The sequence below is a fragment of the Conger conger genome, chromosome 6 (genome assembly GCF_963514075.1).
Source record: "Conger conger chromosome 6, fConCon1.1, whole genome shotgun sequence".
NCBI classification, from domain to species: Eukaryota; Metazoa; Chordata; class Actinopteri; order Anguilliformes; family Congridae; genus Conger; species Conger conger.
Window position 1 is genome coordinate 23,512,810 of NC_083765.1, and position 121,896 is coordinate 23,634,705.

The window sequence follows — 121,896 nt, forward strand, 5'->3', positions numbered from 1 at the left end:
ACCAGTGGAGATAAAGGGCAAAGGTTTCGAGTTTCGACCTTCGAGTTTTGCGAGGTGAGTATTTGGAGGGAGGAGCAGCCAGGTGTCTTGGGGACATTCCAACGTACCTGCTCTTCATGGGTTAATGGGAGAATTTTCTTCTCTTTTTTTTTGATGCAGCTGGTGCACAAAATATAATCGCACACAAACTATGTTTTGTCCTAAAGCAACATTTGTGAAGAAAGAGGCCCCTGGCACACTGCTCCCACCTCCTTCCTCAGAACCGTCAGAATTCGAAATGGTTAAGCAGATAGTAAAAAAAAGTGACACATAAAATGAAATAAAAATCATCAATTCAATTAAAGATATAAAATATAACCGCTGACTGCAGCCAGCACGCGAATAACACAATGCACAAATTATTTTCAGCATTTCTAAGAATCCTTTTGCAAATTAAACGTAGGGAATCTTTATTACGGATACAAAAGTGGGTAAAATGTTCAGTCAGCTGGGGAAATGTCTTGCCAGCTGCTGTTGTGTGGAGATGGTTCCAGAAACCGTGAGACAGGACAGTTCTGGGTAAAGTCCCAGATACCTGGGCACAGGCGCTGCCAAGCACTGTAAATATTTAAGCGTAGCTGTCAGTGAGTGGAAAGTTGATGCCGTGCGATGAATACACTCTCACAGAGATCTGCGGGGCTGTGACAGCACACCAAAGACAGTCCTTTCTGTTCCAAGGACAGATTCGGCACATTAATCAAGATGTAAGAAAGAACAAATACAGTTAACCTAAACAACAGGGTGAGTGCGATTTAAAACCAACCTTGCGGCACAAAGGTTGGCTTCACCTCTAGGTAGGCTATAAACCTTTTTTTGGTCACACTTTACAATAAGGTTAATTAATTGAACTTCATGTATTTGTTAATCAAGAATGAATGATGTACAAATACCTTAATTAAGCATGAAATTGATTAGTTCATGTATTTGTTAACTACTAACAAATGTATCAATACATGGATATTTATCCATTAGTAAACCTTTTTAGTTAACCATTAACAAAAACATTAACAGTTTGTATTAACAGATGTATTCTTCCCTGCAGTCCCTCTGAGGAAAAGGATCCTCTGTGTTCAGAAGCTCGGCTCCTCCAGGTTAATCTGGGGGCTTTTCAAGGCGACAGGAGCACAGGCAACACGGAGCAGAAATGTGACTCTTGTGTTGGGGATCCTGCCTGGTGTTTATTTGTGGTGTTTTAGCCAGCGTTTGGAGGAGACGTAGGAATGCGACTGGCGCCTCCGGCTCCACCAACACGCTGCGTGTCCTCGCTGTTTTGCTCCATCTCCGCGAAATCTTCACTGCACTTCACTGTCTTAAGAAGTGTTTTAAGTCTTGTAATTCTCTCAGAAAATATTTGCTTTTTTAAGTTACTGTATGCTTGACAAGTGACATATTCTCACCCCATTGGCGAATCTTGAAATTAGTCAAGCGGTCTTACCTCATTGGCAGTTTGTTTTGTCTCATTCAGCAAAAAAGTTATAGAAATAAGATTTGACATCTAAATATAACACTAAGTTACTTCTGAAGACTGACTTCTTTTAGTTTTTTTTGCAGTGTGGGTGCTTGATCCCACAGAGCCTTCCTGAGATGAAGGCCATGTATAATGCAGAGTTTTCAAGGCAAATGGGGCCTTCAGTTTATTATTTTTCTAGTTCCAGTGCTTAGACAGCACGAGCCTCTGTTCTTTCAGCAGTTACACACCCCGAATATGAATAGAGCTTAATCAGAAAGATAAGCACCGCAGGCTATACGAGTCACGAAACACAAAGCTTTCCTTTTCTTCAGCAGGTCTTATCAGGAAACCTATCAGTAAAAAGGAAGTGGGTGTTGTTTTCACCCTCTCCACAATTAAACCCCCTGACAGAGAATCTCTGCCCAGTTTGCTTTTCGGTTAATAATGGCTTATCAGTTTGGAAATGAATATAGCCTAAGTAATGTGGTGTATCAGAACCATGATTCATTTGGGGCTGAGATGATAATACCTAATCTCGACAGGGGTTTCTATAAATTAAGGCAAGAGCCAACTACAAATTACTCTAACCTCTTCCAAACCTCTGAAAAGTAATGTTTCCAGTTTATCTGCATTATACTAATTAAGTACAACACAGTGTTCAGTGTTAAACTCCTACTTAGTACATACAGCGGAGTGCAAAAATGTGGGCACCCCTGGTTTAAATGTCTGTCGTACAATGAATCTGTACATGAGCAAACCTGAACTGTAAATGTTAAACATAGGACCTTTCTGCACAAAGCAAGATTGCCTTTTATTTTCAACCATCTTTTTAATGTTTATAAATGATTGGGAAAGTTGGGGAACTCTTTATTCCTTGTTAAAAAGATGATTACTAAGGCCCAGACCCATTTGATTTACTCGTTGGGCTTCAATAAATCAGGTTAATATAATTCCAGGGAAGTTTTTATTCTGAAGTAACTCCATGACTTCTATCCAACTGAAGTGGATATAGTGACTGTTCCTCTAAACAGTTGTCCAATGATGCATGAAGATGGTTAATTTCCACCAAGAAGGAGAAGGCAACAAAAAACTCTCTCAATGTTTCAATCGAATCGATAATATACTTTAAACAACAAAGACCTAGATGGCAGAGTTACCAGAAAGAAGCCTTTACTACGACCTCAACACAACCGAGTGCCTGAAGTATGCAAAAGGAAACATTGAGAAGCCTGAAGCCTTTTGGAACAATGTGCTAAGGACTGACAAAACTAAAATTGAACTGTTTGCCCACCACTAAAAAAGGTATCTTTTGGAGAAAAAAGGGCGAAGCCTTTGAAGAGAAGAACACCTTGCCAACTGTTAAGCATGGAGGTGGATCCATTATGCTTTGGGGTTGTGTGGCAGCTGGGGGCACAGGAAATATTGTGCAAGTGGAAGGAAGAATGTATTCCACCAAATATCAAGAAACTAGAGGCTAATGTTCGAAGGTCATTCCAGACATTGAAGTTGATGAGAGGTTGGGGTATACCAGCAAGATGATGATCCAAAGCATACCTCAAAATGAACCATGAAGTACTTCCAGGAAAGACAGATGAAGGTTTTCGAATGGCCACCACAATCCCCAGACTTGAATATTATTGAAAATCTGTGACGAGATGCCATACATGCAAGAAGGCCAAAGAATATTTATGAGCTAGAGGTGGGAAAATTCCATAAGAGAGAATAGAAAGACTCTTATATGGCTACAGGAAGCGTTTGCAAGCTGTTATAGTTGCCCAAGGAGGAGTAACAACGTACTAACTGACAGGATTTCCAAACTTTTGCACAGGGCCTTTTTCCTTTTTTTATTATTTTGAAACTGTAAAAAATTCAAATAAAAAGCAATCTTGCTTTAAAATTTGAAGAGCTGCAGTAGTGCAACAGGCTAAGATGCACAGTTCAGTTGAACACCGAGGCTTTGGCCAGCTCATAATTGGCTCGCCGCTCTGAGGGAGGGGGGAGGACTCCGCAAGATTGCCTCATTGAACAGCAGTGCCCAATTGCCTTGGAGTCGATGCGGTTGGAGACGGAGCGGCTTGGAGAAGATCCTAGATAACGTGGGTAATTGGTGCAGATAGGGTACAATTGGCAACCAAATTCTTTTCTTAAAGAAATGTGTCATGTTTAACTTTGTACCATTTAGAGTGTCAGGTTTGCTTCTGTTCACCAATATATTAATTGTAAAAGGCTTTTTGACCAGGGGTGCCACATTTTTGCATACGACTGTATGATCCCTATTGCACTCAGAGTTAAAGTTGAATCAACACTGGATATTTTACTGTGATTTCTAACAGACCTGGGTACATATTTGTTTTGGATTCAAATATATTTCTATGCTTTGCTGAGCTTGTCTGGTGTATTGGAGCCTATAAAGTACTCTTCTGGTCCTCTTGGTTGGCTCAGTTTCACCAGGCAAGATCAATCAACCACAGAAAAGTATTAGAACAACTATGCATTTGACTCAGTTCTGATTTCATAACCGTAGCCAATGGACACAGGGATCCTGTTTGCCAGTAAAACTGTAAGTAAACAGTCCTACATCTGTATATCTGAAGTGATCCCAGAAGCAGACATTTAGATGACACAGGGCAGTTTAGGGGCTCTGGAGAGGCAGGCTGGTCAGACGCAGCAGAACAGAACTTCCAGCTAACCTGTTAAGAACAGAAATGCTCTCTGTGGAACTCACACACCTGGTCAGACACACCCTGTCATTGTTTGCTCATTTTGCTGTCTGACCTGCTTGCCCCATTTACCTGTGACACAGAGCACACACCTGAAGCCTTTGAGGATTGTTGCTCCTATGAAAAACAACACTACAGATGGTTTTCTGTAAGGGGCGGCTATAGGTTACCCCAGACAGTGGTCTGTAGGCCATAGGCAGTGGCAGCACCAGGAACTTTTCCCTGGAGGTGCTAAGGTAGCGCAGTCAATACCTGGAGGTGCTGATAATGTCTTTATGGTAAAATTTAAAGGTGTAAGGAAATGGTTGCAGGGGCTGTGCTGGTGTGACAGTCTGTAGATTTGTGATGGAGCTATAGCCCCATCCCTTAGTGCCTAAAAGATGAACAGGTATGCGCTCTCTGTAAGGGGAAAACATTCCCTAATAGGAAGAAATCCTCCCAGGATTTCATTCCATTGGGGAGTTTTTTTCCCCACCTCTGCCTAAGTATTCTTTCTTCCCACTGGGGAGTTTTTTAAGCTCACTTTCTTTTTGGGGGTTCAAGCCCGGATTTTTCCCAGTTTTCTTCCTGTTACTCTGTAAACCATCTTTGTGACAGTTCTGTGTAAAAAGCGCTACACAAATAAAACTGATTTGATTTGATTTGATGTAAATGGTGGTTACAGACGTGCCAGGATGTGGCAGGGCTCTCTGGCGTCAGTATTTCTGTAGACGGGGCTCCCTGTCGGACTGCCAGCCCCCTCCCCGGCCGTCTGTCTCCTGTCAGAGAATGAAGGAGCCCAGCCTTCATACGAGCCCAGCGTCAGCGATAAACACCAGGAAGCCCGCACGTTGTATTTGAGGGCTCTCATGCAAATATGTTGTGTGTGTTTATACAGCAAGCGTCGCTCTTAAGCCAGCCCTCTGTTCTGTTTACATTTTTTGCATCTGAGGAGAACGTACCTGGGAACAGGCGGTTAAATAATTCTTCTCGACCGTCTCCAGGGTTCGAACACTCTCACCCCAGGACAACTCGGGTACTCCCATATTTTGTCTCCCAGTGAAATCGCCAACTTTGAATTTCAGGGAGTAGAGTAATTTGTCACTTACCCTGCTGAAAAAACACCTCAAGCCAGGTTTTGAAACAACTGGTAGCTGGTTGACCAGTTCAGAGCAGCTCTCAGCTTGATATTGTTTGACCAGCTCAAGTTATGTTTTGAAACAGCTGGCAGCTGGTTGACCATCTACCAGCTCAGGCAAGCTACCATCACTAGGAGGTTGACCAGCTCATACCCAGTTGGACCAGCTTACGACCACAATTTTCAAGCAGGTTAAATTGGCATAGCAGGATTTTACAGCAGGGTACCCCTTACTACAACACAGCATTTTCAACAGGGTATTTACAGAAAGCAGTGCATCGGCTGGCACAGACTTAAAACAAATATTTTCCCCGTGGTACGTTTTATGCAATGGAAAAGGCTTCACTTAACCACTGTCTAAAAATAACCCGCTACCCAAAAATAAAGTGTCAAAATTAAAGAAAGTCAGTAAAACACTCCCTTGAAAAATATAAAAAGGTTTATGCTCTGATGTTTAAGCACGCAAATGTTCTTTAGTTATTTTTCTGATAACAATGATACATGTCTAGATGCAACTTGTTTGAGAAACCTGCAACTCATTCTCCAACTTGGATAAAGCACAAAACCAGTGATATTACTGGTTGAAAAGTCAGTGAACGAGACTACTGGTGACAAAACCATGCCTCAAACAGTCACAACCAGATTTATTCTGTCTGACCTCCCTGTGGCCTTAGCTAGAATTAATGTGTGTGCGTGCATGTGTGTAATGTGTGTGTGAGTGTGTGTTTATATGTCAGCTTTTTTTTCCTTTTGGAATGTTCCATACATACACTGTAAGACATTCAAAGTTGAACGCTATGAATGTAACAGTGTTTTTCTGCAACATGCGCTGTTGTTTTCCCTTCCAGTGGAAATGTACTATATAATTTTCAGAAAGCCACTCGGTCTCTATTTTTTCCGACCACTAATTAATCATAATTCGGAGCAGTTACGCGCAGTCAGGCAGAAGGAACGCTCTGTGTGGAGGAGAGCAACCGTAAACTGTACAGGGAACCTGTGGTTTCACTATAGAATGAGCCCCCTCTTCTCACAAACTTTAATGGAGACCACTTTCTCTGGCCACACCGGAGTCGAGAAGCAAAGCTCACCATTCACATCCCAGAACACAACATTAAAGGACACACACAGTCTCCATCCTCACCGTCCACATCCCAGAACACAACATTAAAGGACACACACAGTCTCCATCCTCACCGTCCACATCCCAGAACACAACATTAAAGGACACACACAGTCTTCATCCTCACCGTCCACATCCCAGAACACAACATTAAAGGACACACACATTCTCACAGTCTTCATCCACACAAAAAAAGATTTTGTTGTTAAAAAACACAATTGCGGCTGATTGTGATGAAAGTCTGTAAGAGAAAGTCTTTTTGAGAAGCTGCATCCATTTCAAGGTAACATCATACATTTTATCTATTCTGTGATGAATAAGATAGAAGAATTTCCAAAATGGCACCTCTCACTATTTATTCACACATATCATTCTCTTCAAAGTGGTCCGACAACTCCGAGAACTGACAGTCTTCAAAATAATTATCTGTATTGTTTTTATGTGCTATATTATATTTTATCATTTATTATTAAACTGTGATAGTTAAATAATGCAATACAGACAATATACGGTAGGCTGAGACAACACAGGCTGAAAACAACCTAGTACATGGACAACACAACAGAGCTTCAGCTATCTGACCAGTACATTAGAGTGCTATGATGAAAATATGAAGAATTTATCAAATCTTCTTGTTCTTCATGTTCTTACACATGTCTTTTGAGGAAGTTCAGTGATGAACTCTGTCTGTCTGTAGACATGGTGCAACATAGTTGTTATTTTGTAGTAGACACACAACAGAACAAGAGTGTGCCTTCTTAACAAAAGGGCAAAATTCCCCTCTTCAACCATGAACAGAATTTTAAAATGACTCTCAGAACAGGTCATCTTGTGTGTGTCTATGCTGGCCAAACACACTCTTATCTTTGTCTTGCTGATGACCCTTTGACCCCCGTGGGGGGATGGACAGTGAGCCAGAACACCAGTCACGGTCCCAGGGGAGCTAGGTAACCCCTTCATTACCCAGAATTCCTCAAACGTTTGCCAACCTATAGCACGGTGGCGCTCTCAGTGATCTGCACTCCACCCCCCTCCCCTCAGTAATCAGACTGATAGCGCTTGGTGATCTTGCCCACGCCTGGCCTTCAGGTCCCTGGGTGGTCCTGGATGGCCCATAATTCTCAGCTAAAGGTCAAAGGTCAGGGATGCTGCTTATGCTCGGCGAAGGACCCAGACAGGGAGCAGGTTTTTTTAATGAAGAGCCGGAGATGTGTTCCAGTGACGCAAGTCTACAAAAGCCCCCCCAAAAAAAAAAGTGAGTGGCAGGGTAATCTTGTAATATCAGGCAGTCACATTGCTGGGGCTTAGAACCAACCTGGTCATATCGTTGTTACATTATCTTTCTCTGAGGGGAAAAAATCTAGGGGAAAAAGTTCAAATGTGCCGTCGTTTGAGAGACTGCAGCCCACACATTATCAGCAGAGGATTATCAGCAGCATTACAGAGACCTGCAGTGAACCCCAGAGAGCCGTTTCTTGACTGTACAGTGGGATGGGTGGACATCCCGTTACAGAAAGAGAGAGAGTACTGTGAAACTACATGAAGGGGAGGCTGTGGAACACTGTGTGTGTGTGTGTGCTCCTGTATGTGTGTATGTGTGTGTGTTGGTGTATCTACGTGCATACATTTGTGCCTATGTGTTTTTGTGTGATGTGTGTGTGTACATCTGTACGTGTGTGTGTACGTGGTTGCGTGTACGTGCCTGAGTGCATGAGGTTACGCGTGGGTACTGTAAACTCCAGTCCATTTTTCAGATGGCAGCATCGTCATTGCCACCCTGGCCACAGAGACGCCGTTTGTGCTGACACAGATACACACACACACACTCACACACACACACACACACACATTACCACCCTGGCCACAGAGACACAGTTTGTGCTGACAAATTTAGTTCTGCCTCCCCCACCACAACCCCCCCGGGCACACCCACCCTCATTGGGGGACCACAGGCCCCATCCCCAGGCCTCAGTCTCAGGCCAAAATCACACACACACACACACTCACATATGCACACACACACACACACACACACACACACTCACATATGCACACACACACACACACACTCACATATGCACACACACACACGCACACACACACACACTCACATACGCACATACACACACAAACACACGCACACACACACCCACACACCCACACATACACACACTCTCACACACACACACACTCACACACACACATACGCACATACACACACTCACACACACACACACACACACACACACAAACATACACACACAGGAATGCGCGCACACATACACGTACTGCACATATACGCAGATGCACATCATGCACGCACACACAAATGCACACATAACCACACAGGCTAGAGAGTCATGCCTTCATGCTAAATCTCTGCCAACAACAAAGTCTCTCCATTTTTTTTAAAGGGTTCTGTTCCTGTACCATAGAAAATAGCACACAGGCCACCACCCAAATGCTTGACTGTTCATTCAGTTCAGTTTGTTTGATAAAATATTTAGGAATTTTCAGTCCAGTAATCTGAAGTCATCCACCAGAAAAGCATTATTAACTCAAAATATTCTTTCCCCAAAGAAATATTAAACAAAATATATTTCTCAGACATCAAGGACTATTATTTTCTTTATTTTGTTTTTACGGTCTCTCACCCAGAGAGGCGTATTCAGTGTTTAGTTACCAGACACCCTGATTGTAGTGGGTACACCCATTTCTTTTGATTTGATAACGTTCTGCACAGCACACGTCGATGTGTGTGTGCCATAGGGGCAGGGAAATCTCAGCCCTCCCTGTTTATACACCCACCCACTTTGCATTTAACTTCACTTTTATACTCAATTTTTCCCACTGAGACCACATGGCTATTCCAGAAGAATATTATTAAAGGATTATTCTGTGGTCACACTATATTTAGTACCACTAACACATATATCTCTGTATCGGGCTCTCTCTCTCACACACACACACACAAACAGACATACCTACCATAGCTTTTAGTTTATTTACACACACAGAGACATACACACAAAAACACATACCTGTATACCTACCTTAACTTTTAGCACGCATACACACATGCAGACATACACACACACACACACACACACACACAGCTTGCTTATGTTTCCTTAAAGGATTCCCTGTCACCGGTTGTTCACACAGGTACTATAAACAAAGACAAACTCCTCTGCTCTCCAGCATCAAACAGCACAGTGTTGTCACAATGTTTGCTTTTGTGTCTCCCCAAGTTGAAAAGTTACGGGGATCAGGGAGGGGGGTATATACCTGCCTGAGGGGGAGAAAGCACTGCAGAAGAAAATCTGGATTATTTTTGCACTTTCCCCAAATTATGTCCATAGATAACAATCATAATTATATCCACAGCTAATTGTGTTAATAAAGATTTCCACCACTAATAGTAATGTACTCAGCTAATAGTGGTCTAATAATATGGCAGCTAATAAATATTAGAAAGTAAATCCAAAGCTCTCCAATAATGATGATAATTATACCTAAATAGTATATCATATTTATGCCTCTAACAGTGATATAAGAATGGAAAGAGTTTCATGTCAGCGTCACTGTAAATCTATTTGCAGCTACATGTATGAACATCCAATCAACCCTGAATCATTGCTTATTTGTTTAGTGCTTAAAGACAAGCTAGAATCAAAATGAGCTTTTTCCTCAATTTAGTTCATTTTTCATAACCATACAAACATATATTAAAGTATATATCTCATAAAATTAATAAAATTGTAATGCTTGAGTATTTTCACACCAAAGCTTTTTTCCATCCACTTCCTGGATACGATTTTATTTTCGATTTTACATCATCATGTACCAATCGCGCAGCAGCGCACATTCACCACCCCCCCTCAATTAATGTCACCCCACCCTTAAAAAATTCCCCCCCAAATTTTCATATCATGTGATATTGCGGAAGCTAGTGCTGCTTTAACTTTCACTTTCTGCTTGTCTTTAAAAGCTCTTACTGGATGTAGGCCTTGTATACACTACTGACTACTGCCACTGATAACATCGGCGCTCTATTGGTCTAAAATCGCAATTTCAAGGCCGAAACCCGATAAAGCAGTAACTCAGCTTCTCCGGCTCCCCTCAGCCTGTATGAACCGATCCTCCGTCGGCCTAAAAATAGACAGCGGGTATTAAAAGAGCCGCTGTGTGCGAGAACGGCCCCCCGGGGCGGGTTTAAAATAGCAGCTGGCGGAGCGGAGCTGGAGATATCAAACACGCACCATCTCGTCCGCGGGCCATCAAGGTGCGCGATGAGCGCTGGCAGGCTCCGCCGAGCCGAACAAAGGGCCGTCTGTTGGGCCTTTCTGGGCCAAAACCACGCGTTTGTTTCAGCGTGTTCGCTGCAATCACCGCAAGTGGTTGGGCAGGAGAGTCTCAGGTTTACTTTCAGCCCTTCAGCAATTCTCCCTGCCGTTTAACAACCTCTCTAAATCATAACAGTGACACCATTCTGCCACATTCACTGAAAAATGCACTTGGCCCCCGTTAAAAAAGGTAAGGCCGCACGTTTATTACAATTTGCTACGAGTAATTAGCGCTGAATAATGTGCACCACTTTTGTGAGAAAGTGCGGAGAACTCCTTTTGCCCTTTGAAGTGTTCTTAGGAATGCTTTTTCAACATTCTGAGTTGCTGCTCCAGAATTCCGTTACTTTCCATACCCGTAGTTGTATTGCTACGTACATCAGCATTAGAATGTGCAGTTAGAAACACTCTAATCGCAGATTTGTTTGATGTCATACCTTAAAGGGTTAAGACAACTTGTCATCCACGAAGTAAGTCCATGCAGTGTTAACTGAGCTGCATGCACTGCTATTTGCAAATGCCTCATAATTTAATGCCTTGAAATGCGATATGTTTACTCCCTGCTGAAAAAGCAGCACAAGCTAGGTTTTGAAACAGCTGGTAGCTGGTTGACCAGTTCAGGCCAGCTCCCAGCTTGACATGGTTTGATCTGCTCAAGCTATGTTTTGAAACAACAAGCTACCAGCACTAGCTGGTTCACCAGCTCAAACCCAGCTAGACTAGTTTCTGGCCATCTTGACCAGCTCAATTTTCAAGATGGTCAAACTGGCATAACTGGATTTTACAGCAGGGATGTAGGTAAACGGTTCAGATAATGCTGGCCTTGAGTCTCTTTGGGCTCTGAGCTTCAGAAGAGCGCCCTCATCTCCAACTCCTCAACAGGCTCTTTTTCATTTTCATCCATTACTCCCCCGCCACACACACATACACACACCAGGAAAGAGGGAGTGCCCCTAAGAGCTGTGCTGCTTAGACGCAATATTGTGCTCACAGAAGAGCCAGGCGAACTGAAGAAATGCTATCTTGAGGTTTTGAAGTCAATTATCAATGTCAACATAATACATTTTTTTTTTTATGTTTTCAAAAACTCAAGCTCAACCTTGTCTGGAGCTTTCCACACAAAGCTCCCTTGCAACAGATCGTGCTTTTGATGACACTTCCAAATATTCAGGTTCAAACCTTTACTCACAAAACGGGATATCATCCCTGCTGTAACATCCAGTTATGCCAGCTTGAAAATTGAGTTGGTCAAGCTGGTCATAAGCTCATCTAGCTCGGTATGAGCTGATCAACCAGCATGGCAAAGCTGGTCATAATGCTGATCTAGCTGGGTATGAGCTGGTCACCCAGCTAGCAGCTCTACCAGCTCTTTCAAAACATAGCTTGAGCTGGTCAAACCATGTCTAGCTGGGATTTGGTCTGAACTGATCAACCAGCTAAACCATGTTGAGCTGGGAGCTGGCTTGAACCAGCTACCAGCTCTTCAAAACCTAGCCTGAGTTGTTTGTTAAGCAGGGTTTTCTAACTTCAGGAATTCTTAAGAGCTCTGCATCACTAAAATGGCCTCCTGTATCCCTGGCCAAGAGGCAAAGGCGTTCCACTTGAGTGTGAAGGATTTCATCATTGTAACGATCTTGCGCTGAAGTCAAACTCTGTATTAAGTGACTCGCCTCGCTATTTCCTCTGGAGACACGGAGGCCGATATTCTGGGTGCCAACCAGACATAATAAAAATATGGTCACAGTATGGACGGGAAAATCTATTAAAGAACAGATTCACATCTCACATCGCAAACTGCTTCTGTTATCCATGAATCAAACTGCCACTGAGAGTAAAACAAATGCCTTTTCAAATGCGAAATAAAATGTAAAAACATAAACACATTACATTCCCTAATAATATACTATTATTTGCAGGAAAGTGTGTTTAAATGTAAAGGGCACAAAAGTTCAGCCACAACATTAAGCGTACCTCTAAAATATTCCCACAATGACTTCTTTAAAACACAACTGCGATAAGGCAGTTTGAATGAATGCAGAGTGAATAAGTAAACACAGAAGTTCAGCCGGTAGTTTTTGGGCCGTGACGGAAAAAGTACTTTCTGGAAGATTTTATTTGCCTCCCTCTGACGGCTGTCTCTGAGCAGCTTAATCACTCAGACGCCATGCTAACGACTTAACAATAATAACGGCTCTATTTAATTGAAATAAATTGCCGTCATTAGCCACTGAGAGCTGCCAATCGTAACTGCTCTGGCAGGGAACACCAGGGTCAACTGGAGAAGGTTTTGTACACTCAAATATATGTGTTGTAACTGAAAGGCTAGCCTGAGGGGACAGCTGGTCTTCTGTAAAGGGCGATGAAGGCCTGAACTTCACCTTGAGTGAAGTAAAGAGCTGTTTGTGACAGCTGCTCTTATTCTTCACACTGCAGCAGTAGTTTCTTTTGCCACTTTTCACATCTATGTTTGCCCAAACGCACAGGCCGTGTCCCACACCCCAGACATGGGACCCCACTAGATTAATCTTACACACTCAGTCCTTGGAAGGCAGTATCACTGTACCAGGCAGTGACAGTTACAGTGTGCAATGGGGACTGGACCAGATGGCCACTGCAGGCGGGGTGCATCTCGGAACCACCCTCAGCTCCCTTGTAGGTGGGAGATAAGGGAAGGGAGGAAGGGTCTGGTCTGTGTAGGAGGGGAGGGGGGCGAGGTGTTTCAGGGACTGGAGAGGAAAAAGCACTGATAGCAGTCCACCACCCCCCCCCCCCCCCAAACACTGTCGCCTTAAAGCTTCTGGAATGGGCAGCTGCTAACTATGACATTTGAATTTCCTGCTATCTGATTAGCCTGACCAAGTTACAGCCAGTATTGCTATTGGTTAGTAGCTGAGTTTGTGCCCCACCTGTGTGTGATCACGATCCATCAGAACAGGCTGCTAATAAGCGGAGCACGTCCCTGGAATTTGGGCACTTCTCAGATCAGAGACTCGACTGGGTCAGGCTGGGAGTCCCGGCCACCTGCCTTCGGTAATCTTCCATTGTCCCGAGGGGCACGCCAAAGCCGATGTCCTCTTTGAAAGGGGGGAGCCTGTGCCAGGAGTTTTACCCCTGGCTCCTCCTCAGAAATGGCTGTACCATGCAGGGAAGGAACTCACGGGACCCTGAAACATACAATATCTGGGGCCCGTATTCCACTGTCAATTATGTGTAGCATGATGCTACCTGGAATAACCTTGCCTGATCATTAATTGTGTGTTCAAAACCATGTGTGATGCTGTTATGCATCACTGCACCACACATTGCACAAAAAGTTCATTTTCTGATAAAATAATATTTGCTCCTGAAAATTGATGTGTGCTACCGGGAAAAAAATAATTTAGGAGAACATCTACTCACTGGGATGCATTAGTGTGCACCTATATATGAGCTTGGAAAAAATGTTAGTATAGAGCCCTGATATAATTCTTAGTTTCAGTCTAATTTAAGTCCATATTTAAGAGGGTACAGAGATTAGTTTGTCATTTATAGGACAGCCAATCTCAATGAATGATGCCGATTTCTAACTGGTTCATGAGAAATCCCGCCTGTTCTGTGTTAATGCACATGTCTGGCTGTCAGTTTTCCCATCACTGGGAACTCCCATGGTGCAACCCTGCTGTGATAAATGAAACCAATTGAATCTCCGCACACGCTCAGTTACAGCAAATAAATATCCCCTCTGAGTCCATCACTGTGACAGAGAGAAGCGAGCTTCCTTTTCCCAACCGTCTTTACCGGGAAACGTTCCGTTCGGTCAGTCCCTACAGCGATCACGTCACACGATGTCGGGAAATGGTTTTGAAGACAATGAAGTAGCACTCTCTGTGCTGTGATTGCTGAGATGAGCTGTGGGACACATCCAGTGGTCTCACCTGCCAAGCGTATGATCACATTTATGTCACACAATTATTTAAATAACATGCTAGAAAAATTAATTAAGGCTATTTGATTAAAGAGAGGCTAATTAGCCACCCCACAGGATGAATAATGCAAGCTTTCGGGCTATGATATATAGAGGTAATATAGTCCCACTGCTTTATTTTTCAGGGACCATAGTCGTTTTGGATTCAAATACTTTTCTGTTGATCTTGCCTGGTGCAGTTGAGCCAACCAAGAGGACAAGAAGGCAGGGTCGGAAACGTTTGAGAGTATTTCATAGGTTTCAATACACCAGATAAGCTCAGTAAGCTCAGAAATATTTGAATGCAACACAATTACATATTTGACCCAGGTCTGTAAGGGACTCATGATAAAGGAAGAACTAAAGTGGGTGTCTCGGTGGCGCAGCCTGTAGAGCACTGACCGCATGCTCATTGCGAGCCGCGACGTTGGCGGTTCGAATCCGACCGTCTGACATTTGTCGCATGTCTTCCCCTCTCTCTCGCTCCCATTCTTCCTGTCTCTCTATACTATATACTGTCCAATAAAGCTGAAAAAGGCCAAAAAGGAAGAACTAAAGTATACTACATGCTTAGGTGTATTTAATTGAGAAAATAATGCACCTTGGCTGGAATCAATAAAATGACTTAATTAACCTGACAACACCTGTACAACCTGTGCTAAAATGGGATGGAAGGGGCGATGGAAAATATGTTGTGAATAGATACTATCAAGATGTTCCTCCACACACACACACACACACACGTGGGCAGGAGTCTCTCTCCATCGATGAAACCAGAAACCATCTGTCACAGGTCTTTCTGGAAAGGAGCTTCCACAACACACACAAGTACGTGCTTGAAGACCAGCCAAAGACAAACCAACGAAAGACGACCGATCTTTAAAAAGCCATTGCTGGAAGCAATTTAGAAAAACTGGGACTTGAAAAAGCTTCCCCGCTGATGTCATCTGCGAGTGTGTACCAGCGCGTGGAGGTCGTAAATCCCAGAGCCCGTAGCCCTCTCAGAAGGGCCATGCAAGAACATTAGAAACCGCTAATATACCGCGGTGGGAAGCCACCGTCGGGAGAGACAGAGGTGTTTCCAAATGCGGATTCTGTTTTCCTCCCCTGCAAATAATTAGCCTTTAAAGCAGTGATCCTCACTCCTGGTCCTGGAGAGCCGCAGGGTGTGCTGGCTTTTGTAGTTACTCGGCACTTAATTGATCAATTAAATCAATTAATTACACAGTTAACTCGCCTCTGAATTGTTTGCTGATATAAAGGCAAAAACAAAAGACTGCTTTAAAGACGAAGAGTGGCAAAGCAGCCATATGTTTTCAGAGTAGATCGATGAAGCCATTACCTAGACGAGGCAAAAACCTGATCAATACTACAGATAAATTCTATGATAGCTGCAGGCATGCAGTACATCTAAAAGTCAAATTAATTGATAAACATAAAAGACATCACAGCCACCAATTTATTTTATATATGTTTAATTGTCTTGTCATTTTACTTTGACACTGCAGAACAGTTACAACTACACTATTTCCAAGGGGCTGCCTTTCTCAAATTAATTTGATTAAATAATACATTTTATTAACATTTTATATAATGTGTCCATTAAATCATAATTGGCACATGTGTATTCTTTGACCCTAGGGGGTAGCTTGTAATTTAAAAGCTAAGCTGCACAATAAATACAAATGAGTATTCTGTGGATTGATTCTTTTTTCGGTTTTTTTCTTTGAATAAAAACACAGCAGTAATATGCAGAACATTAGCAATTCAGTCAAGGTTCCTTAATTTCCCTGCCCATTCTATACATCACCCAATCAGGAGAACCCACTGACTCCAGATCCCACCCACTCTTGAAACACTGAGGGCCTATATTCCCAGTCAAGCACAACTGCCAATCAAACTCATTCGAGGTGGTGGCAAATTAAGCCAGTTCAACAAAATTTCAGGAATAGCAGTTTCATGACGACCAGCCAAAAAAGAGAAGAATCTAAGAACTTTTAAGAGAATAATTTTATTAACAACTGCCTACCTCCTCCAAACAGCATTGCCCAATCCATGTGGATACAAATGTGCTCATAGCAGCCCATGAACTTGCCAAACCTGCACCTATGAATTCTATTTACACAGGCCAACATTAGCCATTTCACTAACACTCAGGTTTACTTGCAGTATAGCTGTCACCACAATATGACCCCAAGAGAACTCAATAACTGAATAGAATAGTCACACACACTGTTAAAACACACTTTGTTCTCGCTCACTTGCTCTGAACCTCAGATAAACTTGCTATCAATCACCGCAAACCTGCTGAACCGGATTCCTCAAACCACATGAAACGCAAAGCGAAGCACGGGTTTGTCTATCTCTGCCAGCTGTTTACTTTTAGTCCTGATTCAGTCTGATATTCCTGCTTCAAACGTGACCCACTGAATTAGTGTGTGTGTGTGAGTGTATGGACGGGGTGTATGTGCAACGATGAAAACTATTTTCTCACCAGTAAGTAATAATAATTTATGGTTGTGCTTTCAGTAAAATATTCATTTCAATCTGTAGGCTAAAGTTTTGTACATCCCAACATCTAATAAGAAAGAAAATACAAAAAAAGTCAATTTGATCAAGTACAGCAGCGTTTAATATATCGCTCATGGGGAAGACATCAATTTCCACCAGATCTGTGAAACAGCAGCTCCAGTTATGGGTATATAGTGAGCATAAGGGTTGTTGTCATTGGGGAGATGCGTTCACATTATTTTAGCTAGTCCCCCCCTCGGTCTCTTCATTTCCCTACACCAGCATCTGTCAGACAAGCGCTGTCTCCTCAAGATTAATGAGCTGTCAGCCACCGCCCGGTGCCGTAAATGATGCTCTGCCTTCGGTTAAAAAAAGATAATTGCTTCTTGTTGGAGGACATCACTGCAACTCCAAACTACACCGCGAGTACTTTCCCCCCAGAAACATCCTTCATTCCCCTCAGTGCAAAATGAACATAGCCGTTTTATGACTGGGAAACACTTGGAATTGGGAACTATAGCGTCAAGAAATATGTTGAGACGTTGCCTGTTATGCACGCGTTACACCCACCCCCTCTTGATTATCAATTAACTTGGCAAACTGTGAATAAAAAATGAACACTCCGCATTTGATATTAAGCCGGAGATAAATATTGATTGAGTACAGGGAGCACGCACTACTATGCTACTACCCACAGGGGATTTAGCTTTCAGTTAATTTATTTAGAATTTACTTACCAGGTTTTTTAAAGTGTGGTCGCTAGTTGCAGTCGCGTCTGTTTTTGTAGCTGCCATGGTAACTTTCGAACAATAGCTGTCATACTGCTTCAGGGCCATATTTCCAATCAACGTCTCCAAAATCAGTCCATGGGTCATGAAGATACCGGACAAAAGTGTCAACTGGGGAAGGCTTATCTGAATGAACATTTTACATTTTTACAGGAAGGTACACAAGCTCATTTCTTGCACCATATGCCTACATCGTGTCGCACCCCTACCTGTGGCTTTGATTGTTTTCACCTGTGACTTCATTTTCAAAATAGCGGGAAACCGCAGACAGACACGTGTGGTCAGGGGACAATGTAGGCTATGGTCGCTTATGGTGATTTCGATACAACCAGGGAGATCGGTCTTATTCTAATCTTGTTACTGTATGATTTTTTTTTTAATATATATATATATATATATATATTTTGGTGGTATTAAATAGTAAACATTCATAAACATAGTGGTTTGTTTTCAGAAGTCCTGTACTAACTTTGCATGTGAATTTTTACCTTCTGTAACGATATAAAATGCCAGAATTTATACAACCATTTTTATCTCAGATTTCTTTGTGGATCATTCTGGTGGCACTTTCACTTCCTGCACCTGGATAAAAGAGTATTCATTTGGGAGAATGGGGAACGCATTCATTTTGCGTTTATTTAAACTGTTTGGGTAAATTCGACAAACATAAAAGCGGTCATACACTCTTAACATAATGGGAGGGTTAATAGTGGGGAAAGGGAAGGGTGCAGGACTTTGGGGCCGATGGGGCTGTCAGAGGGTCACCCTCAATGCAGTATCTGCCGCCACACACATGCAGACACACACACAATCTACATTAGTGTTTTTACAGCATACGTGTAACAGCAACACACTCCTGCAACAGGAACTGTATGCATCACAAGCAAACCATAACACTCAATAACGCTGTGATATGCTGTCATTACTATGGAAGAGAAACATGTACACTTTGTGCACAGGGTCATTTCGGGGTAGACTGTCGCAACGTCGATTAAGGGTGTGTCTACAAACACTCAAAGACAGTTCACAAGACCAAAGCAGATTGATTGAGTGCATTTGTGCTGGGCTTCGGTTTACAGAGTAAGGTCAGTGGCAGAAGATTTAAAAGCAAAAGCACGCTAAATATTTCTGACCAAATAAATGGAATTCACTTTTTGTTTGTCATATGAGAAACATCCCAGGGGAGCTGAGAGATGCACACAGTGTTGCACAAAAGTGCAAATTCAGGCTCTGTAGTAGTCCTACTATTCCCTCCAATACAAAACTAGCAAAGCCGATCACACCTTCCTGAGAAATAATATCAGGCCAATGAGGCTGATAGGATAATTATGCTAACAGGCTAGTGAGGCTAATAGGCTAATAAGGCTAACAAGCTAGCGAGGCTAATAGGCTAATGACACCAACAGGATAATGAGGCTAATAGGCCAATGAGGCTAACAGACTAATAAGGCTAACATGCTGGTGATAGCTGATGGCTAACAAGGTAACTATCATAGGATAGGCTGAACTACTGGCCCAAACTGGAGCCACACCACAACAGTTCAGCACGGGGGGGACCATGTGGGTCTCCAGGGAGGGGGGAAGTGGGGAAGAATCAATCAACTCTTTCTCATACAGGTTAAAGTTAAAGCCTACAGAGTCAAACGGGGGAATGAGAAGGGTGGGAGTAAGGAACTGAGCCCCCTCCCCAAATCTCCCCAGTTAAGAAGCAAAGTGCAGCACTGGGGTGTTTGGGGATAAGGGAGGTGTCCCTGGGGCTGCAAGATTATCCCCTTACCGGAGCAGTTTAGCCCTCAGACAGTCCTACATCATATCAGGCCTGAAGATGCAGGAATAGCCTATCCTTCCTACACCAGGCCAGAGGTCAGTCTCCTGTTGCAGGTGTACTCCTCACAGTAACACTATTCCACAGGTCTGTGTCCTGTCTGAGGTGGACTTCTCAAGATTACTGGTAACATGTTAGAATAATGTTACATAAATTTGAATTTAGTATCATGTAATTTGTAACTAACTACTGAGAAGTTAATATGTACAGCATTGTTTATGTATTTGTACATCATAAATTAATGTTAACAACAACATTAGTTGTTGGTAGTAGTTACCTTATTGTAACATATTACCAGATTACACTATTCCATGGTTCTGTTGCCTGAGTTGTACAACCTCTACTACCCCATGAACTCCACTGTGTTTTTCCCAATTGTGAGTTGTGTTTCCCTAAAGTACAATCTCTGTAAATCACAGATGTCACAAGATTGACTAAACAAGGCTGTGTTTTGCCTTTGAAGACTTGCTGGTCGATTTAACTTGAACAGAACTCAATTTGCACTGTAATTAAAACACCACATAACCATGCACTCATTTTTCCATTCCTGTTTGCATAAAAGCCCTGAAAAATTATACTTGTTATAACTGATGTTCACAATAATTGATGGAGGCTTAAATTCAGTATTGAGAATGCTGAGAGAGCTAGTTCATGTGGCTGTCATAAGGTTTTATGTCAGGTGAAAGCTGGAGTGGTCCACAACTTTGAGATTAGTTCAGTGGGTGTGTGTTGAAAGATCCAATATGTAGAGCAAGGATGGACAAGGAGGGTCATGTATTTTTCTGGATTTCTTCTGCTCTTAATTATGGTGATCCTTTGTGGCCAATCATTTACATGATCTGTCATCTTTAGCTATGTTCCGTGATAATAGAATGTCTTGTAGCATTCTATCATGGTCTACCCGTGAACAGTGTTGGCATATATGATTAATTAGTGGATTGAGCCAGGGTAACTGGGGGTAGCACAAACCTGCATACACTCCCTCCAGGACTGAAGTTGCCCAACCCTGATAGAGTCATGGGAATCATCTGGAACCAACCTCCGGCCTCAGCACTGGACCAGCAGGGTCCATTCATCATCTCAGGTATGTTCCATGACTCATCTCAGGTAGGTCCCATGGGTAACCTCAGGTATGTTCTATGAGTAATTTCAGGTAGGTCTCCTGTGTAATCTCTGGTACATTATATTACATTACATTACATTACATTAATGGCATTTGGCAGATGCTCTCATCCAGAGCGACGTACAACAAAGTGCATACCCATAACCAGGGATAAGTGCGCTGAAAGACGGAAGTACAATTTCAATTGCTACCTGTACAACAAAGATAAGGACCAGGGCCTTTTTTTCTTTTTCTTTTTTTTCTTTTCTTTTTAAACAAACAAATAAACAAACAACAAAGCAAAAGTGATCAAACTTAACTATCCAAATACTGCTTACCTAGCCAACTAAAAGGGAGGTAGGGAGGGACGGGGAGAGGTGCTGCTTGAAGAGGTGCGTCTTCAGTTTGCGCTTGAAGGTGGGGAGAGATTCTACAGTTCTGACCTCAATGGGGAGTTCGTTCCACCACCGTGGAGCCAGAACAGACAGTAGTTGTGGGCAACATGGCTCAGGCAGTAAGAGCAGTCGTCTGGCAGTTGGAGGGTTGCCGGTTCGATCCCCCGCCTGGGCTGTGTCGAAGTGTCCCTGAGCAAGACACCTAACCCCCAAATGCTCCTGACGAGCTGGTCGGGGCCTTGCATGGCAGCCAATAGCCGTCGGCGTGTGAGTGTGTGTATGAATGGGTGAATGGAGAAGCATCAATTGTACAGCGCTTTGGATAAAGGCGCTATATAAATGCCTGCCATTAGTTGTGACCGTGAGGTGGAGGTTCGGAGAGGGGGAGGTGCCAAGCGGCATGTGGAGGCTGAACGAAGAGGTCTGGCAGGGGTGTACGATCTGATGATTTTTTGTAGGTAAGTTGGGGAAGACCCCTTAACTGCTTGGAAGGCTAGCACCAATGTTTTGAATTTGATGCGAGCCATGACAGGCAGCCAGTGGCGGGAAATAAGCAGGGAGGTGACGTGTGAGTATTTGGGAAGGTTGAAGACCAGACAAGCTGCTGCATTCTGGATAAGTTGGAGGGGTCTGATGGCGGACGTATGTTGTATAGGAAGAACCTGCATGACCGGGTCACCGCCGCAATGTTCTCGGAAAGGGACAGTCTGCTGTCCATCACCACGCTGAGGTTCCTTGTACTGGGTGATGGCGTGAGTGTGGTATCCCCGAGGGAAATGGAGAGATCCAGATGGGGAGAGGTATTAGCAGGGATGAATATCATTTCAGTCTTACCTGGGTTGAGCTTTAGATGGTGGTTGTCCATCCAGCTCTGGGTGTCACTCAGGCAAGCAGAGATACGGGCTGAAACTTGTGCACCATGGTAGGTTCCATGGGTAATCTCAGGTAAATTCCATGGGTAATCTCAGGTAGATTCTATGGGTAATCTCAGGTAGGTTCCATGGATAATCTCAGGTAGGCTCCATGGATAATCTCAGGTAGGCTCCATGGATAATCTCAGGCAGGTCCCTGGCCTTCTGACAGGTTACCCATACCCAACCCAGTCTGCACTAGCCTTCATGAGAACTGGTTCCTCTGAGAACAAATCTCACACCATGACACCAAGAATATGATTTAGCTCAATTAAAGCCAGTCCCCTGGAGTCTGTTATGCTCTGCTATGCTGCAGCATCAGTGATGAAATGAACCAGTAGAAACAGTCTGCAGAGACAGTACAGGGACAAAGGAAGATCCTGTCCTGGCTTGCTGCTTCTCCTGCCAGAGCAAATTAATAATAAATTTAAAAAAAACAGACCACTGCAAAAGGAACTGCCATGATAGTGTAATTCATTATTTTGGCCCCCTCGTCAATTATCTCACAAGAGCAGGAGAGTTAACGGTAAGCAGGCAGCTCTGGATCGAGGGTTCCGGAAGCTGCATAGCTTAGCTCTCTGGGTAAATGAGCACAGGCCAACGTTTGCTATTTCCAAACGATCCCGGGCGAAAAGACAAATTGTTCCGTAAGAAAATATGTTGTGTCATTAATTCTCCACATGGGTCGGTGCTCTGAGACAGAAATCACAGCTAATGTAGTAATGTAGCAGTATTACTAGTATTACTATGCTGCTTGGACTGCTTCTGCCCGTCAATATCAGTGGGCAAAAGCAACTTTCCCTGCAGTCTTGTAAAAAAAAAAAAAACCTGAGATTTGAGTAGATCTGAGATTTAAATGTACAACAGACTGTCAGAACACTCTGAACGGTGTGCTGTGCATTTTATTTGCATATCTGGGCCGATCGGAGAGGATGCAAATTACACCAGTGACTCGGAGTTGTGAGGTTGTCAGCGTTTCATTACACTGACAGGAAGAGGGAAACCCCGGTCCCCGCCACACAATTTGGAAATAAGAGAGTGTTTTTGGTCTCCGTTGCCAGATGTTATCAAGTGGCATCTCGGATCTCTTCTGGTTAAGGTGTGCCAGGCCAAAGCCGTACCCAGAGCACCACTCTGTTGCCATGGGCTCAGGACGAGGCTGGCATGTGTCACACAAAGGCAAACTATATGGATTACTTATGTCCTCCTCAGACCTGGCAGAAAATGTTTAAGCATTTACATTTTTGACATGATAATACAAGCGTCTTGGATGACAAGAATGTTGCAGCGAAAATTGTTTCTAAAATATTATTTCCTCAGAACAGCACACAGAACAACAGGTTTCAGCAGAGAAGAATACAATATATTGTTAAGGCCTGTTATTTACAGCTAGTATTCTCCAGGTGTCCCTGTAGCCAATCAGTGTGTCTGTGATTCAATCAACATTTGACCTTGAATTTCACCAAAAGCAAAAATTTGAATTATTTTTTCCCTCACAAACACAGGTTTGCAAGTTCAACAATCACTAAAACTAAGTCACCAAACTGAATTTGCGAAGAAAGGGTGTGATGCATTTACTTGTAAGCCAAAGATAAAGACTAATGTTTATTCAATATTGTCCTCTGCTTTTGTCAGATACTTGGCAATCAGCACAGACATGTGAGTAGTTACACAATTAGAAAATAATTAGAAAATCTTGGGTTGTTATCTTGCATGTATTTCAGTACTTTACAACCAAGGGATTGGGGGAGTAGCTATTTTAAGCCACACATCAAACAACACATTTACATTTACATTTTAGTCATTTGGCAGACGCTTTTAATCCAAAGCGACTTACAAGTGCATAGGTTCTACCATAAGTCAAATATTTTGGTCAATTACAATTATCTGAGTTACTCATTTAATTAACTCTTAATCAGGTGAAGGATGACAGTGTTACGCTTGTGTCATTGACTCTCATCTTTTCAGACTCAGTATCGTGTCTTAGGCACTATGGCAATGGAATGGATGCACTTCCACCTCACCCATAACAACATTGTTTTATTGATATGTTCTGTTATTAATTGACCCCATTCCTGGCTAACATTCTGTTCTGAACCTGTCCAAATGCCTTTGGATCAATTCTGGAGTTATAAGTGAAGAAATACTTCTCACTTTAACATGGAAGACCAAACGCTAGTTGTTATGACGTGTACTTTTCGACTGGCATGATTTCATATATCTCCATCAGTCCGTTAAAAAAGACAGTGTTCCCAAAAGAAAATGATGCAATATAGCAACCTGAAAAAAACTAACTCTTCACGAAGCCCAATTTGTTAATATTAACCTGCAGGCAGGCCTGAATTCAATCAACACATACTCAACTCTCGCTCACAATTAAATTCTGGCATTAGCCTTTTTCTTCATGGAAACAGCCTTTTCTGTGATTTACATTGAGTAAGAGGGAAGTCATTGTTAAGGACTAGCGTTCTAGCGTAATCAGCCTAAACTTTCATTTCAAAAAATGTATTTGTACCTCTTGTAAAAGGTAATAGTACCCAATAATAGTACCCAAAATATAATATTATTGTACTTTCAGGCTAAATTTGGGAAATATCTTCCTCAAAGAACAAAAATGTAGCTCCACTGTACCACTATTTCTGAGAGTGTGTAACAAATATATACAGTACAATTCTACAAATAAATGTGAATTTCAGGGATACGCTGATGCCATTTCATACTGGCAGTGAAATAATTTTCATAAACACACTGAAGCCTGGATATCATCAGCATTTGTTCTTAACAGACAACTAAGTAAATGCATCTGTTCTGCTTTTTCCTTCTCAGACAGACAGATGGGCCGGGTCACCAAAACCAACCCGCCAAACTGTTTAATATAATACTTCCATTTATTCACTGTAAGCCACTCAAGGAAAAACCATTACATACAGGCCTGAATCTCAAAAGAAATAAAAGTACAGTCTGCCATATAATTAACACTTTTTAACACAAGTTCTTTTTTTTGTTTCTCAGCATGTTGTTCCCGTGTGAGTGCACGTGTCTTCCATTAGCAATGCCACAATTCATTTTTTAAAAACAGGTGTGGAAGCTGAGAGAGTTAGATATTTTATTACATTCATATCTGCAATATGATGATGACAATAACTACCATCAGGAAGAGACTTGAAAAACCCTTTGAGGAACACCATGGGAATGCAGATGCATTTTTCCTGTTTCAAAATGATGAAAATCAACCCTAAATATGCACACAAAAATACTGCATGAGCTTCATTTTCCAAAAGTAAAGTAGTGTTCCTTATTAATGATTCAATGGAATCAACCAAACCAACCAAAGTTTATTTTTCAAATAAAAAATGAATTCCCCAAAAAAACACTATTGGCACCCCTGGTTTAATATTGTGTGCAAACACCCCTGACCACGACGACAGCCATATTTGCAGGGTACAACTCTGGTTTGCAGGGCCATATTTGCAGGGTGCAGCTCAGGATCACATGTAAGAATAAGGAACTTGTGAAGCCTAGAGGAATAGTGCTGAAGACGGCGCTGCAGAAGACTGACGTACTCACGCGCAGCCCAGCCTCGCTCGCGGTTCCCCCAGCAGCGCGTCAGATTCCACGAACCGGCGGGATCAAAGCGGCTGGAATCCGCTTGCGAGCGCATGACAACATGACGCCTTTACCGCTGGATCCACGGGCAGAGACGGAGAGGATTACGCCGCTGTAATTGGGAAGCTCGTCTCGCTGCGCCCCACTTCTCCTCCATTTCTACATGAGCGGGTCACCAGTTCAACACGTGCGCCTAAAAATAGCTCCGGCTTTCTGCGGGATGGTTCTCCGCTTAAATTCACTTAAATTACCGTTCTGAAGCTGATGGCAATATGTCTTTTACCGCAGGATATATACACAAACATTAGCAATTCTAATTAGGGAAGGCATGGAAAGTGCAAAATAATTTTAGACTCCACATGAGCTTTGGCAAAATACACACAACTAATAACACGAGGCTTGACAGATCTAAAGTCAAACTCAAACAGAATATTAAAGAAACCAGGGAAATCGACTGGATTAAAATGTCTCATGTTTCCTAATTTCAACATAAAGAGGTGGTATGATTTCATAATTAACCAGCGTTTTCCCCTGTACTTTGCTTGAACTCCTAAATACTTCGGCACAAAGGGTGATTGTTGTTAAACCTTTGAGAAGTAGTTTTTTTTTATTTTTTTTATTTTTTAATAGTTTGGCCTCAGTGCTGAACTCAATTGCTTACACTTAACAGCAATGATTTTCACATCAGCATTGAACATTCTAATCACAATTAGTCACATCACAGATCTGTGATCTGACACCTTAAAGGGTTAATACAGTGTGATTGTAAAACTTTTAATTGTGGCGCACAGGTGGATAGGTAAAAGGAGCACTGTCACATTTGTTTCAGTTGAGATTATTTGTATTAAATGTTTAAATTCTGTGTGTAGACAGTCAGTGTAGCCGTTTCCTAAATATGGGGCAAAATTCTCAGGTCAAACACGTCCAGTGATGTCATTGGGTTTGGTTTGAATCTCCAGCTTGTGTTGCCTGGAAGGTAATGCTGTTCAATCTCCATCCCTTGCAGACTGGTTTATGGGTGGCCACCCATCCAGGCGATCACATGGCACTTGAAGGAAAAATATGGTAATGTTAGCATACAAATATCACAGAACCTACCTTGGCTAGTGGGTGCGATATGATGGACAGCTCTGACTTTTCAAAGAAATAATTTTGACGGAATGCAACCTTACAGTTTTGAACCGGAATTTACAGAGGAAGAATTGCGTGAGCAAGAGAGACTGACAGTGGAGGAACATGGACAACCAAACCCGGAGTTCGAATAACTTCAAACCCTTGCTACATCCTGCGGTACTTACCAACTTCTTCTGCAGCAATGGAAGGATTAATTGGAAGAAGTGTCCACAACCAAGGGGTCCAGGAGAGCAACTAAGTGACGCGTAACTATTAAAGCTGCGTTAAAATCTTGGTTGTGGATACTTCTTCCAATTAATCTTCCTATTGCTGCAGAAGAAGTTAGTAAGTACTGTAATTGGTAAGTAATGTTAGGCATGGGTTCACAGTTCCCACACTGACACCAATTTCTGTTCCCACGTCTCTGCTCTTTGTTAGCTTCGGCTGCCTCGTCATCCACTGTCTGTCTCTTGTGACGCAATGTAAAATGTAAGGCTGTGTTTCTTCTTCAAAATCTTGTCCTCTAACTTGGTGAAGTCAGAGCTGTCCGTCATATCGCTCCGGGTAGCCAAGTTAGGTTCTGTGTTATTTGTATGCTAATGTTACCATATTTTTGTGGGAGTGTCATGTGATCGCTTGGATGGGTGGCCATCCATAAACCAGTCTCTGCGTTCAAGGGTGGAGTTTGAGCACCTGTTACCTATTGGGAAACACAGGCTGGTGATTCAAGCCAAAACATGTGTTTGCCCTTATAAGTTTTGCCCTGTATTCATGAAATGGCTACACTGACGACGATTTGAGAAAGGCCTACACACATAACCTAAGCATTTCATTCAAATAATATCAACTGAAACAAGCGTGAGAGTGCCCCTTTAATTATAAAATCCTGCACACCTTTAGGCAAAGGGCTCTTCAGTTTGAAAATACTCATGGAGATCTGTTCAGAAAAAAATCCATTCCATATTTCCTCTACACAGAGGCAATGAGGCATACAATATATTTGAAAACATTACTTGGCCTATGGTGCGGTAACTATGGGGAACTGTGAAAGCATGTATACAAGCTTGCGATGTAGGCGGCTCCGTGTTTTGACTCTGAGATAACAATGGCTTGTAGTTGGTGATTTAAACATGATTTATAGTAGTGCAGGGGTTGCTGAATCTCTTCTTGTTCTTAATATTTCATCACACTGAATGCGATGTAGAGTGCAGGTGGAAAACACTGCCACCTAAAACAGTACGAACAGTGTTCACATTAATAACAGCCAGTTCTGTTCACATTTTTGCTGCATGATTTATAATAGAAGCCCATTTCAGAAAAGGGTATGATCTATTCCTAAGCACCATTATGAAATATTATGCATATTATGAATTGTTCTTTAAAAGAGATGATCAGAGGGGCTTATGTTTCTACCCCGATTGTAAAGTTTGTCCTCTTACTGTTTGCTTCACTATGGAGGATAAAAGCTTTGCTATTAATACCGTCACGGTATTGAATTTTAACTTTCAGTACTTACAGTTGGTAAGACTACAATATCCATCAAGATTCTATACCTAACTGCATATTGTAAATAACAAATGTCTGTTGTTTATGTATGTTCTAATAACTGTTGAAATAAAACTGATATACTGTTGCATTTCTTTAAAAACATAATACAGTTCAAATTATATTTTTATTTCCAAATGTATGTGTTGATTATTATTTCAGTTCAATGGAATTGTTTCCCCTCCCTGGGAAAACCAGAAGTAATGATCCACACCTGCCTTCTCAATCAAACAAGGTTTAATTTAATGCATAACGAGTCAAAAAAGGACAGTCTCTGTGAAAACATGACTGTATTCTGAGGCATCAGTGTATTTTGTTACTAGCAACCAGCATCTTCTAGAGCAGGGAAGACTCAACTCCAGGTCCTGGGCCACAGTGTCCGCAGATATTTGCTCCAACCATGCGCTACACCACCAGATTTCACAAATGAGTTTACTTCCTCAACCAAGGAGGCTAAAATACTTAATGAAATCAGGTGGAGCAGTGCATGGTTGGAGCGAATACCTGTGGTCTGGATTACCTGGAGTCGCCCTGTTGTAGAGTAGCCTGTTATGCAGTGACATCATAACTTAGATCTCTTTGTAGCATTATGTAATTTCTGATTCCATTTACCCCTTTGATGAGTAGTTTTCATTTTTCATTTTATTCTAAGTCAGTGTTCTAGAACCCTCATACCTAAAAGGGTTAATCGTCTTTCATCTCAACTATCTTGCAAATGGAAAATTACATGAGATTAAGCACATTTGTCTTGTTAAACACTTGTTAAGTCCTGTCTGGTAAGTGTTCGCAGACACATTTATAAATGTGTGGCAGACAGATACAATGCATGAAAACTACATTCCAAGGTAATTCTGCAGTTCTACAAAGAACAAACCCAAGCACATCCTGTCAAAGGTTCTTCTTTGTAACATGAGCACATGACAACTGACACAGAAGTTCTTTTTGTCCACGATGGTTTGAAGCCATCTGCTTCTTAAACCCATTAACTTTCATCTGACTCGATGTTGCAAAATATTTTATTTACTATGCCTAAGGGCTGTGAATTAGCCTCTGTTGTGCTAATAGCCTGTACATCTGCACTTTTCTAAGACTCTCTGGCTAAAAGCATCAACAGAATGCACAAATGCAATGCAAATGAATGAGTGGGGAACAGGTGGGAACCGATTTTGAGTGGGTTCACTGTAGCCCACCAGGCACTTATTGGGGTGGGGTCATGGGGGGTGCATGGAAAGGCCACAGGCCTAAACATTTTGGCAGTTGCCAAGCAACCATAGTTGCTACTTGCGCGTAACGTTTTGATCCATGCAATATTCCCACAGAGCTCCAATCGGCTTTCCATGCCCGTGCCACATGGAGGACCGGAAGCTCCAGGGACTCTCAGATTAAACCCAATCTTGGCCATATAGGGGCGACATTAGCTCAGGAGGTAAGAGCGCTCATCTGGCAGCCAGTGTGTTGCCTGTTCGATCCCTCGTCCTGGGTGTCCAAGTGTCCCTGAGCAAGACACCTAACCCTTAATTGCTCCCAACAAGCTGGTCGGTACCTAGCATGGCAGCATTTCACTGTTGTGTGTGTGAGTGTGTGAGGGCGAATGAGAGGCATTAATTGTAAAGCACTTTGTATAGCCCTACTTGCTGGACAAAGTGGTATATAAATGCAGTCCATTTACCACATAAGAGCAAACACGCGCACACACACACACACACACACACACATAAAAAAATGAGAGTGGAGAGGTGGTGGTGACACACCACTCACGCATGATGTCTCTGAGCACTTGAATGCTGCTGCTTCACAGAGAAAGGTGCCTGTTTGCTGAGCCAATCAGGACAGTTTCCTAGGCCTTAATTATTTCCCTCTGGTGGTGTTTGACACCTGCTGGGAAATGCTGGTCCGGACCTGTTTTTAGAGTAAATTATCCTAGTGAGTCCCATTGGATTTTCAGGAGGGGGTCCATGGACCCCTGGGGGTTCTTCAAGGTACTATACTGGGTCCGTGGCCAGACTTAACATAACATAACATAATGATGAGAAAAGGTAATTCCACCATGCACTGCTCGCCTTCTCCTGCCACTAAAATGTACATAATTCTTAGTTTACTGTACCTAAAAAGCTAGATAGTATCTAACACCATATCAAGCCTGGGCTGGAAAACCCCCAGGAGTTTCTGCATCCACTACATGACCTGACCAGCTATTCCACACAGTGACCACTCTGAGTGTAAAAAAACACTTCCTTTCTTTCTTTTTAGGGGTGTTACAGGTATGTAAAGATGTATGAGGTTACATGTATTTTATTGTGATACACAGCAAAATGTAAATGGCTTTACTGGGAAAATGAAATTTTCAGTTTTCAGGAATTTTATATCTCATAATTGTTTACCAACACAGGAAAATCGAAAAATCCAATACGTTCTGTGGTGCAACCTCCTGGAGTTGCCATGGAATGCCCCCCCTGTTATTTTCCACCATGGACTGTATGTTGAAAATTTGCATCAAGGCGAGAGAGACTTTTGTTTGAGTGCTTGTTTGAGTTATTTTGTATCGCTGCTTGTTTGTTTGAGTTTATTTATTAAATTTCTTGTGTGACTGCTTGTTTGTTGGAGTTTATCGATTTTTTTGCATGAGTGCTTGTTTGTTTGAGTTCATTTATTTCATGTTTTTGTATGAGTGCTTGTTTGTTTGTGAATGTAGATGGTGGACGGGTCCCTGACAGGTGACAGCTCTGTTGTTCAGGTGAGAGTGTTAAACAAACATTATCATCTGATTAAAGCAGCAGACACCTCGGTCCCCGGGGTGGTAATCATCACCCCTCCCCCCGATGCTGACACCTGTTCCCTGACCTCTGCAGTTATACAAATATTGCAGCTCTTGTTTGTATATAATGGGAAGATCAAGGTTTTGACATTCCTGGGAAACTTTTATTTATTTTATAGAATTATTAAGTGATTATAGAATCTGAAAAATTAGCCCCTCATTGTGATGACTAAATCTGGCTGGGCACATTATGCTTTTAATGTGAGCATAACAAATAAGTCATGATTTAGAAATAATTTCCCTTCGCCAGTCAAAATTGGCTTGCTAATTAACCAACAACGGGAATAATTATAATCAGAATAAAACACTCAACTGTATTCTTTTCATGACTTTACTTTTGTATGTTTTCTTTACCGAGGTAAATATTTTATGCCAAGCTTGTTTGGGACTTAAAGTGCTTCAAAGTACTGCAATTTGTTTTATTTCACTCACAGAGATGTTTTGGACTGTGGGTGTTAGGATTTGATTAAAAAGGCATGCATAATTAATATCATAGTTGTTGTGAAGAACTTCATTGAATTATGAACTCTATGGTAAGAAAGAGCCAATTAAGAGAATGCTGCTGTTGCCTTGAGCAACCAAAGAAGTGATGAATACTTATCATAGTTAAATCATCTAGGAAAGAATACAATATTTGTGTAGATAAAATAATAATTTTAAAATGTCTGTACTTGGCTTTGGGGGCTTTCTGGATTATTGCAATCTATGTGTTTCTGAGTAACTGTGTAAGTGTGAGGTTTGACACATGGAATTTAAGAATTTGGAAATAAAGTGTTTCAAAAGGCCATTTCTCCTCTTGAGGTGAAGGATTTAAAGCTGCATACAAGTGGAAAAGCTTCATGATTTTTTACTGTGTGGACACTAAAAACCATATGATTTCATTGTGGGATATAGCAATAAAGATATTTTATGTTCTGACCAGGGTCCTAAAATGCTGGTGATTTATAAAGAAGGGTGTAAAGCTGACCTTTATCATCTCCTTTGCCTCAGAGTGGAGTTTGTTATGGGAATAGTCATGAATATCAGGGTAGTAAAGAGAATATCTTTGCACTACTTCTCCTGGTAATGGATATTCTTTCCAGGCCAGTGTTTGTGAAAAGTACAGGATGCTGAATGTTTACAACAGGAAATAAAAAAAGCTTGATGTCCTTTGTGTAAATTGTTAACTGCTGCCTTACCTATAGGCTGGGCTTTAATTAATAAGCAGTAGTGTTACATTTAGTTTATGCCACTTTAGAGACATGTTGTATACACTCACTGTGTAATCTTGTGGTGTGGGACTGTATGATGTGCGTCATTACAGACTTCTCCTTTTGATTTAATTTCTGCTTCAATTACAAGGTAATGGAAATGGTTACTATTCACGGATTATATAAGAGTCATATACATTTTGTCATGCAATGCATGACTTACTGCTGGTCTTATTTTCAGTTTCCTCTGGAAATGTAGTTTCACATTGAGTTCACAAAGACATGCATACATACAGGTGAACTTAGGTAAGCCCCTTCACCTCCATTTGGATATTCAAAACTTTTGACATTGACACCATTTAGACAGTTAGACCTTTTCTCCACTTACGTATGTAATAAGGCCCATCCACACCAAGAACAATAACTACAACATAACATAACAATGTGAGCATTCACACTGAACAATAACGTTCTGTAAATAGCCTCTCCCCTATGTTATCTGCCATTTTTAAATGTGATTCCCTGTAAATTCTGTTGGATTTTGATTGTCCGTCAGTGTTTTATCATTCATTCAGCTGGAAAAAATGCTCTGAAAGTGATCCAATAAATATTGTTTGTCACTGTCGTTGTTATAGTTGTGATGTGGACTCCGCCAGCCTCTTGAGTTAGAACTATTTTTAAAACAACACATGTATAGTTATTGTTATATTTATGGTTCTCGGTGTGGACCGGTCAAAATCCATCTGAATTTATAGGGCTCAGGTTCAAAATGACTGAGAGGCTATTTACAGACATGTATTGTTCATTAGTGTGGATGCTCACAATGTTATTGTTGTCGTTGTGGATGCTGACTGCACTTCACTTATATTACGCTTTACAGTTGATTCCTTTCACTCACCCATTCACGCTCACACTCACACACCAACTGCAACTGGCTGGCATGCAAGGTACCAGTCGGCGCATTGGGATTTCGGTGGCTAGCTCAAGACACTTCGACACCCAAGGCAGGGGATCGAACCAGCAACCTTCCAACTGCCAGGCGATTGCTCTTTCCACCTTATCCCCTGATGGGCCTTTTAAACAGTGACCCAGTTAGAACTTTAAATCCAGCGATGTTTCAATTGATACGGACAGAGCTGTAAGTTTAATCACAGCGATGCCGCACTGAAACAGTGGAATGTTTTATAACTGTACATCCAGTGATGTGGTGGTGTGGTACCGGATTGCGACTCCTCTCACTGCAGTGGATGATATCTTAACTAGCCTAGCCCCAGCGTGCGGACGGGAGCCTCCAGCAGGTTTTCTTCAGGCCCAGCCGCATTCATCCCAAATGAATAGATATGAAAGGAAAGGTGGCTTTTGATATGCAAATGGCCTATGCTAATTTGGCCACCGCTATTTTCCCTTTGAGAGATGGGTGTGAATTAGCCACAAGCTGCCTTATTCAAGTAAGACCACTCAAACAGATTTGATGTGCTGTAATTCACACAAGTAGGTGAATCTTACCATGTGATTTTCTCTGATGGCTTTTGTCGGGGAGAAAACTGCGTTCTGGCCCCGCCGTCTGTAAATATTTACCCCAGATGTGAATTACATTCCGTGCATGGAGGTACCATGAGCTGGGATCAACATTGACTCAGGACGTAAGAGCAGACAGTCAGAGGGTTGCTGGTTGCTGATCCAATTGCTCCTGACGAGCTGGTTGGTGCCTTGCATGGCAGCCAATCACCGTTGGTGTGCGAGTGTGTGTGAATGGGTGAATGAGACTGTGAAGGAGTGGCCCTTCACCAGCCACCAGAGTTGGTCAATTAATAGAATTTAATTGGTTGATTGATTTACTTGAAAGCCAGGTGTTTAAAATGGAACATAGCTGCAACTATTTGTCTCTGCCATTTAAGTGTCTATCAGTTTGAAAAGGAGATGGAAAAGGCTAGCCACGATGTTCATTTGTGGTGGGTTGGTACAATAAATTATTACTTTTTATCTCAGTTGTTTTTAAAGCCATATACAGAGACATATAAATTGTACAGTGCTTTTGATAAAGGCACTATATGAATGCAGACCATAAGCTATGTGAGCCTGACACACACCTGTAAATCTGCCACACTTTCGCAGTGCACTGTGCAGAATCGATGCTGATGCACCAAGCACAGGTTTTCTAAATTTGGGGAATTCTGCTGTCTCTCCCCTGGGAATGTTGCCAGGGGAGCCATGAGGTGCAGCCCCCTTTGCCCCTTCATTTTTTATTCCATAAAAAGTAAGAAAAATGCCAAAATGGCAAACATGCATCACCCAGGTGGGTGTAGCACATTGGTGGCTGCTGAGTTGAAGTGGTTGTTGCCAGCTCACTACTTTATTTACTGACACATTTCCTCATGTATTACTACTATTGCATTTTTTTTGAGAGTCAGTTTAATCAGAGTGGCCACAAGACACACTTAGAAATTTAAAGTGATTTCTGGAGAGATAAAATAACCGTATGGACATCTTATCTTGGGATGCAGCCATATCTAGAATGAGGATCATTGTTTGGAAATGCTGTGCCCATATAAGCGCAGTCACAGTGAAGTAGTTATTACAACAGAGAGAAGGTTTTCCTTCAGGGCTGTGATGATCTTTACTTCGCTCAATCGCATCCCCAGTGTAGCGCACTTTCCGTACAGTTGAAATATAACCCGCGTTTGACGCAATCTCTCCTCCTGAAAGATTGTCTCCTCTCTGCTGGGAGATAACGAGGCAGAGGTAGCGATATGTCCTGTTAACGGGGCAGCGGTAAAAACACACTCGCTCACACGGCGGTAAAGGATTTTACTTTTAAAGCTAAACTGAGCAGTGCTGGCTGCCAATGGCCGATGGGCTGGCGTTAGTGGACAAGGGGGAGTGGAGAAAGATTAGTGTCCCCGCTTTTAATAACGCTTCTGAGACCCGGCTCAGCGTTTAACAAGTTCTGGAGTCAACAATCCGAGGACGTCTGGGGTGCAGAAATCTTGTCAAAACAACGGTCGATCATGCCCTTACACAACTAACGGGACCGTCTTCAAACACTTCAACTCTTCAGGCGCCAGCCTAATATTTCATTTATCTCTTTCACCTTTTACCAGGAAAGACACTAGAGAAGATGTATATTTAACTAGATAATCTGACCGTAGGGATTTAGATGTTTTTTAGTAAATCCTTTTCAGGCTTCAGCCCTGTGCACTGTCGCCATGGCGAGGAGGATATTGGCCAACATGTGTTTTATATTCCGTGGAACACACACACAACACGCATTAACTTCAGGTCTTTCCTCCGCTGGGAACGAACCGGGGTTTAAGGCCTCGGCTGGGACAGGGGTAGGGTTACACAGGTGGGCGTCTGGGAACCCCAACAGAGGAAGGGGTAAGCCAGGCAGACTCTGCCACCCATTACTAATGAATGAACAGAAGCCCAAACGTGTGCTGCCTTAAACCCGAAGCCACTCTCCAAAAACATAATTTTCCTCCTCCAGTCAAGACTATCACATCTATTGGAATTTAGCAGTCGGGTTTATTTCATCTCTGCTTGTGTCCTCCTTGCTTGACTGACCTGGACATCAAGGTCCATCATCTTTAATGACATTCCAACCCGTTAAATGTTCTTTGAATGAGCTAGGAGGCTCCCAAAAGATTCTTGAGCAAGTAAACACAAACGCATCCTTTAAGGCCCTCCCGAAGAACACAGCACTGCACTCCAGAGGTTCCATAACTCTGCTCCTTCACAAAGAAAGCAGTGGCACTCAGCTGCAGATATGCACCCCCACTGATAGAGAGATGTATCATCTTTGGCTTTGGCTGGATCCCCTGGAGCAGTTTCTCAGTCATTCGGGTTTTCTGTGCAGTCTAGTCTCTTGGGTCACATTTGAAGCTTTTGGCTTGTTCTTTTTCTTCACATGTATAGTAGTTAGGGAACTGGACTTGGAAACTGAAGGTTGCTGGTTCGATTGGCAGGTAGGACACCATGTAAAAATGCAAAAGTTGTCGCAGTTACACTCGATAAGAGAATCTGCTAAATGCCAGTCATGTAATGTAAAAATGAGGCACCATTCTTCTCAATGTGGATGATGTGACAAGAAAATGAGACCTGTGGCATCACTTTGAAAATAGCTACCACTGAGCTGCACTTTTTTGTATTTCCTTACAGAAAGGATTCTGTATTTCTGACCTGGTGTTTGTGCTGGTATCAGACATCATAGGAAGAGACACCATTTTGTTTGTAGGGGAACTTACACTCTGAAATGGAAAGTCATTTGTAAAATAAATAAAGAGTTGTTTAGTTGTTGTAAATATATGCATTTCATCTTGGTATCACAACCTTTCCTCAGCTGCCCAATTTCTCTCCACGTCCACGTGAATCTTCCTCCAACAGTATTTTTAACGAAGAAATCACACGGTCAAAATGTCAACATACTTAAATCCAATAACGGTTTCTTCTCTCTTTAACAAGCAAAAGCTGCCCTTTTTTCTCCTGAAGAAGAATCTTTAATATAAAAGGAATTCAGACTTAAACCCCGGGGATTACACAGGGAAGATTATTTAGAAAAACAAAGATGGCTGAGGCTTCATCGCCAGGTGGGTTTGATCCCAAAAGCAAACATTCCACGACGGAACGGCAGCGGGTTGAGGCCCTGCCTGTCTCAGCTCCTCTTCATCCAGTAGAAAGCTGACGGGATGAAAATCAATACACTCTTTAAAAGAAACTCAGTAAAATTGCCACTCGACTTTTATTATGATTCTTTTATGTAGGATTTTGGCAGAAAATGTACCCCAGTGTTAAGACTACTGGACACAAATAGTCCTAGACTTGCAATCCCCTCTGTATTCATGTAAAGTAAATGTTCTTCTCTCCTAAATACATTTTTTAAGCCATTTCTCTTTTTTTTTGGCCACAAAACCTAGAAGAAGTTATATGTTTACAACCCCAATTCCAAGTAATGGCAAATGGAAAACAGGCTCAGTTTTAAGTCGATGTTTTCCTAAGCTATCTTTAGTTTCTTCATAAACTGCAATTCCTCGGAGGGCCATGGAGGTGGTGGGGGCAAAATAAGAGAGGTTACTGAGTACAATGCCATACAGAGGAGTTACCACAGACTGTGCTAAGACCACATACTAACTGCAGTGTTCAAATGTTAATCCCACCCTCAGCTATTCCACTCGCAGGGCTTATAAATTGCTCTGCGGTATCCAGACTTCTATAAGCATTTCTTTATTTTATTCAGATAATGAGGGAGGCTCGGGAGCTGTATCTTGAAGAAAGGGGTAAATCATGGCCTTTCATACCAGAAAGGCAGATCATTTGGGGAGACAGGCTGGGATTCGGGTCCATAGGGTGCCTGTATGTGATCCCATCTCTATCTGTAACCCTCTCTGTTTCCCCTCCATGTTGGACAAAAGAGAAAAACAACTGAAGAGAGACACAGCATTGATTTGGTCTTGCCTGAAATGATACAGCATTTAAGTGGACGTATCATTTGATAAAATGCGGTCACTGACTAGCACAGTAAGATAATTACTTACTCAAAACAACTGTGTGTGTGTGCATGTGTCTGTGTGTATTCATGTAAATGTGTGTGAGACTGTGTGTGTGAGTGTGTGTGAGAGTGCGTGTGCACGTGAGTGTGTGTGCATGTGTGTGTGAGAGAGATTGTGTGGGTATGTGTGTGTGTGTGTGTGTGTGTGTGTTTGAACAAGTTTGCTGATGCGGGTACTTTATTGGACGTTCATTGAGGGATCACTGTCAGGGCCGTGTTGGTCAGTTGCCTCCAGCTTGACCTTTGACCCCTCTGAGAACAAAGGGGAGCGCTGACACAGTGAAGTGGCTGTCCACTCTTGACGTCTCACTCCTCATCGAGTGCTGGCTGTGTAAGTGACCCCCCCCCTCCCTCCCACACACACAGAGCTACTCTTCAGTCTGTTGGTACAGTCTGACCCTACAACCCTACAAGACGTGTAAAAACTCACTATAACACAGGCACGTCAATCTCGCGCCAGTCTTCAGTAAACAGTTCTAGGACTCATTCAATATTTGTGCATAACTTTCACCACGAAGCTATTTTGTTCTCCTCACAGTTACAAGTTGTTGCATTCACTAAAATGTGTTTGTGAAGAAAAAAAGGCTAGCTTTTAATTTTGTCACAGTTAAAAAGAGGCGTACACTGAATCAACAGTATGTAGTTTATGCTGTGGTCCAAGTTCTAGCTTCTCATTTCCTGTAATTAACAGGAAGTAGAATTTATGGCTGCGCACCACCCATAACTGTCCTCCTATTAAAATATGTTGCGGACTGGGATGGGGGGTGAGAGAATAAATTCTGTAGCGTGAAACAGCGATACGATCCTGGGACCTGGAGTGATATATTCGCCGCCCATTTCGCAGCTGTGACCCCCCGACCCCCAGTGTGAACGTTTGAGAAATACAGCCGGCCGATTTTTAACGACACGGACGCAAACAAACTCCGCGAGACCAGCCAGTCTCCGGGGATGAGCGGGCTCCTCTGGAAATCCACAGAAAAAAAGAAAAGCCTTGTCCTCGGCCGTCGAGCACCAGAAAACAGTAGACAATTTTAATTAAGAACCCTGAAAAGTGCTCATAATTACGCCTGCGCTCCGTAGGCTCTCCGTGCCTACGCAGATAATGAAGCCCTCGAAACAACCCTCCCCCCTTTAGATTAACACCCCCCCACCTCGCCCCCTCCCCTCCCCGCCCACCCAGCCGAGGGGGCGGGGACCGCGCTAAAAGACTTGTAATTTGTATTTTGCCAACAATGGCGGCCTAATCCCCCAGAAAGGCCCCCTTGCGAGGGACCGGGCTCTGTCTCCACGGCGATTGTGTGCGAGACAGAAGGCCAATAGAGATGTGGACGACAGGGGAGTGTGTGTGTGTGTGTGTGTGTGTGTTATGTGTGCGTACGTGTGTAAGAGTGCTTATGTGTGAGTGAGAGAGTGTGTATTTGTGTGTGTTATGTCTGTGTGCGTGTGTAAGAGTGCTTATGAGTGAGTGAGTGTGTGTGTGAGAGTGTGTATGTGTATATGTGAGTGTGTGTGTGTGTAATGTGTGTGTATGAGAGTGTGTGTATGTGTATATGTGAGTGTGTGTGTGTGTAATGTGTGTGTATGAGAGTGTGTGTATGTGTATATGTGAGTGTGTGAGCGTGTATGAATGTATTTGCGTGTGTGTGTGTGAGTGCATGTGTGCATGTGTGAGTGTTTGTTACGTGTGTGTGTCTGTGTGTCCGTGGGGAGGGGGGGTAGTCTTTTCGGGATGGGGAGGAGGCCATTTTAAGCTCCTCACAGCTCCCCTTTCTCTCCTTTTCAGGAGTGCTGGGCTGTCCAGCTGAACTCCTGACCCCTCTGATGGTCGACAGGACTGAAGGATCATGGGTGAACGCCACGGCAACCAGTCGGAGCCATTTAGCCTCATGCCGCGGCCCCAGGACGTCCGCACGGGCGAACTGGATAAAACCACCCGGCGTAAACACTGATGTACAGACAGTTTCCCCGGCTATCGCTCATCATTTAAACTCTTTGACTCAAAATGTAAGTCACCCATCATCTTAAGTGCATCTATTCCAATTTTAACTGTTGCCCACTATTTTAAACTCAGATTTGAACTGAACTTCAGAGGAAAATGGAGCAGGGGAGACTGACCCACAACATCAGCCTGTTAAACACCCTGATCTGTTTCCTTAACTTCGGAAACAGCCAGAACCGTTTTTCTTTTCTTTTTTTAAACGTTAATAATTGGAAAAAAAAATTTCCAGAGTTTTTCAGACAGTCGCCACAGTGAGTTTTGCTTTTCATATATCACTGCAGATCTGGGGGCCTTTATAACAGAGGCCCTGTTCATAGGCCTAGTACAGACCACACAGTGTTCAGGTTAAACACTGCCTCTCAGAGACCTGAAGCAACTGCACTCTAACCCCAGTGCAACCGCCCAGACCAGGAGTACTTACATCTGCCCCTTTTTCAGGATTAGGGGTATTTACATCTCCCCCTCTCTCCAGGCCAGGAGTACTTACATCTGCCCCTCTATCCAAGACCAGGGTCACTTACAGACCTGATAGCTGATTGGTTGATTGTGTTAATTGATTGATTGTGCATTCTCTCCTTTTGGAGAGTGGCTGTCCCAAGGCTACCCTCCATCTCACATGATCAAATCAACGTCATCGGGGGGGGGGGGTTGACCGGTGAAATGTCTCATGCGTCTACACGAGGTGTTGCCTCTTTTAATTTTAGCCATTGGTTAGGCAGGTTTCTGTCTAATAATAGTTTGAGCGAGGTTGTGATGCTTCATCACCAAATTATTGGTGTAAAACTCAACTCACAAGCTAAAACATTCATGTTAGTGGGAAGGGGTTGTTATGAAAGGGAGACCTCAGGGATCTGAGAAGAGATTGTTGATTGGCCAGGGGAGATCTCAGGGATCTGAAAGGAGACTGTTGATTGGCCAGGGGAGATCTCATAGATCTAAGAGGAGATTGCTGATTGGCTGGGGGGTTCTCAGGAGTCTGAGAGTTGATTTCTAATTGACGAGGGGAGTTCTCAGGGAGCTGAGAGGAGATTTGCTGATTGGCCAGGGAGTGTTTTAGCAGCAGAGATGAATCACCTGAGTGTATTGTACTGTTAAATCTGTGTGTGAAGCACTGCTTTATGGATGGGTCAGTGAGTGAGCTGAACTAATTTAATGGCACATGCTGAGAAGTAATCGTAAGGAATAATGTGCTAGAAATGTATCTGTGTGTGTGTGTGTGTGAGAGAGAGAGTGTGTGTAGTGTGTGTGTGTGTGAGAGAGAGAGTGTGTGTGTGTGTTAGTGAATATCTCTCTCCTCTGTAGTGGTGTACTGACGCGTAACTACGCTGAACTCTCTTTAGGACACAGACTGTAGTTCAGAAACTGGTCAGACTGGCTGCCATCCACCAAATGCAGTGAATCTGGTTCAGAGATTCAGAGAGAGAGCGAGAGAGAGAGAGAGAGAGAGAGAGAGAGAGAGAAAGAGAGATTCAGAGATAGAGGGAGAGAGAGAGGGAGCCCCATCCAAGCAGCTCGACCTGGCCCGTAGCCCACCCCCACATGGGTTCAGAGAGAGTGCCTCATCCCACCATCTTGTCCCGAGACCTCCACCTGACCCCATGGGCGCTAGAGAACACGGCTGATACTACAGCTGCCACAACTTCTACACTGGCTCACTCAGTGCCCCCCAGTGCCCCCCCAAGGGTTATTCCCAATGTCCACCACCAGCTCATCTAATCCCCCCCCAAGTCACTCACAATGTCCCCCTGTCTTTACCTACCTCCACTTACTTCCTGCTTTCATTCCCTGGTGTAAAATCCAGCTGTGACCGGCTTAAATGACCAGTTACCAGCTGTTTCAAAGCATAGCTTGAGCTGGTCAAGCCATGTTGTGTATGGAGCCGGTCTGAACTGGTCAACCAGCTACCAGCTATTTCAAAACCTTTTTTTCTTTTTCTTTTCTTAAGCTGACGGACAGACATTGTTAAGCGCAGAACTGGAAAGGGCTGCTCAGAGAGAGTCGTTTTGGCCCCGCTGTTGTTAGCGGATGATAAAAGCGGTGCGGGGAGAGGCTTTAGATCTGGGGTCAGTTCCCTCTTACTTCCTTTTCCTTCGCCGCGCTGGCGAATGTAAATCTCCGGGTCTCTGTCCGAGCCTCGCGTGGCAGCTATTTGATGTTAATGGTGATTGTGAATCAGGGGTAGTTTACAAAAAAAAGTGCTAAAAATAGGAGCGCAGGAGCGGAGCGAAGCAGAACGCGGTCTTTCATCTCTCTAAAAGCGCCTCTCTCTCTCCGCCGTTTGGACCCAGACAAAAGGACAATCCTCCTGTGTAAATATGCATGATGATTAGGTTTTATTTCTGACTGAAAACGATGTTCGGGTGAAAGGTAACACGCTTATATAACCGGATCCTCTGTTCCTACCTTCCCCCCCGTGCTCCGGGGAGAGCGGTCGGTCTCTGTCGCTGTTTTAGGAGCTGGCGAACAGCGGCAGCCTGTCACAGCTACCTGGGCCGTTCACAAGACCTCGAGAACGCGCTGCAATGTCTCCACGCTTTTCACAAACTGAACTGAGCTTCCTTACAGCACGCTGAAGTAGTCAAATCTAATGAGAATGCATTTATACAGCACATCCTACAAAGATGTCACATCACAGTGCGAATTCACTACATGCTGTACCACAGCTTAAACCCCAGGTGGAAAACCCTGAGCATTTTACTGTAGACTAGTGGCTAAGGTGTTTGACTGGGACCTGGAACATTGGTTGCTCAAGCCCCAGTGTAGCCACAATAAGATCAGTACAGCTGACAGCACACACTTAACCCCAAATTGCTTCAGGGGGGTATTGGCCCCCGCTTAGTCTAATCAGTTATATTTGCATGTAAAAGCAGATATTAAACCAAAAACTGAACCTTAGTCACAATATCTCCATTATTTCCATCCTAGACATCCAGCTCATGTCAAAAGACAAATACTTAGGCTTTATTCTTATTCCTCAACAAAATGACAGACACATTTGTGCAAATATTTGTAAATATTTGTAATAAATGGAAAATGTAATATGAATGTATAGTAGTCCTGCATCTTTTTCTTGTCATGGCCCCGAATTCTCAGCAAACATAGAATAATTACCACATCTGAATATTATTCAGTTTACTGAATATCCATGGTTTTCAATTACAGCTGACAGCCGGTATATTAAATTAAATTTCAAGATAGCTTGATGCAATATAAGGGGATATCATTCCAATGCATATAGTTGTGTTGTGTTGTACATCGCCCCTGCGTTGTTACCTTGGTTACAGAATGTTCTGACTGTCACATGGTGCAAACATCAGATAGAATAGGCTTTAATTTCCTAATATTTCAGCCTCAAAATGGCCATTTTTTCATTTTGCAAAAAGGCAATTTTCCTGCTGGTTCCTGTTTGCTGTGGGTTAATAAAGATCCACACGGGCATTCTCTGCAGGCTTCTCAATTAAAACATCCAGTTGTGCCACTTCCTGAAGACCTATTTTTAAAACCATTGTTGCTTTCACCCTCATACAGAACCAGTGTGGAAGCCGCAAATCTGCAATAATAACATCGCAGTACCCTCCCTCCTTCACGGACCATTTAGGCCCATATCGCTTTGTTCAGACGTGTCAAAACATCTTGACTATCAAAGAACTTATATTTAAATTTAAATCCTCTTTAAAAATATCACAATAAGGCTTTGTACAGTTTTGAAGCACCGCCTATTGAATTCCTCCCTATTGTGATCAGCGCAAGCGCGTATTGCAAATATGCAAGACACATTTTCATAACAATGGTTGCCTTGCGGTACATTTGGTTTGTGTACAGTCTTTTTCTGTTGTTGTTATTCTCAGAAACCTAATCAGCGCAGGGCGTTATCTTAGTCGAGGGCATGACTGCTCTTCAGATTCAATAAAGGCAGTCGGCCAACCTCCTGTCTGCCCGTAGTTAATACTCCACAGCCGGATATCTCGATTCTTCAGTCCTGCGCCAGGCCCTTAGGCCTGCTGTTTGCCCGAGATATCGAAGTCTAGCAGTAAGAAAACAGTGCGGAGCCGGTTTTATTTACACAATCAACCACTCAGAATGAGGGGGGGCACTGGACAGAATTCAGTGTCCAATTTTTAATTGCCCCCTCCCAACACACACACACACAAACACCCTCCATCTGCTGCATCCATCCATTCATTCATCCATTCATTCATTTACCCACCTACTCTCAGAAATAAAGGTACAGTGGAGGTAGATCATTGTTCTTTAAGGAACAAATGTCCTGAGTGTACCCTGAAAGGTACAACATTGTTCTTTTAGTAGAAATAAGTACCTTTTACAAGCCAAAAAATGACAAATGAATCATTTAACCGATGGCTAGGGGTACAATTTTATGTACCTATAGGGCTACACCCCTCTTTTATACCTTTCTTCAGAGAGTGCATCCATCCATCTCTCTCCCCTGTGCTTGTTTTTGCAGTGAGTACCCTAAGTGTCTGGGGCCCGGTGTGCCAGAGCACTCTGTGTTTACAGCCATTACACTGAAGGCTGTCGCTTCAGCAGCAGAGGGTCATTTTCCACCCCCCAGGTTTCACTCTCGCAAGAAAGGACGTTAATCTCTCACTCCCTCTCTCTTTTTTTTAAATCTCTCCAGGTTGTTTTTCCCCTCCTTCTCTACGCCACTCGAGCACAGGACAGGTTTTCTTTGTGGGGGGGGGGGGTTGAAAGTGCTTGGCCAAACACAAGAGGGGGGCTCTGTTTTTCTTTTCCTGTGTGTTTGCTTTCAGCTGTGAACCTCTTCGTTCGGTTTGCAGAAACAACTACAGCTGGGGGAGATCCCGTTAAACCCCGGGAAAGGGGCTCAGCTCGGGATGGGGGGGGGGGTTGATGAACGGCACCCCCCCGTCTTCCTGTGATGACTGGAGGGAAAACGATTCCTTAAGTCAGCGATCAAAAATGTACAAGAGCCAATCAAGAGGAAGCATCTTCTTAAATTACAGCTCACTGGGCCAGAACTCATTCATGCATTTGAGGAATGTTAACTCCAGTGCGATCATCTTATCAGATTCCTTCTTGGATTAAGAGCATTTCAAAGTTGATAAACTGTCATTTAAGTGCTGTTTTTGTCACCGGTGAACACTCTCTGTTAGGTTCAGAGATAGGTTGAGGTTCTATATTAAATTCCCTGTTTCCGTGCTTTGCTATGGATGCAGATGTACACAGAGGACTGTTGTCATCAGTATGCACCGATCTCGGCCATCTTCAGTCATGGTACTCTCGAGTAGTCAGACGTTGACCTGAATTCACTCAGTATTTCTTCTCCTCTTTGACTCCCAGTGAAGTGGAAATTGAGTTTTTTCATCACAAAGAGTTTGGCAAAGTAACTTCACTGCAAAACAAAAAAATAAGTTGACCTCAACAAGTATATTATATTTAAACTTTAAATCTTTGATTATTTCACTTCTATTTTGTAAAATGAGACAAAATTGTTGACAATGAGTTGACGGCTTTGATTAATTTTATTACAAGATTTACTAGTGGGGTAAGAAAAATTCACTTGTCAAGCAAACATTACCCTAAAACAAGCAACTTTTTTTAAATTTTAAGTCTCATTACAATACTAAAGAAAACACTTGTTAAGACACACTTTTCACACACACTTGATGTGTCACAAATATTACTTGAATCTAGCTTTGTCTCATAAAAATCATGTGTCAACTTTACCATTCTTATATAGAGTTTAACATGAGCTGGCATATAAGGGTGGAGACGCTGAATTGTTTTGCTAATGGTGATCCCCCTCATTAGTAAATAAAGCCAAAAGGGTTATGCACCACAAAGCAGGATTAATCAGCATTGAGACTTAACTTATTTTTTGTATTTTTGCAGAGCATCCTTGCTCTGATCCTGAGAAGATAACCAACATAAATTGAGCATTCTGACTCCACAAGGCCACACCAACCAGATGTTACTGCAGAGACATTCATTATCCATTTATTAACCTTCAAAAATGACCTTTTACATCGTCATGTTTTCATGTACGAATGGGGACAGAATTATTGGTGTGGGCTGTACTGTATTCATTAGCTGTTTCCACCCTGTGGGAGGGTGTGATGTTATGATTAAAAATCTTATGCACATAGCAACATTATTCAATGCTACTCTGAAAGAGAGAGGCGAGGGGCGGGGGATTTCATTAAAAATCTTACGGTGCGGTTACATTGTGTGTAACCTAGATGCAAGGGGGGGGGGGGGGGGGGGGGGGGGTGATAATTATTAATCCTGAAGTGACATAGTGACATAGTTTCAGTGAAATTCACACAGGCACAGGGCCTCCCCGGGATCTATGACAACATTAATTATGAGGGCCCCCTTTGAGAGTTTGGACAGCTTAAGGTGGCAACACGGTAAGTGAAAGTACAGGCATTTTTTCAGCAGGGCAAATGTATTTTTCTGGTACACTGCAAAGAAATGTGCCGGTCTTAAGTATTTTAGCCTTATATTTAGACTTAAAATCTGATTCATATTACTTTTTGTTCAATAAGACAAAAATATGAGACAGTTTTACTCATTCTAAGATTTGCCAATGGAGTAAGACAGTCTCACTTTTCAAGCGAATAGTAACTTAAAACAAGCTAATATTTCCTACTTGAGAGAAAAAGTAATTTTGTTAGAAGACTAAAAAACTTCCCCTCCGGTTTGTGCTGGGTGGTTTAATGGGCTGTGTTGAGGATGTGCCGTGTGGTTTGAGGGGCTGTGTTGAGGATGTGCTGGGTGGTTTGAGGGGCTGTGTTGTGGATGTGCCGTGTGGTTTGAGGGGCTGTGTTGAGGATGTGCCGTGTGGTTTGATGGGCTGTGTTGAGGATGTGCCGTGTGGTTTGATGGGCTGTGTTGTGGATGTGCTGTGTGATTTGAGGGGCTTTGTTGAGGATGTGCCGTGTGGTTTGATGGGTGCTGTGTTGACAGGATGGGCCTCCGGTGTAAACATTCTCTGCAGGCTTTTCAGGGCACACCCACACCAACCCTGGGCCACACAACTCAACTTTTTATAACACACGATGTAAGATCATCTATTGGCACTGGAACACATTCTAAAGGTCACAAAATCCCCATAGGGCCACTCCAAAAGCCAGGCAGCTATTGACTCAGCTGAAGACAAATCGGGCAAGATAATTATCCCCATGGGAGGGGCACCCTGTCCTCTTTCTGAAGAATGGACCACACCTTCAGCACCATCTCTAAGAGTTCTCAGGAACGCACAGTTTGATTAGAAAAGTTCTGGTCAAACTCTGTTTAACTATCAGAGCCAGAATGTTGTGGCTCCAACCTAAATCACAGCAATGGTTGTGGTGGTAATCGAGTGCATGGAGTGTTTATGCCTGTGGCTGGGTCAATTCAGGCAGCCTGGAGCCTAGTCTCTAAGGTGCTGGACTGGGACCCGGAAGGTTGGTGGTTCAAGCCCTAGTGTAGCCACAATAAGATCAGCTGCCTTAACTGGGGGGATTAGCCCCTGCTTAGTCTCATCAACTGCAAGTTGCTTTGGATAAAAGCTAGATAAATGTACTCTCTGCTATCTGTACGGGGCACAGACAGCATGAGGGTGAGGGGAAACCTCTGTGATGAGTTTCGGGTGTGGTGAGTGCGTGGCCATACCCTGGCGAATCAGGACGCGGTCCACAGTCACACGAGTGACACTCATGTGTGTGTTCCACTGTTTCTGGACGCAGTGCGTGTGCATTGTCCCTCTCGCGCCCCACGCGTAATCTAATTAAAACTAACTGCGCGACGGAGCGTGTTTACACACATGTGTGATCTGCTTTGTGGAGGCTAACGGGCAGAGACGCAGGAGTGGAGTGTAAGAATGGGCCATCTGCTCGCAGGTCTGACTGGGGTTTACTAATTTGGACGTAATGGAACCCCAGCGAAGAGGAGGAACAGCGAGTAATGCCGATTGTAATGAGTATAGTTCAGGCCTGTCCTGGAAGGGGAGTTCTACTCCCCATGGGGAACTGACAGAGCCTGTCCTGGGGTTCTGGTATCCCGAACAATATTATGCTGATGCTTTTATCCAAAGCAACATACAGTTGATTAGACTAAGGAGGGGACAATCCCCCCCTGGAACAATGTGGGGTTAAGGGCGTTGCATAAGGGCCCAACAACAGTGCTGAACTTATCATGGCTACGCCAGGGTTTGAACCACCAACCTTCCGGGTCCCAATCATGTACCTTAGCCACTATGCTACAGGCTACAGGACGCTACTGTGTCCCAGGGACGGCTGTGGCCCTAAATGACTGCATCGAGCAAGCAACCAGCTCCAGGAACTGACACACCGCACTGTGAAAGACAGAAAGTGGGGGGAGGGGGGGGTCTTTTCTCACCTCTTAAACGCTGTGCCTAACACCTGGTGGGTCTGAGATTGTGAGATTAAAGAAACGAATAAATGTATTCACAATTGATAAAAATTTACTTTTAATTGCTGTTTTTTCCATTGAACAAAAACATAAAAGGCACATCAAAGGAAAGCTGCCCCTCTCTCTCTATCTCTGTGTCTCTCTATCCTCTCTCTCTCCTCACTCTCCCCCCTCTCTATCTCTCCTCACTCTCCCCCCTCTCTCCTCGCTCTCCCCCTCTCTCTATCTCTATCCTCACTCTCCCCCCTCTCTCTATCTCTCTCCTCACTCTCCCCCCTCTCTCTATCTCTCTTGTTGCTGGAAAGACAGAGAAACAGATACCAACTAAAGAAATGAGAGATTTGAAAAGGTAAACACCACTGTGTCTGTGTGTGTACATGTTCATCTGAACTGAAGGGGGGTGATCAGCACCGTCAGTCAGCTTCAGAGTGTGTGAGTGTAAAGGTTGTTCAGGGGGCAGTTAGCCAGTAACCTCAGATGGCGGGGTGGGGGGGGGGGGGGTGGAGGTCATTTGGTCATTGTCCTGACTCAGCAGTCCTCTTTGTGTGGGGACCTCCCTCCTCTCACTCACTTTGTCTATGTTACTCCTTTTGATTCATCTGATTTCCCACAAAATGCACACAAAGGAAAATTTACTATATCCATTTCACTTTTTCTTTTGTAGGTGGATGCTTCAGCTTTTGTTTGTCATCTTACAAAATATGCTAGGTTTCTGCAGTATTCAGAATTAATTCATTGTTAATCTATGAAGGTGCAATGATTAATAGCCTTTACATTAATTTATATATGGAAAGCTGTAAGAATATCCAGTGATAGCGACAATTAAACATCTACAGACACATACACTCACCAAGCACTTTATTAGGAACATTTTTACTTTATTACACTTACTTATTAATTTATCTAATCACCCAATTGTGACAGCAGCACAATGCGTACAATCATGTACATACAGGTCAGGAGCTTCGGTTAATGTTCCCATCAACCATCAGAATGGGGAAGAAATGTAATTTCGATTTCAATTGTTGGTGGCAGACAGGGTGGTTTGAATATCTCAGAAACTGCTGATCTCCTGGGATTTTTACCCACACTAGTCTCAAGTTTGCAAAGAATGGTGCAAAAAAACCCAGTGAGCAGCAGAGGAGAATGTCCAGAATGGTCAAATCTGACAGGAAGGTGACAGTGACACAAATAACCACACATTACAACAGTGGTGTGCAGAAGAGCATCTCTGAACACACAACACATCATAACTCTAAGTGGATAGGCTACCGCAGTAGAAGTCTAAAAAAATGTAATCTAATAAATACATGATAAAGTGCTCACTGAGCATATACCTCATGTAGTCAAATAAGCATATTGACAAAGAAAACTAAAGTAATTATTTGAGGAAAGAAAATAGGGGATATGTGTCTGGAATTAGGAAGATATTAAGTTTGTATAAATGCCAAAACTTTAAGATTATCGAAAGTAAGTATTGAGTCACTGTTTAAATTGCGTGTTGGATGTAAAATGAGAGAGAGAGAGAGAGGGGGGGGGGGGGGGGGCGCAGGGCAGCCTTGGCAACGGGTAACTGCGTGTTTCTTATGTTTACTGATAACATTCTCTTTGATGTGATGTTGAAGAGAAGCAGAACCGCTGGCCGATAGACAGAATGGATCACCTAAGATAGGACAACTGAATCCACAAATGACCAGCAAATGGAGCTTAACAAAACACATTCTGGAGAAATGCAAAGGGGCTTGTCATTTAAATAATAGTTCCAACAACAACAGTTTAGATAGTTTGTGTTAGATTAACTGTAAAAACAGTTTTTTTTCTGCTCCAGTGAATAAGACAGCCTATTAGCTGTTTACAACTCGTGATAGTAATTTGATGATAACTTTAGCAATCGCACTAAAATGGCCACATGTTAATGTTGAATGTTGTTAGTTCAATTCAAAACTTGACAGGTCATAAAACCACTGTGTTGCAAATACGTTTAGAATGAGGATCCTTATGATAAAAATAGCAGCTTGTGACAATAAATCAGCCGTGTCCCCCATTTAGCAGGCAAACCAATTGGCAATGTAATAAGAGTGTGATAGTAGCAGTAATTTAGTTTTTTTAAAAGCTGTTAAAGGCGCCAATGGGTGTCATTTCTCTCATTTGTTGTTGACGGAGCAATTTTATGATGTCATAAAGTCGGGAAACTTCCTGTAAATCTCGGAGAAGCTTGACGCTAGGAGCTTGATTGACAGGCACTGTGCATCTGTGTTTGGCCACCTAAACGCTGTGTTGGCTTTTCGCGGTGTCCGCTGTGTCCACGAATTAACTGCAACATGTGAGCATTTTAAAAGCATGAGAATCCAAACATATCGCTTCAGCTATTTATTGGTAAATGTTGTATTTGCCTGCGGAGCCACGAAGGTTTAGTTTTTCACAGCTGTGATTTCGCATTTTAAACAAATATTCCATGAACTCATACGAATGGTTTGGTGCTGAATGTGAGTTATTTAACAATCAGATCATAGCCTACGCTGTGTTGTGGTCAGATGAGAATATAGATAACGTTAACACGAGGAACACCAAGATTTATTTTGCAACGGCAACAACACACGCAACAACAACAAAAAAGATTTCAAACAATGTGAGTTCATGTTTCGGTCATTTTGTCCCCCCGACGTTCAATCATTAACAGATTAACGCTGCGTGATTGATACTTGGATTATTTCAACCGACTGGCATTTGCATTATCTTAAACTTTAAAAGCGGTGGAGGGGAATGCGCGGGGAGGGGGAGTAGAGAGAGAAAAAATGTTCACTGGAGCGGCAGGGGTCGGGCGAGTCCCAGGCCTTCTGTGAGATTGGGATCATCAGTTCATAGATTCTGGTAATTGTTCGCCTGGTTGTAAAACTGTCACTGCCTGGCCCTTCGAAGTTTTGGTCCCAAAACTACGTCTGGGGGATTAGTTCACTCACTGCCTTTCTCCCACGTCGGTGAACTGTCGTAGCAGTAAATTTGAGACATTCCAGCGCAGTGGCAGAGTTTTACGCTTCGCACTGCGATTTGTTTATTTTAATCAATGTTTACAAATCGGCTAAATAATGCGCCTCTTATCCTGATGTAAAAAAATATATGAATCTGTTATTGGAGGTTACAGACAATAATGTTTCAATTAGGTTTGAATGAAGGTTTAGATTTTTAGTTGTTGTTAGAATGTTCAAGGACATTGTAGCAGTGTTTTACAACATTTTAGCCACCCCGAAATCACATTTTTTTCATGAATTAATCCGGATCACACACGTAGCCTATACCAAGACATAAGAACGTATACCTATAAACGGGGAGCCATAAGAAAATAACTTTCATAAAAAATATAATAAAAATCTTAAATCGAGTTAAGAAGTCTGCAAGCGTTTAATAAGAAACTTCAGACTACAGTCGTACTAGGTGCGTGCACTAAAGAAAGGTGTAGTTATTTTAGACGGCAGAAGTTGCATAATGAGATTTTTGTAATAGTTCTGCGTCTCTGCGTTATTGACAGTTTTGTGTATCTTATCTGGCAGAGAGTCTTTGCTGGGGGGTTATTGGCGCAGCTCGCTGAGATTTAACTACTGGCGGCTCCATGTCTTTAAACATCATGTAAACTTACCCTATGTAGCCTATCCCAAACAATCAACGTCATCATAAGCAGCTTCAGTATAAAAGATGGTTAAAAATGCATAGCATATATTATATAACATGTTGGCATGAGACAAAGCTTTAAAGTTAGATAATGAAGTAGGCTAGGTTAGATAACATATTGCGACAAGGCTTTCAAGACAAGCAGGAGAATACGTGTGTGACAATAATGTACAAGTGATTTGGTTTTGCTGTGAGTTTTTTTTTTGAGTAGTCGGGTGGGTGGCACTTATTCACGCACATCACAGAGCAGCTTGCAATTTCAAATATCCATATTCTCTGACATTACTGAATGTGCGTTTACCTATCGGAACAATTCAAAATTCTTAACGTCGCCAATACATAGGCTACATTTTGCCAAGTCTTGCATTCACGGCATTAATTTGTACATTTAGCTGCTATCGCCAATACCGATCCAGCATAATTAATTCTCACAGAGACCTGCAGTTTTATACGCGAGATTGGCAGGTGGAGACGGACAGACTAACTTTGAACACTGACCGATATTGACTTGGCATGTTTAATAATCGATTCCCTCGTAATGATGAGAGCACGGCGCTGCCTACGCAGAACGAAGTTGACTCAGCCAGAACATTTATTGATTGATTCTTCGTACTGTGGAGGGAGGTGCCAACTGCCTCCTCCCCCCGTTTCTCTTCAAAAATTTGCTCGCCTGCTGCCTCTCTGACTCTCGAGGGGGCTGGTACAAGCGCAGCACTCGTAGTAGGTCTAGAGACTGCAATCTGATCCTCGGTCATTTTTTTTGTCTGGTGGCTGCAGCTCCGGAGTGTTATTGCTGGTCCGCGAGCCAAGCTTTCACACACTCTCTAACATGCGGATCGGCAACAGCACCCGCACTTTCCCTTCAGCCAGCGAGCACACGGACATTACTCCGCTAGAGCTCCGACAGGAGACGGCTGTGCAAGTGAAGAGTGTGATCGTTGTTTCACTCAACCAAAAAAACTAAAAAAGTGTTAAGAGCCGAACGGACCATTCGATTCGGAAGGTACAGTCAACTACGCTCAATGGAAATCTAAAAATATACTACATTGCCGTCTTGGACATATAAATTGCCTCTGACGATTAGGCTACGTGGTGACACGGGATTGTTGTTCCACCAGAAATACTCGTGTTGCAACTGCTTTTTTGGAAGCCTCTTGCCCAAGAGGTTTTGTTTGTTTGGATTTAAAGTATATTCAAGCACATTTTGGACATTTATACGTCATTACACATCTGGTCGGATTATATGAGAAGAAATTTGTAACCGGTTTCTTCTATAAAGTAGAACTGGGACTGACCGTCGGTGTATGTTCAGTTTCATCAGGATTACTGTCAATTTGGAAGTCCATTGGTAAGAATTTTTCTCATTAGAATAACTGACTGTGTATTATTTTTATATTAAGGTATTACCATTTTCATAACATTGCTGCTGGTACAGTATGCGTATATTGTTGCGAATCCTAATATAGCCTATAGGCTACTTATCGATGTAGGACATTTTTGCTTGATTTGTATAAAGTTCCTTGTCTTCCCTCCAATTTGTCTAACTGTTAGCTTGCAAATGAAGTTACTAGGAGTAAATGTTATTGCATAGCTACATACTGACTGACGTGAGTCGTGATGATTGTCAGAGTTTCCTTTTGAACTGTTTTATCCCCGCACACCATTGTTACAGTAGCGGCGCCCGTAATCAAACACGTGTGTCTAGAGCCCCTGAAGGAAACATACTTTCCAAGATTCAACGTTCAGTAGCCTATAGGAGAGACTCGAGGTTTCTGGTGAATTGGATTTAATATAATTTACGCTTTTTTACGGATACATTTCTTTGGTTAAAGCGAATGAATCAACCATTCATTTTCCAACCCCCTTTCCCGGCTCGATGGGCAAAACTCTGCCTCGTTTCGTCTGTGCTTGCAATATTTCCTATGCATTACAGAAAGAAATTGAAAAGCCGAAGCGATTTTTGCCGTGAGAGCAAGCGTGCAAATGTGTAGCTAAAATGCATAAAAACATAGGCTAGATATAATCTACCGAACCCAAAGCTGTGGATTAATTTCGCATGATGTAACCTGGTTATAGTTGCTGGGTTATAGATTAGTTATAGTTGTACATGAAGAGCCAAGTGCCAGTGTAGGTGCAAAGGGAGTGTAGCCTGTGACTGTGAGGAATGAAGGAAAGACTGTTGAAATATTGTAGTTATTCGCCTCCTCCCCCGACCGGCCAGTGTGAGATCCACTCTTCTTCCGCATTATCGGCTCTGGAGAAACCGATACTTGAGATAATTCAAAGCGACAATTCCTGACTCACTTTCCGTAAACCCGATAAATTAGTTGGGTCAGGAGTTACAGGGCGCCGAACCTGTCCGTTTTGGCAGATATTGCACAGGTTAGCGCAAACTGATTCCATCCGCAACTTATCCTACAGTTATTGTGCCTTTTCTGGGTCTATTTGTTTTAATATTTTAAATGCAGACACGCAACTGGTAATCAGGAGTAACAATGAATACACAGTTCAAACGGTCAGGCAGTTGGCATTACGCAAAACCCCACAAGCGGTCCTCCCCTTACGTGTTAGTGAAACACCAACTCCTGCAAAATGTAAAAATGGTGGTCGAGGAAATATATATCTGAATTAACATATTCCGAAATTATATTTCTTCAGTGTAATAAGTGTTTTATCTGCATTCCAATGCCGCTGCAATTGACTCACTTGGGCGTTTTCACAAAGACCACTGTTGCAAATTCTATACAGCCTACTGTAGGCTATATAGGTTGAACATATATGTAATGCTGCATTATAGATAGCATACGTCACCCATGACCGCAGCTTCGATGATGAACTTTCACATTAGACAGGTATCCAAATTACGCACAGCCTAAACTCCGCTCCAAAACCATCAATGATGACTTAAAAGTAATCTTGGAAGATGCATCCTGCTGTAGGCTACCTTTCGGATGCACAAACGAGAGGGATATTCTAATTTGCAGCATGGTAGTGCTTTGGTCGTGCTCGCTTAGGAAACTGACTGCCTTCTGCTATTAATCCGAAGAAAGGTGTTAAAGGGAGCTACTAAAACAAATTACCTTGAGTACCAATAAAATATTCGCTCGCTTCTGGCTGGAACTGCGGTATTAGACTACAATATCTGGAAATTATATAAATATTTCCTTATACAGTTTGGGGGTTATGCAACTGAACTTGAGGTAGGCTACGATGAAATATACAGTCGGCTTACTTTGGCGTGTTGCGTTTGGCACAGTTTAAATAAACGGAACGTACCAATGCCAGCACCAGGTGATATGTTCTCTGTTCTGTCATTTCTAATCGATCTCAGAATAAAAAACACATTGACTTTTCTCGAAAGCGCTTGACATTTTAACTACCACTATGGTATTGCCTATGTAGCGAGAATACCCTGACAACTCGGAACATATCACAGTTTAAAATACATTACACTTGATGCGCGTGGCCCTTTCCTTCATTTAAACCTGTTATTGTATGTCTTATTTTCTCCACGTTTCGCATGATAATGTTTTTATTTAGAGCATAAACTGATGTTTTAAACCCCACGCAAGACGAATCTAAGCATCACCATATGAATGTCATTTCATTGCGTACAATCACACATATTTGATTAATATTATGAAAAAAACTAAAAGCTTGTTTCTTTCCCGCGAGAAACTTAGCCTTAGCCTACTTTGTTTAAAAACCATTACAGTTCCTAAAGCTGCACGAAGACTATCTTTATATCATATAGCATATCTACTGTTTATACATTCATAATCACTATGGATACAGAGCTAAATGAACCGTAACGGAATGTCAAAATTCATTAACCCGTTTAAGTAATCCAAACCACCATAGCAAATTAGCAAATAATCGCGTTTTAAACAAAGGGGCCAAACATACGACTGATGCACCTTGCGCTAACAACATCAGCAAAACCAAAGCCCATGTTTGGGAAAACAGCTTTGGATTGTTTCACCATAATCTCCTTTAATTTGTCTCAATTGCTTATCGTCTCAATGGAAATAATTGCACCATGATGGAGACGTGCCGAGGTTGCCTGAAAATACTCAGCGCTATTTGTCTCCTGAATTGAATCAACATTTCCTTTCTATAACCACATACATTTTGCTGTCCTTGGACAGAAGGCGAGTTCATAGGCAGTTGATTGTACCGCCACAGATGTCCAACCGATAATTTCAAACATTCAATTTTCGTTTTTTTGACAGTCATTCGAGGAAACGCTAAAATGTGGTGACCAGTCCAACAGGATAATGATATATTCAAACATGAAATTGTCGAATATCTTGAATGGGGTTTAAATGTGAGTTAGGCAATGAAATGGTTGCCGCTGGAAAAATTGCTAAAAAGTTTTTTTTGTCTCATGGTTATGTTTCTCATGGTACAACAATTCGTTTCCCTCCCTGTCCTAACAGTACACTTTAATGCGGCGTGGGAATAGAAAGTGTGCGCTTCAGAACTGGTTCATTGTGTGGAATCAAGTTGCACCCGCGCCTTATCAGATCACACGATCAAACTGCATCAAACTGCATGAACACAGAAATTTAGCACAATGTTAAAAACCTCCCAGTTAGGTATACGAACAATAAACTCGGCGGAACAAACACACCCCGAATGAGCCCGCTCTGAGTCGGGGAAGCACTCAGATAAAGCCTACACGTTCTCTCGCATCAACAAAACCTTTAACACCTTGGGGCTTGGCCTATATATGCTGGGCTGAATCTGCTGGTTAAAGCTGAAGGCCGATACAGTCTAATACAGTTCCTGCGTATTGATGCTCTCTGGCGTCCCTCATTCTTTAAATCCCGTTTAATATCAGTAAAGTAACCCCCCACAACTGCCTTCAGCTGTTAATGTTGGCTACTTTAACATTTTACATGTATTTAGTCGACCCATAGGGGGCACTCTACCATACTGAGCGAATGAACCCAGTGGTCCTCACTCCTGGTCCTGGAGAGCCGCAGGGTGTTCTGGCTTTCGTTGTTACTCAGCTCTTAATTGATCAATTAAAGCAGTTAATTGCACAGTGTAACTCATCTGGTTTCTTGGGTCTGAATTGGTTGCTGATATTAAGGCGAAAACAAAAACCAGCACACCCTGCTGCTCTCCAGAACCAGGAGTGAGGACCACTGATCTAAGTGTAAGAGCAATGATCGTTTTGATCTTGGCAAAACATTCAGCAGAGTTGGATGCATTAACCCTGGTGTTCAGGATAAACTCATCACCTATTTTAGAAAAATCTACTTGCACAATATTCCATCCTGTGTACTTAGAGCACAACATTATGTCATCTTCTTTCTTAAATGTAAATAAATGAGCAAATCTAGGGAAACTGCAACCGTTCGCTTGCATAAGCAAGCCAGCGACGTCATCACGACCTGCCAGTGTAGCGCATTCACATAACATTCCAGAACATCCTAGAGTACCTTCACGTGGGTCATCCAGGTCCGTCTGTCCCCTAACAACCGCATCAGACAGACAACAGACAGCCTGATGGACATGTTTACCCCCTGAGGGTGTGTCCTCCACTTCACATATAATCTCCTTTGAGAGTGAAACAGTGGTCTGGTACAACTTTTACGACAGACTGTATTCAGGGACCTGGGCCTGTTTTAGCTTTTCAAGGTGTGACAGTTTTGAGTTTTTTGTAATTGTAGGTCTGTCATTCAAAGAAGAAGAAGACAAGCCATTCTGCCTATTAAACACACTAGTAGTGGTATGTGGCAAAGCGCATATCTTTGCATGACAGCCCTGTTGATGTTTAGTTTTTTTTTTTCACTCGTAGAATGCAGTTGGCGGTTCATAGCACAAGAACACCAAGAGGAGAAAGAGCTAGATGAGGCAGGAAATCATAAAAATGAAAGAATTAAAAGTAGATTTAAAACATAAGCCTGCCTTCAGTCAACAATTGTCTTAAACCTTAACAGACGATTGAATGCAAGTCAAGACAAGTCAAGTTAACAGTACATTTAAAGCACATTTGAAATAAGAGCAAGTGCTGTACAGAGTATAAATAAGATGCATAAAACAGAGTAAAAACCGGTGCTATGCACACATCCAAACTATGCGCTTTTGGGTTAGAACAGCAGCAGAGTCCAGAGTAGACCCGAAGGGAGACCCATAAAGCCAACACACTACTGACGTATTTATGTGTGCTTGCGCCCGTTTCTTCTAGGTGTATACAGAAGAGCACATATGGTTGTTCCCTGCAAAAAATGTCAAGCGTTTTTAGCTTTGCAATGAAACCCAATATTTTTTTATTCTCTCAATGAGAAAATATTAGCTTATTATAAAGTTACTGTTTGCTTGAGAAATGAAATGGTCTTTTATCATTGGCAAATAAAAGACTGCCAAATATTGCCAATGAGGGAAGATAAAAAAAAGCAAAATAAATTAGATATGACTACTAAATTACTTAGTTGAGATGAACTTATTCTTTGGCTTTTGCAGTGTTGGGTGTTGGTCAGTGATTGAGTGTATGTAGTGAAATCCTGGCTGTTTGGAGCTGGTTCTGCCCCCCTCTTATTTGGTTCTGCAGTGGTGGGTGTTGGTCACAGGTTGAGTTTACTGTATACAGTGGTGGGATATCCCAGGTGTTTGGAGCTGGTTCTGGCCTGCTCTTATTCTTTGGTTTTTGCAGTGTTAGGTGTTGGTAAGTGGTCGAGTGTACTGTATGTAGTGGGAGGATATCCCGGCTGGTTCTGCCCCTCAGTGTTTCTCAGTGAAGAGTCCAGCTGACTGCCCTAGCCCCTTAGCACCCCCCCCCCCCCCCCCCCCGCCCCACATGCCCCCCCGCCTCCCCAAAATCCCTGTAGAGAGGGCCTGATGGGAAACAGCTGCTCACACATGTGGAGCTGACAGGTGGGATGGCTGGGAATAGCACACACACACACACACACACACACACACACTCAAATTCCCCCAGGACCGTCTCTTACTGGCGCTGTGAGGAGCAGCTGCAGTAGCCGTAGCTGTGCAAAACCTTTTCCCCCCGAAGCTAAACTCTTAAAACTATGAAAAATGCATTAAGCCATGGCCGGCACTGCCAAGATGCCCAGGCATTCTCTAATAAAGTGTAGTTAGCATCTCTGAAGGAGGGGGTGATGTTTCTGCAGTCACAGATGCATGGAAAGGCCTACAAACCCTGCATGCATTAGACCCAGAGAGAATGCTACGGAGATGGGGATGGAGAGGGAGAATAGAATAGAGTAGAAGAGCAAGAGAGGATGAGTTAGAGAAGAATGAACAGAATAGAGGCAGAGAAGAAAGCGTGAACAGTATATAAGAGAGTGAGCAGTACAGAGGTATGTAAGAAAAGTGAACAGTATCAGGGTAAAACAAGAGTGAATAGTATAGAGGTATAGTAGAAAGTGATTAGTATAGAGGAGAGGTATAGAATAAAGAGTGAACAGTAGAGGTATATAAGAAAGTGATGAGTAAAGAGGTATAGAATAAAGAGTGAACAGTAGAGGTATATAAGAAAGTGATGAGTAAAGAGGTATAGAACGGAGTGAACAGTCCTGAGGTATAGAAGTAAGAACAAAGAGTTAAAGGGTATAGGAGTAAGTGAAGAGTATAATCATAGAGCAGGGATTACCCTGGTTTTATTTTCTCTCGAGTAATTAACTGAACAATTAGTGCCAGACTGTCTTCACACCTGACTTCCAGGTAAAGCGAGGGTGGAAAACCAGCAGTTCCTTACCCTCGACGGTCCCTGGTATAGAGACTGTGGCGCAGACCCTTAAATAAAGTCACAGCAGATGTGTTTAATGCTCAGCCAGGCCCAAACTGCCAATAAAGACCAGCGTGATTTACCTGGAGGGAGGAGACACTTTTCTTTTAAAGGAATTAACTGCAGGGCAGTAGAGCAAAAACAAATCTTGGCTTTTCGGTGCAATTTGAGACATTGAATGACTTCAGCTGTAATTACATTGTAACTCCCCATTGGAGAGCTGTCTGGAAGTGGATGGTAAAGGTTATTTATCTGCCTATCAGCAGGCTGAAACCCAAGGCCCCTGGGTTAGCTGCACTTTTTGTGGGCAGTTATACTTTCATATTTTAGTATGACTGGAGTGCTAAACACTAAATGCAGGCGTTAATATTTTAGTTATTTACACAGGCTGAAAACAAATACACGATTGGGTGAGTTTATTTTTCCTCAAATGTGTTCAGAGTTAATTGCAAACTCCAGTGGGAGAATTACATTTTCAAATGCCAAAAGTACTGTTAGCCACCACAATTATGTTCAATGATTCCTCATAATATTTTCATGTTGTTTTTGAGAGAGAAAGGTTAACTACACATTAGCAGCAGTTTTTTTTTCCATGCCGCCATTATTTTAGATTTGTTTTGTCTTAGAGCTAGCCAGTTTGAGATTGCCATGTAAGCTGAAGGTAGGGTTTTGGTGAGATGGCTGAATGTTTTGTAGGGTAGGTAGGTCTGCCCAAACACGGTGTCTTCTCTGCTGGAAGTGAGTGGGTTTACATTCCTGGGATAAGTGAGGCTCCGTCTGAGGTTTTGCTGTATCAAATGAGTTGGACAACGTCTAGCCCCCGTGTGAGCGAAGACCAGCGGCCTTATCAAACTGTGTAAATAAACCATGCTGAAATCGAGCCTGCTTTTCATTTCGGGGGTGGGAAGGGGTGGGGGCTCTCTAGTTACACTCAGGAACAGTGTGGAGTAACTGGCCAGGGCACAGTTACAAACCGCCGGAACCCCGAACCGTACAAAACCAGGTATGCGGACGTTCGTTGTTTAGCTCGCTTGTGTGAGGTTTTTTTGTCAGCTTAAATCTGAACTCCCCCCCCCCCCCTCCCCACACATCCAAAACCTAAATCCCCCTGCCACTGATCCACTCCCCCACCCCCGACCGCTACCATCACCGCTCGACCCCCCACAGGGCCACTACTGGAGCCAAATATGAAAGATTTCATGGGAAAGGAAAGCAAAAGGCCACGGCTTAAGCAATGACGGTTCTAGTTTCTGGAGTTTATATTTCCTCCAACAGTTGAAGCTGCACTTGCCGGTTGGGGTAGGTTGGTGGGGTTGGTGGGGGGTAGAGGGCAAGAGAGTGTGCGCAATGTTTTTTATGTTTTTGCCCTACTGTGTTCCAAGTTCTCTGTTCAACTAGGAATGTGCTAATACATATACAATGACATGCCCTAGTGCAGGACCCTGCCCACCTCTCCACTCAATCATCACAGCCATTTTGGGGTTGCAATACAGATACTATAAGTCACAGGTCCTGGTCCTGGAGAGCCACAGGGTGTGCGGGCTTCCGTTGGTACTCAGCACTTAACTGGCCCATTAAAGCAGTTGATTACACATAAAAGACTCACAGATTCGCAGCACCTACATGTATATTACATTAGAGTTATTTAGTTTATCCTTTTTTCCAAAGCGACTTACAGTTGATGAGACTAAGCAGAGGCCAATCCCCCAATGTGGGGTTAAGGGCCTTGTTCAAGGGCCCAACAGCTGCATGGATCTTATCATGGCGACAACAGGGCTTGAGCCACCAACCTTCTGGGTCCCAGTCATGTATCATAGCCACTAGGCTACAGGCTGCCCCTGTAGCCGAGTGGAAGTTTTGAGATGGCTCCAGTGTTGTCTGAGCTGCTATGCTAGCTATGCATAACTTTCATGCCACCTCTTCACCACCTCATTCGGAGGGAGAAATTGCTGATGCAAGAAAATGGCTTGACAGTCGGATTAATGAATCATAGAAACGTTGGCGGTAGTTCACATCAGAACATTAGCTGGGATTTGTTGCGCGGCTTTCCTCAACAAAGTGGAAGGAATAATGTTGCACAAGCAATGACTCAAGACACATTTATTTAGATGACCTGATCCGTTTTAGCAAACCCGAAAGCCTTAGTTTGGTTGTTATGTCTCGTTAGCTAGCTGGCATGGTTTCCTTTTCTACCCTGCTGAAAAAAACAGCTGAAGCTAGTTTTTGAAACAGCTAGTACCTGGTTGACTAGTTCAGACCAGTTCCCAGCTTGACATGCATTGACCAGCTCAAGCAGCTGGTAGTTGGTCGACCATACCCAGCTAGACCAGCTTTATGACCAGCTTGGCCATGCTGGTTGACCAGCTCATAGCCAGCTAGACAAACTTGACCAGCTCAATGCTCAAGCTGAATTTTACAGCAAGGTAGTCATTCACACACAGCTTACCCTATTTCCGCTTGCTGTCTGTGACTCGATGCTGTCATGGCAACGCCAATTAGACACACATTTACGCATTCTAATTAATTAGGCGCATCCAATCAGATTACACCATTATATGCCGAATTGAAGCCATATTTCTTTGTGACGTTGAGCTGTAGAGGATCCCGTCTCAAACAGAGACAGCGCTTGTTCTGTCCTGAAGAACGCCTCTGTGAATATTCATAATGTGAGCCAGTCAGAAACACACTGGCAGGGACAGAGAGTTCAGTTCGGAGCTCTATACTTGTATACAGCCAGTGTACAGAATATCTGAGGGCACAGTTTGGGTGCAGTGGGACTTTCCGTCTTGCCAGCCTTTCCTACTTAACAGACATCACACCTCCCCCAGAGGCTCTGGGAGTCTCCTGGAACTTGTCACCTGCTCCCTGATACCCGCGAATGAGCAGAAATCTCCCGCAAATCGGAAAATCTGCACCACCCAGAAGTGAAATTCCGCATTATTATCCTGCCACAAATTGACAAACAGTCTGGAATTAAGGAACCGAAAAGTGTAACGTGCAGTGGAACCCCCTGGTCAGTTTACTGGATTACTGGAAATAATTTTGCACTGGTGGGATGTTTACATACAATAATAATAACCTTCCTAAAGCAGTTCAAATAGGTGAACCTTCCCCAGTAGAGTGTGAACAGTGTCTCATAGTCTATCTCATGCACCATTTGTCCTGTGTCTTTAACACCATGCTTATCCTGTGTGTCTGTTGTCGTGTTTGTCCTGTGTCTGTGGCAGCGTGTTTATCCCGTGTCCCTGACCACACAAATGTCCCTTGCGTGTCCCCAGGAGTGTGCAGAGGGCCAAGCGTGCCCTGCGTTGGTTCTGGAGCATGCGTGCGGAGGAGGATGCGTGACTCGGCCGTGGGCTGTAGCGGTCCCAGCCTCTCCCTGCCCTCCAGAGGAATGACCTCCCTGTGGAGCCTCTTCGTCCTCTGCTCCCTGTGCCTGCACTGCAGCTCCACTGCCAGGATCCCTACTGCCAGGCCTGCAGGTACTGTACACACACACACTATACACACTATACACACACACACACACACACACTATACACACTATACACACACATGCACTATACACACTATACACACACACACACACACACACTATACACTATACACACATACACTATACACACTATACACACACATGCACTATACACACTATACACACACACACACACACACTATACACTATACACACATACACTATACACACTATACATACACTATACATACACACACATACACACATGCACACACTATACACACACACATACACTATACACACTATACACACATACACACTATATGCACACACACACTATACACACACATACACACACTATACATACACACATGCACTCACACACTATACACTATACACACTATATACACACACATACTATACTGTACTGTACACACACTCACTACACACTCACTACAGATACACGATACACAAACACACTACACACACTATATCCACACACAGTATACACACAAACACACATACACAACACACACTACATTACATTACATTAATGGCATTTGGCAGACGCTCTTATCCAGAGCGACGTACAGTTGATTAGACTAAGCAGGAGACAATCCTCCCCTGGAGCAATGCTGGGTTAAGGGCTCAAGGGCCCAACGGCTGAGCGGATCTTATTGTGGCTACACCGGGGATCAAACCACCGACCTTGCGGGTCCCAGTCATGTACCTTAACCATTATGCTACAGGCCGCCACACACACAATACACATACACGACACATGCACACACACTCTATACAACTCATGCAAACACATACTCACACCCGTGTGAACCATAGAGGCCATGACAGCCAGCAAGTTTACTGACCATTAACCTGCAGACCTGCTACACAGCGTTACCACATCTCTACTAACCACCACATAACACACTCTGCTCTCTTACTGAAAATGTGTAAGCATTTCTCCCACATAGGGAGCGCACTCCTGCTCTCTGCACCAGCTGTGTCTCTGACACGGTTAGCATTCCAGCTGTAAGACTGAGACTGGGGAACTGATACGCTGATCTGTACGCCTGTCCCTCTCTGGGCCAAAACCCTACAGGGGGACGATAAGCCCCATCCCAGGCGGGACGGCCCCTGCGCCCCGTATCCTCGGACGGGACAGCAGAGGGGATAAAACCATGATCATTTACAAACAGATGGGCCCGAGGAATCTGAGATAGGAGAATCTGACGGAATTCATAAACACAGGACATGTGTGCTCCCTCTCTTTCTCTTTCTCTCCCTCTCTCTGTCTCTCCCTCTCTTTCTCTCTCTGCCTATCTCACCCTCTCCCTCTCTGCCTCTCTCTGACCCTCTCCCTCTCTCCTCTTTCTCTCTCGCACTCTCTTGCCCTCTCTCTCATCCTCTTCCTCCCTCTATCTCTCCCTCTCTCTCGCACTGTCTCTTCCTCTCTCTCTCACCCTCACTCTCTTTTTCTCTCACGCCCTCCCTGTCAAGAGTTCTTTCCTTTTCCCTTTTTTTGTGCTCTCACTCTCACTCTCTCTCCCTCTCAAATTCAGAATGCATTATTGGCATGAAATACAGCTGTAAATATTGTCGAAACAGATGAAAATGAATGAAATCTAAGTACGGTGCAGTAAATAATAACGAAAGTGAACAACACAATAACAGTAACTATGTGAATAGAATGTGAAACGACTCTCTTGTCTGTTATGGTGGTCACTCAGTGACTCTCTCCCACTCTCCCTCCACACGTGCTGTGCAGTGATCACCTGTTTCAGCAGCTGTGTTTAGCTCTCTGACTCTTCATCACGCTGTAGCGCTCTTTTCAGGACAGAGGGGTGGGTGTAACGGTGGCTCCTACAACGGCACTTTCACCGCCTGCAGTGGGGAAACCGGACAGCAGTTTAGCTCCACAGAGAGGTGGGGCAGCTATGCCTGCTCTCTCTCTCTCTCTCTCGCTCTCTCTCGCTCTCTCTGCGTTCGTAACATGGGGAGACACACCTGTCAGTCACTCCATTTTATCGCTGCGCGCTGCATATTTGACGAGTCATGTGTTTGTGTGACAGAAACATTTTCTCACAGGTTTACCAGTGAGTCCAGTCTGGCTTCTATCTACACCCGTCCCTGTGTTTTGGCATAAGAAAAACAATAAGCTAAATATAGTTTGTGTTACTATAAGTTCAGCAGCACATAATGGGCCTTTCAGCAGATCAGCAGAGCTGACTGCTGGGCTGTTCAGTGCCTTCAGAAGTGTGAAATTAAAAAGGAAAAAAATGAATGGAACAAAACAGCCTGAAAACCAAAGCCGGCGTTCACACTTTATCTCTTTGCTTTGATTTGTGTTCAAATACATAATTCTCCTCCAGTAAAAGGCTTGGAGAGTTTTAAACACAGAGCTTTGAGTGACAGCCTTACTGGCTCACTATATGGTACCTTCACACATGGTGTGTTTCTGTGAACACCTGTGAGTATAGTGCGTGTGTTTGTGTGAGTGCGCATGTGCGTATGTGTGCATGTGTGTGTGTATGCATGTGTGTGTGTAATTGTTTGTGTGTGTATGTATGTGTGTGTGTATGCTTGTGTGTGTAAGTGTGTGTGTATGCATGTTCGTGTGTGTATGTGTGTGTAAGTGCGTGCCCCTCTCTCTCTCCCTCTCTCAGTGGGGGCTCTAAATGGCAGCAGGATTCCTGGCTCTTCAGCAGGGCAGAAACTCTCTGGCTCCTTTTACAGTTGGAGCCACGAGATTTACACCCACACACACACACACACACACACACACACACAGACACACACACCTCCCTCGCTCAGCCTTTTACAGCTGGAGCCATGAGATTTACACCCATGCCTCTCTCTCACTCAGAGACCGCTTACACTCCATTACTGCCAGTCAAGTGCAAACCCACACATGCATACACACACCGTCATACACACACACACCAGCCTGCATGCACACACACACACACCACTACCACAGTGATCACTGCCAGTCAAGTGCTGCTTGCAGTCAGCATGGAGGGTCAGGCTCTGTAAGGTCACTGATATAAAGGCTTTCAGTGGTTGAGACTGTACACAGCTTTCAGACAGCACAGGTGATGTTTTGACCTGTTAAAATTGTATTGTTTATCGCATTCTCCAAACTGACCCCGTCACAACCAGGCTGTTGAACCCACACACTCAAGCGGTGTTTACGCTCTCTGTAAGCACAGCAGGCCCGTGTTGGCTACACACTGCCGTACAGACCCACACACATGGTTTTTTATATCCTCTATGTGTGAGCTGTAAGGGGTTCAGGTTTGGAAACCGACAGAGTTTGTTTTAAACATCTCACCCCAGAACCTTAGAAGATACCAAAGACTTGCCCTGTATTGTGATATCTTTGTTAGCTGTATGGCACTCCAAAAACTACTGCAAGTAGTAGTTAACTACAGCTAATGTTACAGTAATGATATCGTCTATGCCTAATGGGTGTGTAATGAGACCGCTCCAGCCAATCACTGAAGAGCTGCAGTGACCAATAACACCCCAACCAATCACTGCAGAGCCAGAGTAAGCTCTGATAGATGTTGGGTTGTATACCACAGATCAAACTTTGAACCTTTCTGCATGTCCTGGTCATGAATTACATGTAAAACACAGACCCCCAAACACTGCCTCCCTCCCGGTCTCCCTCCCTCTCCATACCCTCTCGGCTTTTTCTCCGTCTCTCTTACGAGTATGAGTGAAAGGCTTTTGATTTACACCGCAAAGCAGCTCTGGACAGTTCACAACAGTTTCTAGCTGTCAGCCGGCTTGACGTATGGCTGGTTTTTAATTACAGGTCTGCCTTAAGGAAATTGTTGAGATGGTTTAGATAAGTCAGACCTGCCGGGATACAAAGAGCCTTGTTGTGTGGTGTGTAGTGGGCGGGACTCAGGCGGGAGTCGAGACTGATGGAATATTCGGGAATATTTGCACGTTAAGCGAAGTGAAGGGGGCACTGGACAGCCGGGTGTCTCCGGGCGGTCGCCGAGGGTAACAGACATGTCTCCTGCTTTATTAAACTCTGTTTGAGGCCTAAAATGGTTGCTGTAAGTGACCCTTCACCCCTACACACATGCACAGACACACACACACAGGCACATGCGCACACACACACACACACACAGGCACATGCGCACACACACAGGCACAGACACATGCACACTCACAGGCACACACTGGCACATGCACACACGCACACGCCCACTCACACACACATGCACACACACACACACACACCCACGCACACACCCACTCACACACACATGCACACACACACACACACACACGCACACAGGCACATGCACACACACACACACACACACACACACAGGCACATGCACACACACACACACATACACACACACACAGGCACATGCACACACACACACACACACACACACACACACACACACGTACTCACACTCTTAATAATCATTAATATTCGCATCAGCCCGTGCTGAGCGGATTAGCCCCTCTGCCTCCCGCCCCCCCAGCAGACGGGTCTTTATGTTGGGCCGAGGGGCGGCTAGATCCGGCTGGGCTGTGTGTGCGCTTTTGTTTGAGCCTCACTCTGCGCCCGATGGACCCCAAACTCACCCAGCCACGCTATGAGGCTGCACCACCCCTTACACCACCACAGGCCCAGAGAAACCGCGGAGAGAGATGTAGGCAGAATCATCAAATCTGGACCATGAATCCAAATCCAGCCCTGGTTTTATTTCCTTCCAGGTAAATAGCTGAACAATTAGTGCTACTGATTGACTGGCTTCACATCTGACTGTCAGATAAAGGGAGGGTAGAAAACCAGCGGTTCTTGGCCATGGAGGACTGTGATCTGATGATCCCTAAAGCTATGAGAGATGTATGCGGAAGTGTCGCGCTGGAACCAGTGGGTGAGCCAGGGTTTAAGTCTAATGCCGAACTCTGTTTCCATGTTGACGGGTGATGCAGGAAAATAAGCAACGGGCAACTTCTCTCATCACTCGGTTGCCCAGTTCCTTGGGTTGTCAATAAGCTAAAAAATAAATAGACTTCCTGCAACTGGTTAACCAAATCACTTACTGTGTGGACATGGGCTGATGTGACAGGGCGAGCCTGGAGAGATGGTATTGACCAGTACATACTCCTCATTGTACATTCCATTAAAATCAGACTGAGATCTGTCTGTCACTTAAACTTCTACACTTATATACACTCATACTGTATGTCCATCACTGGTGATAATAGCCTCCGCTAAATGCCTCAGTGTAATTGAATAGCCCTTACACACTGCTCTGCACCGCTGGCTTTGCACCAGATCAATACTGTGTCAACACTACCTTGTGTTTAATATTAATTATGCAAAAGGACAAATGATCATTCTCTTCATCTGTCTCGTCTATTTACATGTTATGTCTACACTGACACACATGCTCTGAAAGTATCAATGACACACAAATGTGTGTTGCTCAGGTGTGACCACGGTCCTTGCCTTTCATATTATGGATACACTGCAATTCATGAGCTGCTCTTTTATTTCAAATATTCAGCCCAGTGTTTGATGTGAGATATTGCATTATAATACTGTATACTCTAACAAGAGTATAGGATAGGTTTGAGTTTTAGAGCTCCAAACAAGAAAAGAGAAGGGAAAGAGAGAGGCTCCATTGTGGCAGGAAGCTGACTCTATCATAGAGGATTGTGGGAAGGTGGAGGAACCCAGCTGTGATTGATGGCTGGTGCGTTGGTTTAGACATCCGGGAACAACTGTACGCAGTTGTTCTCCCAGACAAGAGGAGCCCCTCTCCTGCCCCAGTTGCTGTAGGGTTCTGGGGGCTCGGTAAGGGGGTGGGGGTGCGGTATGAGAGTGCAGCGGGCCGGATGAGGTGTTTTTCGTCTCGGAATGCTGTTCTCTGCAGCACACACACACTGTCCTTGTCCAGACGGTCTCTGCAGCGCACACACACTGTCCTCTCCGCAGCACACACACACTGTCCTTGTCTAGACGGTCACGTGCAATGCAGTTTCACGCCCGACCACGCCGTGAGGTGTCTCGAATGTTACACCGAAGAGCATTCTGGTCCCACTGCTGCACTGCAATGGCCAATCTGAGAGCGTGCGGGTCCTGCAGCGGTTATGATTGGCCAGAACTACTCTCTCTACGTCTCTATGTCTCTCTCTCTCCCTCTCTCTCTCTCTCTATCTCGGTCTCTCTCTCTCTCTGTCTCAGTCTCTCAACTCTCCATGTCTCTGTCACTCTCTCCCCCCTCCCTTTCTGTCTCTCTCTGCCTCTCTCTCTCTCTCTCTCTCTCTCTCTGTCTCGGTCTCTCAACTCTCCATCTCTCTCTGTCTCTGTAAACGGGAGCAGTGCTTAAGGACAGAGGGAACTGCAGCAGTCCTCAAACGGTGTGAAGAGGCAGTGGGCCTAAGGCCGACAACCTTCAGAAACACACAGGAAGCGGTCAGCTCTCTACAGAAAAACCAAGCCAGTGAAACCAGCCACATTACTGGTGTGCACACCTGCTTTATACTGCTTTATGCCCCTCTATGTAGAGCAGAGGGTGTTATAGGTAATGCATTACACACCTCTATGAAGAGCTCTTTGTGTAACAACAGGTGTTATATGCATCTCTATGGAGGTGATACTCTTGGTATGTCATTTGGGCATAAAATAGACTTGATTCTAGCACACTACACATTGACTCATTAATAATGAATTATGCGTTAATTATTTATTTACACTTGTCCTTGTAGCCCATTGAACAGTGTGTTTTGTAAGTGACTTTGGGTAATAGAATCTGCTAAATTGTACTGATTAGGGGCCTTATCGTAGGGGAAGGTGATTCGCATGGTTTTGAAGCAGGTTTTATGTGAAAGGGGATGACAGTGATATCTCTGTCTGTGAGGTGGGCGGGGTCCACAGCGTGGGAGGTCATGCTGGGGTCATGTGACTCAGAATGGAAGCGCCTCCTTTTCGGGGGGTAGATGATTCAATCAGCTCCCCCCCATCTCCTCTTTTGCTCAATTTCACCAGGCAATATAAAACTGAAGTAAGACTGAAATAACAGAAATATCACTGAAATACATACTGCAACAGACTGAAATGAAATGTTCAGACTGACCGCAGACAGTAAGAGACAGTAGCCTGTGGAGAGGAAAAGCTAGCAGCAGAATTATTAATCACAAGCTTTGATCCAGGCATTACCCTACAGTAAGCCTGCCCAGTCTACACTGGGTGTACTGGCAGCCCCTGTAGTGTAGAGTTAGTTTCCTCGGGGACGGATCTGCCCGGGGTCGGACATCCGGTGGATGGACAGAGAAGTCCTGGATTAACCGCAATTCATTTCATAATTTCCTTAGTTTTTTTGAGTGGGGGGGGGCTCCAAGACAAGCGTTTACAGTGCGTTTGGTGAATTGAAACTAGGCCAGTTCGTCTTCTGAATGACAATTACCACCAGCTAAATACCGCCACAGTCTGAAGGGGGGGGAGCGGGGGCTAGGGCTGGGCGGGATGGGGGCGATTTTGGCTTTAACGAGGCCCTCTGGACGTACAGTAGCTTCCCATGTTAATTAGTGTGGCGGAGAAGGAGGAAGGCGAGGAGTGGGGGGGGGGGGGGGGATGTTTGGAAGCAGCGGCTATCTTTAACTTTGGGGCTTTTGATAAAGCGCCTCTCTTCTCTTGGGGGGTGAATGGAAGCAACAGGCTGAAAAGCCCCTCCGCCTTGATCTCCATACAATACCCCCACCCCTCTCCCCCAGCCCCTCTCCTCCTCCTGTCTTTTGATAGTGTGAGGTTGTCAGGCGGTCCCAGATTAGAGACATTGTCCTGGGGGCTCTACATCCGGCCAAAGCCATATTAAACAGAGATTAGGCACCGCGCTTTTCTAAAAAAAGAGGACGGAACGCGAGCCCCTTTTCCAAAGAGGGCTGGGATTTACAATCGGCAGAGCCGTGGAGCGGGAGAAACCGGCACTTTGTGAGGAGAGGCGGCGCGGGGGGTCATGTGACGCGGGAGCTGGCAGCCCGGCCCGTGTTTTCGGGAGGGAAAGAGGCGAAGAATGATCTGGACGGGTTCTTTGTGTTTCCACGGGCTCCTGTTCAGGGAGGCGCTGCCAGAATCGGGCCTTTCTGGCTCTTTTTTTGGCTCTTTTTGTGTGGAGTTCATTAGCCGGTCCCTGCCGCTGCACGCCTGCTCGCATCAGCTCCTTTTATTGGCCGGTTTTTCCACCGTTTAAACTCCAATAAAAACTCAGATCATTTCACTCAGCTGTGCGTACTGAGGTGTGGATGAAGTTGAATTTTTTTCCTACAGTTTTCACACAAATGCAAGAGCACACACACACACCCACTCACACACCTACACACATGCACACGCACACAACAGACGCACACACACGCAAGCACGAACAAACACACACACACATGCATACAAACACACATTCGCACACCACACATAGCTGCAATTCCGGCAAGACGTGGAAAACATTTCAAATATTGTTTTTAGTTCAGTAAGCTATCATCCTAAACTAATGGAACAAAAGACTCATTGGCCTGGCCTTATAAAATTATGAAGCGGTATAAATATATCCTATGTGAGTATGTAAATATGAGCTGCCCTTGTCTTCTTGCTGTGTCATGTCAAACTGCAGTGGTTGTGTATTAGCGCTGTGTTATACAGACAGGGGGCTCGGTAAAGACAGATGCCTGCTCTGGATCCCATCACGTTCAAAAGAACTGGCCATGTACATTTGTCTTAAAAGGTATGTGCTGCTATTTTTGGAGCAGGCCCAATAAAGTAACTGTTAATGTTTTCAGAGAATCCAGGAGAGGAGCTGTGTGTCTTACGGGGCCGTTGGCTGGCGTGTTTTAACCTGTTTCTGATGTTGCATCACGGCGAAGAGTGGCTGGCGAGAACAAGCAGCCATTATCTCTCTGAGTGACGGGAAATCAGCCGGCGTGGGCTGGGAGCGCTAATAAAAATAAGCGTGACGGATCGTTTGGATCAGGTTTCATGTCTCCGACGATTTATTTAGGAGGTGGATCCTCTGCATTTTGATGTAAAAGCTTTGCGACTCTTGGCCTTTTTTTAAGTTACCTTGCATGGATGCGTAGTCACTGGCATTTGCAGCGAAGGGATTATAGATCATTTTGTCCTGGGGAGTCACATCCAACCTGCTTTAGAATGGATGGCACAAAGAACGAGGGGGGGGGGGGTGAATTAGATAGTATTTTTGTCCACTTTAAGGCACATGAAGGTCCAGGGTCAATTTGAATAAAAGCGTCCGCTAAATAACAAATGATTATTATTATTGACGGACAGCGGGTCATTGGGGTTGTGATTACTGAGGGAAGTTGGGCTCACCTATTAGAGGGCGGGGGTGGGGGCAGGGAGAGAAGGCATCGCCAACTCCCCACCCCGCCATCTTCGTGTCAGCTCATGGTCCCAGGTGTCATAGGGGCCAGGTGTCCAAATAACGCCCCCTTTCACCCCGGCACCTCCCTGCACTTCTCCTGGCATGCGGAGACCCCCCAAAAAAATTAAAGTAAATAAAGGGCTCGGGGTCAGTAAGGAGAGGTCCTGTCTCTGGCCGGGGGTACAGACCTCTCTGTTTTTTCAGAGGTGAGATGTGTTATGATCTCGGGCCAAGAGCGTGCGGTGTACCCCGTGATTTATGAAGTGGCCAAAGTGCACTGTCAGTTCCGCCCCTACACACACACACACACACACCCTCTGTAAACACCCCAATTCCAGCTGGCCCCAAGTCCGGAACATCTCCCACTCCAAACGGGCTGACTGAAAACTCAAACCTGCCAGAGACCATGAGACTGAGATGAGGCTCAAGTCTGGGTGCTGCTGCTGACCGTGTCTTTTTAGCATTCAGTGTAAAAACTGGAGGAGGTGGGGAGGTGGAGGCAGGTCGTTTTGGTGGGGGGGGCTCCTGATAGAGCATCAGGTTAAACTTCATTCTAAGGCAGTTATGCATTCTTCCAGAAAATTCAATCCACTTCACAAAAGATGGGAGTTCAATGCAGAAAGGGAAAGGATTAGTTACCCATTAACCCTTGGGGCAGCATGCTTACACCACGCAGAAGTCCAGCCAATCTCACTGTTTAAAATCACAAGAGCCAAAATGGCGGATATTTCTATTAAATATAAATTATTTCTACTGGACATGCCAATCTCTCTCTTTCTCAAACAAAAGTGCCTTGAACTTTAGGAAAGTAAAGCCCAGCTTCGATTTTTGTGTGAAACACCAGCTGTGGCTTTCCCTCCTTCTCCACTTTCTTTTTCCAAAATGAGACCTCAGGATTGTCTCACCTGTATGAGATCTCAGTCACCTGTGTGACATCTCTGAGTCACCTGTGTCTGCCGCTACGTGATTCAAAGGTCGGTGTGTCTCGTACTGGGAGTGAGTAACGCTAACTCAACTTCGACCCACAGAGAGAGAAGACCACATTCCCCTCCAGCGAACAATGAGACCAGCCATTGCTCTTACACTTCCTGTGAAATGTAATTTGGAGCTGTAATAAAAGTGTTCGTCATGATTAACAGAAGATAAAATGTCCCACAGGGACGAGACTAAGACTGTAGATCTTCTCTTTTCTTTTTGGTGTCTGTTTGACTTAAGATGGCCTGTAAACTCACTTTGAAAATAACATTATCTCATGTTCAGGACATCCTATTGCTCAGTTGCTAATCAGAGATCCCCCATTCCTGGCTCGCATTGGCATTGTTTGAACGTGAACATATGTTATTTTGTCTGGGTTTTGGCTCCAGGGGAGAATTAACTGACGGTCCAAATTTATGTCCATTTTGGTTTGAGTGCATTGAACAGGAGAACCACACAATGAACATGTTTTTCTTTTAAATTTGCTACCCTCGTCAGTCAATATAAACCATGTTATTGGCCAGCCTTTGCTGCTCACCTCATTGGGCATCCTGGGACTTGCCTCATTGGCCTGTCTAAACAGCTCATCTTATTGGCCAATATAAGCAGCTGACCTCATTGGCCAGCCGTTGCTTCTCACCTCACCTCTAAGCTGCTCATCTCATTGGCCAGCGTCTACCGCTCATCTCATTTGTCAGTCTCAGCAGCTGACCTCATTGGCCAGCTGTTGCTTCTCACCTCCAAGCTGCTCACCTCATTGGCCAGCCGTTGCGTCTCACCTCATCACAGAGGGCGTTTGTGTGTAATTATTCTGCCGTACATCCGCTGCCTGCTCACCCAGGGCGTGTGCTGAAGGGGTCTCTGTCTGCACTGGGGCTGTGAGCTGCTGTCGCCGGGCGGACCTTCGCCCAAAAGAGCCGCCTCGGAGAGAGAGGCACGGAAAGGCTGAGGCACAGGGTGAAGGGGGGGGAGAGAGATTTATTCCTACGTCTCTCTTTGATGTTCGGCTGGGCCTGGGCCGTTCCTTCCATAGGAGAAAAAGGAGGAGTTGTGTTTGCTTTTCCCCCCTCCCACACTCACTCTGCACCCCTCCCACACTCACTCTGCACCCCTCCCACACTCACTCTGCACCCCTCCCACACTCACTTGCGCCCCGTCCTTGGCGGCTTGCTCTGCTCGTGACGCCCGGTCTACCTCTCAGCTGCTCTTCATCCTCACGTTCCTTCTCCTCTTCCTCGAAGGTCGTGCGGTGGTATGCATACAGTCAGGGCTACAGGCGTGTTAGCCGTGACGTGAAGCAGAGTATTCACTCGCACAATACAGCACAGCCTCAAGTGCCATACTGCTTTTTATAAATGTTAATGAACTGATGACACAATATTATTTATTGTTAGTAATGGTTTGTACATGGAGTGATATTGTTCACAAAATGGCAGTTTGAATAATTGTTACTGCATCAGATTTACAATCAATGTGGTCTCAGCCAATCAGAATCCAGGATTGAAGCAACGTGTTTTATAAGGTTCAGTACGGTCCGCTGTGATTGGGGTTCTCCGAACGTGGGGACGTTGACAGGAATGGCATGAAAATGGGTGTCACTCCAGCCCAGAAGAGCTGCTGTTTATCACGAACTGATGTCCTCTTCCAAGGGCAGAAAATGAGAGAAAACCCTTTACTAGTGGCATTATTTATTTAACATTACTCTGTCGAGACTTTCCTGAGCTTTGTTAAACTTTTCCGTTTGAAGACTTAATGACTGAATTTTACAGGTATTTGAAGAGCCAGTGTGCTCCGAATGCATTTCTGACTACTTTATTTTTTCTTCATTACTACAGAGGCTTAAATTTAATGCATTCCCGAATTTTAATGTGCCGTTTTCACCAGTTCAGCAGTTCTCAGAGAATAGCATATGTTGTTGGCGTACTGAGCAGTGGCAAGCCAAGCAGCTTTCAACTGCTGAAAATCCCAACGGTTTCAACACTGGGTTTTCATTCTAATATGCGTTTTGATGCCAACATTCTGATTGAAAAGTGTGTCAGTTCTAAAGTGAGTTTTGATTACTTTTGTTCATAATCCCATGTGGCCTTCATTTCTAATGCGGGTATTAATTCCACTATGAGTTCTGATACCAGTTTGAATTCTGATGCCTATTTTGGTAACAATTTAGAATCAGGAATCAGGTTGCTTGAATAGGCATTAATAGGCAACTAATGTCGTTGTTACTAACTAACTAACTAACTAACTACTGAGAAGTTAATCTTTACAGCATTGTTTATGCATTTTTACATCATTAATCCATGTGAAGAACAACATTAGTTAAAGCCAATTCATATTATAAAAAAAAATGTGAACGTATTTCTTAATGGCTTAACTAATAATCATCTATTTATGGTTTAATAAATATTCTTATAACTAATGCATTTGTTTGTAGTTAACAAATACAATAACCAGTGAAAAGTTAATTTCATGCTTAATTTATGTATTTGCATACAATCTAAGTTAAATTCCTATTTATGAACCCTATTATAAAGTGTAACCTAGGCCCCCCCCCCCCCCCTCATTTTCTCTCTCAGACTCCGTGTCCAGTGAGGCCGCCTTCCTGGAGGATTTCGTCCTTGGGATCGGCGACACTCTGGACCTTACCTGCACCCCCCAGGGCGTGGCACAGCCAATCACATGGCTCAAGGATAGCGCGGGACTGTCGCCTAGCAACCGCACGCGAGTGGGGCAGAGGGTGCTGCGCATCATCAACGTGTCTTACGAGGATTCCGGGGTGTACTCCTGTTGGCACGGCAACACGCTGCTCGGAAACTTCACTGTAAAAGTAGCAGGTAAGAATCCGTCTGATTATCTGCTTTGATTTAACATAAGGGATGGGGGGGGGGGCAGGAAGAGTTGAGTTTGGACAAAAGTTGCACTACACACTGGTTTGGACTTTTGCCCTGGACTAATTCAACACTACACTGATTTACATGCTTTCTACACGTTGATCTGACCTGTTAAATAAGGGGTACAGGTCTGGTAACAGGCTGCCTATTATGCTGGTCCTGAATTCAGGAACTCAGAAACACTGAATAATACTCTAAAAACTATCGAATGTACTTACATTACATATGACACCTAAGCATTCCTGCAAACAGCACTCAGATTGGAATGGTGTATTTTATATCAAATACAAGGCTGACATGTAAAATGTTAATAAGACCTGTGTGTATGCAACATTAAAATGTTGAATATGTGATAAAATATGCAAAAATAATTAGGCAGTTGACCTGTTATTTTTTGACAGGCTGATAACTTGTCAACCTGCTTTAAAATAATTGACTGTTTCAATAAATAGTGAGCCAACCTGTCATATATCATGAGGTGGGGTGCAGTGCAGCAGGTACAGAGCATTGCGACGTTTCCCATAATGCACTGGGAGAGAAAGAGACAGCAGGCACCTCTCTGTTATGACCTAATTAAGTCAGCAGTGGCAGTCGTGTTGGAGATGGCGTTAGAGCAGGGATGGGAGGTATTTGATGGAGATTTAAAGCTCGTTTGCCCAGCGCTGAACAGGAACCAGACCTTGTCTGCCTGAACAGAGCCATGTGTCTGTTAGCTGGCACCAGCATCGGAAATAGTAGCTGTCTGGTTCTGTGTGATACGTGTGGCTTACCTGCCTTTCCAAATACACCCCACCGCCCCCCTCCTCCCCTGGGGACATCTGGTTTAGCCCTGCAGTGCTTCATCACACATTATGCATATTAAAGATTATAATCATACATACAGATCCATTTAACCCCTCTTTCACCCTACATTACTGCACATCCACTGCAACCCAACCAATTCTGGGCAGGGATCATTGTCATGCCAAAAGTCAACCTTCAGTTGATTCTGTTGGACATTTGTAATTGTGTGTGTGTGTGAGAGAGAGAGAGAGATAGAGAGAGAGAGAGAGAGAGAGAGAGAGAGATGGAGAAAGAGAGAGAGAATGAGATTGAAAAAGTGTGTGTGAGAGGGAGAGAGTGAGACAGAGAGAGAGAAAGAGAGAGAAAGATAGTGTCTGTGTGCACATGAATCGCAAGTTGAACTGAACAACTTGAGGACAGACCAGTTAGCATATCTGCTGCAGTTGCCCTGAAGTGGTAGAAATGGCCTTGTGTGACCCAGCACAGCCATTGGGGTGTCGGTGCCCATGGCAGCATGTGGCTGTGTTCAGCCTCTTTCTAAAAGCTCTTGTGAAGGGCCACACGGCTAACTGTACTGCTGTTCTCCACTCAAACACTTGACACAAGGCCACCACTGAGTAGCTGCACTTACCCCAGCCATGTGGCCAGCTCGTGACGCTAAGCCGCCCTGACAACTGAGCACTTAGCCCAGATAAGGAGGACCGGCCTAATCGCGCCGTTTCTTACACTGCTGTCACTGTTATTTTCCCTAGCCAATCAGAATCCAGCTAAAACCAGTCTAAATACTTAATGAAATGTAGGTCTTTTGACCGGCAAGGCCATAACCTGCAATGTTCCTTCCTTCCCCCAGTTCACACACATCGCTCATGCGGTCTGACAGTAACTGCTCCACAACCGCCAAACATACTACCTGATAGTTCATTGATATGGGGAAGCCTTTTGGCTAGTGCTGAAGGTGCGTGACTGGGACCCGGAAGGTCGGTGGTTCAAGCCCCGGTGTAGCCACAATATGATCTGCACAGCTGTTGGGCCCTTGAGCAAGGCCCTTAACCACACATTGCTCCAGGAGGGACTGTCCCCTGCTTAGTCTAATGATCTGTAAGAAAAGCATCAGCTAAATAACAAATTATTATTATTATATAATATTTGATTATTGCCACTGATTGGCTGGAGATTGAACTCGCCTGGTGACCCAGGTCCTGATTGGAGGGGAGGAATGTAAACTGGCAGCTCTACCGCCCTCAAGGGCCAGGTTAGTGTTAGCATATCTCCTCGACGAGCAGCTTTCCTGTGGGAAACAATGCTTTCTCAGACTAAATGTTATGCATAAAGGTATGCTAAAGTGTATGACACATTCAAAAGAAATGCACATAGCCTGTTCAAGCACACAACAGCAGTCTGTGACGTGGAGACGATTGCACCGTCGAGCCAAGGTGTGCAGGCTTACAGACAGCACTCGCTAATTAGCCTGTGGGAAAATGGCATCAGTGCTGTGGGTGGAGATTCTCGCATTGTGACTAAGAGGACATGAATGCAGAGCGTCTTTTTATTCCTCCGCTTTGGGAACGCAGCAGGCTGTTTGGTGGCTGCATGTCCACTGTTTACCCTTCCATTATTGCACACGTTCCTCTCTTAAAACATATGATAAAAGCTCTTGAGTTGGACCCTCCTCTATAATGTGAGAGATGTTCTTCCACTGGTCGAGAGGCTGGGATTTTTAATGACCCATTTTGTTTTTCTTCCTTCTATTTTTATTGTTATTCTCCTTTTCTCGTACTCGTCATTTTTGCTATGCTTTTATCTTTTGTAAAACATGTTAAATTGTACTTGCTTGTATAAAATGTGCTACATAAATAAAGGTTATTATTATAGTTATTATTACTATTATTAGTGATTGTATTAAGGTCTGTCACTGGGGCCCTATCAGATCAGTGCAGTGCAGTTTCTGCAGTCTTTGTTCATACTGAAAGTGTGTTGGAGACCTTTAGCCTTCACCCAGTGGTATGGATAATATTGTTTCACCCAGAGGAAAGCTTAGTGTTTGTTTGAGCTCCACTCGGAGGTAAAGATAGCCTTGTTTCTGCAGCTGTAAAGTTAGTGTTGTTTCTCCAGAGGTGAAGTTAGCCTTGTTTCAGCCAGAGGTAAAGTTAATGTTTTGCCTTCAGCGGGAGGGTTAGCCTTGTTCCTGCAGCGGTAAAGTTTGTGTTGATTCTCCAGAGATAAAGTTAGCGTTGTTCCTCTAACTCAGTGCCATGGTGGGCTGTGTGTATGCTGGTTTTTATTGCAGCCTCAGATCTCGGTGGTATAATTAGTTCCTATATTTGCTGAATTAGGGCTGTAGGTTTGCACATAATGCAAAAAAGTGAAATGTGTCATTTGTGTGAATAATATAACTGTTGCATATATTCTGTGATACAATGCAGCTAAAACCAAGTGTTGGTTCTCTAGAGGTAAAGTTAGCGTTTTTTACCAGAGGTAAAGTTAGCGTTGTTCTCCCGTGGTAAAGTTAGCGTTGTTCTCCAGAGGTAAAGTTGGCGCTGTAGCATTGTCGGAGGCTTGGCTCAGTGTGAAAGTTGGCGGTACTGCAGCCGCGCGCTCCTGGTTCCACGCCCACCGCGCGGCGGTATCGGGCCCCTTTGTTGCGCTCTCAGGCCGAGAGCCCGCGACTCCGCTTCTGTTCATCCGCCAACTTCAGCCGAGCCCGCCCCCGCACACACACCGCAGACCGGAGGCCCCCCGCCCGCCCAGACAGTCCCGCTAGCCTTCCTGTTTTCACAATAAACAACAAACTGCGGAAAAAGACGCCGCTGATATGTCACGGCATAAGGAGCCAATTGTTCAAGGCCAATATGGCCAGTGTGTTTCTTTAAAGAACTGTGAACGGGTAGCAGGGAGCATAGGGAGGGGGGCTTGCGACAGTTTAATTTGCCTCATTTCCCTGTAAATTCACAGTACCAGCTGAGCCCGTTATTGACAATTCATTACAAAGCAATTAGGCTGAAAGGCTGCATCATTGAAAACAGATGGGGTGGCGAGGAATTAGAAACGTCGCTCCCGCGTATGCACTGGGAACACCGCCAGGAGACCGGAGACTTTTCCAAGCCTTTATCAGAGACGGACTGCACTGCAGCACCACCTCTCAGATCCACGCACCGGCCCCGGTTTCTGCTGTTAAGGAGACTGTTGCAACAACCCTATACTTTGTTTTTGCCGTGCCTTAAGCACACGTCTCTGCTTGACGCAAATCAAGGCGAACGCTGTGTTCTTCTTTAAATATTTGAGTAAGGTGTCAGGTATTTAAAAGAGATACGTCTCCAACCTTGGACTCTGTCCATTTTACAAGTAGCCCTGAAGGCAGTTTTGGTAGCGCACGGTTGCAGAAGTGGTTTTCACACCGACTGCAGGGTAAGCCACAAAAGAGAAAGATGATTTTGGTTTTGTTTGTCAATCAGCCGCTTCTTAAGACTGAGCTAAGAAAATACGTGTCCTTGTCACCTGGGGCAACACTGTTGAATACACCCATTATGCTCAACGTGAATTAAAGAGATCAGGTTTGGCCTTGACAGAAATCTCAACACAATGTGATTCGCCCAACCTGTGCTGACATCTGGCTCTCATTAACCTTCATGCAAAATCGCAGCAGTGACTTCAAGGTCAGACAGATTAACTGTCAATGGAGGTTTCTGTCGCTGAAAGACTCAACAAGACGCCACAGAACAAAGGTGCATTTGTAACTTTCGAGTAATGTTCCACCGCAAGCGCACACATAAATTGTCTGCCACCCCTTAGACCACCGGTGGTATGAATGCTATTTCGAACGATTATTTTAAAGTAAGCAGATTCTTATCAAAACATTTGATTTTACTGCACGTCCGCGTGTTTGGTTTACGATAAAGGACTGCAGTGTATGGGAGAGGAATGGGCCCAGTCATTGCGGAGGTTCTTAAACACAAACATACCCAGAGTTACATTTCCCTCCACCACGCCAGTCCATTCCAACACTTACACTCAAAATGGCTGACTTTGAAGTCACTCTTAATCACAGTATCATTCCTTCTCCTAGAGTCCAGCCATTCCTCTGCAAACAGCAGCACTTTATTCAGAGGTTCATGTAAACATAGGAAGTAAAATGAAGTTTAAAGTGAGGTTGGTTTCTTATTGGCCATTTACAAATTTGGTCAAGTGATCGATTCCAATTTCATGTCTTGGACACCCCGATGACTGGCAAAAAAGACAACTTTGTGTCTTTGTGTCTTTCTCTTCATAGATTCCTTGTCCTCTGGGGATGATGAAGACTACGATGAAGAGTCGGACGATGGAGGTAATGGAAATGGTGTGTTCTACATTTCACCTTTTCATAATGCATTTGTGGAAAGTGCGCCCGCATAAGAGACCTATTGTCACTCTCTCCAGAGATACTTTAATAAGAGACATGTCAGGTGGTAGGATTAGCCATTACACTCATATAAATTAATAGTAGCAACAGTTAGATTATGGGTAATTCTGTAACAAAGGAGTGCTCAGCCTGTAACTTGCCAAAATAAATAAATGGTCAATTGGGAAATTATTTAGGGCACTACTTAAACCCTGATAACAATGACTGTAAATCTAAATTTCTTCCCATCTGGAGAATAAGGCATGAATGTAATAAGTATCCAGTCAGCAAAGCGGTTTTGACATGATGTTGCACTTTTTCAGCTGAAACCTTTTTCAACAGAAGACCAAGTGCAACGATTTTATAACGTGCTATGCTAGCACTACTGAATGCCATCATACATTGTATCTGCACCTGTTGAGGTATCTCTAATAAAAGTATCTCTGTTCCCTCTCTTTCACTCTTGTGCTCCCCCCTAACATGTCCTGGTTAAACATTGACCCTTCAGTCAATAGTTCCTCCAGCGAAACACATTTCTTTACTTTCGGGGTGGAGGTTGCCGCCGTTCTCATTTGTGTTTTATTGAGGGAGAGATATTGGCTTTTCCATTCCAATAAAAGTGGTTCTGTGCTTTCTGCATGCTTGGACCTGAGCTAGGTGTCAGTGAAGGAATGGCCCTAAGCTGGATGGAGAGTATTTGCCCAATCAGCTACAGTCTTAAACAATAGCCTTTTGATAGAGCGTCTTACTGCCTTAATTAACCAGTCAGATGCTTGATGTTGGTTCTTAACCAGTCAGCTGCTAGATGGCTGAGTTGCAAACAAGCAGGGCATAGAACTGGAGTAGAATTTTATAGTAACTTGCGCAGCTAAGTGTTCATGCATGTCTTAGCTCATTCATAGCCATCCCATCCCGTTGTACTGTCTGGCTGTTTCAAACGGCAGGTGACCTGGTCCATTGTTTAAATTTCACACTTCTGTCTCATATTTCAGCCAATTGATGTTTAATATGTAAGCATGAATTGCCCTCAGGTTTGTGTGCTAAGTTTTATTTTACCACGATTTGAAAATGGAGATGTGGACAGAGGTGTACTGTTTCTGAATTCTGATTTGCCAGTTTATCTCCTCACAGCTAGAATGGAATATATTAGTTCTCATCATACAGGAGCTCAAGGCTGGCTCAAACCTCAGGTTGCACATGCTAAAACAGAATTAGGGAAGACTGCTGTTTGCGTTTTGGATTGAGTTGCAGTGCATTGAAAAAATTGATGAATTTTTGCCACTAAAAGAATTCCAGGCATTGCTTACGAATCGTGTATAATTTGAATGTATTTCCTTTAAAATTATTTACTTAATGCTTGGGAAACTTAACAAAATTATTATTTTATTACCTCGCTATTCTTTTCTTCTTGTTTCTTGTTTGTCATTTTATTTCTTTAATAATTTCTTGCCCTTGTAACTCAGCACCATTGAAACTGAGGGTCTCTCGCTCAAGGTGTCACTGCTATATATCATAAATAAAGGTCGATGAAGACAAATGGTAATTCAGCCTAGTGGTTTGCTCATGCTGAGAGAGCTGGGTAAGACTTCTCGATGTTGAGATTAATACACTACACTACACCCTTACATTTTCATTGGGTTTATTTCTTTCCCTGAGAAGTCTTGTGTCTCGGAGTGAATTCGCGGGCGGATATTAATCGAACGGCTCCCCGCCAGCTTGGGGCGAAGATGCCCTGAATATTATCCGTCCTCGTGACTGTCGTTTCGCTCGGTCCCAGGGCTCTGTGGTTCCAGAGCGGGGATTAGGCTAATCCTAAAACCTTTTTCCTTAATGTCCGCTAATCCGCCGCTAATTAGCCGACAGCCAGGGCTCCTCCTCCCTTGTGACAGTGTAGCCACGGTAACTCTGGGAAGAGTGGCCCCTGAGCTCCAGATCACCAGCGTGTTAGCCATCAGCTTAGCCACCCGCTGTCGCACCATCACTGGGGGAAAGCTGCCGCAAATGAGCTCGCTGTATAATCCTTTTGTCTGATCATGGAGTCATGTTTTGCCCCCTCATTGTCAGACAAGTAATCTGTCTGATAAAGGACCGAAGAAGTCACAGGTAGATGTGAGAGATAGAAAGGAAAATACCCAACACACTACATGCCAGCTTTTGACTCTGAGGAAGATGTCTTTTGACGTTGGTCTTCCCTGTCCATTAAACAGGGTCCATTTCTCTGAGCTCTGTGTGCTTTTATTTCAGGCTAATCCCTGTTGTCCGGGTAGGGAGTCTTATATATAGATACTTATACTTTACTGAACCCTGTGGGGTAACTCTGCATTTGACCTATCCTAGTTACTTAGGAGTAGTGGGCAAGTGCCTGGGGACCAACTCCAGTTTTGAGGCCCGTGCCTTGGTCCAGGGGAACAGCAGGAGTACATCTAACCTGATGTGCCTGTGTTTCGGAGAGCCAGGGCCTCCTAAGGCAAGCCTCACTCTGGAATGACCCGCAGTTAGCTGCACTTGGTCTATGTTTAGCGGCAGTTTACTCAGTACTTGGTGTGACGGTGACTGCGCTGTGCGTGATTGGCCGCTTCCCCGCTTGGCCTGCAGCCTAGGCCCCATTTACCGCGCGGACCCACAGGGCACCTCCTGCCCTTTCCCAACGAGCCGCTACCGAACGCTCATACCCGTCTCAGTCATTAAAATATCTCTGCCTAATCTTCCCCGCTCTGCACCCCTGTTATGCGCTCCTTGTTTATCCTGGCCCAGGAGGAAAAATAAATAAAAAACTCGGCCTGTTCGTTCGTCGGCGAGGGGCGATGTTTGAATAGCGTCCCCCCAGGCCCGACCGCGTGCGCTTCAAAGGGCCGGGAGTTAATCTGCGGTGAGATCTGCCCGCGTGCGAGCAGGCGTCGGCGAAGGCAAATTACTCAATTACCCACGATCCCGTCTGCTTTAAATCTCGCCCCCCTTTAGACCCAGGCCCTGAGCCTGCGTCCCCGAGTTCAGCAAATCGTTCCCAGTAAACGGCTGTGAACCACCCCCCCACCCCCCCATCGGCCCCTCCACAGTCACGGTCCCCTGACCCTGGAAGGCCCTGTCGGAGAGAATGGGAGAACAGAGAAAATTGCTCTCTGAATTGCTCGGCGGAACGGCGTCGAGTCTGAGCAGCCGAGCGCTGAAAGCGGTCTTTTAGCGGTTCACTGAAATACCTACAGAGAGGGCCGGGGAGAGGGGCTGCTGTGTGGAGGGGATGTCTGTCTTCCCCCGACCCAACGGCACAGGAGCACCGCATATCCACCTGCCGCTGCAGACGTGGACCAGGGAGCCCCGCTTAGCCCGGACACCGGACACATCTTCCTGTCCTTCCTTTATCCATGGGTGGCCGGGTAGCCTAGTGTTTGGGTGTTCGACTGGCCACTGGTTCGAGCCCCTGGTTGGCATCTGGAGACATTAAGTTTTGTCCCTAAACTGAATAAGAAGGCTGCCATTTGGCCCTTAACCCAAAAACTGCTTTGGGATCTTAAAAAAAGAAGAAACCCGTGCTTCAGAGTTTGGGGGATGGGGTCCCAGTGGCTGCAGACGTGTGTAAGATTCCTCTCCTTCCCATCAGCCCGGCGTGCGACTGTACGCCGGGGAGGAAATTCCTCCCTCCCAATTACGCCCGGCGCTGCAGATCACAGATATTCCCACTTTAATGGGATTCAGTCGGGCTAAGGGGGTGGGGGAGGGGGGTGTTTGGCGTGCGCCTCTTTTGTACGTAACATGAGGCATTTTTCCCTCTCTTCGTGCCCCTTTTTGGTATTTTTGGTTGATGTTTATTTTCAATGTTCTGCCTACAAAAGGAGGGGTAGAGTGCCTACAAAAATAAGTGGAGAAGGGCTTTCGTTTCGGCCTGGTTTCACAGCAGATGCACTCTTCGAGTGAGAGAGATAGCGGGGAGTCTCAGCTTAAAGATGGGCACGCTTTTACTGTGGAATATTTTTGTCATTCTGTGTGCACATTTATTGAGGAATACTTTCGTGGTTCCATACCCACTTTTATTGAGGAATATTTTTGTTTAAAGCAGACCAATTGAAAGTTATCGGTGCCGTTGCGTATAGTGAGTGAAACGGGGTGGTGAGACACCACAGACTGATACTGAGGGTAATCTGCCGGGGCAGTGACCGCAGCAATGCTCATCGCACACCATACTTAGACAAGAGCCTCCGTTTCTCTCTGAAAATGTACCACACCCCATACCACCCCACCCCTTTTCTACTGTACCTCACTCTCTCCCTTTGAGGGCCCAGCTCACCTCCCATAGATGGATCAACACCCCCCCCCCACCCACACTGAGGTAGAATTAGAGATATTTGGGGGGCACCTTACATTATTTCACATTTTTGCAGTTAGAAGAGGTCCCTATGTACCGAGAGGCAGACATACAGAGATGACTTTTTAAAAATCCATTTATATGACATTTTACCACAGCAACCCCGTAACTGCTGTACTAGCCAGTTGCCTCCTCCCTTCGCTGCTCCTTAGCAGCAGCTGTTAGAAAACTCTGAGAAGGTCACGGGGCCGTGTTTGTTTACGTTTCTCTATGAGCGGCACCTGATTTCGCTTTATCGTTTGGCGCTCGGCGGGGTGTGTTTGGCCTACTCCCGCTGGTCGAGGGTGACACCATGTTTGAAAAAGAACCCAGGGCGTTGGGCAGGGCGGTCCCTTAAATAAGAGAGCGTGGGGAACGAGGGCTTCGCAGATACAGGCCAAAACTTTAGCCCCTGAGTGCAGTTTTGTATACCTCAGCCCTGAGACGTCTGCATTCAGTGGGACACTCTGAAAATAAATATATATCTTTACGTAATGGACAAAGACTAATGCCAAATCTCTGCAAGAAGTGGCGGTTACAGTTTACATTTACGTTCGTCTCCCCAAAGAGGGGAGGAGAGGGGAGCTGTTTAAATAGAGGTGTTTCACACCGCCTCCTGGGGTTTCTGCTCCAAACAAACCGCCATTCAGAGCAAAAATAACCCTTCCCTGCCCTCCGCCACCAAGTCCCAAGGAGCTTCACCCATGAACTGAGAAAGCCTTCTCCTCTCAGGAAAGACACAGCTTTATTCCCCGGAACCAGAATGGATTTACCGGCCACCTCTGGCAGCTTCCGCCCTGAGGGACAAACACTGAAACACTCTACTAAGACTACAGACTACCAAGACCTGCTGTCGGCTGAACTGCATTTTCCTGGCTGCTCTAAACTTGCAAATATGAAAATGTATGTAGCCTACGTGTGGTTAAATATGGGTCGTCTGAGATGGGTATGCTGCATACATCTTAGATTTATTCTCTGTAAACACTTTTTTGCACGAGCAGCCACAGAATCTGGGCTTGCTTTTTTGGATTGTACCGCCCCTCCACGGAGTTGGCGCCCTGCAGTAATAAGCTTGATCGTCTCACTGGAAACTTTGCTTCTCCTCATTAAGGCTGAATCAGATTCTCTGTCACATGCATGAACAAATGAAGAATTTCCTCAACATTTTAAGGCCTTTTTTCCAGTCATTTACTGCAGTGGTGAAGTGGAAGAGTTGTAGAACCTGTGTAGTCAAAAAGCCTTGGTTTTATTTTAGATGTTCTTACAGGCATTGAGAGGATTTTCCTTATAAAGAAGTACACATTAGTATAAAAGTGATGTGCCTGCATACATAATCTAAACAGGATGTAATGAGTTAGCCACTGGTGGGGTTTCTTTTTCCTGTAGAGATTCTGCTGCACTTTGGGTTGGCTAAGGTTTCTCCTCCTTGGTGCCACTGTCCAATCAGAGCCTCCTGTTAGCACGGGAGCGGTGCTTTGAGCACAGATGCTAACATTACCAATTAGCATCCCAATTTTTAATTATCTTAGGCCCCCTGCCATTACATAAGTGCTGCAAATGTTGTTTTAATGATGAAAACACATCTGCCAAGCCACCAGTCCGCAGTACCCGATGAAAACGCACTCCTCTCTTAATCTAACGCAAACCAGGGGACAGAGTGCCTCTCATCGAAAATGTAAAGAGGCTGAATGAAACCAATGAGGATTTGCTTGTAGAGCTTTAGACCGAACCCTTGGAGGACAAGGTTTTCTTCAGAACGTGTGTTTGTTGTTCAAACATTGGGGGGGGATTGGGGGGGAGGGGCTGAAAGCATACTCCGTCCGGAGTGCTTCTCAGCAGGGCCCGGTCGTAACAGTGTGAGGTGGGTTCTGAATGGGGGCCATTGTGCATTTCAGGGGTACGGGTCTCTACAGAACTGGAAGGGCCCATGTTAAAACACGCCAAAAAACAAACTCTTGGATGACAGAATTCAGAATGGTTCATTTTAAGAGCAAAGAGTCAAACTGTTCTTTGTCGAGTTTTGTTAGATCCCCATGGTGGGGTCGTTCTGCAATAATTCTGTGTATTTCTTGTGACAATTACCAGAAAAACAAGCATAGCATCTTTTAGCATACTCCATCTGAAACATTCTGAACAGTTTCCTATTCCAAAATAAAATATGGTCATTATAACTTGATGAATAGTTATAAAGGCTTTGATCACTCATTCTTTTAGTTTTGTTATTTCTTATTATGTCTGCATGTCAGTGCTGGACTATATCCATCTTTTATGAATTATGTTTCTGAATTTTATGAGGTAATTTGTGTTTTTTATTTTTATGCGAGAATGTTTCTGTGATTCTATCCTGTAGGAATTTACTCACTTACTGACAAATCCTCTTTGAGAATAGAATTTTGACTCTGTTACTCACAAATGCAAGCATTATTATTATTTTTAAGTTTGACAAGGTCATGCTTGGAGATGTCAACAAACCATGTTCATGAAATAAAAAGGTTGAATTTAATTCAAAACCGCCAAAAAAAGGCAGATGTTGACGGACTCCAGGCCTAAATGTGTGTGCTTTGATTGAGTCCCCTGTGCCCGAGAGTGCCGCGTGGGTAATGTAGTTCTCGTCTCCCTGCAGAAGCCCCGTACTGGACCCGGCCGGACCGCATGGAGAAGAAGCTGCTTGCCGTGCCGGCGGCAAACACGGTGAAGTTCCGCTGCGCCGCAGCGGGGAACCCCACCCCCACCATCCACTGGCTGAAGAACGGGAAGGAGTTTAAGGGCGAGCAGAGGATGGGCGGCATCAAGGTGAGTCAGAAATCTATCACTACATTAAGCTACATTGTACTACACTACATTACATTACATTAAGCTACATTATACTACTCTACATTACATTACGTTAAGCTACATTATACTACACTACATTACACTACATTAAGCTACATTATACTACTCTACATTACATTATGTTAAGCTACATTATACTACACTACATGACACTACATTAAGCTACGTTATATTACACTACATGACACTACATTAAGCTACGTTATATTACACTACATTACATTACATTAAGCTACGTTATATTATACTACATTACATTACATTAAGCTACGTTATATTACACTACACTGCATTACATTAAGCTACGTTATACTGTACTACATTGCATTATGTTAAGCTACATTATACTACACTACATTACACTACATTAAGCTACGTTATATTACACTACATGACACTACATTAAGCTACGTTATATTACACTACATTACATTACATTAAGCTACGTTATACTACACTACATTACATTACATTAAGCTACGTTATACTATACTACATTACATTACGTTAAGCTACGTTATACTACACTACATTACATTACATTAAGCTACGTTATACTACATTACATTACATTAAGCTATGTTATACTACACTACATTACATTACATTAAGCTACGTTATACTACACTACATTACATTACATTAAGCTACGTTATACTACACTACATTACATTACATTAAGCTATGTAATATTACACTACATTACATTACATTACACTCAACTACATCATATTATATTACTCGACACTATATCATATATTACATTACACTACATCACATTATATTGCACTCTACTACATTACAATTGTCCCATGTCACGTACCTACAATTTTCATGTGAAAACACAAATGGGATTATTTTTGTAGTGTAGTGTGTGTAGTCTTCACAAGTTGTGTGTTCCATTACATCCCTTTCTCTCTTTCTCTCTATCTCTTTCTCCATCTTGCATTTGTCCTCCCATCCCTCTGTCTTACATCAGATCTCTCCCTCTGTCCTGCATGAATTATCAGTCCAGGGGATTCTTCTCCAGTCAGTGTCTATTCTGATGAGATCCCTCTCAAATGAACTGGCTCAGAGTGGCTTAGTGTTCAAAGGGAAGGAGTGCCTCTTGGTGTAGACAGTTCACCAAGGCTCCCTTCTCTTATAACATCTCAATTATTCCATTCCTGCTCTGCCAAAAATAAATCTATTCAAATGTCAATGTCGGCCTTTTCCATATTATTCAAATAATTTTCTGTGATGCAAAAGTACTGTGTACCGTCCAGCTGATTCTCTGTGCTGTCTCGCAAATTCTCCATAATTTACAGAAATACAGAGGGACAGCTGTGAAATGTAGTCGTGTCAAGCAAACCAGCGTTAAGGAAAGCGCTTCATGCTGTCTTTTCCCCCTACATTGGAGTTGCTATTCTGGCTCTTCCAAGTTTGCTTATTCTGCCTGTTACACCGAAGTTAATATATTTTTTATGTATTATTATTATTTTAGGGGGTTTTCAGCTTTATTTGGACAGTACAGGGATAGTCTCTAGCCTAATGGCTAAGGTACAGTATATGACTGGGACCCAGAAGGTTGGTGGTTCAAGCCCCGGTGTAGGCACGATAAGATCCTCACAGCTGCTGGGCCCTTGAGCAAGGCCCTTAACTCCACATTGCTCCAGGGAGATTGTCCCCTACTTAATCTCAGCAACTGCAAGTCGCTTTGGATAAAAGCTAAATAAAAGCTAAATAAGTGTAATGTGCAGTGTATAAAGACAAGAAGAGAGGGAAAGACATAAAGAGAATAAAGTTTCTCGCCATGAGCATGTGGATCATGCTGTACAGGCTACACCACTGGAGAAGTTAACACCTTACAGAGTGGTTACAGAATAGTTAGTTAAAGTGTAACGGAGCTACGTTGTTTAGAGTCGTTGTTTAGAGTGTTATTGAGGGGTTGAGTACTTATTGATTTAGCTGATGGTTTTACCGTCACGAACATCCTTATTTGCAGTTGTAACAGGGCGGTTGTTTTGCTCCTTACGGGCAGCTGTGGCCCAATGGCCTGAGAGTGGAGGCGGGGCTTAAGGGAATGAGATGGCCCAGTTTGCTCAGAGCAGCCATTTTATGGGTTTATGGGGAGGCGCCGTTTACGCGTGTTCTTAGGTATTGTGTTGGGGACAGCAGGCTTTATACAGCTTCTCGTATTCCGCTGCATAGTTTCTGTCTCTGTTTCTGTGGGTGTTGCTGATGTGACCCAGCATTCTCCTTTTAGCATCTGCAAACAGCAGCTATCCAGGGACAGATTACTGAGGTTGGTTTACATTCCTCCCTGTCTTTAGCAGATGCTCTTATCCACAACAGCTCACGCAGCTTATAATTTTACACACTGTCCATTTTGTACAGCTGGATATTTACCCAGCAAATTCAGGATACCTCTGCTCAAGCCAGGGGTGTCCAATCTTAGCCGAAAATGCCATCTTCATTGAAGACCATGATTAGTTAATTGGTTGAACCTGCACCCACACCGGCCTTTTCAGGTTTAGACACCCCTGGCTCAAGGGTACACGCCCTGTGTAGCCATGATCAAATCTGCACAGCTGTTGGGCCCTTGTGCTAGGCCCTTAACTCTTAATTGCTCCAGGGGGATTGTTGCTTAGTCTAATCGAGTGTAAGTTGCTTTGGGAAAAAGTGTCAGCTAAATAACTAAATTATTATAAATACAACAGCAGTGTCCCGCCTGGGAATTGAACCTACAACTGCTGAGTTACCGCCCAACTTCTGCAGCAGCTGCACCATATCTGAAACAGCACCTCCTGATACTGAGCAGAAATCTGGGACTGCACTGACATTTATGAGCAGGATCAGCCCCGTGTGATGTCACATCTCATTTTGGAACAGGGTCCTACAGTATGTGCTGTGGGATGCCCTACAGTGCTGACCTGGGGTTAGCTGTAGTTTGATTAAAGGCTGTTAAAGTCAGACTGTGCTTTAAGCCAATCACAGAGGAGCACATCCTACTCTGGGGTGTCATGCCTGGCAGGGTCGAAAAGCCTCTTTGCTTTTAGGCCAATGAGCCATATCTTACTCGGGTCTGACTGCGTCTGGAGATAGAGATGTCTCCATAGCCCCTGCTGATAGCATTATTCCCCCCCCCAAAAAAAAACCCACACACCCAAACCCCCCATACATGCTCCATTATCAGGGCTCACAGGCCCAAAGTTGACCTTGAGAAAAATAAATGGGGTGACAGGCCTGCCCCCTGCCCTCACACCCCATCTACCCCCCCCCCCCCCCACGGATCGTCATGGTGACAAGCGAGCTAATGGGATTCGTTGACAAGGTCTGTGGCACCCCCAAAATAAAGAAACGGGGGGGTCAGGGTTGAAACTGACAGGCTTTAGTTTTTCCGTCCCATACAAAAGCTGTCATCCTGGCAGGCGGGCGTCCGTCCCGTGATGAGTTCATCTGACGAGCCAGGAGCCACGGCTGACAGCCGCACAAAGACGCCATGAAATCTCAATCCCCCTCGCCCCTCGCTGGGGGCCAAAGTTCCCCCGCTCCTCTCCCCTCCGCGTGCATATTAATGCGGCCTGCGGACCGCTGATACGATCGCTTTGGCAACCCTGAAGAGTGATCAATGTTGAGCTTTCAGAAGGGGCCGACGTCGACGGCAACCGTCTGTTTGCTCAAGCCCTGTCTGTGCCTGGCGAGCTTTCTCCTCATTAACTTCAGGATTGATTAGCTTCAGTTAACAGCCGCTCGTTAGATAGCAGGCGTGGAGAAATCGCCCTTCTCTCGGAAAACGTAAACTTTCTGTGCAAGCTGATGATGTGGAATTTGAGGGTCTGTTTGGTCTGTAGCAGAGATATCAGGTGTAGGAGATTGGTGTAACAGGTCCATGGTCCTGTTGAGATTCCATTGAGAGCCTCGTGCATGAAGTTTAACTTAACAATTTCTTAATTTAGTCTCCTGTCGTGGGATTTTCCATTGTAAATAATAATCATTTGGCTGTTGTGGTGCGCATCCAATAGTCTTCCTCGACATATCCAAACATATCCAAACTTGGAGCAGTTCAACAGCTCTACAGTTGGCACTGTTTTACATGTGATCTTGGGCTTGTAACTTGCAGGTTAAAATCCCTGGCAGACGGTTGTACTTGTATCCATGGGAAAGGTACTTTAGCTGAAATTCTGTAATAAAAAATACAGCTGTATAAATTGACAGTGTATGAAAACGTCAGCTCTGTAAGTCAGTTTGAATAATCGTGTCTGTGAAAGAAAAATAAATAACTGAAAAATGTTCTGAAACGTTTAGCCGGTGTCTGACGGAGAGGCGGTTAACTGACAGCGATGGTGTTGATTTATCGAGCACAAACACCCGGGAAGCTGAGGTGGAGAGATGACTAATTGAAATATTCACGGCTAACGCCGAAAGATCACAATAATGAGTTTGTGCCGTTGTCACGTCTGAATGTACAACCCCTGCCCGAGGGGTTGAAGGTCAGCGGGGGTCAAAGGTCGTTTCTCTATTGAGCTATCAGTGGAGGGGCTCAGTGGGTATTTGACAGACTTTAAATGGGACCGATGCACCCATCCAGGAAGCCTGGCTTTTGTTGTCCTGACATATGGCAAGCAGGGTGTGGGACAGTCTTTGAACGCTCAACCAATGCAGTGCAAGCGTTACACTGCCGCCGTACTTTGCCTTAGTTCAGTAACTGTTTCAGGCTGTTCTCAATCGTCCCTAAAACAGATGTATTTGTAGTTTTGTTTGTGTAATCGATGCCTGTTGTTTTTTTTTTTGTTAAATGGCATGTGTGTTCTACACATTTACACGAACAGTAATTTATCCGGTAGCTTTGTTTTCAGGACATAAATTCAAGCTTTGGTTCTTGAACATTGGAAAGTTCTAGAATATAAACAAAAGTAAGGATGAGAGTAACTGACTTTCAGAGAAAAAGGTAGAACTATTACACTAAATGGGGCATTTAGATCGAACCACGATCTGCATCATGTTCTGACCGATAGGATTCCACTAAGTCCTTTGTTTATTTGACTTTTCTTACTTACCCTAAGTAAGGCTATCTGTATGTACACTGTATCTGTGTATGCAGTGGCAATCTGCATGCATTTGCAGAGGCTATCTCTGTGTATTTGCAGGGGCCATGCCACTGGCTCCGTGCTCCTATAAGTGTGTGTGTCACACAGGACTGCCTTCATGGAGATCCTGTTCTGCCTGGGATAACTGACCGGCACACACACCGGTCGGCAGCAATAGCTAAATAAATGTTTGGAGACGCTGTTTTAACAGCCGTGCAGATAGTTCTGGCACCCGTGATATCAGTTTACTCTCACTGGGTCAAATTAAACCCAGCTATCACTGTAGTTTCGGCTCCAGTTTGACAGCAGCATAAATCGACAGTAACAGCCCCCATGAAGCAGTGTGTAAAATGGGATATTTTGTTAACTGAAGATTGAAAACCTTTTTGCATCATCAGAGCCCGTATTTTCTGTAGTTTCTTGGTCGGTTTGACGTGATGTTTGTTCCCCTGCTACCACGGAAACATGGAGACATCAGCAGTTTTAAACAGTTTTTGACTTAAGGAGTAAGCTCCTTAATTAAATAATCCTGTTTGGAATCTTTAATATTGCGAAAGCCTCGTTTGCACATAGCATTAGGGTTGACCTGCTTGTGGTTCAGCAGCCTGGGATTAGACCTCTAGTGGCACTACTAATGCAAACCGCCAACACACACACACACACACACACGCATACCCCTCCACCACCCCCTCTAGGCTCATCAACTCTGAAGGATGCTGGGATACCACAGTATACTGCTAATGAAAAATCCTAGAATAAGGTCCGTTGAGAGCCATCAGAAAAGAGGTGTGCACGTGGTACTATACATACAGAATACTGTAGTTTCCAGCAGCTTTCCAGTGGGATTTCCAAGGTTTCTCACACTTTTGGACCCTGGAAAAGCCTGGAACCGCCTGGTAATTCCCGGAAGGTTGCGCGATTCTGGTCTGGCCATGTCCCCAACGGTTTCGGATGAGATGCTGCCTAGCTCTGGAGAAGCGGCGTCCATTTTAGGCGGGGTGGGGTGGGGGCCCACATCAAAGCCTTCCTCACCCAGCCATTTTGTCTCTCCCCGTGAGTAAATATGACACAGGAAAGGCGGCCGGTTCACCATCCTCCGCAAAAGACGACCGAGGTGACGACACCCGATGCTGAGCTTTGTCAGGGACGCAAGAAGAACGTTCCTTCCGGAAGTTTCCATTCCTCAGAAGCGGCACTCTTCAATCGGCTGGCGTGGGCAGCGGCCTACCTCCTCCCCGTTAGTTACAGTGCGGGCACCAGGCCCAGGCCAACGAGCTGGCAGGAGCAGGGCCCTGCAGCCTGTAGCCACGCAACTACGCAGCACACAGGACATAATATTTACACAGCTAAATTTTTTCCGTGACCCCCCCCCTCTGTCAAAGCTCATGGGAGAACGGTCTTCAGCATCCTATTTCATCGTGGTGTCCGCCATGACACAAACTGCCTAATGTCCCCTCAAACTGTCCAACGCAAGGGAAGGGCTCTCAAAACATTGCAACTGTGCTACATGAAATGAGCGCCATTTTGTTGCCCACCCCCCGCCCACCCCCCCATTGACCTCCATTTTGAAGATGCGCTGACCTGGAGTTAGTTTGGTTGCGGTGCTGTGATGACGGCAGCACTAGCACACACCTGGATGTGGGCTCTCTGTTTAGATGTATGCAGGTCAGTCTAATTTGAAATCCACTCATGCCTCATCTACTGCCACTGAGTCGTGAAATCCCCCAAGTTGTCTCAAGTGAACTCTCTTCACTTCTCCTTTTACCCAAAAACAAATTTAACACAGATGTCGCCCCTTCAGATAAGGACGTGTGCACGTCATGTTTATGCTAAAACATTCTGTCCTCTTATGTTATTATTTAGCATTTTTTATTCTCCTGCTTGGAAATACTTTATTTGTGTAATGTGATTAATGAAAGACTTTTGGAATTTTAGAGGGATTTAAAATTCAGAAAAAAATTCCTTAATCGGGTCTCCTGCTTCTGGTCAGTTCTCTGCAGGCTTCTGTGAGTCAATAACAAAACACCATCAGTACCCTGTAGAAACTCTCTTTAATAAACATATTTATCCGTAATATAATGCGCTGTTCTTTACAGAGTAAAATACATTTACAGGTCCTCAGATATCAGATATCAGGTTGAATTCTTAGTTTTGTTTTTTTCCTTGAAAGGTGGCAGGTGGAAAGGTGGTTCAGAGTTAAATATTTAAAGAGTAATTCACACAGGAACGCGATCAGGAAAATTGTAGAGGCTGTGAGGTCTTACTTTCTGAGCATCCATTGTGAATGTCTTTACTTTATTTGACAAAATATATTGGATGGGGCAAAGCAAATATGTACTAAGTGCAATTTAGGGTGAAATAGTCTGATAAAGCGTCTGAGGACTGCTGGTTCGATAAATAGAAATGAAATTAAATGTCTGCTGCTATGAATTTTTCTGAACACACACTTATTTTGTGCTTGGGGTATACACACACACTCACAGCACTGTAACACACACACACACACACACACAGCACTGTAACACACACACAGACGCACACACAGCACTGTAACACACACAGACACACACACAGCACTGTAACACACACACACACACACACACACACAGGACTAACTCACGCTGCTCTCCTCTCTTGCAGCTGAGGCACCAGCAGTGGAGCTTGGTGATGGAGAGTGCGGTCCCGTCGGACCGTGGGAACTACACCTGCGTGGTGCAGAACCCCTATGGCACCATCACACACACCTATCAGCTGGACGTGCTGGGTAAGAGCAATGCGCCATGGGACAAGTCAACCGTCAATGAGACCAGGGTCAAATTTGTAATTGTTTTTTATTTTTTTATTCTTTACTGTGCTTGTCTGGTGCATTGGAACCTATGAAATCCTCTCAGAAAACTCAGACCCTGCCTTCTGGTGCTCTTGGGAGGCTCAGTTGCACCACGCAAGATCAGTCGAGCACATAAAAGTATTTGAATCCAAAACATTTATGTAATTAAATATTTGATCCAGGTGTGCAGTCAACAGGCCTTTATGTCTGCCAGTTACCCTGCTACCTGTTTGTGTCCTAGATTGGGCCACACTTGTAAAAATGTTTCATTTGTCTTCCGCTGTCATTCATTATCCAGAACTGTAGTGAAAATTTTAAGCTGGGCAGATTGAATAATTAAGGGGAGAAGAAGTTGGCATGAAAGCGAGAAACAGACACGACTCTCCTTGCTCACCCCGGTATAATATACAGAACTGAAAGAACTGTGGTTTGCCCTCAGATAAACCACACTAAGGAAACGATCACAGAAAGATGAACTTCCAGATTTATACTGATGAGGTTCTTGTATGCATCTTGCTGCTGGATTAGTCATTAACACTCCCTGGTGCTGGACCAGTAGAACAGTCCTGGGTCAAATAAGTCATCATTTTGGACTCAAATACTTTTCCCCGCCTTACTGAGCTTGTCTGGTGTATCGCAACCTATAAAAATACTCTCAAAAAGTGCAAACCCTTCTGGTCCTCTTAGTTGGCTCAATTGCATCAGGCACCAGGTTTTGAATTAAAAAACAATAGAATTTGACCCAGGTCTGTAGTAGTCATGAAACTGCTATAGCCCCTCTTTATTTTTGTGATGCGATGTCTGCTAATGACCCTCCTCCCCCCCTACCATAGAGCGCTCCCCACACAGGCCCATCCTCCAGGCCGGCCTGCCAGCCAATCAGTCGGTGATGGTGGGCAGTGATGTGGAGTTCCACTGTAAGGTGTACAGCGACGCCCAGCCGCACATCCAGTGGCTCAAGCACATCGAGGTCAACGGCAGCCGCTTCGGGCCCGACGGGGTGCCCTACGTCAACATCCTCAAGGTACGTCCATCAGGTGCATCCTCATTGGCTCAGGCCTGCACCAGGCCTGCTGTGATTGGCCCAGATCTGCCCCAAGGTCTGCTTTGATTGACCCAGAGCTATGCTGGGTCTACCGTTATTGGCTCAGATCTGCTGTGATCGGCTCAATACTGGGTCTATTGTCATTGGCTCACACCTGTGCCAGGTGCACTGTGATTGGCTCAGATCTATGCTGGGCCGACTGTCATTGGCTCAGATCTGCTGTGATTGGCTTAGATATATGCTGAGCCTACTGTCATTGGCTCAGACCAGTGCCAGATGCACTATGATTGGCTCAGGCCTGTAGAGGCTAAAATATGAGGTTAAATATGTTTTATTGGATTAGATGCTGCCCAGGAGACAGAATACAGGCCTGCTGACAGCATTATGAATTATAACCCAGATATATACCCAGTAAATCATCCTGGACCCGTGTCTGTATCCCAGAGCAGCACATAACGCTGCCAGGCGGGCAGGAGTTTCTCCATCCCACCTCCCCTTACCAGACCCATGACTTCTGATTGACCCTCAGCCCGGGAAACTCACGTCAAGTCGCTCCTGTTTTACCCTCAGAGATGGAAAACAATTAAAGCATGTGTGTGTATGAGAGAGAGAGAGAGAGAAGGAGAGAGAGATCATGTGTGTGTGTGTGTGTGTGTGGTATAAATAAAAGTGTGCTGTAATTCCCGGGTTGGGAACGGCAGCATTCCCGGGTGCTGTCCCTGCTCCCGACGGGGCCCGGTTTGAGGCCGGAGACGCCGGGGGTCCAGGGGTTCAGGAGGGTTTGGGCACGGCGCTCCACCGCAGTGCCAGATGGGGATTTTCCAGATGGAGGCGGTGATGTCATCAGCTGTCAGCTCTTGGGCAGAGGAGGCCGCTACATCAGCCATCAAACGCCAGCAGGGCTTTTAAACGGGGTTCTTTTACACGGCGGAGCTTTTTCATGTGGTGCCCTCAGACTTAGAGAACCATGAAGCAGCTACAGCCATTTTCCTGCTTGTGTCACTGACCTATTTTACACATGTGGGAAATGCAAAGGAGGATAAAAGATTAAATGAGACTGTTTATTTCAGCTGAACAAAAGCCTCACCTTGAAAATAGGCGCTGGGTTTTATTTGTGTCGCTTTTTTATTGTTTTTTTGTTTTGTTTTTTTTACGTGACGAGCACAAAGGCGTATCCTAAATAGCCTTTCACCCTTTTTCATGTTCCCAAAGAGCGCGGCTCTTTGGGAACCCGGGACAGACTCCTTCAGAAGCCAGCCTTCATCGCCTCCCTCTTCCTTCTCTTTTTGCAGTTTTTTTCTTTTTGAAACAGAACAAATAAAAACAAGCGTCTGGGTCTGGAGCTCTCAGAGGCGGGGCGCGTCGGGCCGGGAGAGGAGCTGTTAGGAGCGGCTGAGATTGATCTGGGGAGGGGGGGGGGGGGGGGGGTGCAGAGCCGGGTGGCAGAGCGGCGGTTCTCGCGGAGCAGCCATGGAAAATATGAGGGGGCTGTGGGGAAGGGCCGAGTCAGCAGAGCGGGAGCAGACCGCCAGCGTTCCCGGGAACCGCGGCTCCAGCGTCTATTTCTGCCTCCCGCATAATTGGAACAACATTCGCTGGGATTTCGGATTTTGCATTCCAAAACCACACCCCCCCCCCCCCCCCCCCCCCCACCCCAACATTAAGACGACTCGCGACATTGAATGTGTGGCACCACCATTACCGCCACTAAAAATACAGTAATTCATGAACAAAGCATTTTTCAGCTTTAGGCTTTTTTTGTGCTTGTGTTTTTGAATCCCACATTGATAAAAGGGAAAATTTGTTTCAGCTAATTCAAAAGGCAGACGCAGCTATAAAGACACTCCGCTTTCCTGTTTTTGTCTTTGTGGAATGACGAAGACTTGCATTTCTGCTGTACCCAGGCAGTTTTCTGCATTTTCAGCAGCAACAGTGGTGAAGAAAGTGATGTAGCTGTCTTTACAGAACTGCCATCTTGGCTCAAACAAGTCCATTCTGCCTGCCTCTTAATTAGACCCACAGGAACTCGCATCAGAGTCACAAAGGACAAATATTTAAGAGTGACTGTCTGTATCAATGTTCATGTCCATGGTCCTCCAAATCAATACTGTCTGCTACAGAATATTTCAGAGTAAAATGAAAGCATGCAAACTGCACAACTAGGCAGAATTTAACCTGTTTTCTGAACGATCATAATTTAATGGGTTGGGGAATCCAAATTGCTCTGTCCATACTGTCCATTCTGGGGTTTTTAATGTTATTTCCACTGAGAAATGTTTGGTGCTATACACAAATAAAGGTTAACTGCTTGATGAAAGATCCAGTGAATGGTTGACCAGGAAAGTTATTACGATACAAAACAGAACTATGTGTGTGTTGTTTGTTTGATGCGTTATCATGGGGTCTGTAAGTGATGGTGGCAGTGTCTGTAAATGCTCTGTGATGTGCAGGTGGCTGCCCGTCAGTCTCAGAGGATGAGCCACTGACCTGTCTGTGTCTGTATCTCTCCAGTCAGTGGTCAGTAGCAGCACAGAGGCCCGGGTTAGACTCGTTCTGTTCAATGTGACAGAGAAAGACCAGGGCAAATACTGGTGTCGGGCCTCAAATTTCGTAGGGAAATCGGAGAACCCCTTCTGGCTTTTTGTTCGGAAACCAGGTAACGCACCTAGTAACCCCTCCCCTTTCCTTATGCCCCGCCCTCCCTGCTCTCTCTGGCTCCGCCCGGACTTGCCCTCTCTCCAGCGTGCAGTCCTCATCCTCAGCCACACCTCCTCCTCTTGCTTCTCCTCCTGCTGCTGCTCTGCTTTGGGTGTAGCGTGCATGCTTACAGGTGAAGAAACTAGCCACCCCTTCCCCCCTGCGTACACAAACCCCCCCCACCCCCCACCATATGAGCAGCACAGTTACCAGCTGCCACTTTAACTGCCCCCCCCCAACCCAGCCAATCTCCTGCATCTCCCCTCCTGATCAATAACCCGACTCGGCACCTCTAACAAGGCAGAGACTAAGCAGCCATGCCTGCTCTTGCCCCTATCGATTCCTCTCTCCTAGAGCACACTGCGGCCATATTAGTATTCCCTGTACGAACGTGTGGTTAGCGCCGCTGCTCTGGACCACAGAGAAAGGGCACTGCATTGGACTCTTCCCTGCTTACACAGCATTGCAAGAACCCTGCAAGCCTGCTGTCAAGCCTGCTGCCTGAGGCATAATACTACCCTGCATGGTTGCCAGCTTTAGCCTGCTGGAGGGAAAGGGTCTAAAGTCCTCTCCGTCCCTCCATCCCTCTATCTCTCATCTCTCCATCCCTCCCTGCCAGTGGTCCTCCTTTCATTGGAGCGTCAGGCCAGCTCACTGCCCTTTACCCTCCCCAGACTTCAGGTGTGGGAACAGGTCCCCGTCCAGCACGCTAACTCTTCCCTCCCTCCCACCCAATCAAGTTCGCCCAAGTGGTGGGAGGCTGGCGTTCAGGGCACAGGGAGGGGAAGGGCGGGGGGGTATTCCTCGCCTGGTGGAGGAGGCGGGGCCCCTGCTGCTTTGCTGCCGGCCCCTGGGGGGCCGTGGTGACGGGTGATGGGTGGCGGGTGACTCCGTTGGTGGCTACTCTGTGTGGCGGGAATCTCAACCTCAGCACTGCTCTTTATTTCCATCCCGGTATCAGTGTGTGTGTACTTTTCCTGGGTGCTCCTTTTGGTGAACTGTGCATTTCCTCTTGGGATGTAAGGCTTATGAAATATTCTCTCCCTCTCTCTCTTCTCTCTCTCTCTGTGATTCCCTTCCTTCCTGGATCTTCCCGTGCCCCAGACGGCAGGTATAAACACTACGGATAAGGAGCTAGAGATTCTGTTCTTGACCAACGTGTCCTTTGATGATGCTGGGGAGTACACGTGTCTGGCTGGGAACTCTATTGGGTATGCTTACCACTCGGCATGGCTGACCGTGCTTCCAGGTACTGCCGCTCTCCCTCCCTCTCCCGGGGTCCTTCCTCTGTCACTGGGGTGTCTATCACACTGCCTGTCACTGTTTTACACGGTTTTTCCTCAATAATATTTGTGGTTTTATGTTATTTTGATATTAGTGAGGGTATAACATTGCATGTCTGAATGTTTGCTACAGTAAATCAAAGACCGCTTTCTAATGAATTATCGTCAAGGTGAAAGCAAATGTGTAAAATTCTGACACCATGTCGGTTCATGACGCATTAACCGCGGTGGCTGGTCTTGAGGAAAAGCGATGGCATTTTCAGACCAGGGGAAAGAGCACCATGACGTCCCTGAGAAGCTAGTCTCAAACCCTACCTCCCCTCTGTGTGTGTGTGTGTGTGTGTGTCTGTGTGTGTCTGTGTGTGTGTGTGTAACACAGGAGCATGAGGCACAGTGGTTTCAGCAGTGTGTGTGAGACGAGTTTCAGTGCCGCCAGTCTGTTCAGACACTCGGCACATTTTAACCACAGCTGAGGTTATTAGCTAAATCTGCACTGCTGTAAACCGCGGTGACATCACGCCTCCAGCTCCGTACGTGTCTCCAAATGTGGACTCAACCTCAACTAATAATAATAATAATAATAATAATAATAATAATGTTACTATATATATTTATATATATATATGTATATATATATTGAACTTTCCTCAATCTGAAAGCCCTTGTGAATGAGGGAAGCTCACCTCAAGCATCACAAACCTTGGTGTAATCCGATGTAATCTGTGTAACCAACACCTAGTTTCGCCCTAAAGTTCTCAATATTGCTTCCTCTTACTTTCTAAAAGCAATATCCGCTTTAGGTGTTGTAAATAATTAGCCTTTTATAAACAAGCTTCCTGGGCCGTCATGGAAAAATACCCTTTGTTTGAAAATACTGAGAATTCCCAAACAAGCCATTTAGCAAACAAAGCATGATTACGCCAATAACAGGTGTTAAATGTCTGGTTGTGCTGCTGTTGTTTTGGGGGGTTTTCCTGGGTGTTGGCTGACTGGTTGTCCATGTTCACCTTTGACCCCCCCAGTCCTCGAAGGTGGCGATAAGGAAGATGACTATGCAGACATCCTGATCTACGTGACGGGCTGCGTGCTCTTCATCCTCACGGTGGTCATAGTCATCCTCTGTCGCATGCGGATGTCCAGCCAGAAGACCCTGCCCACGCCACCCGTGCAGAAACTGTCAAAGTTCCCCCTCAAAAGACAGGTAACAGAAAGTAGATACAAGATTCCTTCAGATAGAGATTTCCTTTCCCTCACCCCTTTCCCTTTCTTTATGTTCCATAACAATGATAATTATATAATAACTTTATATAGCGACATAGCTAGAGCTGGATCAAATGTGTAATTGTTTTGGAGCCAAATACTTTTCTGTGCCCGATCGATCTTGCCTGGTGCAATTGAGCCATTGTTTCTATGCTGTACTTCAGCATAATAAATTCAGTACAAAACAGCAGGGTTGGATTGCCTGCATGTTTCGGTGTGTACGTATGTGTGCATGTGTGCATGGACCAAGGGTGTGTGTGTGTTGTTGGTGAATACTGTAGATATTGTTGGCTGCTTTAGGCTATCCAGTCATCCTACCCCCCTGTGGGATGAGTGGAGATGACTGGTAAGTGGACAGGTTTGTGTGACAATCCCAGGATTAAGAGATGAGTACACCCTCCCATGCACACACCCCCCCTCCCTGAGTGTTTAAATCACTCCAGGAATGGGGCCATCGAGTGAAACCATCAGCGAGTGAAACCATCACCACCAAAATGTACATACTTGCTCCTCAGATCATGGTCTTCAAGGGTCGAGAACTGCTGGTTTTCCACCCTCCCTTTACCTGGCAGTCAGGTGTGAAGACAGTATGGCTAATCAGTAGCACTAATTGTTCAGATAATTGTCAGGGAGGAAAGAAAACCAGCACTGGATTTAGGGTCAGATTTTAGTATCCCTGCCATACATAGCGTGATATAACCCCACCACCTACCCCAAACCCCTCCCCACCTCTCTGAGCTAGCTGCCCGCCCTCGCTTTCAGAGACTATAACACTTCTGTGTTTTGCATTCAAGCAGGTGTCTTTGGAGTCCAACTCGTCCATGAATTCCAACACCCCCCTGGTGCGGATCGCCCGGCTGTCCTCCAGCGATGGACCCATGCTGGCCAACGTGTCTGAGCTGGAGCTCCCCGCAGACCCCAAATGGGAGTTTCCCCGGACAAGGTGAGGGTCACACACACGTTTACATTTACATTACAGTTATTTAGCTGATGCTTTCATCAGAAGCGACTTACAATTGATTAGACTAAGCAGGGGCCAATCCGCCCTGGAGCAATGTGGGGTTAAGGGCCTTGCTGAAGAGCCCAGCAGCTGCACATATCTACACCAGCGCTTGAACCACCAACCTTCCGGGTCCAAGCCGTGCATCTTCGCCTGGATGGCTGTTGGGCTGTGGTGGGAAAAGAAGCAGCCCCTTGTTATCGTGTTTTTCGAGAAACGTGCACCCGATTTCCTGCTCTCCCCCAAACTTACAGAGGGGTGCAATAGAAGCCACAAAGGCCCACACACTTGAGAATTCCATACTCAATGAAAATAGGGGATATACATTTAAAATAGATCAAATGTAAAAACCTGGTTTTTTTATAGTGACATATCAATTTGAATATTTAAATAGAATTCAAGTGCTCATGGCTCTGTGGGTCTGCTGAGTTGCATTGGGGTAATATTGTGCTGAGATGTATTGGGCTGATGTTGTGTTGTTGATTTGCGTTTGGTTGACATTCTGTGTTGTGTTGCAGGTTGACCCTAGGAAAGCCCTTGGGTGAGGGCTGTTTCGGGCAGGTAGTCATGGCCGAGGCGATTGGGATTGACAAGGAGAAACCAAACAAACCCCTCACAGTCGCTGTCAAAATGCTGAAAGGTTTGTGTGAACATGGCTAAATGGGCAGAGAGGAACAAGTCCTCTCTTATTGGACAAATTACTGAATGCCTGAAATACATTTCCCACTAGTCACTGTAAAAAAAAACAACCATCAAAAAATAGAGAACAAATTAATACCAGTAGACAAGACTTGTCTCAAGGACTGGAATTACCAGTATCTGCCTTTGTTAACCAGCCATTAAGGCCAATTAATCACCAACTTCATCAAACACCTTATAGATTCCTCAATAGTAAGGCCATGCCAGTGAATTTAAGGTCAGGATATTCATCAAAGGTTTCTCACTGCCTCGTTGGTTTCCCTCCCCAGACGATGCCACTGATAAGGACCTATCCGATCTGGTGTCTGAGATGGAGATGATGAAGATGATTGGCAGACACAAGAACATCATCAACCTACTGGGCGCGTGCACACAGGACGGTGAGCCATCGCAATGCCAGCAGCCATAACCATGCATAAACACTTAACATAGCAGTCATACTTGTGCATGTATACTTAATATAGCAGCCATAACCATGCATAGATACTTAAAATAGCAGTCATACGTGTGCATGTACACTTAATATTGCAGCCATAACCATGCATAGACACTTAACATAGCAGTCATGCGTGTGCATGTACACTTAATATAGCAGTCATAACTGTGCATTTACTGTTACATAGCAGCTATATGAGAGATTTGACAACATTATAGACTTGACCACTGCTCTAGACTGGTGAATATGGAGAGGTATCTGCTTTAGGTGAGGATGGGTCTCTGGGCTAGTAGTTCTGATGGGTGACCTGTGATCTGTGACCTGTGACCTGCTCTTTCAGGACCCCTGTATGTGCTGGTGGAGTACGCCTCCAAGGGGAACCTGAGGGAGTACCTCCGAGCCCGCAGGCCCCCCGGCATGGACTACTCTTTCGACACCTGCAAGATCCCCGACGAGCAGCTCACCTTCAAAGACCTGGTGTCCTGTGCCTACCAGGTGGCCCGGGGCATGGAGTACCTGGCCTCCCAAAAGGTCAGTCGACCCATCTTTCTGTACAGTGACATTTACTAACGGGTTGTCATGCACTGCTACCCAATGACAAACTATTTCAGAAAGAGCTTCGCTCAACATCTGTCAGTTAAAATGCTGTCGTGTCACTGGGGTCTTTGATAGGAGAAAATGCTGAAAATGCTTTCTTCTTATGATATGCTATATCAGTTTTGAACTTGATTGGATGTATGGTGCATCAGCTCTGAACGTGATAGGTTCCTTCTCTCTTCTCAGTGCATCCACAGAGACCTGGCCGCCCGGAACGTTCTGGTCACGGAAGACAATGTGATGAAAATCGCAGATTTTGGCCTGGCCAGGGACGTACACAACATCGACTACTACAAAAAGACAACAAATGTACGTAAAGAAGCAGGGCTTGATTGCTATGTAGTCCCAAACTGAAAAAAGGGTTATTTGACTAGTCACCATAGAGGAACCATTTTTACTTCTTTATGGAACCCTCTATCATAGGTGTGAAGTGTTAAAATTCCCAGACAAAGAATCATTTTGCCCGACAAAGTACATTTGAACTAGATAGGGCTCTTCAATGGAATGACGTTGTTTTTCTGAGAGTGTACACTAGTGCCCCTGATAAGAGATATAGTATGGTAACAGGTTCATGCATCCATCTCTGCGCATGTACATCATGTCAAGAGTATCTCAATCCCTCCAGATAAGTGATGCATCATGCATCTCCACTCAGGAATACACTTGTTAGAGCCTGAAGACAGAGGACATGTGCTGGTGCCTGTTGACCCAAACTTGGATGGCAGCCATTTGCACCACAATTCAGCTCATTAATGATCTGCTGCAAAAACAAATGACACGGCCAAAATGGAGGGCAGAAGACCCCAGTGCCCTTGGAGCTCTGTAAGGGCCTTTCCCCGCCCTTGACAGAAACACACCTGGAACGAGAGTATGAAAACCGGAGCACAGCAGCTAGTGGAGAGGAAGATCCCAGCCAATCATCAGCCTCCCTGCCATGGCCATTGTTAATATGGATTTATGATTGGTAGATAGCGCTACAACAAACAATCACCAGGTATCGACCTTAAATGCAGAGCAACCAGAAAAGGAAAGGGAAAGTGTCGCAATGCGACAAAGTGCTCCCGCCGAACGTTAGCAATGTGGACACGTATCGGTGGGAATACATGTTTGACCGCTGCAGACCTGGGGTTGGGGTCAGGTGGGTTAGTTTGGGTGTGAGGGATGATGGGTAATGCGGTTGTTTTTTTCTGCATGGCCGCTCCCATTGTGTGAGTGGCGGAGCCCGTTTGAGCCGGTGGGCTTTACCGTATGACTGAACACCGCTGCGGTCAGCACTGCCCTCCGTCTGAGCGCACTCAGTGGGGAGCGGAGGGGTGGCCCCAGGGCCCGGGGGGTGGGTAGGGGAGTTTAGGGAGGGGGATTGAGCCGGTGCCGGTCTGACCCAAAACAGGCCTGCTGACCGGATGGTTCTTTTGTGTTGGTGTTGTTGCAGGGTCGGCTGCCCGTGAAATGGATGGCGCCAGAGGCCCTGTTTGACCGGGTCTACACACACCAGAGCGACGTGTAAGTCTGGACATTGACCAATCAGCCGGCCTGAGTACAGCTACAATCAGTGTCTGTGTGTTTGTGTTTCTGTGCATGTATTTTTCTGTTGCCTGGGTTTGTGTGTGTGAGTGAGCAGCTTGTCTTTCAGAGCAGGCAATTATTGTTACCTATGTTTGTGTTTGTTTGTGTGTGTGTGTGTGTGCATCTGGATTGTGTCTGTGAGTATTTCTGTGCGTGTATGTGTGAGCACTTTGTGTTTCTGTGCATGTATTTTGGTTACCTGGGTTTGTGTGTGTGCGCATGTGTGCGTCATCTGGATTGTGTCTATCTGAATATTTCTGTGTGTGTGTGTGTGTGTGTGTGGGCGTGCATGTGTGACACAGAACATGTAGTGATTTTTCATTGTAACAGAACTGATATTAGAGTGGTCTCTCTCCCTCCTCCTCATTCATCATTCTGATGTAACTGGGTCCCTCTCTTCTCGCGCTCCATCTCTCCCTCCCTCCCTCTCTCTTCTGACTCTCCATCTCTCCCTCCCTCCCTCTCTCACTCTCCATCTTTCCCTCTCTCTCTTCTCGCTCTCTAACTCTCTGTCTCTGCCCACTGCAGCTCTCTCTCTCCCTCGAGTACAGGGGAGATTGAGGAGTCATTTGCAGACCCATCTGCAGACCTGCACTTTCACACATTTTACCACCACATGAGAATATGTACTCTGAGTATGGATTTGACATTTTTAACAACCCCCACAGACTATACACATATCAAAATATTTACCTAAATATTAATACTTTATGGGTGGCACGGATGGTGCAGTGGGTATCACTGCCGCCTCACAGCAAGGAGGTCCTGGGTTCGAATCCCCGTCGGCCGGGGCCTCTGTGTGTGGAGTTTGCATGTTCTCCCCGTGTTTGCGTGGGTTTCCTCCGGGTACTCCGGTTTCCTCCCACAGTCCAAAGACATGCAGGTTAGGCTGATTAGAGAGTCTGAATTGCCCATGGGTTTGAGTGTGTGAGTGAATGGTGTGTGTGCCCTGCGATGGACTGGCGACCTGTCCAGGGTGTATTCCTGCCTTTCGCCCAATGTATGCTGGGATAGGCTCCAGCCCCCCTGCGACCCTGTTCAGGATAAGCGGGTAAAGATAATGGATGGATGGATGGATGGATGGATTCATACTTTATTCAACATTACGATTGTGAAATTGTGTCTGGTAAGAAAGTTCACAGACATAGGAGATACTCTAATATATTTAACACGTTTGACGTCTTTTAGTCGTTGTTTTTAGTGTCCAGTTTAAATAGTGAGGGTGGAGTGCAGATAAAGCCAGAGCCGCAGTAGTGTCCCTGGTGCGTGGACGAGCTCCGGGGTGTGATCTGTGACGCGTTTTTAGCTGCTGCACCTCTGAGAAGATTGAGCACTTTGCAGTAAGGAGTCGTATCGGTCTGTCTCTCCCTGCGAGGTGCGTGTGTGAACTTTGCTGTGCAGGGCTGGGGGAAAGACCGTTCAGAGGCCTCTGACGCCCCCCTGCGCTGTCCGTAACTGCACAACAGCGCACTAGAAACTGTTGTCACAGCCTCCCACAAAGCATTTCAGTGTCTTTTAAATTCATTTCTATTCATTGAAATGTAACTTAAATATACATTGGGATTTTCCACTGCTGTAACCACAACCAAATTCAAACGAATTTACAGGCTGTAGCATTCAAAATGGCCATTTACAGAACATCATCGTTCACCAGTGGGGATGCTCGCATCTGTATTGTTGTGGTTATGGTTATAGGTCTTGGTGTGGCTTTAAGACTGACTGTGGTACCATTGGGGGGGGGGGGGGGGGGGTGTGGTTCCCCCCTTTCCCAGGGATGCCATGGGCAGTTCCTATCCTGGCTCAGTGACATGAGCGAGCACTCGTGCGATAATGACACAATTACCCTGATGGCCGAACGTTTGGCAGGGACGGTCACGGCTCAGTGACCAAGCCTCTATGGCGGTTCTCGCAGGGAAGCCGGGTGTGGATAATTCCATTAACCGCACCCTGCTGGACTGCAGGAGATCCGGGCTGGGGGGGGGGCTGGGTTGGGGGAAAGTTTTGGATAATGAGCCACTGAAATATACAGGCCTGTCACCCCCTCAGATTACCACTGGCTCTTATACTAAAACTGCTGCAGCTCAGATAGTTAAAATGAAATGTGTGTTCAGCACACATGGCAGGTGTGTGTGTGTGTGTGTGTGTGTGTGTGTGTGTGTGTGTGTGTGTGTGTGTGTGTGTGTGTGTGTGTGTGCGCATGTATATGTGTGCGTGTGTGTGTATCTGTTTGTGTGATAGTGCACTTTGTACTGACACCTCCCCACCAGAGACATTAGCTGCACTGAAGCCACTTCTCCTTACTAGACCAACTACAACAGCTGACCCGTGTTTGACAGTAATTGGCAAATATAATTAGTCGGTATATAATTAGTACTGGTGAGACAGACAAAGGCTATTGTAATCTGTCCAGATTAATTATGGTTGTGTTTTTTTGGCTACCTAAATTGAAAATAAGTCTAACTCAAAGCCACATTAAGCCCGCATACAGAGCTTGTATTCTGTCCATCTTGTACACTGCAGATTCTTTGTATAATTTAGATGATTTTGTTTTTGTCTCTGTTCTCCCAGCTGGTCCTATGGGGTGCTCTTATGGGAGATCTTCACCCTGGGGGGGTCCCCGTACCCAGGCATCCCCGTAGAGGAGCTTTTCAAACTGCTGAAGGAGGGCCACCGCATGGACAAACCCGCCAACTGCACCCACGAGCTGTAAGTGTCCCATCCCTCTCGGCTAGAAACCCACCAACTGCCCATCTCACAAGGCTGCAAATCCATCAACTGCACCCACAAGCTGTGATTGTCTCATCCCACAAGGGTCCACTGTCTACAGGCAGTGCAGAAAAATCACGAAACACCTGGGTAAATGAGGTAGGACAGGTACAGGCAAAACAGAAGCCGTGGAACAGGTGTGGCTCATCCATTAATGAAGCGAAAGACATCCCAGCATGCAGAGCATAGTAATTCTGGACCAGCATTGGTTCCCTAGTTGTAGTGTAGCTGCTTCACGACTGAAAGAGAATCACAGTGTGATTTTAGAAGAGGGTGACTGCTGATGTACATTTGACTGGAGCTTTAGTGCCCAGGACACCTGAACTTGCTCTTTTTATAGAATATTCCGGAATGTTTTCCAGCCGACCTTCTCGTGGAAGAGGCAATTTGTGTTCAATTTGTGTTCTAAACTTCAGCCCGTCAGTGTTAACAGGATTTCCCCGCTGCAGGTACATGATTATGCGGGAGTGTTGGCACGCTGTACCTTCCCAGAGACCCACCTTCCGACAGCTGGTGGAGGACCACGACCGTGTCCTCTCGATGACCTCCACAGACGTAAGTACACCAGCCGTTGTTTTGGCTGTTTTGGATGGGTCTGGTGTGTTTGGATGCGTGTAATATGTTTTGGGCAAGTGTAGCGTGTTTCAGGCAAGTTCCAGTGTTTTGCCTGAGCTTAGTTCAGTTTTGGCTGACGGCGACAGTGTTGTGTTTCTTTGTTTCCCGGCAGGAGTACCTGGACCTGTCTGTGCCATTTGAACAGTATTCCCCCACCTGCCAGGACTCCAACAGCACCTGCTCCTCCGGAGACGACTCGGTCTTCGCCCACGACCCCCTGCCGGACGAGCCCTGCCTGGCCAAAGAGCACCAGAGCAACGGGGTACTCAGGACACAGACCTGAGGAGGACACAGCACACGCCCCAAGATCCTCTCCTCTTCTTCCCCTGTTCCAGCAGGAGAACCGGGACGAACGCTGTACTCCAGAACAATCGACAGCTTGTAGAACCTCATGTTCTGTGGTCCAGGTTTTGATTATTATTATTTTTTACTGTGTGAAGCTGGGAGGGACCACTCAGCTTGAAGGTGTTCTTCATCCAAACCCGCTCTGAATCAAGGATTCACTTCCTTATGTTAGTTTTTTGTTTTTTTCTGACACTTATGTGGTCACTTCAACGCCGTTCTGTGCCTACCAAACGCAAAGGACAGAGAGGATGTCCGTTGGGAAGAGGGGAGTGGACACTGTTGCCATGGACAGTTTGATTCCCTTGTGACCTCTCCAGAGAAAATAGGCCAGTCTCAATCTAGTTACACCCGGTTTTACGGACCCACAGGGAGAAAGCCCTCCATATGGAGATATGCAATATCGGGGCCCAGTGTCAAGCACAGGGGTGCGGCTTCCCCCCCTAGACTTTTCCCCAAATTATCAGCCAATGAAGGAACTAAGAGCACCAGAGTGGGAGTTTCATCATTCTGCTACCTGGAATCCATTGTGATTGGCTGGTCACTCAGTAAACACAATGTGATTGGTTGGTCACTCAGTAAACACAATGTGATTGGCTGGTCACTCCGTAAACACAATCTGTTTGGCCAGTCACTCAGTAAACAGAAATGTGACTGGTCGGTTACTCGGTAGCCACACAGCTTGTGCTGGCTGTAGTCTTAATGTGTCGCTAAGATGAACACACTTTTTTGAAAGTCCTTCATGAGAGTTGCAGTTGTAGTTCTTGCCATCAGACATTACATGGTCATATTGGGAGGCTTAAAAGCAAAAGTAAATTAATTTTTGTTTTTGTGTATTATCTGAAAAAAGTTTCTATTGTAAATATATAAATACAAATATGTATCATAATGCTGTAAGCAGGAGTGTACTTAAAAGAAATATACATTTTTTGAAAATTTTGAAAATCCAAACATTGCAATCTAGGATATACTGTTGTGATCATATCATTTAATCTTTTGAAGTTTATTTGAGTAATTAACATGTATATTTGTAATTTATTTATAGACTTAACATATCTGTTCAAAGGGTTTAAAAAGCTAGTTTAGGATATTTGGTACTGTAAACGACTTGAGTTTTTCAGATTTTAATTTTATAACTTATTAACAAAAGAAATGAGGCAGGATCTTTTCTCAACCTTCAAATTGGCCAAGTCCGATTTTGATTTTTTTTTTTTGTTTACAGTTGAAAGAATGTATGAAAAAGAAATGGGAAAATTATTTTAGATGCATAATTGTGTCGTAGTTTATACACAGATATATGTGAAACTATACACATTTAGTCCTGGATTGCGGTGGTGAATTATTTAACAGCACCACAGCAGCCTGCAAATAGGGCAATGACAGCAATTACTCAGAAACAAGGCCATTGACCTTTAACCTTTAACAGGAACCTCCAATGAAACCACCAGATACTTCCACAGATCCCCCACCCCTCGTTTAACAATCTAGCTGCTACCCAATAGTATTTCTCCTAGATATGAAGGAATGCATTGTGGATACACTTCCTGAAAGTGAATTTCACAAAGCAAAAAACAAAAAACTCTGAATTGTGTTTTTTTTTAATGTATGTTTTTTTTCCAGTTTTGTTTTGTATGCATTGTCTTAATGAACAGTTCTAAAATGCCAGTGCACCACAAAGGGGGTGTGTGTAGACTGTAATATTTTTTTTATTATTATGATTTTTTTAAATCTCAGATCCAGGTAATGCACTGTCCCATCAGAGGCTGCCAGGACAGAATCCCTTTGCACAAGTGCATTGTGGGAATCGTGGCCAAATATTCCTCAGTCTCTCCACAGCTGTCCCTGGTTGACATGAGGCGAAGGTTTAAAATGTTAACGGGCTCTATAATTAGTGACAATTGCAAAAGGGAATGGTGTAGGATTACCTAGTGGCATGTAACAGCAAAATGTGTCTTGCTGCTAAAATGCGGGTAACTGCTAATTCAGCGTTCCATGGCAGTTACTTCAATTTACATTATGCTTCCGCTTGTCGGATAATTGGCCCATTTTATTTGTCTCTAAAGTGCCTGGAACTTGTCAAAAATTAGGGGAGGGGAGTGTAGTTAATTTAAGATTAACTTCATTTGAATGTATCAAATATCTACGGTTGCCAAACAAGGGGGTCTTAGAAGACCTGGTGTTTTTTTTTTAAGAATCTGAAAAGAATAGGCACTTGTGGAGTATGATTTGGATTGGATGTTGATGTATTTTGACTTTGTTCTTCCAAGTTGGGTAAAAGCTTTCCCTATGGTGAGAGTGTTTTTATTCGTTCTGTGTTTTCCTTGCGAGGAGCCAGCTGAAAGGCAACACAGACAGGCATTGTGTCGTGTAGCCCTGGCTTGTGTAGTCTTTATGGAGCTTTCGCTCCTGTGGCGGGTAATAGGGACTTCTGCTATCTGATGGCTCGGCCTGGTTTGACCTTTGAACCTTCCCTGGCTGACCAAGGGGTGCCTTTTCTTGTGTTCGCTTCTACTACTGATGGTCATCCAATATGTTTCTTAAGTAACAAAGCAGAGATGGTGGTGTGCGTCTATTCAAATCTGAATGAAGATCCACCGCACACATTGTTATTTATTGTAATGTATTTATAATGATTCTGGTTTTATAAAGAGGGAACTGTGATTCCACACCCACAGTTTTTTTTTTTTTTTTTTTACCTTGGTAGAAAAAGCTGAATTTCAGACGGATTGAGTCGGCATTCCGAGGTACGCCAAGTAGCTTATCAGCAGGGGGACTCCCAGAAAGAGTGCCAGTCGAACTCTTATAGTACTCCAGAACTTCTCCTCTCCTAGATTGGAATGCTTAACCATCATTCTTCCAGCCAGTTATCCTTATTTTCTCTTGTTTTAAGTATCTTGATAGTACCATGAAGCTCTTACTAGAAGAAAACATAATTTATAGTTGGAAATTACATAAGTGATTGTTGTACATTGAGTAAGTAGATTTTATATAGCTGTGTGATTTGTTTTTGTTTTTTTGTAAAATTATAGAAAGGAAAGTTCTCCTTTACAGTATTTTCTTAACAAAACTCATTACAGTACATGCATTCCAGCTACCTATTCCTGGCGTTTAAAATGAAATTGCATACAGGTATGTGAGCAAATTTTCAAAAGAATTAAGACTAGATATCTATATAATTTATTTTTTTCTCAATATTCTTTTTTTTTTCATTTGTAACAGAAATGTAGAAAAGGCTGACTAATCTAATCATTTGATATGTAGAACTTTTTGTAGAATTCTTAACGGTTCTCCTCTGTGTTTGGACCCTTCGGACGCAGTGTTCTGGTACATTCCGCTACACAACACCCCGCGCATTGTCACCCCAGACTGGGTGAACAGATTTTTTATTTTCATATCAGTCGCTGTGCCTGACAAAAAACTATGCTGTTGAAAAGTTTTTTTCAATAAACACATAACAAACCACACTCACTATCTGTTCATTTATTTTGTGTGTGTATGTGATTGTGTGTGTGTAATTTATATTTACGTATTTTATGTATTATTTGATAGAGATATCAAAATAGAGGTATACAATGCATAGTGGTTTTAAAGTCATCAGGAATGCAATATCACAGAAAGTAATATATTTATACTGTATATTACTGATATGTTCTGGATGCTGAATTACTAATTAAGACTTAAGACATCATATGCTTTCATGCACGTGTTTATGTTCAGAAGATTGCATCATCATCAAAAGCATCATCAATCTTCCCTTTAAAAAAAAAAATGTAGTATTACTTTGTATTAATAGGCCATACTTAATAAACATGAGATTTTGAAAAGGTATGAAACAATAGGACACAATTTTAACACCCAGTTTGATAATCACAACACACTACTGCACTAATCTTTCTAATAATTCAAATCGTGAAATATCTTGCAAATATTGTATTTGTGAAATAGCATGATTGAATACCTCCCAAACCAGGGTAGGGGGAACTCTGAAGGGGATACAATGACGAAGACGGCTTCATAACTTTATAAAATATGCAGTAACTGCTCAGTGTGCCTCCAGGATTTAATTAAGCCATTAACATTCATTACACATATGTTTTGATATGTTTTAAAATATGGCAGAAGGTTTGGTCTTTAGCGCATATTCAAAATAAAAGATGATAAATCCTTGCAGAGCCCCTAATGGGACCCCCGGTGAGCATGGGGCCTGGGGCCGCATGCAGACCTCCAGGCTCTGCTATTGCTCTCTAATGATGCAAATCTAAAATAATGCCTATAGTGAATATCTACATTTTTACTCGATGTAAAAGGTACTAACTGAAACTTTGATAAAAATGACTTTTATACTTTATTTTATAGGGTAATTTGATAGGGTTTGATCTGATCTATGAAGAACTGCCCTGCATTTAAGTTCTGCTTTGTTAGGACATGAGAGCTCTGAATCTCAATATCTCAATTCTACTCAGAATCCGGATAGAACCTTATAAAATTGATTATATATGTGTCTTATGTAAATAAAAATTGCACACAGGGGCCAAACACAAAATGTCATCCAATGCTCATGACTGGTTATAAATGCAAGGAGTTGAATGTGTTGCAAGTGTCTTGGGATCAGAGAAATGCATAGTTCATCCATTTCTATATTACGAGACAAAAACTTCAACAGGACCGTGTAGTGATTCTATAATGATTCTGTGTTTCCGTCAACCTGAAGCTCAACAAGGAGTGGGTTGTCACATCAACATTTTATTTAAACCCCATTATGAACTCTTTGAAACCAAGTTGCCATTTTGTGACTTGAGTAAGCTTTCTACAGTTCACTTTAGTGGTGTATATGCAAATATTTATATAATTCTAGACAGGCATGCACATATCAAAGAAGATCAGTTACGGTATCACACACCAAATCGCTGGACTGCAACTGGAATGCACAAATAAAATAATAATGTAACCATGTGTAACTTTTTGTATAAAAAAAATACACACCATGTATTGTGCGGCCATACCTCCTAATGTGTTTGTATATTTCCATCGTTTCCGCTGGGTAAATAAGTGCTTTTCTGTGACAGCAGGTAAACTGTGGGTCCCTTTCCTGTTTGTGGAGTGTAATTTGGGCTCCAGAGGCTGGGGGTGGGACAGTGGGGGTCTGTGTGTGTTTTTCGGGGGCTTGGCTTCGGTCCTGTCTGACGTGTGTCCCGACTGGAACATCCTGCCCCCTCCCTGCATGGCTTGCCCGCTGAACCGGCTCATTCACAGGGTCCTGTGAGGGGGGCTTGTTTCGCTCTAAAATGGCCACTTCTTTCCAGGTGTTTATGGAGCCGTCGCCCCACCAAACCCCCCCTCCCCGACAACCTCAATCAAAGAGTGAGCAGGTACTGCACTCCACCAAGTGGACAAACTCAGACCTAAAAGGTGCCCCATTGCCATGTTAAAGGGGCGGCGGTTTATAAGTAATTCCTCGTCAGTGGAGACAGATTGTTTCGCATGCGCTTCATGGCACCCTTTGACAGTTTGAAAGCAGAAGCAGCTGGTTTTTTACAGTATAAAGTTAGAGTTTCGTACCACATTTAATTTGAGTTGAAGTTGAAGTAGGAATTTACAGTCTAGGCCCAGTGGTTTCTTTAATTGCAGCTTCCACCTTTTGTCTGGAAGTTACTGCAGTGACAAGACACAGCATATGGATGTGGGCTCCTTGATGTCAACACTCAAAAACACTAGATTTTTGTCTTGATGCAATCCTCAGCTTGAAGCCTAAAATGCTTCCAAAGCAGAGTTACTGAATTAGCTAGATAACTGCACTGAGTAAAACCCACAAAGCAGGATTACTAAATTAGCTGGATAAAAGCACTGAGTAAAACCCACAAAGCAGGTTTACTGGGTTAACTGTAGGTTTTACTTTGTGCAGTTATCCAGCTAAATTAGTAATCCTGCTTTGTGGAACAGAGCCCAGCAAACTCAGTCATCCTGCTTTCTGAAACAGGGCCCAGCTAACTCAGTAATCCTGCTTTCTGAAACAGGGCCCAGATAACTCAATAATCCTGCTTTGTGAAACAGGGCCCAGCTAACTCAGTAATCCTGCTTTGTGGAACAGGGCCCAGCTAATTCAGTAATCCTGCTTTGTGAAACAGGCTCCAGTTTCTATAGTCCTGTGCCCCTTAATTCCACAACCAGCGGTGCTAGCTTTAGCTATGTAGTCATTTGGCACTGACTCATAGGATTGAAAAAGCAGGTATGAGAATCGCATGGAAAACATGCTTTTCTGACACATGAAATGGCACAATGCACTCATTTCAGGGCAAAAACAACCATGCTTGTGTTTCCTTTGGAAACTGTACTTTACTGAGATGCAAATGAGCACTTTGATTTTTTTTCAGGATGTTAAGGGCACTGGAGGTTTTGGGTTTTGGACTGGGTGGTCTCCTGGTTTGGGTTACCCCACAGGGTGTGGCCACAGAGGTGCTGAAGGGCCAAACCATCGCTGGGAGAGAGGAGAACACTTAGCTGCTGTTAGCATGGTGATGTCATCAGATTCCCTTCCACTGAGAGGAGGAGACTGGACAGACTGGACACACGCCTAAACCTACTCCACATAGACACGTCTACTGAACCATACCTGAGTGTGTGTGTGTGTGTGTGTGTGTGTGTGTACATGAGTGTGTATGTGTGTGGGGTGTGCATATATGCATATGGGAAACAGGCGTATATTACATATTTTGACACTTGTAGGCGATTTAATCTTTAGAAAGATTTTACATTTCACATTTAAATTTTCCCTGGATTGCTCATTTCACTGGTAGATCATCTGCATTTTCACAATGTTCAATTCACAATGAACACAACAGTACACATTTTCACATTGGAAAATAGCAATACGATTAGTTTTCAGTTTATTGATAACCTTAATTGCCGGCAACTGACAAGATATAGATATTTACCATGAACAATACAATACAAATAAAACTACAAAATAAGAAATAATAAAATAGAAAATTACACAAAAATAAATAGTAACTGCAGTAACAATGTATTAATATATCCAATCTAAAAATCCTCTTTAGTAAAAGAAAAGTAGGAGGGAATCACAATGCATGTTGCATATAGCACCTTATATAGTTTGTTTCTTTTTGCGCTTTTGCACCTCTCAGCAGAACTCATCAGTCAGAGCAGAAACAGAAACATCTGTTAACTGCTGATCACTGTCCTACCCAGAGCCAAGCGGAGCTGGATATTTCAGGGAACGTTCTATATTCCCCTTAGTAAACAACCCAAAGAATTTCCTGACCAGAAAAGACGGTTGTAAACAGACCAAAAATGGAGGTCCACAGCGCTGGTCTCCCAAACCGGGCGACCTCACCCAAGCGCCGAAGGCACGGCCACATTAGCGGCTGTGGCGGGAGGGAGAGAGGGAGGGAGGGAAACCGCTTGAAGCGCTGCCAAGCTGGGCTTTCGCCGTCCCCGCTTTTACTCAGAAAACCGCCCAAGCTGCGGCGGCTCCGTGTTTACGAAAGTCCCTGTTCGGCAGAAAGTAAAATAATTATTAGTTCCAATCTGGTTTGGAAGCAAAAAAAAAAAAAAAAGCGCAAAAAGAGTGGGGTTGCGTAGTTTTTAATCTGTGAAATTTAACCCTGTAGTAGGGTGGGAGGTCACAAATTTGTGATTTCCGAACATTCTAGCACTGATGTAACGATCACTGCTGGTGTTCTACAACACTGACATGAAAAAAAAAACTTACAGAAAAGCCCACTCTTCAACGGGCCAATGTTATGTTACGAGAATGCGAGACGGAAAAATATATAAACCATCATCGCATGGTACGAGAAGGCTTGATTTGTTTACCGACAGTCTGTCGCAAAAGTTCACTGCAGTTTAGTTAAAAAAAAGGGGGGGGAGGATTCTTGCAAAGCTTTGTTCCGTGTGCTTCAACCCAGTTCGGGTCAGCTTTGTTTGTGCAGACAAAAAGACGTGCCACACAGGCCCACAAACGCCAGTGTACATAACCATGGCAGATTAGGGGGGTTGTTGGAATGGAAGAAATTGTGTGTAGACATGGTGCCCAAATCATATAACCACTGTGATACTTATATCTACTGGGATAACACAGGAAACGGATTCCTTTACCCAACGTGCCCAACATGCAAAACACTTTAAACTGCATTTACATTGTATGAAAAGTTCTATACAAATAAAGTTTGATTGATTGATTGAACCCATTTTGTTTTGGACTGGCAGAAAGTTCACATGCCCAACAAGAGGCCAGAGAAGTACGTGTGTTCATCTGATACACTATCCCAGCATAGCCAGTGCCTGACCATTTCCCACACTAACAGACATGCTGGAGATAGCTAGTGTCAATCAATCTCTCCCTGACAAACCAGCGGTAACCTTTCAGGACCTCGACTGGATCTGTTTACGGCTCGTTTTTTTCCTGGTCAGGACATTCCTCCGCTTGTTTACGGAGTGGTAGTCCTGCCAGAGCAGGAGAAGGCCTCCTCTGTGAGGGAGGAGAGAAGATCTCCCACGAGGATCTGTGTCCAGTAAGATAATGAGGTGGTAACTGAAGAGGTTCCTCCTGGCACCCATTTAGGGCTGCCAGAATTAGGATGTGTGAAAACCGGACAACGTGCAGAGCCAGAAGCCTAATCAAGAATGAGGTGGAGAGCTATTGGACCTGACGGCAGACTGGAGGGGTGGGGGCATGGATGCTATCATTATCGGAAGCCTTCATGGACTGGGGTGGGGGCAATTTGAATGGGTCACAGAACCACAGGGGTGATTAAAACATGATTGAGACTGTATTTCAAACTGTACATTTCTTTTAATTTGGCTACTCAGACCAGACATTATATTGTCCGTTCAGGACCACAAACTGGACCTGAAACAAATAACTGCACATTCGCCATGGAGACACACAGAGCACTACTGACCACTGGCCAGATTGTACCCTTCCTAACCCTACTGGGATAGAACCTATTGGGTTTCCACCACCTTGACAGTGTCATCAAATGACATGCCCAGACTTCTGCTAGCAATGCTACGGCTATATTGGCCTGTGCATGTGGCAAGTACCTTTGCAACTCAACCACTAGGGGGCGCTTAAATAAGTGAAGGACTAAAGGCTCGCTCAGTCTGGGCTGCCTTGGAAGAAGGATTGAGTAATTAACTGTCAATCAAAGAATGTAACTACTTTTAGTCACGTTATCCTAGCATTTTGGAAGTATATTCATTTTAATTTGGCCATTTCTAATGAAAGCCACAAGATCATAAAACGACATATGTTGTGATTTTAAAACTCTTGATTTAAGTCATTAGAAAAATAAATGGGGTTATGGCAACCTTAGTTTAGCCACAGGTTATATGAGATGTAATAAGCTCAAGATCAGCAGAAGCTCAGTGTAAGTAAATCAGTAAGTAAACCTTATTGTCACTGTACAAGTACAACTAAATGTCGTTTGGAGCAAGCCTGTAGATGCCCAATTAAATATAAAAAGACCATAAGGTATAAAACTATAAACACGAGATACAAGCAATAGTAAATATAGTAAGAGCTAAAATACCGTACACATGAAGAAAATATTGCTCAGAACAGATTAGTTGCAACAATAAATATGTGAATAAATAAATAGAGAACAATCAAACAGTCACAGTAATTGTTAGGTATTACCCTTAAATTGAAAATTGTCTCAGATTTCAGCCAGATTATGCACTGAGAATTAGACATGTCCTGTTATGACATGTCTTCCTGATCTTTGCTTTTCACATTTTTCCTTCATGTTTAAGATATTCCTATCTTCTCCACTAGAGGGCATATCAAGGTGAGATTGGGTGATCACATATTCTTTCTTTTGGAATGGATTCCATTACACTTTTTTAAAAAGTCCTGCATATTTACCATTCACATTGAGGTGTGCTCTTAAAACTCAATCATAAAACTCAAAATGGTATATTCAGTTGATCACCCAATGGTGATTAGATTTACACATGGAAGTCAAGTAGACAAACTGTGTGTACAAGTGGTAATTTTATCCGCTTCTATGGGCTAGATTTAATTATTTTTCTGTGATTGACAGAAGCTGAACCTATAAATTAACATCATTTTGGTAATGTAAATTACTGTTAGTTTTGTAAAAGAGAATAGTTTTACCACATATTTTCAGTTGGCAGTTGGGTGGGTGTGTGCAGCTTCTTCATCCCACCAGACTGCCTGTAGAGCTCTTAAACGTACTGAGCCAAAATATGCAAAATATGACAGATTTTCATTTTAAATGTTTCGCCCAAGGTTGTTTAGTTGTTTACTCTGTCTCTTTTATGGACAGCTGTTTGTGAAGAGAGTTTAAAAAGATGCTACCCTCAAGTGCACCAGCCGCAAAGGAGACCTGGACTCCTGTCAAAAAACACAATTAGTCATTTTCCAAATGTTTAGGCACAGTAGCGGGGACCAGTTTAAACATTAACTTTTCCCAACACAGCGTTCGCTATGTGCCTGCAGCATGCTAAAAGAGCAGAAGTTTTGAGCTGCCAGTCTATCTGCAGGTCCCAAACAAGAGGGGAGGGGAGCAGCAGCGGAGCAGAGGCCAAAGATTCGCTTATTTATTCCAGAGCTGATCAGAACACACTGCGATGACTAAAATACTTATACAGTAAATAAATTAGTCATCCTCCAGCATAGCTCAGGGTCACTTCACCTCTCTCACTTTATTTTCTATTTTCTC

General features: G+C 44.3%; 1 protein-coding gene across 4 annotated transcripts; it reads left to right on the plus strand.

Annotated features, from left to right (window-relative positions):
- The first annotated feature begins 52,975 nt into the window (after positions 1–52,975).
- On the plus strand, positions 52,976–114,654 carry fgfr3 (fibroblast growth factor receptor 3). Of its 4 annotated transcripts, none has more exons than XM_061244590.1 (18): positions 52,976–53,491; positions 63,178–63,381; positions 76,342–76,599; positions 81,707–81,772; positions 88,777–88,946; positions 96,698–96,821; positions 97,718–97,908; positions 100,441–100,585; positions 102,932–103,110; positions 103,964–104,112; positions 104,688–104,809; positions 105,138–105,248; positions 105,645–105,835; positions 106,088–106,210; positions 107,334–107,404; positions 110,036–110,173; positions 110,683–110,788; positions 110,961–114,654. In XM_061244590.1, the coding sequence occupies exons 2-18, from the start codon at positions 63,237–63,239 to the stop codon at positions 111,129–111,131; spliced, it is 2,460 nt and encodes an 819-aa protein (XP_061100574.1). In that variant the 5' UTR covers positions 52,976–53,491; positions 63,178–63,236; the 3' UTR covers positions 111,132–114,654. The 4 variants fall into 4 exon arrangements, with proteins under 4 accessions (XP_061100574.1, XP_061100573.1, XP_061100575.1 ...); XM_061244589.1 differs by lacking the exon at positions 100,441–100,585 and adding an exon at positions 101,731–101,875; XM_061244591.1 differs by lacking the exon at positions 100,441–100,585 and adding an exon at positions 101,731–101,875 and having other exon boundaries at positions 103,967–104,112.
- The last annotated feature ends 7,242 nt before the right edge of the window (positions 114,655–121,896 follow it).

Coding starts and splice junctions, on each gene's coding strand:
- fgfr3 (XM_061244590.1), top strand. CDS start 63,237: ATGCGTGACTCGGCCGTGGGCTGTAGCGGTCCCAGCCTCTCCCTGCCC. Junction 103,111..103,963: donor AGTTCCCCCTCAAAAGACAG/GTAACAGAAAGT, acceptor TTTGCATTCAAG/CAGGTGTCTTTGGAGTCCAA. Junction 107,405..110,035: donor TACACACACCAGAGCGACGT/GTAAGTCTGGAC, acceptor CTGTTCTCCCAG/CTGGTCCTATGGGGTGCTCT.